Genomic DNA, 115,910 nt, shown 5'->3' with positions numbered 1-115,910 from the left:
TCATCGTTCTCTTTTTGTTTTTAGTGTAGGAAAATGATAATGTGTAAATTAATCGTTATTCTCTTTTCCTTTCTTTCTCTTTCTTTCTTACCAAACATAATGTTAGCAAAATTGTAAGGTGAATTTGGACTTTAATACAAATATAGAAATAGTTATTATGATTGTGATGAGACTTTAGGAAGCATATAGAAAAACATAGAGTTAGTTAAACAATCAATCCAACTTTTTATTGCTTAAGGCTATGCAATGATTAAGTAAATAACAAGCTTGAATATTTGGTGAGATTGAGCTCAATGTGTAGAAAAAAAAGTTGCAAGGTTGTTCTTTGTAGGAATGATTGATAGTCCAATCAATCAGCCCATTGTTTTTTATTTTTGTTTTGGGTTTGCTTTTTTTATCAGTGCAAATTAAGCAGTGTCCCCACAAAGGAATAATTTCTAGAATTCCTTCCTTAAGCAACCAGAATTTAGTGGTTAAAAGCATCAATCATCATCCGATAATCTTCAAACCCCAAAGTCTTCTTTCTAATTTACTTTCAGTACTTTTACTTTTCCATGTAGTATTTTTTGCCTACCCAACTTTATTTCATTCCTCCACTTGTGATTTAGAGAGGAAAAAAAAATGATTAATTCCACCATGAAAGACAATTGGGGGTGGTTGAATTTGCTATAAAAAAAATGGGGCTTTTAACCCAAACTCAAGGAACAAATTTTGCTTTCATTCATCAAACCTATATTTTTTTCTTTTTTTTTTGCATTAATTAAATTTGTAAATCTTCTCCTTAATCCTAAGCAACATGTCAAAACAATGACACATTGCTTTGGCCCTTTGAACTCTTTTATGCCTCTTTTTCCCTTGTCCATATGTGGCAAAGGGAAGGCCTGTAGGGTTTGTTTTAAAATGGAGTCAATTGGGGTGGGTGCCTGCCAACAGGCATTGCCTTTTTCTAAGGGTTTACATTCTTTCTTTCTTTTTCCATTTGTAAACAAATTATGGATTTAATAATTTATTTAATGTGCCCTTTTTTTTTTCTTCCAATCAATCTTGGAAACCACTCTTAATTAAGATTAAGATTTCCTCTATTTCATTTCCACCACCTCTAAATGAAGATTAAGCAATGTCTCATTTCTTTCTTTTCTTAATGACTGTCGCCCATGTTTTTATATGCATTCCAATTACAATAATTGAAGGAAATTTTAGGATGGATTTGACTATTTATATTTGATCCAATGAGCATCCAAATTTTGATCAGTTCTTGTTTGTTAAAGTACAAATTATATACAAGCTATTGATTAAGTTCAATATTCTCCAAAACCCACTTTTTTTTTTTAAAAAAAAAAACTAACTTAAATTAATTATTAAGTAAAGTATAAAATTGAATTCATATTTTAACCAAGGCAGAGATAAATGTAAGTTTGGACTTGAGAAAGTTTGTCCCACAGGGGCAACAAAAATCTATTTGATGGCATGTGTTGGTGATGGTTTTTGCCCCATAGTTTAATGAGGGTTTTTCTAATGACAAGAAAAAACCCACAAAGAGAAGGCATCTATTCCCTCAAGTCAGCAGCATTGGCCAATCATTTCTAAAAATGAAAAAAGGGGCAGCACTATCACCTACTCTGAGAATAAATTCTCTTTTCCTGTTCTTTTCAAGGCCTTAGTTACCAGTTGTGGTGTTTCTTGATGGGTAATATGCCTATCCTTTGCATCAGATTTCAGTTATAACCTTAAACCAGATGATGCAGATTAATAACTATAGCTAATCTTGTTTGTTCCCTGGCTGTAGGTTCAGATTCTGATGACATTGTGGGTTCTTCTGGATAAAAACATTAATGAACATAAATCTTTAAATTAACAAAACCGAGAATGACAGAGAATTCGAATCTTGAACTTGATTACTTCTTTAAGCATATCGTTAAACCATAGCATCGTTTTAATTTATCTTACCAAATTGCTATGACAAAAAGTTTGGGTAAATTTTATTTTTTGCTTTTGGCAAGGTGGTAATTTGCACTCTATTTGTGCAAATGCAAAAGAATCCAGAAATTGACTAAATGTACATATTCTGCCATGGTTTGGGAGCACAATCATGATGGGTTTCAAATCAGCTACCGAAGGGCACTAAGAAATGGCAGGGTTAACCTTCTTGATTCCCTTTTTCCCTTATTGGTTTCTTGTACCTTTTTCTGTCTGGGAAAGCACCTATCTAAATCACCCTGATTTTTTTGCAAATATCATTCCCAAAATTTTGCACTTTGGCAGAAAAATTCAAACTTCCATCATCAAGTTCAAAGCATCTACAGTCCCCTCGTTACCCAAAATCGAAACAACTCCACGCTTTCAATGGTGCTTGGGAAACCCATAGCTAGCAATCATGGGAGAAAGACACGGCAGGGAGGGGGAACAGATGCCCAGTTAATCAACAAATGCTGGGGGGTTGGGACAAAATATCCTTGCTCATGTACAGCACCCAGCACAGATCATGTTGTAGTCCAATTGTCCAAAAGCTCGGAACATAAATGTCTTTACCTTGCATCGAAAACACATTGGGAGTCTCAATCTTTGTTGTCATTGACAAGAAACCAATTACAGTATCCTAATGGAGATTGCGCCCACTATTCAACACCATGTCATGCCATATGTCTTGCAAATAACAATCACTCTTTCAACTTTCTAAAGGGCCCCTATAAATGGTAGCAAAAGAGAAGCTAGAAAAAGGGGAGGGGAAACGAGCCCCCATCAGAAACCCATTATATATGAAAAAGATTGCAAGACAAAATAAATGCATGGATTTATTTCCGTTGGCCACAGTTGGTAACTAGCAGCTGCTTAATTAGATAGCATAAATGTTTTTATTTTTACAGAACTTTGAATGAGGAAAAGTTGGGTTGAGGGGATTCAAAAGAGTAAAATTAATAGTACAGATTGCCTAGTGAAATTACTCTTAAAGGCAAAAGGAAGGCTTGTAGGCTTTAGCATAGTCAGCTATATAGTTAAGGCAATTAAACACCTTCATGGGCATTTACAGCAGCGAGGCTCTGGAAGACTTTTTTCAAGAGCTGGGGTCTTTGGTAGTCTGTCTAGCTATCTTGAATGTTTGGTTGAATTATTGAATAGCATGTCTCAATGCCTATGCTTATGTTTACCTACATTCCCCCCTGATAATGGCATGTGCATTTTACCAGGATGTGTACATGGTGGTAATGTCTGTTGAATTTTTTAAGTTACTGACAGGTACAGCTACAAAAGTATCTCATCTATGCAATTTATACATGCATGTGTGGTTGCTTAAAATGCTAACCAAAAATTTACTTCTTGCTCCCCATATCTTTATCTGTAAATCCTGACCTTTGTTATTGTTTTTTACGTCTGCTGTTTTTACCTGCAACTGACTTAGAATGATTTCAATTTTCCCAATTCATCAAGGATTGCTTTTATGATTACTTTTAAACTCGTCATGGTAATCCAAGGGGACTAAGCATACACAGCAACATGAGGAAACTGCTAGATTTTCCTCCAAACTGAGTTTGAATCAATGAATATTCAACATTTGTAATCTGTAGCCTGTCTATATCAGAATAAAGAAAAGGAGATGGTTAATTCAACAACATTAAACATCTCTTTCGGATACTGAAATCAAGGAGAGGATAGAATAATGCATGGAAATTATCAGTTAAATGCTGACTTTAATAGGTTCAAATCTCTGCTACTCCCTACCTAACCACAGCATGCCTGCCGTTAAAAGTTTTATACAGGTGTCAACAAAGGCAATTACTATATTACATACGCAAAAAAAAGTAGAGAATGCTATACATCAAGGGTAATTTTCACATTTTCTAATGCCCGGGTATTAAGGGTTAGGTAAGTTTGGTCTTGTCCATACTTCCTTATATCATTTCCCATTATCCGAAGAAGATCATATTAATTATCTGCCATCTTAGTCAATTAGGCCAAAAGTGTTCGTTTTCTATTCAGAAAAATCTGCAGTGAAACTGATGCGGTGATTGTTTATGAAGTTCATATCAGTTTATGTCCCCTTTCTATGGTTCCTAAGGGTTCCATTTTATCTTATTAGGTACTCAAATAAGAGGAAAAAAGAAAACAGATGAGAAGAACAGATGTTTGGGAACAAACTTATTTATGTTTTAACGGAGAATGTTGTTGCTTTTAGCAGAGCTCACTAATAAATTTTATCGCTTTCTCGAAAGATGGATTAGTTTAAACAAAGGTTTTCTGTCTCTATTTGATGTCTCGTTTAGTATCTCTTTCATTATTTTACGTTACCCTTTTTTTTCTAACAATTTTACATTGCGTGTATACTAAACTGCTCATATTCATACTCTAGTTTCAAGAATTTTTATTCGGATCCATTCATTCATTCGGCAGTTAATTCATCTCTCTTAGGACTTACCTATAATACTTTGGGTAGGCCTATGCCAGGGCAAAGAGTGAATTATAGGCCTACTACAGCGGCCAACCCATTTGGAGGCAGAACCCTTGATCCGTTTTAGACTAAAATAGTTAACTGTGAGCCCAAGTCTATGGGCTATGGCAGCACCAAGGCTAACAAAAAGGCTAGTACTCTGGGTTGATCTCTTGAGCCTTAAGCTCTTGATTGCTTGGCAAAACTCTATCCTAAGTCAAAGTTTTGTATTAAATATAATTGGATAGAAAATAAAATTAAAAGGAATGACAGAATATAACATAATCCCTCAAATCCTAATTTCATTTTGATTTCATGTAGACTAAAGATATATGTAGAAGGGGGCTAAATAGGAACAAGAGTACTTAACTTCTTATCCATATGAATAGGATGCCTCACTTTCTTTTTTCTCTCTTCAAAGTAGATAAGGGAAACCAAACTATAGGTTAACTAGTGAACTGGTCCATACTTTAAAAAGGTTCATACCTTTTACCATTAAGATTAAAAAAAAAAAAAAAACTCTTCCCCATGTTTGAACATAGGAGAGGCATTTCCAACTTTCCAAGGCAAGGCAAGGCATTCACAGTAAACAGTTTGAAACCCATGCTGCAACAATATATACATGTTTTAATAGATCGATAACATAAATATTCATAATTTCTTAAGAACTACAACAAAAGTGATGGGTTTAATTTCTTGTTTAGCCATTTCTTCATCTACCATTTTCCCATAGTTGTTAAACAAGGTGTCTAAATCTATCCCATCTCCAAAATGGTTGCAGATCATGGATTCTTGGATAGCCCTCACTGTCATTGCCACCGCTGTGCCATAGCTCTCTCCATCCTTGGCTTCCCTGTCTATCTCGAACATCTCTAGCCTGTCTACTTCGAAGGACCCTTCCCTTCCCACTTCATCTTCTATTTCATTTGTTGATGGCGCATAAAAATGCACCTCGTAAGAATCAAGCTTTTCCCGGTCAATTTGTCCCTGCATAAAGGGAAGATGTCATCAAGAAGAAGTATCAAATATGTATTATGCATAATTATAATTACATGATCCAGATGTAAAAAATCTGGGACCTGAGAAACCGAAATGGCAAGGGATCTTGAGAGAATTTCCCAGAAGAAAGAATTGCCTCTATCAACATGATCTTGGCCTATTCTCCCCAATAGAATGAGCACCATTCTCCCTCCCGTGACTACCTCCACCGATCGTGATTTCAGGAACAATGAAAAGTCCTCTTGGAATTGGTTCCAGTAGGCTTGGGACACACTTGGAGGGCTAGATTCAGAAATGTAAACGTTTCCTTTGTTGGTAGACTTGCCATGCTCATCGTAAAGAGCTGGAGGTACCTGCATGGCATTGTGATGATTCGTTGAATTTCTTGTCAGCTCACCAAGACAGAAAAAAATCAACAGACTATTAACATGCTTGTCAACTCCTTAAATTGGTACATGCATTTTGAGGGAGACGAAGAGTTTGGTCAATTACTGCTGGATTTTGCTTGCTAAGCTGCTTTTGGTTTGTACTCGACAAAGTGACTTTCTTGGTTTGTCATTGGCTCATTTCATGGCAGTAGGAGTCTATGTAACTCAGAGTTCTAAAATCTTAGAGGAAAACAATGGAACAGAGAATTAATCTCACCTTGGAGAGCCAGTGTAAACTGTAAGATGAATAGATGAAGTGCAAGCAATTGTTTGGAAACAGTCTTCCATAGAATGAACCAGGGTAGCCTGCTATGAAAATAGCAGGGCCACCTTCATTTCTGTCTTTCTTAAGGTCTCTATAAAAATCAGGCAAGGACTTGAAGACTGAATTGAAGTCGTTTGTTGGAAGATCATTAAGGTATACTCGAAATTCTGGTAGGGGATGAAATAATTTATGGCTAGTTTCTTCAACAACTTCAACAATATCTTTGATGAGAGATAAGGAGTTGGGTCCAGAAGAACAGCCCAAATCAGCTATGCCTAAGCTCTTTGCAGCTATAGCATAGTAAAGTTCTTCTATTGTTTCCATGGTTATATGTTTCACCATATCTGATGCCTTTTTCTGTCAAAACAAAAATAGTCAAGAAGAAGACATAATTAGAAGAAAGAAAAGACAGAAAATGGAGGGAGAGAGAGAGAGAAGGGAAGTCCAAACCTGGAGAGAAGAATTCTGGGCATAGCTAGTCTTGCCGACTCCTCCAGTCATATGAAAGACTTTCTCCACATCCATGTTGGTCACATAGCCAGCCAGCCAGTGCTTGTGAATTAGAACTAAGTGAGTGGTGCTTGCTTTGGTCTCCTTTTAAGGGCAAAAATCGATGATAAAGCCCTTTACTTTTTGGTTTTTGTTTCTTTTCTTAATATATATATTACTTATCATGGTAGTTCAAGTTACATTTTATCAATGATGATTACACCTTCGTGGCAGGGCCGCTCCCGAAAGAAGCCTATCTCAGATTTGTTAGTGCTCCTCTTGGTTTTTTGATGGGACAACCATTCAAAGTTCTGTTCATGTGTGAAAGCTTTGCATGTAAATCAAGAGCAAGAGAATTAAGCCTGTACAATCATACTCCACTATATGTTCAAGAAAATATGGACCTAATTAATTCGATTTTCTTTTTTCACCTCAAATGGATTTTTCTTTTGATTTAAGGGGATGGGAAATACCAAGAAAATCATATATCAATCTGAAGCAATTTTGAGAAGAAATATTTAGGAAATGAAGAACACAGGATCAAAAAGAGAGAGAGAGAGAGAAAACAGAGAAAAATGAAATTAATTCAAATTTGGAAAAAGAGATATTCCACTGTTATTCACTTGTTGTATTTATATCAACCTCCTTAGATCTAGCTATGGAAATTGTGCATTACAAACTGACTCAGCTTAGCACGGAAACAAATGCTATGGATTTCTATGCTTCAGCAACAAAAGCAACGACTCTCAACTAACAGAGCAAATTGAATGAGAAAGACACAAAGATAAAACGGATAAGCCTGATGCCGTATGACTCAAGACATAGACTTACAACAAGACGACAACGTTTAGAGACTACAATCTTTAAAAGAAAGTAAAACTACATCGTTTAACTAACAAACTTCCATCTTCATAATGCCGTAAGTTCCCTTCAAGCTTCAATAGCTTCCAATCTTCATTCTTCGGCAAACTCCAAAGTAGAGAAAAGATTAAATCTCCAACACTCGCCCTTAATCTTTGATCTAACAAACTCCCAAGCATGATCTAAGATACTCAAACCTTTCTCGATTTAAACTTTTTGTGAAAATATCAACATGTGGTTCATTAGTAGGATAGTACTGTAGATTAATCTCATTCTCCGTCACAGCATCCTTTAAAGCATGATATTTAACCCTTATATGCTTAGTTCTACCATGCTGAATAGGATTCTTAGCAATTGCTATTACAAACAACTTGTCAACAAATAACATAGTGCCATTTTCCTGCTCAAACCCTAAATCCTTTAATACCTTTCTTAGCCAAACAGCATGATTAGTAGCAGCTACCGTAGCCACATACTCAGCCTCAGCTGAAGATTGAGCTACTACTTGTTGTTTCTTAGAATTCTAGGTAAAAACAGCACTGCCAAAAGAAAAACAATATCCCTCAGTACTCTTTGAATCATCTAAAGATCCAGCCTAGTCATTATCACTAAAGCCTTTCAAATCACCATTTTCTTCCTTCAGAAACTTCAAGCCATAACCAACTGTACCTTTAATATACTTGAGAATCCTCTTGGTAGCTTTCAAATGTAGAATTGAAGGGTTTTGCATGAATTTGGACAACAAACTGGTTGCAAACATTATGTCAGGCTTGGTAGAAGACAAATACAAAAGAAAACTAATCAAACTTCTGTAAAATTGACCATCAGAGGGTTTGAATCATCAATCTTATTGAAACTAACACCAGAAACCAAAGGAGTTGGAACTATCTTGCATAAGGACATGTTAAATTTCTTTAACAGATCTTTTGCATACTTGGACTAATGCAAAGCTATCTCACCATTTAATTGAACCACTTCCATCTCCAAAAAATAAGTCATTAACCCCAAATCAATCATCTCGAATTCCTTCATCATTTGTTGCTTGAACTCCTCTAACACATTACTATTATAACCAATAAGTAATAAATCATCAACATAAAGAGCTATTATAATAGCTACTGAACCATTTAAACACTTCACATACAAAGTTGACTCAGTAACACTCTTCTAAAACCCTGGCTTCATAAAATGATCATCTAGTCTCTCATACTAAGCACGGGGTGCTTGCTTAAGATCAAACAAGGCCTTGATTAATTTGTAGACTTTTCCTTCAAAACCTTCCTCCACATAACCCTCAGGTTGCTTAATGAAAATATCTTCTGAAAGGTAGCCATTCCAAAATGCAGATTTAACATCTAAACAGTAAATAGACCATTCTTCTCAAGTAGACAAGGCAATCGACATTTTGATTGTATCGTGCCTAGCTACAGCAGCAAAAGTCTCTATATAATCTTCACCATACACCTGTGCATACCCTTTAACAACAAATCTTGCTTTATACTTATTCACTGATCCATTAGGATTCAACTTTATCCTAAATATCCACTTAACACTAATTACATTTTTTCTTTTAGGCCTGTTTACAAGCATCCAAGTAATGTTCTTCTAAATCATACTAATCTCATTATTCATAGCATTCACCCAATTCTTATCAGTTGCAGCTTCTGTATAACTTGCAAGTTCTGAAATAGCCACATTACACCGTTGTAGAACTCACTCAAACTCCTAGTGCCTTTCGCAGCAAGCCTTTCATTTTCAATATCATCTAAATCAACTTCATCATCCCCCAGAAATGGATCTTTACTAGTATCAGTCATTGTTTCAGAAACCTCAATAGAATTTTTAATCTAGTTTCAACTTTGCCCTTCATCAAAGTTAACATCCTTGCTTATGAATACTTAGTTTAATTCAACATCATACAATCTATAGCCTTTGGATACATCACTGTAACCAATATGAACTGCTAACTTTGACTTTGCATCAAACTTGGATCTTCTTTCATCAGGCACTTTTGCAAAACAAACACAGCTAAACACTCTAAGATGAGTAATAGATGGTTTGTATCCAAACCATAATTCAAAAGGAGTTTTTTAAGATAGAGCTTTAGTATAAACTCTATTTTGGATATAATTGGCAGTGTTAACTACCTCTGCCTAAAACTTTTTAGGCAACCCTATTTGGAACAGTAAACATCTTCCTATTTCAACTAAGGTTCTGTTTTTTCTCTCAGACTTACCATTGTGCTGTGGATTGTAGTGACAGTCAACTAATGCTACACACCATGTTCAGTCAAGAATTTCTCAAATTCTGCTGTAGTAAATTCAGTACCATTATCACTTCTTAAAGTCTTTATAGTTAAACTTGATAAGTTCTCTACTAATGCTTTGAACTTAGTGAAAGTCTTCAAGGCATCGGACTTTTGCTTCAAGAAATAAATCCAGCAATATCTAGTAAAATCATCAAGAAACAGTATATAATACTTACTTCCACTAAGTGAAAGAACTTTCATAGGTCCACATATGTCAATGTGAACTAACTCCAACTTCTGAGATGCCTTCCAACTATTCTTCTTAGGAAATACCTTCATGGTATACTTTCCATATTGACAAGTTGCACACAACTTTTTTTGTTTAACAATGCCTGGTAAACCATTCACCAACTGATTCGATGCCATCAGAGATAGAAAACCATAGTTCACATGTCACGACCCGGAACTCCCATCGAGCCCGTGACAACTGCCGCGACGTCTCGATCGACATTCATTATCCGAAATGTCAACCGGAACCCCGCAAGGCTTTAATATCAGCTTCTCATTTTCCCTGTGGGTAACTGTTTTCAAATATCACATTCTAAAAGATTTTAAATTGTTTCCAACTTAAACAAATAAAATAATAATTTTCGTCTCACAGGGGTATTTTGGTCATTTATCCCAAAAATCTCAAAATCATCTAAAAATATAGTATGTAAGTGAAAAACACATATTTTATAATCAAAAATAATTTTGGATGTCTAAAACATTCGTTTAAAATGAAATTATGACTGTTATAATAAAATAAAAATATTAAATAAAATATTCAATTTTCACATAAAAAGATATTTTAAGAACACTGCATAAATAATTTTTATAGCGTAAAAGCAAAATAAATTCTTACATACCGTAATACAGATAACCAAAGTATAGAATTTAATTTACAGTGATACGTGGGCCCACGAATGACCAAAAGTATCAAAAGAAATGAACCTATAGTCTTTGGATGTGGTAAGTTCAATTGTAATCCTCGCCGATATCAGTTATCTACAATCTATTCTGAGCCTGAAATGGGTGAAAATGAGGGTGGTGAGATTATAAAATCTCAGTGAGTAAACAAACATCACTCAAAATATCTAAAGTCGAATAAAATGAGACTATTAAAACATTTCATCAAACTGTAATTTATTATCTTTCAACTTATTTCAACCAAATGAAATCAATTTGTTTAAAGCAAGTAATCAGTATGGCTTATGAATTTTTTAAAAAGCTTGGCTCATGCCAAAAATTATTATCATACTCAGTTATCTGGGATACCTTGGCTGAGGGCTATCCCAACTGAGTCCGCCAAGGCTATTAGAAAGTCATGTTTTTATTTTGAAAACATAGCCATTCATTGGCGTTGGTCGAGTTCCCCTTCACGTGGTGGTTTGGCGTGAAGTGAAGTTTAAAGTTATACCTCGGGAGTTATCCTACTTGCCTCTCAAACCAAGGTAAAATTATAACAGGATTCCGTGCCCCTCTAATAGGCTAGTCCACAGTACCCAGCCCACTGCAGCAGTTAAACCCACCATACAATAAAATTTTGACAGCATGACAGGGCTAATATATTACTACCCAGCCTGCAAGGGTAAAATAAAGCAATTCATACAATTCATAAAAAACACAGCCCAGCCAGTCATGCCAATACAATAACATAAGCCATTAATTCAATTTTAAATTTACAACATATTAGTGGTCTCCAATTACTCTATTTTCAAAATCGTTATTTCGTTTCAAGACAATTTATAAAATATTTTCATTTAAACTCATTTTGTTTACAAAACATAAAAATTTACCATTTGAACTCATTTTCATAAAAGTCACCAAAACCGAATAAAAACATACTTTAGATAATTAAAATGATGGTAAGGTTACTCACCGTATCTAGAGTGGGGATTTTCGAAATACTCAGACTACTGGTCCTCAGGTGCAATTCCCTTACCTTTATCGGAGGACTCACCACCTTGACATAGTACAAAATCGAAAAATTCACCACATTGGTACTAAATTGAAATTAAACTAATTTAGACTACTAATGCTTGATATGGAATGCAAAAATGTCTAAATTTTTGCCTAAATGCGGTGTTAGCCTAGTTCAGTCTTTTACTCGATAAATCGATATACGCGTCCGTTTAAACTCCAAATTAATTTTTTTCAGTTTCTATACCTCAATTGCACCCAAATTGACTTAATGTCCCTCAGTGTGGTGCAAATTATCAGTCTCGATAGCAAATTACGAAAATACCCCTAGTGGGTAAAAAATTATATTTTTGCTCTGAAAATTCTCATTATTTTTCTAGGCTCATAATTCATCATTATTCATCATAATTCCTCAAATAAGCATCAAGATCAGCAGCCAATATTCCACTAGAAAATTCGGCATAATGGGTTTCAATGGGAGAAAATTATATCTCTAGCTTATTTTTGCTATATTTCAATATAACTTAACTAAAATCACTTAATTCAATTAAAATCAACCAAAAATCAAGCTCAAAACTCATCCATGGAGGTTTGGCCAGCATGGGTGTCCATACCCACTTTCTAATTTTGCATGAAAATGAGAAAAAAATGCATGGGTAGTGAAAATCACAAGGAAAATCAATGAAATTTACCTTTTCAATGCTTGATTTCTTGATTTCTCTTGATTTTTCCCAAATTTTCAGGTAGGGTTCTTATTTTTTTCCCCCTTTTCTCCCCTGGTTTGGACGGCTGAAGAAGATGAGAATTCTGGAATTTTTACCTTTTTAAAGGCTAAAATAATATAATATTATTTTATTTTTTTTAATGTTTTATTAATTCCTTAAATTCTAGCCATCCATTTGTTTCCAAATTTTCACCATACACTTGTCCCACATATCCATAGCTTAGATAAAATTCTCAGACTTATCCAAAGTCTTGGTGGAGTAAATTTTGAAATTTACACTTTTACCCCCGTAAAAGTAAAAAATTACATTTTTGCCCCAAAAACTAAAAAATTGCCCATAGACATATTTTTCATCCCTTATACTCACACCATTCTCCAATTTGTCAAATTTGATCTAAATTCTCTCAAAATCTCAAATTTTATCCGCGAGGTGGTAAAATTACGATTTTACCCCTACACTCTAGAAATCACCGGAATTAAACTTTTTCACTGCCAAACCCTCAAATTATACTCCAATAAGTCAAATGGGGCCAAAAAAAAAAATTCTTTTCTTAAAATTCCCATTGTGTCCCTAGGTGGAAAATGATCATTTTGCCCTTGGACAGTAAAAATTTCGGTTTGACTCCAAATTGATCCTCGAACTCCAAATCACCATATTAAACCATTCTGGGACTTTAATATTCTTAATTTCATTTTAAATTCTCTATTTGATCTAGTTCGAGACTTAAATTAACTTAATTGTACAATTTGGTACATTATCGTCTTTTAACGATTTTTCTTTCGGGGCTTTCCAAGTATGCAAGCATATTGTCAATCATATGAATGACGTGGACAGTATTTTATAAGGTCGGACCTGACATCACATGTCCCAACCTTCTGTGCCAGAGCTCAGACTCATCCTTCTCACTATACAAAGCCATATTCTCAGTATCTTTCAAATTCACTAGATAATAATTATTCTTCATCTGAACAATGAATATTTCTTCACGACAAGGATCAAATATAGTGCAAACTTTGTCTTTGAGCAATAAAGCATAATGCTCATCTACTAATTGTCCAACATTTAGCAGATTATGTTATGCTTCAGGCACATAATGAACATTTCTAATATATTTCATACCAGATGCTGTTTCAACAGCAACAGTCCCCACACCAAGAATTTTCATGTAATATCTATTTCCAATTTTGACTTTGGAAATAAAACTAGTATCAAGATCAGTGAACGAAAATTGATTACCTATAAGATGATGAAAGTAGGCATTATCCAGCAACCAAACAATGTTTTTACCAGACTCCTCACCCATTTTAGCCATAAACAAAACTTCTTCACATTCACCCACCTGCTCAACTACTGCAGCCTGAGCTTTAGGTTCCTTTTTCTTGTTCTTACACACTCGTTCAACATGCCCCAATTGCTAACAGGCTTTACATTAGACATTTAGCCTGAACTAGTAGTATCTTTCAACATGATTTCTCTTTTTGCAGTTTGGGCAAAGAGAATATTTACCAACTGACTTTCCTTGCTTCTCATCAGTAGTTTTAGTTCTTTTCGACTCAATCTTCTTGGAACCATTACTTTTAGTTTTAATCCCTTAGTTTTAGTAACCAAGGCACTCTATATAGAGTTTTCAAGCTTAAAAGCCTTTTTCTATTCAAATGCTAGTAAAATAGAAATTAAATCTTTCATGGAAATCTTAGTTAAATCCTTTGAATCTTCAAGTGAAGTTACCTTCGATTCAAACTTATCTGACATTCTCACTAGAATCTTGTTGACCATCCTTTGATCAGTGACCTCTTGTCCCAACATTCTAAGCCGATTCAAAAGCTTCAATAACTTGTTTGTATATTCCTGAATACTCTCATCTTCCTTCATCTTCATCACCTCGAACTGTCGAGACAAATTCATGATCTGCATGACGTTGGTTCTATCATTTCCTTGATATTCTTATCTTACACTATCCCACACTTGCTTAGGATCCTCCAGATGCATAATCTTTCCAAAAATCGACTCTGACATAGTTGACTGAAGACTAATCAAAGCCTTGTATCTCTTTGCTACTTCTTTCGAGTGTTGCTTGATTTGAGCAATGGTTGGATTGGCATGCCTTTGAACAAGCATCTCACCAGACTCCACCATGTCCCACATGTCAAATGCCTTGAGATAAGTACTCATTTTCATTGCCCAGAAAGGGTAATTCACACTAATAATCACAGGAGATGAAGCTGCACTAAATCCAACCGTAGCCATGTTGAAATAAAAAAAACTGAGATCAAAATCAGTGTGTTATAGGTCCTTTGAGACAAGGTGCTCTGATACCATGAAGCAATTTTGAGAAGAAATGTTTAGGAAATGAAGAACACAGGATCAAAAAGAGAGAGAGAGAAAACAAAGAAAAATGAAAGTACTTCAAATTTGGGAAAATAGATATTCTACTATTATTCACTTGTTGTATTTATATCAATCTCCTTAGATTTAGCTTTGGAAATTGTGCTTTACAAACTGATTCAGCTTAGCACGGAAACAAATGCTATGGATTTCTGTGCTTCAGCAACAAGAGCAATGACTCTCAACTTACAAAGCAAACTGAAAGAAAAAGATACAAAGATAAAACGGCAAAGCCTGATGTCATATGACTCAAAACATAGACTTACAATAAGACGACAATGTTTAAAGACTACAATCTTTAAAAAAAAGTAAAACTACATCGTTTAACTAATAACCTTCCATTTTCATAATGACATTAGTTCCCTCCAAGCTCCAATAGCTTTCAATATTCATTCTTCAGCAAACTCCAAAGCAGAGAAAAGATTAAATCTCCAACACAATCACTGATCAACTATGCATTTATAGTTGTAATTGCTGGAAATAACCGTGCTCACATTTGGTTGAAATTAATGCAATAATTCAGGCGTGTCTTAACCCTTGCCAAATTGGGGCGTGAACCTCTAAAAAGTTGAAAGAGATTACCATTAAGAGAATGGTTAGTGCATGTCACCTCTTCCTCTCATTAACATTTTTTTATCGTGAAAATTGCTGGGGGTGCTTTCCTCTTCTCAAAGACAAAGGGCTAAGTTGTCTCGTTCACTTCTTTTCAACTCTCATGTGAATCCCGTTGTTGGACATGGCAGCGGTCTTACTTTGAAGCAATTGGTTGTGAGAGTTTGTGTGGCAATTGCACATCTGATGAGAGAATTTCTTTTCTTAAGTGCTGTCTTGTATTGGGATTTGATGATCTCAACTTTTCCTATGGAGTCTCACTAGTCCAGGAAGTAACTGCCAGTTTATCAAATCAGTGTAACTTTGGCAGGGCGACGGGGGATTCTTCTTGGCCGTACAAAGAGTTGGACACATGGCAGGCAAGGGATGCGCCGGTGCTCTGACCCTGCCATTCACGCTGTGGCGTGGACCCTGTGGGCATCCTTGTGGTCAGGACCTCAAGGCTCCAATCGCAATCAGGATTCAGGGGGCACTAACCAATTTCATGGTAGCCAGGCCCAGTCAAAAGGCAGGCCTCCGTGCAGCTTTTGAATGGAGAAAATGGAGCGTAAAGACTATAAAGGCCTAAAGGGTACCCCATGGAACATATAAAGGAAACTAAAGATGCCTTAGTGATTGACTTTGAGTACTTATCAACGTGTTCTTAGCGTATACGGAAAAATGAATGCACCATTTTTTAAATTAAATGTTGGAATATCTATTAATTTCTGTTTCGTATTCATCCTTTTTTTCTTCTGATTTTGAAAGTGATTTACTTATAAATCTATAACACATGTACAAATTCGACTTTTCATTTTTCGAATATTTAAACTCCACATCATTTGTATATCTTTTCAACTCGAAAATCTCACTTAAAATTAAATTTTTCTTACTTCTTTGAACAACTATCTTGGTGAGATAGAGAGCATAAACTTGATGAAGATCAAGGATACTGTGACAAAATAGTACCCAAATCGGGTTACTCGTTCAAGGTGCTACTTGTTTCCTTTTTGTTAAATTTTAAATTCATTGTCTTTGCCAAGATTCAAATACGTGTCTGTCATAATCCATTACAACCAGTACGGGCATATGCACCACACAAAGAGGAGCACAAACAAGATAAGAAGGCAAAAAAAAAAAAAAAAAAGGAAAAGTAAACCCTATGGATGACCCCATGCATCAATATTTCACTTTAGTTTGCCTTTTTTTTTTCTCCCCTAAGCTTTTTGCTCCTCCCCATATAGATAATGCGTTTGGCAATTATGCAACTCCTGTCCTCTTGACTCTTCCCCCTCTTAGAGAAAGTATATATTTTTCTCTTTTGTTTCCTTCTCCACCACATCTTTTTCCTCCTTTCTTCACAGGACTAACCTTTTGTCTACGCATTGAGAAAATTGATGTTTCTTTTGAAATTTTGTTGTATAAATCGGAAAAGAAAGTCCTTCCTTTTTCTTCCATGATATATACATATATATATATAAAAATTTGTTGCTTCATTGCTTGGACTCTCAGCTCATTTCTCACCCAATAATAGGCAGGGATCAGTGGCTAGTAAGACCTTATCCACGATACGTTTGTTCCCTACATATTTCGGCTGGTGAAAATTGCACAAGCTAGTGATAAAGTCTACAGAGGTTTCACGAAATTCCGGACCCTGTGTATTTAGGCTGTAAAATTGATTGCAGATAGCCAGCAGGAAGAATATTTTTGGAAAGTGGCAAACAACACATGCACGTTTAGTGCGCAATGCTATGATAACTGTTTGATAGAAAAGCAATGAGTTGATAGCAGCATGGTGGCCTCTGACCCAAAGTGATCTGCTGAAAAATTGAGTAATTAACCATTGGGAGACACCATGGCTAGCTTTCGGACAGTCATAGGCTAGTAATTAAACTCCCGAGGTTTGAAAACTCGGATGGAAGAGATCAGTACAGCCACCTTCCAATCCATGGCAACGGGGCGATGCGGGTTGGTTTTTTGCTTGCCGACTTGGACCCATCCTAGGGTGATTAGTAACAAGGATTTTGTGCCCAACAAGTTCCAGAGTGAGCAAAAACATTGCAAATACTATCAGTAGGAACCGTATGATTAGTTGTGTTGCATTGTTGTTTCAATGACAAAGACGCGGCTAGCTTGTTGTTTCAAGGTCTTGATTCTGCCTTAAAGAGCTATGGCTCAAAACATTATTACAATAAGCTTGTAATTTGGGAAGTGGAAATTTAATTATTCTAATTAATCCCATATGATTTATTCTTAAGAGGCTTGGAAGCATGAAGCTGCACGGCCAAAAATTTGTTCCCCACCATGTACTTGATCTAAATAACTAGTTTTGTTGAGGGAAGAAATTTAGTATTTCTTTAATTAGTTTAGAATTCTAATATTTTACTTGGTTAATTTATTTGATTGTATAAGAATGGATGACAATGGGTAGTATGTAAATAGGTATCTAATACTATCCGACTTGTTTTAAATAGGATTAAAGTACCCTATTAATGGGTTCAGGTACGGACAGTAATTTTAAGATATCCATTATATGAATTCATTCATAAATAATGAATTATTTTTTATTTAATAAAAAATAAATAATTTTGTAATATTTAGTTTAATTTTTATATTATTTTTAGTGTATGTATTACTTATAATTGATGAATTATTTATTTTAATTAATAAATTTTCTATATATATAGATATTTTTGAATTTAATAATTTAATTTTGACTAATAAAATACACAAAAATTATTAAATGTTATTTTTCATTTTTAATTCAGATTATTATTATTTTTTAAAAAATGAGTTTATTAAGCCTCGACAGCCCAAAAAAATGCCATTGTTAGTTTAATTCGAATTAGTTGAGTCAGGTTTTACGACAAATGCTCATATTACTTTTAACAAAATAGACGAATTCGACTCTCAACTAAATTTTAATAAAATATTAGTAATTAAATTCAAATAAAATACGAATATTAAATTTCATAACCGATTATTCACAGGGCTAGCCAAATATGAGGCGGAGCATCCAGGTTATAAGTCAGACGAGTATTGTGGTTTCAATGACAAGGAAATAGCTATTTCATATTAATTACCCTTTATTGTAGCAGGTGGCCTGCATCCTTTTGGTTGAATGGAAATGCTCAATTATCTTCCGAAAATAATAATAATAATAATAATAATAATAATAAATCTTATTTCTCTTTTGGTGTTTTTCTAATTTTTTTCATAATTTTACATTCCCTGTTTGATTATTTTTGTTATTAAATCAGTACAAATAGTCAATTTGGTGTGTATCGGTTGACAATGAACAAACTGAAATTCTATAAAAAGTGGATCAAATTGATCTAATTTTGAGAGAAAATGAAATTGATTGAAAATTGAATTAGTTCAATCAATTATCTTAAATACCAAAATTTTTAAATTATTTTGTAACTTATAAAATTGAAACATCTAAATACATATAAATAACATCTAATACTTAACATATAAAAATAATATATATAAATATATAATAATTTAAAAAATAAATTCAATTGCTTGTTTGGTCGGAGAGACAAATTTTATCATCAAAAATGGAAAGATCAACTTTAGTCATAAATGTTTGTTGGATTTTTGAGTAAAGATTTAGTTTAACACAGCATAGTTGAGAATAAGTAGCTAAGCATGAAGAGCGGAATAAGAGGAAATATTTGTTCTAAGCAATAGGTTCTTGATCTGATGTGCATTGACTTAAAAAGTATACATAGTAAAGATTTAACAAGCAAACTTTGAACAATAGTTAGGTACAAGTTACATGCTAATCATCACGTAAGTCATTCACTAGGTGCATGGCTATCATAATTTGATATTAAGCTAGCTGTCCTAATACAAAATTAGTGACACATGGTCCTAAGGTTAATAGCATGAACTGACATGGTTTTCAATGGAAGTCCTATATCAACAATGTTTGGAAAGTAGGTTCAACACCAAAGGATTTAAAGGGATTAGAGTTCCTTGTTTTTGTTTGGAACGCCCTTGTCTCGATGCTGTTATCCTTGGTTCTTGTTTGTTTTAAACTATTGACCTTAGGAGTAGTCTTAGGCTGATTGCTTTCTGTTTCAGGCAGTCAGTTTTTTTGTCTTTAGGCAACTTTGAGTTCTTTAGCTCTTGGTGGATGAATGTTGTGGGTCTTCTGCTAATCCGTGTGAGCAGATGTGCCCTTCAATTGTACAACTTCTCTTGTCAAGCCGGTGTTCATGTCAATCGGAGTCTTTGGCAACTTCAGCTCGAGATTAAGAATGACACACCAATGTATGACTAATAAAATCTACTTTTCAAAATAAAAAAAAAAAACAATGTCGCCATTGCCATTTGCCCCTTTCATTGCTGTCATGAATAAGTATTAAAGTGTATAATTAAATTCATTCTTCTGTCTTAGTACTATTTCCTTTCCAAGGTTGAAGTGGATGGTTTTTTCAGACACTGACATTTATGTCATGACTGACTCAGAAACTTTTACTAGTATAAAAATTTTAGGTTTGCCACCGCTACCTTATTAGTTTTGTATCCAACTCCTTATTTCATTTTTACACCGGCGATCGGGTATTATCCAAAAGTCTCGAATTTTCGTCTATGGTTTAGGTCAGTAATAGTGAAAGGAAAGCCTTAAGAGTGGACTTCAAAACCTTGTTTGTGTAAACATTATTAAAAACTAATGTTGGATAATATTTATATACTCCCTCGATTACTACTTTAACGATAGTAGACATTTTAAAGTTAAATAAAAATAATGTAACGATTTAAGGGTTGGCTACTACTTGAAAATTAACATTCTATTAGTAAGAAAGTTACAGTTCACTTGGTTTGATTTTGGAAAAGAATTTTCTGCTAACAATATAATCTACTATAGATTCATTGAAGGAAGTACTTGGAGAAGCAAAAATAACAATAATTAAAAAATGGTTAAGGCAAGTGTTCCGTGCATGAACTCAGGAGATAAAGAAACTAGCTATGGCACTTGTTCTTTACCACAAGTTCTCTCTTCCCCCCTCCCTAATTTGCATAGAATTATCAACCTTTAAACTTTCCCAAGTTGCATTCTTTTTGTTTATTGATGATTTGTTAAACTCTTTCCAGGAAATAGTACTACCGAAGGCAAGGCCGATCCTAGAAGATACCATCAAAGACATGTTCAGCAACGTGTCTTCGACTGACTGCATCAAGGTCGCAGACTTGGGTTGCTCCTCAGGACCCAATACTTTCATGGCGATATCCATAGTTGTTGACACCTTCCACGAGATGTGTCAACAAGCGCAATTGAAAACATCACCTGAGTTTCAAGTGTTTCTAAACGATCTTCCTGAAAATGATTTCAACAACGTCTTCAGATCTGTTGCTAGTTTCACTGACAGGATCAAGAAAGGCAAGGGAGACAAGTTCGGGCTTTGTTTTGTAACAGGGGTTCCAGGTTCCTTTTATGGAAGGCTCTTTCCGAATAGGAGTCTGCACCTTGTACATTCTTCTTATAGTGTTAACTGGTTGTCAAAGGCTTGCATCTCTTTTCATGTTTACTAAACTATCCTATTCCTATCTGTTGGAAATTCATAAGCTATCCAATTCCATCATATTAAAAAATATGTTCAATTATTATTTAGTACAAGCAACATGGTGCAAATTGTTTTTTCTACAACATTATTATGAAATTTTAAGATGAAATTCATACTAAAATTAATTAACAATAATAAAAATGATATTTATCATGGTATGCACACTTATGTATAAAGATAATTGACTTGTCATGTCACATATGTATAGGAATAATGGACCTATTGTGCAGTATAATAAGCTTTTTGTGAAAGGATGGGATAAAATTTATTCCCATGTTATGTTAATTGTTTTATTTATATCTCTAAAAAATTCCAAATTTACTCAGTTTCGGATTCATGACTTCTTTAATATATAATTAATAAGTACAAATGATTAATTAAGGTGGAAGTAGGGACTCAACTAATATTTCTCTGATCTAATCCTTACGAGTATGTGATCCTGGATTCTGTTTTAATCAGGTCCCTGATGGTATTGGGAATAATAAGGGATCCGTATACATGGCTGAATCAAGCCCTCCCAACGTATTCAAAGCTCACTCAAGGCAATTTAAGGAGGACTTCTCAACATTTCTAAAATTGCGGTCCCAAGAGATGATTCCAGGAGGGCGCATGGTGCTTACCTTCAATGGTAGGAGCAATCTATATCCCTCAAAACAAGATGATGATTGGAAGCTGCAGCTAGCAAAATCCCTCTATGACCTAGTGGTGAAGGTTAGTTCCCTTACTTTCGCTTTCTGTTAAACCCCACGACTAGTCATATATAGCAAAAATTATGATCTGTAAACATGATTTTGTAGGGAATTGTGAAAGAAGCTGATGCAGATTCATTCAACATCCCTATGTATGCACCCTACAAAGGAGAATTATGTGAGATTATTCAAAAGGAGGATTCCTTTGATCTTGACAAGTTGGAAGTTGTTCAAATCAACTGGGGTCCTAGAGATGTCTTAACCAATGAAGATTTTGAGTTCGACAAGTACCAAAGGGGGCAAAAGACCGCAAACTCTGTTAGAGCCATTACAGAACCGATGCTTGCAAGCCATTTCGGAGAGGATATACTTGACAAGTTATTCACAGGGCTAGCCAAATATGAGGCGGAGCGTCTAGGTTATAAGTTGACGAGTATTGTTGTTTCAATGAAAAAGAAGTAGCTACTTCATTTTAATTACTCTTTATTGTAGGAGGTGGCCTCCATCCTTTTGGTTGAATGGAAATGCTCAATTATCTTGTGAAAATAATAAAAATAAATCTCCTTTCTCCTTTGGTTTTTTTTTTTTCATAATTTTTCATCGCCTGATTGATTATTTTTGTTATTAAATCAGTACAAACAGTTGATTCGATGTGTATAAATAAAAAACTGAACAAATTGAAATTCTATAAAAAATTGATCAAATTGACTGAATTTTGAGAGAAAACCGAATTGATTGAAAATTGAGTTAGTTCAATCGATTATCATAAAAACCAAATTGGCAGGGTGTGGAGGTGTGTTACGCGACTTGGATGGCTTTATGACGAGAGTTTTCTTTGATCCCCTTGGGATTCAGAACTCTAATTATGTGGAACTCATGGCCATTATCTATGCCTTGCAACTTTTCTCGGCTTCCTCCTGTGTTGGATTCCCTCTTGACCATTGAATCTAATACAAGGATTGCACTTACATGGGTAGAGAAAGTGAATCAAAAGCCACAGGACAAATGGCATATATTCAATGAAATTGATTCACTGTGCCTGTCACTGGCTAATGTTTCCGTTCTTCGTGTTTTAAGAGAAGGTAACTCTCTTGCTGACATACTTACAAAATATGGTGTTGACAACCTGTCTCTTTTCTCGGCTTGGTGGTAAATTGAGGGTTCGGCCTTTTCTTGTGGTAGTCTTTCTAGTTTGCTGCACTTATTTGCTTCCATGTATCCTTGTGTTTTTGCTTTGACCTATCAAATAGAGTTCCCTTGTTCTGCGTGTTTCTTGGGTAATCTCTCATCTCGGCTTGGTGGCAACCAGACATGACCTTTGATTTGTTCGATTGCTGCCTCACTAATGTGATATTCTCTCTTACCATCCTGGTTTTCTCTGCTATTGCCAGCTTTTGCTGCTGTTCCTTTTTTTTTTTTCTATGGTGATGTGGTCTGTTTCTAATGTTGGTTCATTACTTCTCGGAGATAATGATCTTCCCTTGTCTTGTCTGAGTGCTGATTTCTTTAGTTGGCCTGATGGAGAGCATCGATTTTATTTCATTTTTATTTCACGGATTTTTTTGGTCTTGTTCAGCTCTATTTTATGGTTTTTATACTCTCCAATCCCCAGAAACAGTCCATATGTGAGATAATGCCAGGTGTTGGAAATCAACTCATTGGTAAAATTTTGCCATAAATAGAAAGTTGTCACTTGCCGGTTTTGGCTCGGGACAAAGTTTTTGTCACGACCCTCAACCTGTTACCATTTCTTTTTTTTGCTAATATGTTTTTCTTAATGAAATTGATCATTTATTTCACCTGAAACAAGAGGAATTTGTACCACAACAGAGGTAAAAATTGATTGAAATGATCACCATCCATGGTACGCATGATCGGACCACAAGATGTTCATCATCAAGTTCACACCTGTTGATATCTTGTCCTCATAATTCCGTCCTTCTCGATTCTCTCCCGTCAATTTCTTTTAGCTCTCTAAGAAATTGGGGCGAACGAGAAAAATGTGGATAGCAAACAAGATAAACGTGGTTGTAGGGTAGATTAATCGTTCATCAGTCGACCTTACTTCGTTGACAAATGATGAAGTATTACAATATCTGGCATGATTACCACGTTTTTTCTGCGTAAGTTGAATACGAATCCTCCAAACACTTCCAGAGACTAGAGAAGGTCCAAGCATTCATTGTATAACTACTGTTCGTGATATGGTTCTCCTTAGAGCATGTAAAGTCCATGGTGATGTTGACAGTGGAAGACGCACTGCAGAAAAGCTTCTTGAAATGGATCCAAATTGTGCAGGGACTCATATCACCTTGGCTAACATATATGCTGCCAAAGGGAAGTGGAGAGAAGCAGCAGATGTTAGGAAGATGGTGAGGTCAAAGCGGGTTATCAAGGAGCCAGGATGGTCCTGGATTAAGGTCAAGGATCGGGTTTCTGTATTTGTTGCTGGTGAAAGATCTTATCCAGAGGGTGAATTAATATATGGCATGTTGGATTTACTAGCTTCAAGGATGGATATGTCTGTCCAGGAGTTAGGCTCTCTTCTAGATTCAGAGGATTAGCATGAAGTGAAGATTCAATTCCATTGTTTCATCATAGGTTTTGGCCCCTTTCCCTTCATGTTGTTACTTGTTGAAAGCTGCATTCGGCAGCAGCCAGGAGCTAATCAGTAGTTACGATAACGACATACAACAACTGGTACTTGGTCAAGATGGTGCTACTGGTGCTTAAAAGAAATTTAAAGTTAAAAGGAGATGGCATCTTTATGTGCAGCTTAAATTATGAAGCAGCAAACATGTTGCACTAAATGGTCGCTGACATTGGGGTTGGTAGATATAAATGGTATGTTGCTTTCCTGTGTACACATGTGCTGCCTAAAGGCAAGCAGTGGCAGTCTGCATTTCTTCTACTCCTCAGAACATCAGAATTTTTCCCGGCATCTAGTGAAGAATTTGGCTCTCATTTGAGCAAGATTTGCACTTTACAGTCCAAGACAAGCAGTGACAATATTCATCTTTTCGACATTCGAGGCCTTCAGAATTTACCCGCTATCTAGCAAATTATTTAACATTCTTTTGAGCAAGGTTTTTGAAAGTTGGAATCACATCATAGTTCAAGGACATTGGTTTCTTATGGCAGAGTCTCTGATGACTGATGTTTTTTGTTGGCATGCATTACTTGGGTCATCCTTTTTTTAAAGCGAAGAGAAGGGAGGGGGGTTTGCAGATTCCAGGAGTTGATCAACAAGGTTAAGAGCAGCTTTCTGCCGACCCATTCCCAAAGTCTTGTGCAAGAAAGTTTGTGGTGACAGTTTTCAGTTTTTAACTAGGAGTGGAGCAGTTAGATTCACTATGGGATCAAGTACTTGTATCACATCAAATGTTTCTTAAAAAATAGATAAGAGTATTTCAAGTCAAATATTTTAGAGAAAGTAGATAAAAGTATTTCAAATCCAGGTAGATTTTGAGAGATTAAGAAGCGTGGGATGCTGTTGTGTATCCCATCAAGTTGGTTTTTTGCAGAGAAAATAATGATGTGTGACACTTGAACGTGGTCACTGTAATTTGTGTCCTTGTCCATCACTTGACTTAATTTGGTTTTGTTACCAATGCACACTGAATGGCCTTTTTAAAGCTTAAAACGCAGAGGATCTGTCTCAAATATATTCTGTAACTCTTGAGACGATGGAGTCAAGGGACTTTTACATAATAAGCTCTGTTAAGCTTCAGACATGAGACAATTATTCTTGGTTGTTCATGTAATCATCTGTGGAATCTTTATCTGTCTAAAACTAAATCTATTTACATCGCCCATCTTTCATCCCTAAGCCAATACTGAATCATATACAGAAGAAAGCCAAGGCAAAATCCCGCAGAACTCAGAAGAACAATTACCCGTACCAGCAATGAGGAATGAAATGCTTCCAAAACAACAGCTTTCCATGACATGTACCACAAAACTGAGAAAATGGACCCTATGATAGCACCCACAAGGATTTGACTCATCGTGTGAAACTGCTGTGACACTCGAAGCCATGACTGCATACCACAAATCAACACAAAAACCAGTCAATGAGATAGAATCATAGATTTCCACTTATGAGAAACCAAGAACTAAGTTTAAAGGTAATTTTCGAAATGTATACTCACAAAATATGAACCAAATGCCAGAGCCAGAACACTGATGCTCACTGAAAGTTCATTAACTCCCAGCCATTCCAAAACTGTAAACACCAAAAAAATCCAGAATTTAAACTCAATTGCCTATTGAAAAACGCAAAGTGAATAGAACAGATCAAATGGAGTGAATGTAAGGGCTTACTTGAAGCTATGGTAAAAACGACATTGAAGAAGATGGATTGAGCATGAGAAGATGGCATCCCAGGGTCAGACTTAAGCCCAGCAACAGGCCGCTCCTGATTCAGCACCCTTTTCAGAACAACTGACAGCAGCGCGTTCACAATCGACCCCATCGCCACCCATATAGCCTCCGCGTCATGCCTCCACAGAAGCACCCCACCAAACGTCGCCGCCACCAACCACTTGCTCTATCACCCCCAACAAACCAAAACTCCATTTCAGCAAACGTAGAAAAAAAATTACATACGTTTACTTTACAAATACGTATCCCAGTATCCCGTATACAAATACACTCACCATACGATTCAAGGTTGTCTCCAGCCCTCGAAGCCGCGCTGACCCCTCGATGAAAGCTTCTTGCTCAAGCACTTGAAGGCGATCATCTCCATCCCTAGATTCCCTGACCGCGGAAGCTCTAATCATGGTTGTCGGAAGGTCCCACACCCCGGTTTTCTAGGCCAAAAATCCTCCGAGAGCGCTTGGTTTCCGGGTCCGGAACTGACAGAAAAAATCTGGGTTCGAAGATTTATAAAGCGTAGGAGAAGAACCAAGCTTGAATCTAAACAGTGGAGGATGGAAAAGAGTTGAACCATTTTCTTTCTTTTGCTTCAAGCTCTGTAGTTTTATCGTGGAAAATCTGTGTACAGAGGATTTTTTTCGTTTTTTGACTTATAAAATACATAAAAATTATTAAATTTTATTTTTATTTTTTAATTCAAATTATTATTATTTTTTGAAAAATGAGTTTATTAAGCCTCGACAGCCCAAAACAATGCCGTTGTTAGTTTAATTCGGATTAGTTGAGTCAGGTTTTACAACAAATGCTCATATTACTTTTAACAAAATAAACGAATTCGGATCTTAACTAGATTTTAATAAAATATTATTAATTAAACTCAAAATAAAATACGAATATTAAATTTTATAACTGAATTCAAATATAAACATATTAAAATTAACAAATATCCTAATCATTGTCGTTGGTACTCCTATACAAAAATCACGTTTTGCAATTAACTGATAGAGATTCAATCCTCTATGTTAGTACTATTTCTTTTCAAAAGTTGAAGTGGATGTCTGTTTCAGACATTCACATTTGTGACATGACCTTCTAATATATACTGCACTTAGTCTAAAATTTTAGGATGAATTTTAAAATTCTCGAGTCGTCGTCTATTCTTTGTCTAAACATAATTAAAAATAATATTGGATAATAAAATATATACTCTCTCTATTTTTACTTCTCGTGTTGTTTTTAGTTTCCTTTGACATTTTATTTACTTATGATTTTTATTATTTGTTTACTTAAATATAATATCGAATAACAAATATAAAACAACTTATTAGTGCTTAAATCTTAATATATTTTCAATTGAGAGATCATTATTATATTTATATCATTTCGAGCTCATTATCTTTGTATTTGACTTTCAGAGAATTTAAAATAAACATTACCTTAGTGTATATTATATAAATTTTAAATATTTTTTCATAAAATTTGGTGTTTTTGTATATTAATGTCAAAAATTTTTTAAAAATGAAAAATAAATTTAGATTAATGAGAATGTCTATAAATGTCAAGCAAAAAAGTGTAAAAAATTGATTTTTATTTTATTTTTACAGCATTTGGTAAAATGAAAAGAGAGCAAGTAGTGGTTGTGAGGTTTTGGATAAATAGGGTTTGAGGAAAATTCTACTGCAATTGATTTTATAATTTTTTTGGAAAAATGTAATTGGTTTTGTTTTAATCCTATTAAAATTAGTTGTCTGCCTCTCAACCATACTTCATCAATCATCAATCAAGAAGCTTAATTCGATCAGATATCAAATTATCTGCTGCAATTTTTTGTTCCATATGGGAGAAGATAGATAATTGCAGTAAAGAATTAAGGGAGATGTTAAAAGAATGGAAAGATCAAGCTTTAGTCATAAATGTTGCCATTGCCCCTTTCATTGCTGTGGTGAATAAATGAGGATAGGATTCAGCCGGTTCCTCTCCAATCCCCGGAAACAGTCCATATGTGAGATAATGCCAGGTGTTGGAAATCAACTCATCGGTAAAAATTTTCCATAAATAGAAAGTCGTCACCGGCCGGTTTTGGCTCGGGACAAAGTTTTTGTCACGACCCTCAACCTGTTACCATTTCTTTTTTTTGCTAATATTGTTTTCTTAATGAAATTGATCATTTATTTCACCTAAAACAAGAGGAATTTGTACCACAACAGAGGTAAAAATTGATTGAAATGATCACCGTCCATGGTACGCATGATCGGACCTCAAAATGTTCATCACCAAGTTCACACCTGTTGATATCTTGTCCTCGTGATTCGGTCCTTCTAGATTCTCACCCGTCAATTTCTTTTAGCTCTCTAAGAAATTGGGGCAAACGAGAAAAATGTGGATAGCAAACAAGATAAACGTGCTCGTAGGGCGACCTTACTTCACTGAAAAATGATGGAGACATGGAGTATTACAATATCTGGCATGATTACCACGTTTTTTCTGCATAAGTTGAATACGAGTCCTCCAAACACTTCCAGCGACTAGAGAAGGTCCAAGCATTCAGATTTCGTTTTTTCTTGCTTTCAGGTTCGGATACAGGCACAAAACTATTTAGGTTGACGTTTGACTGGAAGCAAAACTATGAAAGTCCTTCATTTCTGATATATAGTTAGACAGTAATTGTGGTATCTGTCACTACTGGATTCCAGTAACAGATTTCAATACTTTAAATAAGAGAAGAGCCAGGAGATTCCAGTGAGAGCATTGCATAATGGAAGTTGGGGAAGCAACTGCTGTAGCAAATGGTTTTTGCATGAATGAGGGAGATAGAGAAATCAGCTATGCCAACAATTCTATGATACAAGTCTCTTCCTTTCTTTAAAATATAGTACATTTTCCATTTCTAATGCCTTCATTTTTCTTATACCAGCTTTAGACTCAATGTGCTCTAATTTTTTTTAATTGGCTATATTCTTTCAGAAAACAGTGATTTTGAAGACAAGGAGAATCCTTGTAGATACTATCAAAGACTTGTTCTGCAACGTACTTCCAACTTGTATTAAAGTGGCAGATTTGGGTTGTTCTTCAGGGCCAAACACCTTCTTAACAATCTCTGAAGTCATTGGCAGTGTTCAAGAGATATGCCAACAAGCACAGCTCAAATCACCTGAGTTTCAAATGTTTCTAAATGATCTTCCAGGAAATGACTTCAACGCCATTTTCAGGTCAGTCCCTTCTTTTATTATTATAAAAAGAAGAAAATAAATGGTTGGATCATACAAGAAAACCTTGGCCGTACATAATTGGACCTCCAATTTGGGGGTCTTCTTCTTCCCTGTTTTGGGGTTCGCTTGGCTTCTCGCTTCTTTTGATGGATTGGTCTCTGACTTCGGCAAACGGACGTCCCTTTTGCCTCTTCTTGATTTGTCCTGTCTCATGCGGATGGCCATTTTGGGTCCTCTCTCGCCATGCTCTGTTTAGGCCTCTACCTCCTTTTCGCAAAGTCGTTACGTTTAAATCTTGTTTATGTTCTCTCTTGTACTGAAGCAGGATTAAGTTTTTTTGGAATCCTGCTTGCTGCCATCTCTGCTTGAGCAGCCTTGAGCTTTTGTAATTGTACAGCTTTTTCCCATGCCAATTCCTTCATGACAAACGAAGTCTCACCCAAATAGGCAAAAGACTTGGTATGGCATATTGGTAATGGTAGAATAAATCCACACTTTTCAAAAAAAAAAAGAAAAGATTGGGATCGCAAAGTTTCAATAGAACAATTGGTAAATAAATATCGTTATCAATGGAATTTCTCTTTTCATTCTACCTGCATGCCAACATTCGCATTTGAAATCACCCGAGTCTGATTTCCAAATATGGCTTCAGGTCTGTTCCTGCTTTCCTTGAGAAGCTTAAGAGAGAAAAGGGAGATCTCATAGGGCATTGTTCAATATCAGGAGTACCAGGTTCCTTCTATGGAAGACTTTTCCCAAGCAGAAGTCTACATCTTATACATTCTTCTTATAGTGTTCATTGGCTATCAAAGGTTGGCACCTTTTCCCTGAATAAAGTAATTGGAAAACTCATATTTTTTCTTTCTTTTCGTATTAACTTGGGCTAATAATTAGCTAATCATATCCGGATGACTGGTCAGGTCCCAGACGGAGTTGAGAACAACAAGTGGAATGTGTACATGGCAAAATCAAGTCCTCCCAATGTATTTAAAGCTTATGCAAAGCAATTTCAGGACGACTTCTCATCGTTTTTAAGCATGCGGTCAGAAGAAATAAAACCTCGAGGGCGTATGATTCTCACTTTCATCGGTAGGAGCAACCCAGATCCCTCGACCGAATTTTATGGTTGGGAATTGCTAGCAAAAACACTCTGTGACTTGGTGGCAGAGGTTATTTTCTTTCCTATACATACTTATTTTCTTTCTGTACGTTACTATGTTTCACCAAAACGGATTTTTAATTGCTTTTCATTTTAGGGACTTGTGAAAGAGGCTGACTTGGATTCATTCAACATTCCTCTTTATACACCCTACAAGGAAGAAGTAAGTGAGATTGTTCAAGATGAAGGATCCTTTGAAGTTGACAGGCTACAAGTTTTTGAAGTTGATTGGGATGCTGGAGAAGACGTCAACAGCAATGGTCTCGTGTTGAACAAGTACGAAAGGGGGCAGAAGATTGCGAATTATGTAAGAGCTATTTCAGAACAGTTGCTTGCCGGTCACTTTGGAGATGCCATAATTGATAGGTTATTCACAAGGTTAGCGATACATGAGGCAGAGCATCTGGCTTCCAACCGTGGAAAGGTGGTTACCATCGTCGTTTCCATGACAAAGAAGTAGCCAGAAAGCTTTACACGTTTTCAGTTAAAAGTCTAACGTCTCCCTTACATAATAATTGAGTTAGCTTTTCAAAATGTCCCGACGTTTTCAATAATAGCAAACGCGGGACACAATTTTAAATTAAAAAAAATAAAAGATATAAATTCTTAGTCTTTGGTACTTGCACTAAGTGTGTTAAAGTGCAAATTGAAGCATGATTAGACTTTTTAAATATTGATTGATTTTGTAATTTAATTTTATTAAATTTATAATATAATTATTAATATACATTATTATTCAATAAAAGCGTGTGACACATGTACCAGTAGTTGCAGTTAATTAAGTAATAATTATATTTATTTTTAATTTTTTAATTGCCAATATATCTGTACAAACAGGACATTTAATTTTTTTTTTTAAATAGAGACTTGTCTGTGCAGGAAATTATATTGAAATAATTTCATCAATTTCTCCTTTCTTTTCCTATATTCTTCACATCTTGCAAACGCATCCATCATAAACAATAAAAATAAACAAAATAAAAATATTAGTTTTTCCTTCCTTCCCCCCTTTCTTTTTTTTTTCTACAAATTTGAATGGTCTTGTAATTTAGTTAAATTTATAATATAAAACTAATATACATTATTATTCAATGAAGCATGTGACACATGCATTTGGAGTTGCAGTTAAATAATAATTCAGTCAATAAATATGCCTATAGAAACATACAAGTAATTATTTTTAAACAGAGACTCTTCTATTCAAGAAAATATACTCCTTATTTTTTATATTTTTCGAATTACTTAAATCATTTTGTTGTAGAAAAATTTTATAAGAGTTTAATAATCTTGCTATATATTGGTGATTGTTTAGTCAATTGATTTGATTAGTACAAAACACAATCACCAACTAAATTTTATTATATTCTCAAAATTTATCGTTTTTAATTTTTTTACACACTTATGATAGTAGCAAATCAAACCTTTAAGACAATGAATTGATACACATTTTGAATCATTTCCTGAATATTTCCGATGTACAACTCTGCGTTCTAACATTATATGGACTAGTGTTAGACTCTCTCCTCTTGTAACTTGGAGCTTTCTTGCAATGATATCCGCCAAACTACTCAGGAAGTATTTGTACTATAGTATTTTTACCAATTTAGTCCCTCTATCCAAAACCTAGTCAGTTAAATCCATTTTCTTTGACATTATGTGCAATTGAATCCTTTTGATTAATTCCGTCCAAATTAACCTGATGTTGGTGTGTCAAAAAAAATCCTAATACTTCAATGATAAATTAGCGTTGACAAATGATTAAGTGTTATAATGTATGGCATGCTTATAGCATGGTTTTTCTGCATAAGTTGAATATAAATTCATCACAAAAAATAGAGATGTTCCAAGGATTGGGATTTCCACCTTTTTTTTCTTGCGTCCAAATAAAGATAAGACTGTAAATATCTAGTAAGACTGTAAAAGTCCTTGATTTCTGATATATTTGCTCTCTACTGGGTGCCAATAATAAATTTCAATTCTTTAAAAACCAGAAGAGCTAGGGGATTCCATCGGGAGCACTGCATAATGGAAGTTGGGAAGGCAATTGCGATAGGAAATGTTCTTTGTATGAATGAGGGAGATAAAGAAATCAGCTATGCCAATAATTCTATCGTACAGTCTCTTCCTTTCTTTAACAAATACTACTTTATTCTTTTCTAATGCCTTCATTTTTCTTTTACCTGCTTTAGACTTGATTTGTTCTATTTTTTTCCCTGTTCAATGGCTATAATTTTTTCAGAAAAGAGTGATTTTGAAGACAAGGAGAATCCTAGAAGATACTATCAAAGACTTGTTCTGCAACGTTCTTCCAGCTTGTGGCTATAATTTTAACAAGGTTAGCGATACATGAGGCAGAGCATCTGGCTTCCAACCATGGAAAGGTGGTTACTACTTTCGTTTCAATGACAAACAAGTAGCCAGAAAATTTCACACGTTCTAGCTAAAAGTCTACCGTCTACCTTACTTATATAATTCATCAGTTTGCTTTGTTGAACGTAAGACACTTTCAATAATAATAAAGTGGAACATAATTTTACATTGAAAAAAAATAAAAAAAAGAGCTTTGTGAAAATAAATAAAAGTATAAGAGCAAATTGGATTACGACTAAACTTTCGAAGTCTTGTGATCTAGTAATTTAATTTAATTAATAATATATCATTAATATATATTATTATTTAATAAAAGTATGTGGCACAGGCACATAATAATGTTTGATTAATTATTTTTGAATGGTAATTATATTTAAATAATTGTGTGTGTACAAACAAGCATTTAACTCTCTTCAAATAGATACTCCTCTTTAAGAAAAAAATACCCAGAAACAATTTCATCAATCTCTCATTTCTTTTTCTCATATTCTTTAGATTGCTTCTATACCATTTGATTATAGAAATACTATATAGCAGATTGAGAATCTTGTCATGTTGGTCATTTAAAGGTCTTTCGAGTGTAGCAACCTCTTTCACTAATCTCGGTAGTAATTGGGGTATTGATGTAGGGAGCTGCCAGTAACCTCGTTCTGTTGTTTTCTTGGTTCTCTCCTTTTTTTGTTTGGATAGATGAAAATTTTTTATTTTATCACCCAAAGAAGCAGGATAAATCTGCTACAAAGTATTACAAGGCTCGGGCAAATCCATGGTGCAGAGACCACCTTAGCATATGATGATCTGATCTACTTTTACGAATCAAAGTGCAATGGATTTGACATTCCATTCCTACTAGTACTACCTAGTTGGTGCATTCCCCTTTTCAGTTATCCTGCTCCTTGGAATCATGACAGTCATGTCTCAGGTTGCTTGGCAGATCTTTATCATTTTTATCCCTGTGATTGCTACCTACATTTAGTACCAGAAATATTACACATCTTCTGCACCAGAACTTGCACGGTTGGTTGGAGTACGCAAAATTTCAGTGTCGCAGCATTCATTGGATAACTACTGTTCTGCTTCGATGTTATGGACTTGTTGAAGAATATTATTCTCCTGCTTGATTGCCAGAAAACAAGTCTTCATCTCTCGAACAGCTTTGAAAGATGCATCATGATTGTATTTGTCATGCTTTTATTTATTTATTTTTGCATTGGCAAATGTCAAAATTGCCAAGCAGCCATTTCAGGTGTAAAGACTTGACGGGTAGCTTAAAGCTACGCCCCATCACTGTATTATTCAGTGACTTATATATAAATAAATCTTGTTTTTGGTTGAAAAAATATATATTTCAAGTAGAAAGCAGTATCAGCGTTCAAGCAAATACAACACAAGGAATTAACACTGAAAAGTGAGACCCCAGATTTAAAAAATCTTCGGTTATGTGGCTTATCAGCAACAGCAGGCAAACTTTGTATCTTTAGCTGAACATCATCCACAAGGTGATTCAGCACAGAATCATGAGAAAGAGTTCTGCTAGAATGTCCTGCAAGAATTCCTAGCTCTCCCGATATGCTGAATGTAAGCCGACCAAGTTAAACAAAAGAGAGAGGATAAAAGTGATTTCGACTTGATGGTTTGAAACAGCTCAAGTGAATTCGGTTGACCCGTCGTTGAAATTTGAGTTCTGTCTTTGGGTGTTCAAGCACTGGAACAATAATGGAGGTTCGCGCCAAATGCTCGTACAAAAGGTGCATAAGGAAATCACGTGCTGCTGCTTCACGTGACTCATTGAAGAGCATCTTATCCGACACCGTTTTGCTATTCTAATGCAGCTTACATGTTTCTGTTATTCCCCTTTATTTTATGCACAGCGTAGTGACCACATGTTATTATACAAATGGTTGTCAGGTACTAGGTACCAGCTGTTGTAGTGCACCGTGTCGCCTTGTTCCCTCGTTTTTATTGGCTGCCTTTGTCTTTGGCAGAAATGTATTTTCTCTCTTCTGTATTCAAGCTTAAAATGCTGAAATCGAGAATATGAAAATATGAAGCTATTCGATGATATTTTCCTCTTTCAACTGATTCATATTTTCTCTGAAAAAATTATTGAATATCTTCAATGTTTCAACACCAGTCCCAGGTTCCTTTCGAATGAGAGAAAGTTGCAAAATGCTTTTCCATATAGACTTGGAAAATTTGCAAGTGCTAAAGATGTGATCCCTGGAATCTTCTGAATTTCAATTCCCCATGAACTCATAGATGTGATCCCTGAATTCGGGGGTTTGATCATTGACAACCAAAATTAAAAGGCAAATAGAAATTAGCCTCTTGGAAATTAAAGATGGATTTTTATTATCTGTTTATTCATACATAAAGATGCATAAGAGTACAATACAAGAAATAGTTTTACCCTGAAACATCAAAAGCAGCAAAGAAATAGTTTAACCTTTAATCACAACTGCGTAACATATATATAGGCCACCACTTTATCATCAGAACAAGCGCTTTTCAGGGAAGCCACTGCTAATTGATCTAAAGAAATTTAGATGATTATCCTTTTATAAGGGAAATAGTCACGTTGACAAACTCAGTCTTCTCCTTGGACATGCGATCAGCAACGATATCTCTGTACCTCCGGAAGACCTCATCAATGATTGCTTCACCAAAGTGGCTGGCAAGCAATGGCTCAGTCACAGCCCTTATGCACTTTGCAAAATTGTAGCCACCATCTTTGAATGCATCTGACAGGTCAGGTTCATTCTGATATGCATTCCAATTCACTTCAGTAACCTCCAAACGATCGACGGTGAAGGATCTTTCCTTCAGAACCTCAGATTTAAGCTCAGCAGGAGATGGCAAGTAATTAGGTACGTTGAAAGAGTTCAACTTCTCTTCTTTTATGAGTCCCTGATTTTTTTAAAAAAAATTATATAATAATAATTTTTAAAATAAAAAAAATAAAATTATTTTTTAATATTATAATATCATCAAATTAACTGACATATTAATGGTTAATCAACGATTAGACCTATGTGTCCAGTAAAAAATATTTTTAAAATAAAATATCTATTTCAAAAATTAATAAATTTATATAAAATTTCGAGTAAAATTTAAAGAATAGAGGTATTTTACCCTTTTCATTTAGTTTTTTAGTTATATATAAATGAGTGGAGACATATATATCAAGGAGAAGGACTCTTCCTACATGAGTAGGATCTATGTCCATGTAACTCTGTACCTCAAAGACCATATCATTGAGAGCCATGGCCAAGAGTTCCCAAATGTAACAACACTCTTTGCTTGAAGGGTCATCGCTTCTCCTTCCCAAAAATGTCAATACCATGCGCCCTCCCTCCACCAGTTCCTCTGATCTACACTTCAAAAACAATGAAAAATCTTGCTGGAATTGTTCATAATATGCCTTAAGCACGTCTGGCGGGCTTGTGTTAGCAATGTAAATGTTGCCTTTATTACTTTCCAGTCCTTCGGGAACCTGAACGGAATATAATAGTTCACTCATAAATTGCAAACTACGTTCTGCTGCCACTATATTTTTCATTAATAATTTCAGAAATTTGCTGATACTAAACCTGAGAGAGCCAGTGAAGACTATAGGAAGAGTGTACAAAATGCAGACTATTGTGTCTGAAAAGCCTGCCATAGAAAGAACCAGGGACACCGTTGAAAAAACATGGCCCGCTGCCACCTCCAAGTTGTTTCTTCAGTTTGTTCTGGAAGCTGGGTAAGGACCTGAAAATCGTGTTGAAGTCATTCCCTGGAAGGTCATTCAAAAACACTTGATACTCGGTGGATCTTTGGCCTAGATTTTGGCGAATACTGTCCACCAGTTTGATAAGTTCAGATACCACAAACAAGGTGTTTGGTCCTGAAGAACAACCCAAGTCTGCGATGGCTATGCCTGCAGGGTAGGTGCTGCAATAGAGCTTAGTCATGGCTTCCTCTCTGATTGGCTTCGTCATGGATAGCACCTTTTGCTGTCCAAAGTTCAAGCCAAAATATCTTAGAAAAGTTTTTGACAAATATGATATTTTCCCAAATATGAATATGTCAACAAACTTACCTATCTATATTGTCAAGATCAAAAGATACTTGGGTATACTGATATTAGTAAACAGATTTTGTGATTTAAACTAGTAAATATATCTGGAGAGTTAATAACCTGAAGCAGGGAGTTGTTTGCATAACTGGTTTCTCCAACTCCTCCTTTCATGTGAAGCACTTGAACCACTTCCATCTCGATCTCTATCTCTCTTTTACTGCCTCTCAAGCTGGATAATTGATGGTAAATTTGTGTGCTCAATGAGATGTTACATGCCCTATTTATAGATATGTTATTTGCCTCAGGTCGCCAGGCCGATGGGTCATGATCATTTTATTACTAACATTTTCCAGATGTCACTCCAAAAAAAAAAACATTTTTCAGATGAATTAAATCTTCCATTCCGACCAATTAAAGGAAAGACCCGTATTGCAACAGTCGGCTGTGCCTTGGCTACGAGGCCACTGTTAAGTTAATACTTGCATGATAATGTACACTTGTCAAGCTTTTGTTATACTTTGCTTCATTGTAGTGGTCATTAGTCATGCATGTTTTCTACTAATTCCATCTCCTACGTGTATAGCTGCATGAGTTTGTTGTCTTTATGCCATAACACCTGTGTCTATAGTATGTTACAAGTGTTAATCATGCCTACTGCATATTTAACTTGTACTTTAATCTGATCAATGAAGTAGACTTGCAGTTTTTTGTAACCATCGATAGTCTTTCTTTCAAGTTTTGAAAGCCTTTCTGTTTTAGTTTTATAACAGAGTATCTTTGACAACTTGCTCTCTCTTAAAGACTAGAAATATAACAGCCACAAGCTTCATGCAACCACAGAATAGAAAAACTGTGCAAAGCGTGGTTATTGTCGTTTTCGTTCTTGGGGTTTTTGAATCAATTATTGCCTTCTGCTCTCAACACGATGAATTTAGGGGTATTTTCCATCACCCTCCCTCAATTTCCAAATGCAAAAAGAGATTCCTTGTAATAGTGATAAACTGAATACTCGTACTGGAACTGTCTTGATTATGGTTTGCTAGAAATTCATTTCATCTTGTCACTCGTACCTGACAACCATTTATATAAATGCATGCAGATGGGACAAGAAGGGGAATTGCATTAAAGAAGGCACATGGTGAATGGCGTCATTGTAACATTGCTCTCATTGCCATTGTCTTCCTTTTCATTGCTGTCAGCTGCTGCGTCTTTTTTGGATCAATAAACGAGATTTTACCTTGACCATTTTGGTTTTTCGATTCCGCATGGATCTCCATCCAACATCATTGCCCATTGGCTTCCTCCCTTCTTCTCTTTCTTGTCTCACCCGCTGCGGCTTGTGTCTCTCACCATGTTTCTTTCTCTGTCTAGTCTCATTTATTTCATATTTTTTTATATTAAAAAATTTTACAAAATTATATTTCACCTTAAAAGAAAAAAAAGGAATTTGTACAAAAACAGAGGTTCAAGTTGATTCAAATGATCACCTTCCTTGCTACGCATGATTGGACCTTAAGATGTTCATCATCAAGTTAACAATGGATTTTTCATCCCAATTCCTCTATTGAAAAAATACATATCACACCCACCGACAAAGTCAAGATTTCATATTTGAGGAGATAAAAATAAAAAATTTAATATTTGGAGGAATGAAACTATAAAATTTTTAAAAAAATAAAAGTAAAATTATAAATTTTTAAAACAAAACAAAGACAAAATTATAAAGTTTTGCAACTTTAGGAGGTAAAAATAAAAAATTTAATATTTAAAGGGATGAAATTATAAATTTTTTTTAAAAAAGAGTAAAATTATAAAATTTTAAAACAAAACAAAGATAAAATTATAAATTTTTTAAGCTTTTGGTGGGGAGGGGGGGAGCGGGCGGGGGCCCCTACTAGCCCCCCCTCCCTCCGCCTCTAATCACACCCATGGCGGATCTAAAGCATTTTTAGAGAGTCAAATAAAAAGAGACATTTAACTGTTAAAGAGAATTTTATATTTAATTCAATTTTCACTCTCTATGTGCACGAGTGAAAAAAAAACTAAAATGAATTACCAATTTACTTTATGTGTTTTGCATGAAAATGGGTAGTTTCTTGAGAAATGTACTATTGGGATACAATAAGTTATGATAAATTTAAATTTATATTAAGACTTAATGGGTTTGAGTTAGTAGACTCATTCTTATTTTTAAAAAAAAAAATTGATAAGCTTAACATATTGAGTTAAAATTTATATACTAGTCTTAATTAACAATATACTGATTGTCACAGATCCCACATCAAAAAGAGATGAGATGAATCTTGGATATATAAATATGAATCTTCCACCACCTTTCAGGTATGTTTTTTGAGTTAGAAACATGGACTTATGATTTATAGGCTTATTGAAGCTCTATTTTCAGAATTTAAGACCCACAAGCTAGGTTAGGCTTAAATTTTGACCTGTGACAAATGTTATCAAAGCAAACCTAGATCTTCACTGATGTGTGAACCCCATAAGAGATATAAGGGTCGAACCTCATAAGAGATACAAAGGTCAAAATAAACTCAAACTAATGTAAAAGCGCTTCTCCTTTATGGGTAAAAAAGCCAGTACAATGAAAACATTGCACAAATGGTTGAGGTAGAATGTCACAGGTGAAGTAAAATATCATAGATCTCACATCAGTGAGAAATGAGGTGAGTTTAAGTATATAAATATGGGTCTTTCACCACCTATCAAACATGTCTTTTGGAGCCATTTGAGGTTAGGTGTAAGTTTCAACCTGTGACATTGGCCATGACTCCAATCCTATTGAAGAAATAAAAAAATTATTTTAAGAGAGAAATTAAAATATATATAATAAATAAATAAAATTTAGAGACCACATCCCCCCATAATATACTTTTTTTTAAAAAAATAAAATTTTATATATTAATGATTGGCATAGAAGCAAGCTTTGGGAAGAATTTATTCTGTAAAATTACAAAAGAAGCAGCTGCTTAAAGAGCAATTGGCAGCAGCCTCGACAGGAATAGCTCCTAAAACAGAAGTGAGTTCTGGATAAAGGCCCTAAAACAAATAATGAAATCGAGACAAACTCTATCCCAGAGAGAAAAAGACGAACGTAGATATCGCCGAAGACCAAAAGGTGAACCGTAAATACATGACCCTCCGTCCTGAATTCACACCTATTGAAATCTTGTCCTCGTTCTGCCTTCCTCAATTCTTTGACATCGATTTCTCTTAGCAAACAAGATAAACGTGGTTGTGGAGTAGATTAATCATTCATTAGTCGAACCTACCCCCATCATCTTGTGGTGAAAAGCAGAGATTCCTCTGTACTCCCAGACACAGCTAAATATCAATCAAAAGGGTCAAATCAGTTGAATTATCCCAGACAAATGATGTTGTATTATAATATTTGGCATGCTTATAACATAATTTTCTACAAAAGTTGCGTACGAATCCACCACAAAAATATAGATGTTCCAAGCAATGGCGGAACTAACTAATTTTGGTTAGGGGTCAAAGACGAAAAAAATAAAAACTAAAAACTTTTAAAATTAATATATTGAATTTAACCAACGAATAAAAAATTCATAATAGATAATAATTTAACATACAAATAAAAAAACTAAAAAAACTTATAATAATTATATAAAAAAATTGTGTTCGACGATGTTTTTTAAATTCAAATTCATTAATTATTGACTTTATACTGAAAAGACTAGCAATGTCTTTCTCAATATAAACAACTAAATTATCTGCAAGAAATTCGTCATCCATTTTATTCTAGAGTCTTGTTTTTACAATTTTTATTGCTGAAAAGGCTCTCTCTGTAGTTACTATAGAAACCGAAAGAGTCAAAATAAAGTGAATTAATCTATCAATCAAGTGATAATTCTTTGACTTTTCTGTTTCTACTAATCTCTGACACAATTCAGAAAGTGTCTTAATATCTTCAAAACTTTGATGATGAGATATATTGAGCTCGTAATGCCTCAATTGTAATCTCAAAATAAGTCTTTATTGTTCTGTGAAATCCTGAGAATAAAAACTCTCTACTAACTTGCATATATTATCAATATTGAATGATTTGTAATTGTTATTAGGATCCAAAGCAGTGTTTAAAGTTAAAAGTTCCACAGCTTGCTCACTGAATTTTGAATTCAATTCTTATAACTGGGTATCTATCATCACTAAGAATATATCAACTCGATAATGATGCTCCACAGTTACATTTGGTTGATGAGATCGACCTCTGCCTAAGATATATCGTGCACCCATGTCAGGAATTTCTATCTCATGTTTTTGACAAAATTTTTTCACATTCTCAAGCAAATTAGACCACCCATAATCTCTCAACTTCTGAAAGAGTGATTTTGTAGTAAAAACAAGATGAATTACATTTACAATATCTTGATAGCGTAATTGTAATGCTTGGCAAAGAACATTAGTGATTCCCCTGATCTCATACGTCAAGTGTAATAAAAAAATAAATTCAAATGATGCTAATATTTTACTAGCAACAGAAGCATCACCTCTTTATGAATAACTGGCCCCTTCGTCAATAATACTTTCCACTACAGTGCAGGTTACATCAAACATTCTCATCAAGCTACAAATAGAATGAAAGTGTGAGCTCCATCGAGTATCTCCAGCTCTTTGTAGAGTTCCCACTTGATTTGCTCTTCTACTTGTTTCAAGTTCATCACTAGCAATCATGTTTGCAATGTCAATTGCTTGAGCAGCTTGTAATTGGCTATGTCTTTTGGAAGAAGCACTAACAATATTTACAATAGAAGTCAACTGTGTAAAAAATTCATGCACATGAACTACTTCTCTAGATGTTGCAACTAATGCTAATTGTAATCTATGAGCATAACAATGCACATAATATGCGTATGGACAATCGTTAAGTATCAAAGCTTGTAAACCATTCCATTCACCACGCATGTTATTAGCATCATCATATCCTTGACCTCGAATACTTTCAACTTGATGGTTATAACGAGAAAAAACAGACACTAACTCTTTCCTCAAAGTCATTGCATCGGTATCACTAACGTGTACAAAGATCAAAGAAACATTCTTGAACAAAACCATCACCATTAACAAATCTTAAAATAATAGTCATTTGTTCTTTTTTAGACTCATCTCAAGCTTCATCAATAATAATACAAAACTTAGCATTTTCCACTTCCTCTTTAATTGAATTTCTCACTATATTAGCCAAAATATGCAAAATCTCCTTTTGAACATCATTGGATGTGTACTTAGCAACCCGTGGAGTATTTTCCAAGACAAGCTTACGAACTTTGTCATTGAAGATCCTAAGAATTTCAGCATTTCAAAGAAATTTCCTCTATTTTTTGAGGATGGACTTTCATCATGACCTCTAAATGCACAAGCTTGAAAAGTTAACCATCTAACACAATCTATAGAAGCTTTGAGCCTAAGCCAATTATTCAAGATCTCTTCTGATGCTTGTCTTTTGATAAGCCTATCAATATGTTGGGATTTTTTCAATAAACCCTCACAAGATTTTATAGTAACATTATGTAAGGAATTTGGATTTTTCCCAACATGATTCAAAAGTGGACAATTTTCTCTATTATTTAGTTTCTTCCTATTGAGATGAGCCCTGCAGCCAATTGGGATTGGTTAAAGCTTGATTCCAATCATGCAACAACATCATTCATGTTGAATGATTAAAGGTTTTCCTTCATCAATAAGATATTAATTATAACAAGTTATAAGTCTAATTGGATGAAGTCCATGAGATTAATATGCCTTGCAAGGGAACTGTAATGGGTTGCAGTTATGAGATCCTTATGCATCAAAACATAATATCAAAATATTCCTGGTCAATGTATCATTGAGACTGGACATCAATGATACTTAAAGACTAGTACATTCTATGTTCTTTACTTGAGAAATAAGCAACTAATCTCATAGGTTGAAGTATAAAGATACTTGAAACTAGAATGTAAGTGCTTGCCTAGGAGAGCAAGTTCACTGAACATGACCCGTTATGAGAAATGCATTTGATATTTCACTCAAGTGTCTATGCAATACTTCTCATGTGTTAGTTGTATAAATACTCCCTAAACTTGAACACCAAGTTGTCTTATGTGTGAAGTGCTATGCTTTGATTTCATAACTACGGGTGCCTAACCAAGGATGCCTAAACAAGATGCTTTTGGATATAGCATGAAGCATGTGAAGGCAAATGAGTGGTCAAGATAGGAATCATCACTCCAAGTGATGCAGGGGACATATCCTCGCTGTCCTTGGTTGATATTAGCTTATTGAAGTCCTTGGCCAAGGTGACTTAAAGTTTATAAAAGGAGTTTCATAAGTCTTTATAAAGCTGATGATCAAACTTTAAGAACGAATATAGAGATCAATAAGAGTAGACACTACACCATGCTCTTATCATCTCCGGGATATATGATGAGGGAATGAATTACGCTGAAAGGTTGAGTCAAACCATCTTGACTCTTCTAACATTTGGGTGGCCATGATGGATTGCTAGATCCCAATCTTGGTGTATGAATTTTAGGTAGTTAGCTTGATTAATGATAAATTTAAAGTAGTTTAAATTTATCTAATTCTAAGTTTAACTTAAGAATTATATGTTGAGTTCATTGCCAACATGTTAAAAGCCTAATGGGTCACACACCTAAAATGAATGTTGAAAATAAAATGGGAGAGGTGATTAAGTTGGACTTAATCAAATTAAAAGTTATGAGCTTCACAAGCACTTGATTAAAATTGTTTAATTAAGTTGTGCCTAATTAACTAAATTGTTTAATTGAATCATTGGGCCTAATTAATTAAATTATTTAATTAAGTCATTGGGCCTAATTAATTAAATTAAACAATTAAATTATTAGGCCTAATTGATTGAATTTGTTTAATTAAGTCATTAGGCCTACTTGATTAAAATTGTTTAATTAAATTGTTGGGCTTAATTAATTAAATTATTTAATTAAGTTATTGAGCCTAATTGATTAAATTAAACAATTAAGTTAATTGAGCTTCTTAAAGACTTAATTAAATTATTTAATCAAATTATTGGATTAATTGGTAATTACAAAATAGTTTTGTAATTAGGGTTTAAAATTAATCCAAGGTATAAATACCTTGCTATAACCTCCAAACAAAGCAGTGGAGAACGGCTGAAAAAAAAAAGTAGTGAACGGCACATTAGAAATTCTTTTGTCTTACCATTCCTTAGGTGAAGAAAAATAGTTTTTCATTTCACTTCGTTTTTGTGTGTTCAGCCCCACAATTTTGTGTGGATTATGAATTTATGAAACTCATCTTTGCTAGCACATTGTCAAAGCTTAGCACTTCTAATCCTTACAAAAGGATTTTCTCGTTCATTGGTGTGGATCACCATTAGAGGCTGCATAAAGATTCCTTGGACAGCTTTGGTTTGCAACAACGGGGTTAAGGTGGTTGAGCTTTTTCGAATGCTGATTTGGTGGTTTAACAAAGGATTCATCAACCTTTGTTATTTAGGTAAAGTGATCTAATCATGTACTTTTATTTTTAATTTAATTCTGTACTCAATTTAGCATGAAAGAGATCCTAGGAGGATGAGACGTAAATTTAATTTTTTAAAATTTATTTTCACTGCGTTTTATTTACATTTGATGTATAATCAGCCCTCACCAAACACTTCCAACTTCTGAAACCCTTTTCAATAAATGCATTTGAACCTGGATGATTCGAGGTGTTCTTACCAAAAAAGTAGCATGGCAAACAAAATATAGCGTCCTTGTCACAAGAATACTCCAACCAAGAAGGATATAATTCAAACCAAGAAGCTTGAAAACGACGAGGATGATCATCATCTGATAAAGGATACGTCTTAAGAATGGGTTGACATGGCCCACGTTTGAGATAAGCACGATGAATTTTATCCCTTTGATAGGAAATTCTCATATCATTGGTCATAATCCAGGGTTAGGTTTTAAATGAAAAGTATCAATTTCTTCAAGATTGAGCCTTGGACGTTTTGATTCGCACTGCTTTAGTTCATGAGTTGAAGTATTAAGGTTTGGTGGCTTAAGTGTAGGAGAATCATTTGAGTGATCTACGTCTTTTCTTTTAAAAAATTTGTCAATTATTTTCAACTTACTCATATTTTAATCAAACCTAAAAAAAAAAAAAATAATGTAGTCAACATTCAATATTCTTACTCATTTATATTTAAACTTGAAAAATAAAACATAAAATTATAATGAATAAAATATAAATAATTCAATACGAAATATAGGATTTTACATAATTCTTAAATAATATAAATAGAAAGAAGAAAGTAAAAGAAAACTTACCTCTTCTTAATTTTACACAATGGTAGTGAGTGATCTCTATCTTTCCTTATCCAAACTCACAAGCTCATAAATCTCTTTTGAAGAATATGGTGTGTTTTAGTGGTAAGTTACGAACAAAGAGAAATATAAATAAAAAGACACAAAAGATAAGAGAAAAAGAAAAAGAAAAAGAGGTGTAGAGAAACTTAAATTAAGGTAAAGTTAAGTAAGTTTGTGAGGATGTTTGATTTTTTTATTTATATTAATTATTAGATAAAAATTTTATTTTGAGTGGCCCATTAATAATATATAATAAATAAAAATTTTTAAAACTTTTGGGGGGGGCCAATGATAAAATATATATATAAAAAATAAATATTTTTAAAAATTTTGAGGTTGCCACGGCCCCCCCATTGTTGGCTTACCCTCTGCCCTTGGTTCCAAGGATTGAGTTTCTTCCTTGTTCTTGCTTCTAGATACGGATACGAGTAGGGGCGGAGCTTGCTCATGGCCTTCCAAAATTTTAAAATTTTTTTAATAGCCCATTCAAAATAAATTTTTATTTAATAATTATTATAAATAAAAAATAACAAAATAGTTTCATATGCTTGACTCAATTTTAAAGTTTTTTTATTTTTTTAATTTATATTATTATTATTATTTATATTCTATTTATTCATATGTTATACATCTCAATATATTTTTTTTCACAAATTTATACCAAACATCAATCATATTTTTTTTATTATGTCATATGTGGATTTTATCTTCTACTTTTCATGTTCTTCTTTTTTTGTTATGTGGATTTTATTTTCTATGATTTTAATCTTTAAAAATAAATAAATTATTATGTAATTCTTAAATATAAGTTGCAGTATTGCATTGCTGTTTAAAATTTTATCAATATATTATTTTTTATTTAGAATAACCAATGTATCTTAATATGTATGTTGCAAACTTTAAATAACAAGAATATATATATATATATATATATATATATATATATATATAAATTGATAGAATGAAATAATTATATTTCTTTCAATATAATTTTATTTATTATATTTATTTTTAATGGCTCTCAAAATAATTTTTTGTTTAATAATTATTTTTATTCTTTATACTGTTTGATAAAATTAGAGTCATTATGGCTAGTATATTACTAATTAAACCCAACAAATAAATTCTAAACTAATATCTTAAACCTATCAAATTTATAAAAAAATAAAAGTGAGTCTACCAATTCAGACCCATTAAGTTTTAATATAAATTTAAGTCTATCATAATATATTACATCTTAGTAGTCCAACCTAATAGCTTATCAAAACATATTATATTTAAATAGTTCCATCCAATAACTCAATATGCTAATTGGCAATTTAAGAGGTAAATAGAAATTATGGCTAGTATATTACTAATTAAACCCAACAAATAAATTCTAAACTAATATGTTAAACCTATCAAATTTATAAAAAAATAAAAGTGAGTCTACTAATTCAAACCCATTAAGTTTTAATATAAATTTAAGTCTATCATAATATATTACATCTTAGTAGTCCAACCTAATAGCTTATCAAAACATATTATATTTAAATAATTTCATCCAATAACTCAATATATTAATTGGCAATTTAAGAGGCAAATAGAAAATAAGAAAAGAGTTATGACACACAAAATAAAGAAGTAATTCATTTAAGTTTGAAAAATTATTTTCTCTTCCATTATTGCGCGCAAAGAGTGAGAGAGACTCATTTTATAGTTTCATTCAGTTGTATATATAAATGACACCATCATTACTATTAATATGCATTTTTTGATATGTTCATTATCTTTTAAATTTTATTTAATTTTTTAGATGAATGATAATTGAGTTATATATAAAAAAAATTTTAACCGTTTAATATCTCTTTCTATTTGGCTCTCTTTTTGAAAATATTCTAACTTCGTCCCTGAATACGTGGACAAAAATATCTAGCAAACCTGTAAAAGTCCTTGATTTCTGATGTATTGTTATCTACTGTGTGCCAATAATAAGTTTCAATTCTTTAAATACGAGAAGAACCACGAGATTCCATTGGGAGCGCTGCATAATGGATGTTGGCGAAGCAAGTGCTGGTTGCATGAATAAGGGAGATAAAGAAATCAGCTGTGCCAATAATTCTAGCTGACAAGTCTCTTCCTTTCTTTAACATTTAGTACATTATTCTTTTCTAATGCCTTCATTTTTCCTTTACCTGCTTTAGACTTGATTTGTTGTATTTTTTCCCTCTTTGTTGGCTATAATTCTTTAAGAAAAAAGTGTTGTTGAAGACAAAGAGAATCCTAGAAGATACTATCAAAGACTTACTCTGCAACTTTTTTCCAACTCGTGTTAAAGTGGCAGACTTGGGCTGTTCATCAGGGCACAACACCTTCTTAACAGTCTCTGAAATCGATGGCGTTATTCATGAGATATGCCAACAAGCACAATTGAAATTACCTGAGTTTCAAGCGTTTCTAAATGATCTTCCAAAAAATGGCTTCCATGTCATTTTCAGGTCAATCTCTGTTTTTGTTTTAAAGAGAATTAAATGATCGGATCGTACAAGATAACTCTAGTGCACGATATACCTCCAATCCTTCATTGATCCTGGTGAAGCAGGATTGGATCCCAAATTTCCAATAGAACAATCGGAAAATAAATTTTGTTTTCAATGGAATTTCTCTTTTGACTCTACATGCTTGCCAACAACCGCATTTGAAATCACCCCAATTTGATTTCCAAATACGTCTTCAGGTTTCTTCCTGCTTTCCTTGAGAAGCTTAAGAGAGAAAAGGGAGATCTCTTAGGGCATTGTTCAATATTAGGAGTACCAGGTTCTTTCTATGGAAGGCTTTTTCTAAGCAGAGGTAGCAATTTTTAGAAAAAAAAAAAAAGATTTTGTGTTGGACAACGCATATTGTACCAAAATTGTGGAGGAGAAGTCATTAAAAGAAAAGGAAAATTGTGGAGGAGAATAAGAATTAATCGGAACCAGATAAATTACATGTTTAGGACCCAGAATTGATCCGATCTCTCAGTAATGCAGGGCCCATGATTTGGATTTTGACGACGACGTTAGCGACAATGATCTTGTGTTGGACAAGTATGAAACGGGGCAAAAGCTTGCAAATTGTGTAAGAGCTATTTCAGAACAGTTGCTTGCCAGTCATTTTGGAGATGCTATAATTGATAGGTTATTCGCAAGGTTAGCAACACATGCTTCCAACGATTTCAATTTGGTTACTATTGTCGTTTCAATGACAAAGAAGTAGACAGCAAATTTCACATGTTTCAGTTAAAAGTCCATCATCTATATTATATAATTGAGTTAGCTCTGTTGAACCTGTTGATCAAGGGCTGTTGTTCACCTTCTTCTCTTGTAGCTCGGAGCTTTCTTGTATTGATGCCTGAGGTCTACGAAAAGATTTTGGTTTTCTCAAAAAAATTTCGGGCTTCTCATGAATTGATAACTACAAGTCTATAAATCATAGAGAGCCAACCACTACCAATACATGCTAATTTAGGTAGAAATATAATTTGTACATCTTATTATAGACTACACCCCTATGAACAGACGTCTATGCCGTAATTGGGGTATTGATGTAGCTAGCATTGTTCCCATCGTTATCAACCCAAAATTAATAAACAAGTTGTTATGCTTAAAAACGTGATTAGGTGTCAGGATTTAAATAGAAGAGACTATATGTACCAACTGGCATATATAATTACCGAATTTTCATGAAATCAATGATTTATAGCAGCATCAAGGCCAGCTGATATGAAAATTGTGCTACTGTCCTCATCTGATCTTTCTCAGCGATTATTACTGGGGGTTTGATCATAGACAAACAAAATTAATAGGGAAGTAGGAATTGGCCTCTTGGAAATTAAGGATTGATATTTATTATTTATTAATTCATACATAAAGATGCTACGAATACAATACAAGGAATACTTTTACCCTGAAGCATCTAAAAGATCAAAGAAATAGTTTTACCCTGATACAACTAGAAGATCAAAGAAATAGTTTAACCTTGAATCACAATAAAGGCCATCATTTTATCATCAGAACAAGGGTTTTTCAGGGCAGTCACGGATGATTGATATAGAGAAATTTAGATGATTATCCTTTTATAAGGGAAATAATCACATTGACAAACTCAGTCTTCTCCTTGGACATGCGATTAGCAACGATATCTCTATACCTCCGGAACACCTCATCGATGATCGCTTCACCAAAGTGGCTGGCAAGCAATGGCTCAGCCACAGCCCTCATGCACTTTGCAACATTGTAGCCACCATCCTTGAATGCATCAGACAGGTCAAATTCATTCTGGTACGCATTCCAATTCACTTCAGTAACCTCCAAGCGATCGATCATGAAGGATCCTTCCTTCAGAACCTCAGATTTAACCTCAGCTGGAGATGGTGTATATTGAGGAATGTTGAAGGAGTTCAACTTCTCTTCTTCTATGAGTCCCTGCATTTGTTTATGATTTCATTTGTAAAGTGTCTGTTATATATCAATTTTATGCAAAATCTTTAACAGTAATTAATATTTTCTTTTGGAAAGAAATTTTTGCCATATTGATCAGTAATTAATCCAATATGAACAGTAAGCTGAAATTTCTGAATTGATTTCAACTTTATGAGGCAGTCAACTCTTAGTGCTGTAAAACAGTAAAAGAATTTCAGGTTAGTGGAATCTAATTTGTGTATTTATATATTCTCTAGATATCAGATCCAACAAACATGTATAGATAGCAATTGTCAACTACCCAAGCATCAAATAGGGACAGGCCTTCGTCATGTCAAATTTGAAATTAATATAAAAGATGATTCTTGAGGAATTTTATATATTTTCTTGTCGCTCTCTTATGTTTTAAAGGTTTCGTGTCTCTCTCGAACTTTTTAAAGTTTTCCTTTTAGTTTTTCAGTGATGAATGAGTGGATACGTATATATCTAGGAAAAGGACTCTTCCTACATGAGTGGGATTTATGTCCATGTAACTCTGTACCTCAAAGACCATATCATTGAGAGCCATGGCCAAGAGTTCCCAAATGTAACAACACTCTTTGCTTGAAGGGTCATCGCTTCTCCTCCCTAAAAATGTCAAAACCATACGCCCTCCCTCCACCAGTTCCTCTGATCTACACTTTAAAAACAACGAAAAATCTTGCTGGAATTGCTCGTAATATGCCTTAAGCACGTCTGGCGGGCTTGTGCTAGCCATGTAAATGTTGCCTTTATTACTTTCCAGCCCTTCAGGAACCTGAATGGAATATAATAGTTAACTCAGAAATTACAAACTTCATTCTGCTGCTACTATTTTTTTCATTAATAATTTCAGACATTTGCTAATACTAAACCTGAGAGAGCCACTGAAGACTGTAGGAAGAGTGTATAAAATGCAGACTATTATGTCTGAAAAGCCTGCCGTAGAAGGAACCAGGGACCCCAGTGAAAAAACATGGCCCGCTGCCACGTCCAAGTTGTTTCTTCAGCTTGTTTTGGAAGTTGGGCAAGGACTTGAAAATCGTGTTGAAGTCATTCCCTGGAAGGTCATTCAAAAACACTTGGTACTCGGGGGATTTTTGGCCTAGCTTTTGGCGAATACTGTCCACCTGTTTGATAAGTTCAGATACCACAAACAAGGTGTTTGGTCCTGAAGAACAACCCAAGTCTGCGATGACTATGCTTGCAGGGTATGTGCTGCAATAGAGCTTCGTCATGGCTTCCTCTGTGATTGGCTTCGTCATGGATATCACCTTTTGCTGTCCAAAGTTCAAGCCAAAAAAATCTTAGAAAAGTTTTTGGCAAATATTCTGATAAATATATCTGGAAATTTAATTACCTGAACCAGAGAGTTGTTTGCATAACTGGTTTCTCCAACTCCTCCTTTCATGTGAAGCACTTGAACAACTTCCATCTCGATCTCTATCTCTCTCTTACTACCTCACAAGCTCGATAATTGATGGTAAATTTGTGGGTACAATGAGACGTTTGCATGCCCTATTTATAGATGTTATTTGCCTCAGGTCGTCAGGTTTGGGCATTGTTTATTATTCCTTTTTTTTTAAAATAATTATTCCTTTCAACATTTCTCACATGAATTAAATCATCCACTTCGACCAATCAAAGGGGAGATCCTTTGTGGTTGCAACAGTCGACTATGCCTAGCAACAAGTCTACAGGGCCCTGTGCAACAACAACCACAGCAGAGGCGAAGGGCGGGAGGGAGGCTAAACCCACCGACAGCAGCTTTGTCGTGACATCAAAGCATTTGCAAACCTCGTTTCCAACGTTTTACACCTTTTAGAGAATTATACGAGAGGTCGAACTTGTCAAGCTAGCTTCACTTACGTCACCATGCATGTCCCGTCAGGGATGGAATTGGAAGATTTTAAAAAAATAGATTAAATAAAAAAATTAAATAATTTAAAAGAATTTTAATATAATTTAATTATTATTTATTTAAAAAATTAAATAAAATTTAAACAATATTAGACATAAAAAAATGTACATTAACAGTAATAATAGTGTCATTTATATATACGACTGCATGAGATTATAAAATGAGTCTTTCTCACTCTTTGCACGCACGAGTGAAAGTGAAAATAATTTTTTAAACTCAAATGAATTATCTTTTTATTTTGTACGTTTTAACTTTTTTTATTTTCTATTTACCTCTTAAATTACTAATTAATATATTAGGTTATTAGATTAAATTATTTAGATATAATATATTATGATATACTATTAAGTTGGACTGTTAAGATATAATATATTATGATAGACTTTGATTTATATTAAAACTTAATGGGTTTGGATTAATAGACTCACTTTTATTTTTTTTTTAATTTAATAAGCTTAACATATTAATTTAGAATTTATTTGTTAGGCTTAACTAGTAATATGCTAACTATAATGATTCTAATTTCATCAAACAGTTTGGAGAATAAAACTAATTATTAAATAAAAAATTATTTTGAAAACTATTAAAAATATATATAATAAATAAAATTGTATTAAAACTAATTATTAAATAAAAAATTATTTTGAAAGCTATTAAAAATATATATAATAAATAAAATTGTATTGAAATAAATACAATTATTTTATTCTATCAATTTGTATGTATATTCTTATTATTTAAAATTTACAACATACATGCTAAAATGAATTGGATATTCTAACTAAAAAATAATATATTGATGAAATTCTAAGTAACACTACAACACTGTAACTTATAGTTGAGAACTACATAATAATTATTTATTTTTAAAGATTAAAAGAATAAAAAATAAAATCCACATAGTAAAAAAAAAACCATAATAAGTAAAAGATAGAATTTACATATGATATAATAAAAATAAAAAAATGATTGATAGTTCATAAAATTATGTGAAAAAAATATATAAAAATTTATGACAGATGAATAAATAAAATAAAAATAATAACAATATAAATTAAAAAATTTAAAAAAAATTAAAACTGAGTAAGTATATAAAATTATTTTTTTATTTTTTATTTATTTTAATTATTAAATAAAAAATTATTTAAAAATTTATATAATATATAAAAAAATTTTAAACTTTGGGGGGGCCATGGCCCCCCATCCTATAAGGAGGCACCGCCTCTGTGTCCCATCCAAAAGGTGAAAAGAAATGCGCAAACCGAGGTCATCACCCTTCAAATCAGTATTTGCCTTTTCCCTCAGCATGAGGAACTTGGATAGTTGGATCTCTCTTTCATCACTCAGTTCCGAAGAAGATTATATTTAATTTCCTACCCATAATCTTTTCCCATTTTGCAACTAATTGTAATTAGATGCCCAAAATCCAGAAGTAACTAAAAACTAAACCCCTGTAAGTCAGAATGAAAGTCAATTCACGTGAATCCACAAGGCTGCTTATTCGAATTGGTGAAGTTAGAGAGATTTCAATAACCTAAGGTTGCTTGATTATGATTTGATAGAAGTTAATTTCCTCTTTATCACCCATACCTAAGAGCATTAATTAATTAAACTAATTGGTTTGTCAAAGAAACCAACCCACGTACACACACAAGCACCAACCGTACGTCCATATGCACGCATCATACTATTGAGGTCATTTAAGTGACGTATCATGCCCTTTCGCATTCACAAATTGCCTTCGCCAGTCTGTGTAGTTTGAACGTTGACAGCATCATCCATGAGTATAGCCTAGATATGCATAACATTAAGATAATTAAAAAAATTCAAAAGAAAAAAAATAAATAAATAAAGACAAAAGTCTAAGTCGTTGTTATTTAGATATTTTTGCGATTCGAATAATATTAAAAAGATATTTGACTAATCAAAGTGAGAAACATAATTAATTAAAAAGATATTTAACTATGATTATAAAGTTCCATCTATTTTCTAAATTTCAGTTGAATATATAAATTTTTCAGTAAATTCTATTAGAAAACCTCAACAAAATTTACCAAAAGTATTAAAAAAGTAATTAATTTCTGTTGAAGAAAGACTTTTATTTTGTAGTATATAATATAGTGATACTCTTGCTGGAACTATCTTGTTATCGTGATTATTATTTGGTTCAAGTTAATTTCATCTTATCACCCATGACCGACAAGCATTAAACTAAATTAATTGATTTTAAAGTTGCACCAACCACGCATGTGCGTATACACAGGTACACACGTCTATATGCATACATCATACTATTGAGGTCATTGAAGTGACGTGTCATTAGCTTTTGCATTATAAAATTACCTTCCATATATATTGGATGAATTTTGGCAGCATCCTCGTTGGTCCTTAATCTCTATAAATTAGTTATATATGCTAACTATTATAATAATTAAAAGAATTAAAGAAATAATAGAACCAAAAGTCTAAATCATTAACAAATAATGTCGACTCATATCTTGCTTCATCAAATAATGCGATTAAAGTGATTAAGAAAAAGATAATCATAATAATTTCTGAATAATTTAAATACGTCAAAAGGATCTGAGTTAATTATTACTATTTATTATCATTTGATCAATTATTGAGAGGGAAAAAAACAAGGACAACCCATTCTTGTACCAAAATCATGGAGGAGAAGCCTTCCAAAGAAAAAGAAAATTGTGGAGGAGAATAAGAATTAATGGGAACCAAAAAATTTGCAGGGTTAGGACCCAGCATTGATCCGATATGATCTTTCAATAATGCAGGGGCCATGATTGGTTCGTGTTTAGCGATGTGTCGTGGACATGTCTATCATTCGTATGGAGAACGGTGGTCCTTGGCCAGTGCTAGCTTTCGCCTATCGATGCGTCCACCTCTACAAAAGAGTTAATTGATTTATTTATTCAATGATGACTGTGTGCCATGTATATTAAAAAATGAGTAGGCCTTTTTTATTTTTTTATTTTGTTCAATGAATTGAATGGATGTTTATTAGAATTTAAAAATTTATATACAAAAGAGATGTCTATATACTATAGATTCAGATTGATGTAGAATAAGAGAATATAGATAAAAAATAATATTAAATTACAATTGATAAATATTAAATGAATCTATCTTATAAGCATTAAAAATTAGAAATTATTGTTTTCAAATATTTTTTACTAAAATAAATAAAAGTAAAAACGAAAAAAAAACCCTTCAAATGTCAAAAACAATGTAGTTTTGACATAAGGTGTAAAAAAATTAATTTAATTAAGAATGACAAATGTCAATCAATTGACCCAATCAATTATCTTACTTTTATATAATGAATTGAATGGATATTTATTGAAATTTAAACATTTAAGTATAAAAGAGATATCTATTTTCTATAGATTCAGGATAAAAAATAATATTAAATTGTAACTGATAAATATTAAATGAATTTATCTTCTAAGTATTAAAAGTTAGAAATTATTAAAAGTAAAAAAGAAAAAAAATCCTTCAAATGTAAAAAACAATGTAGTTTTGACATAAGGTGTAAAAAAATTAATTTAATTAAGAATGACAAATGTCAATCAATTTACCCAATCAATTATCCTACTTTTATATAATGAATTGGATGGATATTTATTAAAATTTAAACATTTAAGTATAAAAGATATATCTATTTACTATAGATTCAGGTTCATGTAGAATAAAAAAATATAAATAAAAAATAATATTAAATTATAATTGATAAATATTAAATGAATCTATTTTTTAAGTATTAAAAGTTAAAAATTATTTTTTTAAGTTTTTTTATTAAAATAAATAAAAGTAAAAAAAAAAAACCTTTCAAATGTCAAAAACAACTTATTTTTGACATAAGGTGTAAAAAAAATTAATTCAATAGAAAATGAAAAGTCAAAAAAATAAAAAAGAGTTTTAATTTATTATTATTTGATCAATTATTGAGAGGGAAAAAAACAAGGACAACCCATTCTTGTACCAAAATTGTGGAGGAGAAGCCTTTCAAAGAAAAAGACAATTGTGGAGGAGAATAAGAATTAATGGGAACCAGAAAATTTACAGGGTTAGGACCCAGCATTGATCCGATATGATCTTTCAATAATGTAGGGGCCATGATTGGTTCGTGTTTAGCGATGTGTCATGGACATGTCTATCATTCGTATGGAGAACGGTGGTCCTTGGCCAGTGCTGGCTTTCGCCTATCGGTGTGTTTACCTCTACAAAAGAGTTAATTGATTTATTTATTTAATGATGACTGTGTGCCATGTATATTGAAAAATGAGTAGGCCTTTTTTACTTTTTTATTTTGTTCAATGAATTGAATGGATGTTTATTAGAATTTAAAAATTTATATACAAAAGAGATGTTTATATACTATAGATTCAGATTGATGCAGAATAAGAAAATATAGACAAAAAATAATATTAAATTACAATTGATAAATATTAAATGAATCTATCTTATAAGCATTAAAAATTAAAAATTATTGTTTTCAAATATTTTTTACTAAAATAAATAAAAGAAAAAAAGAAAAAAAAACCCTTCAAATGTAAAAAACAATGTAGTTTTGACATAAGGTGTAAAAAAATTAATTTAATTAAAAATGACAAATGTCAATCAATTGACCCAATCAATTATCTTACTTTTATATAATGAATTGAATGGATATTTATTGAAATTTAAACATTTAAGTATAAAAGAGATATCTATTTACTATAAATTCAGGATAAAAAAATATTAAATTGTAACTGATAAATATTAAATGAATTTATCTTCTAGGTATTAAAAGTTAGAAATTATTAAAAGTAAAAAAGAAAAAAAATCTTTCAAATGTAAAAAAAAATGTAGTTTTAACATAAAGTGTAAAAAAATTAATTTAATTAAGAATGACAAATGTCAATCAATTAACTCAATCAATTATCCTACTTTTATATAATGAATTGGATGGATATTTATTGAAATTTAAACATTTAAGTATAAAAGAGATATCTATTTACTATAGATTCAGATTCATGTAAAATAAGAAAATATAAATAAAAAATAATATTAAATTATAATTGATAAATATTAAATGAATCTATCTTTTAAGTATTAAAAGTTAGAAATTATTGTTTTAAAGTTTTTTTATTAAAATAAATAAAAGTAAAAAAAAAACCCTTCAAATGTCAAAAGAACTTATTTTTGACATAAGGTGTAAAAAAAATTAATTCAATAGAAAACGAAAAATCAAAAAAATAAAAAAGAGTTCTAATTTATTATTATTTGATCAATTATTGAGAGGGGAAAAAACAAGGACAACCCATTCTTGTACCAAAATCGTGGAGGAGAAGCCTTTCAAAGAAAAAGAAAATTGTGGAGGAGAATAAGAATTAATGGGAACTAGAAAATTTACAAGGTTAGGACCCAATATTGATCCGATATGATCTTTCAACAATGCAAGGGCCATGACTGGTTCGTGTTTAGCGATGTGTCATGTTCTTTTTTTTATGTTACATAGATTTTATTTTTTTATGATTTTAATCTTTAAAAATTAATAAATTATTATATAATTTTCAAATATAAGTTGTAGTATTACATTATTATTTAAAATTTAATCGATGTATCAGTTTTTTATTAATCTTGATTATGTAAGAGAAAATTAACTTAAGTATATTTTTTTATGTGCTTTACATTTTATATTTAATTGAAATAAAATTATCTTAAATGTATAGTATTTAAATAATATTGGTTATATAAGAAGAAATTATTAATCTTATATATTATTTTTAACTATTTATATTTTACAAATTATAACTTTATATTTAGTTTCATAGTTCTATCATTAATATTTTTATTGTTGATTGAATTTAACATATTAATTTTTTAAAATTTTTAATTCTTATTCTTTTGTGTTTGGTCCCTCTAATAAAATTTGGTTAGCTCTGCCCTTGTACAAGATAAAACACAATGTTAGCATATTCCTCTTGCTTTTCTTCCCTTCCATTCACCAATATCAGTCATATCCATGACAATTTTTCTCAGATTTAATCATCTGCAGTTGTCGATAAGATCGAGCTTGATGCTGCTAAGGGAACAATAACAGTAACAGGCGATGCTGACCCGTATGAACTCATAGTCCGCAAGAGAAAAGCAGGAGAACTTGTTGAACGGGTTAGCGTTGGGCCACCTCCGAAACAGAAACAGCCAACGAAGCCCGAAGAGAAGAAGCCCGAGCCGAAGAAAGATGATAAGAAGCCTGACCCGAAGAAAGATGGTAAGAAGCCTGAGACCTGTCCTGTTTGCCAGCAAATGTCCGTTGTCTATATGGACCGCTATGCTGAGCCCAACATGGCATGCTCCATTACGCAATCATTGATGTTTAACCCGTTTGACATTTGTATATAAGCTTTTCTTCTACATGGTTTATATTTGATCATACACTATCAAATATTCAAATATTGTCATCTCGTTAAAAGATTGAAAATTTATTAAAAAGTTTATATATTGATATTGTATCAAATATAAATCCTGTTCTGTTTCAATTTGAACCCAAATTTTTTTTAGTTATGTAAGTAGCCAAAGTTTTAGTAGATTTAATATGAAGAAGAACCATGTGGCTGTGGTGTCATTTATGTACATTTTATTATTGTTTATGCAATGTATCGATTATCAAATCAACCGTTATCTTATTATAAATTCCACTTCTTCAACTCTTTCCATTCTTTATCCAGAATATTCATCAGAAGCAATCTGAGCAAACAATAAAAAATTGGTTAGTGTTAAAGGAAAAAAAAAAAAAGAAAATGATATGGAGAAGTGCTTACGTTATGCCAGGAAACAGTCGGTCTCCACCAACAACCAAACTGGCAACACTTTGGAAACCGACCTTTGAACAACACTAACTCGAAGAGGTTGCTTTATCTGGAAGAATTCTAAGACAAAGCTCAACTCATTCCAAACTCAGGATACGGGCTAACTGAGTCCGGGGTTCCAGGGAAATGGGCAGTGCCAAAGTTTTCTGTGTTGGAACGGCTGATACTAAGCTTGACGAGCTCCGTTTCCTGTCCGAGTCAGTTCGATCCTCTCTCAATGGTTCCTCCAACAGCTCTTCCTCCAAGGTACTTCCTACTTATGCCAAATTCGATTGGTTTCGAATTGATAGTGTTTTTAATTTGATTTTACAATGATATGGAAATGTTGGTTTTTTTTTTTTTTTTAGATTTTTAGCATTTTCTTTGGTTTTAATTTTAGTTTAAGAATTTTGCCAATGTTGGTATTTTCTTATTTGTCTGATTTTTCTGTTTTGATGGAAACAAGGAAAATCAAATTGGGTTACTCTTTTTCACTAATGGAAATGACAGGTAGAAGTTGTGATAGTTGATGTCTCTGTTGGTCAAAAGGAAATCGAGAGTTTAAATGATTTCAAGTTTGTGTCAAGAAAGGAGATTCTTTTGTGCTATTCTGAATCAGTTGGAGAAAACCCAATGCTTCCAGATGATAGAGGTAAAGCTGTTGGTGTTATGAGTAAAGCACTTGAACATTTTATTAAGAAAGTTCAGGCTGATGGTGTTCTTGCTGGAGCTATTGGCCTTGGAGGCAGTGGAGGCACATCTTTGCTATCACCTGGTTTCAGATCGCTTCCTGTTGGTGTGCCAAAGATCATTGTATCAACTGTAGCTAGCGGTCAAACTGAACCTTATGTTGGAACATCGGATTTGATATTGTTTCCATCAGTTGTGGATATCTGTGGGATTAATAGTGTTAGTAGAGCTGTGTTATCAAATGCTGGAGCTGCTTTGGCTGGAATGGCGATAGGAAGGCTTGAGAGGTTGCAAGACTCTTGTAGCAAAGGAAAAAAATGTACAGTTGGTATAACCATGTTTGGGGTCACAACTCCATGTGTTAATGCTGTGAAAGAAAGATTGCAAAAGGAAGGTTATGAAACCCTTATTTTCCATGCCACTGGGATAGGGGGCAAGGCTATGGAATCGCTGGTTAGAGAAGGATATATACAGGTATGTTTCTCGATCATTTATTTTCTTCTAAACCTCTTCACTGAAATGGGAATTCTTTTACTTATGGTGAATGAATTTTTTGCATTTTGTTGGTGATTTATCTTTTTGTGAGAAACTTTCCAGTCATTATTAAGTTTCAACTTTTTCATTTTCTATGACTTTGCTACAAGCAAAATGGAGCCTTGATTGTGGTAAAACTATTTATGTTTAAAGTTAAGGAGAAATGGGCAAAGCGCCAGCATTGTTGGAAGTTACCATATTCTGACCCCCCTATGTTAGTATTGAAGCTGGATGCTTATGCTTACTCAAGCTTTGGTGCTGCAACATATTTGATTTCATAACCTTTGAATGTTTTTAAATTTGTGTGCTGTCTATGATGGTTTGCTTGTTCTTTATTATTCATTCTTCAAGTTCAGATTTTTCCATTTCGTGTTACACAGGGAGTTTTGGACATTACAACTACAGAGGTTGCAGATTATGTAGTTGGAGGTGTGATGGCTTGTGACAGTTCTCGTTTTGATGTTATTATAGAGAAGAAAATCCCTTTGGTCCTCAGTGTGGGAGCCTTAGATATGGTGAACTTTGGACCTAAAGATACCATACCCTCAAATTTTCAGCAAAGAAAGATTCATGTCCACAATGCCCAGGTGATAAGTCCATATACCTCTGTTTTTCTTCATTGCCTTCTTGATATTGTATCATTGTTATGGTAGAAAAAATATTATATCACTCTATCATACTTTCATTTTTGCAATTAGATGGTTAATTGGGTTTTTTTTTTATATATTTTTTACCAAAATAGCATATCAAAATAACAAATCAGGTCAATCTTTTCTCTGTCTCACTGCTCAACAATTGGAGAGATAGGTCAAATTAATCTGGATTATACCATGTTTACTTTTGTCTAATGTGTCTTCTATGTATTAATGATGGGTGATTGAAGGTATCACTCATGCGAACCACAGCAGACGAGAACAAAAAATTTGCTGGCTTTATAGCAGATAAACTGAACAAGTCTTCGTCAAAGATCTGTGTGTGCCTGCCACAAAAGGGTGTTTCAGCATTGGATGCATCAGGGAAGCCCTTCTATGATCCTGAGGCTACTGGTACCCTTTTAAACGAACTGAAGAGACATATTCAGATAAATGAAGATCGGCAGGTACCAATAATGTTTATTAAATAATGTGCACCTTAATTTTCTACTTTATTTGTGTTCATCATATCATGCATGTTACATTCCAATTTTCCTTATGAAATTGAAAATTATGTGTTCTAATAGGTAAAGATGTATCCTTACCATATCAATGACCCTGAGTTTGTGGATGCATTGGTTGACTCATTTATAGAGATCTGTTCAAAGAGTCCTACAGATTCTAGTCTTCCCCAGGTTGCTTCTTGTGAGTCCAGCCAGGACCTTCAAAAGGATCATGACTACAATATGAACTCTTTGAGCTCTGGGACCATTACCTATAGCCCAAGCAACTTCCCTGATGCAAGACCAGGTTGAATTATTCTCAAGGAAGCCTTGTTTTTTTTTGTACAAAGTATCGATGATAATTATTGTGGTTGTAAGGGTGAAAAAGATCAGAACACCTACAAAATTATACCCCTGCATATGTTTTGACATGTATAACAGCTCATTAGTTCAAAGGTTACAAGCTTGTGTAGGAATGTGCTAATTATGAAATTAATAGTTACTCCTTCTGACTACTGTTAATGCCTGCTGATCAAGTAGCTAGATTATAGATGTTTCTTAGCGTCAATGTGGATGAAAACTAACTGGTAACAATTTTGTGACAGAAACTTTACAAAGAACTCAGGGAATATTGCAGCAACTCAGAGATCAAATATCTAAAGGACTGCCTATAGTAGGAGCTGGTGCAGGGACTGGAATATCTGCAAAATTTGAGGAGGCTGGTGGTGTTGATCTTATAGTTTTGTACAATTCAGGACGCTTTCGTATGGCAGGAAGGGGTTCTTTGGCCGGCCTATTGCCCTTTGCTGATGCAAATGCCATAGTCCTTGAGATGGCGAATGAAGTACTGCCAGTAAGTTTGAAATGCTTGCTTGCCTCATCAATTATCATCTACACTGGCGTAAATCTTTTATTTTTAATTACTCTTAACTTTTATTACAAAATTTATTTCTTCAGTTGAAAAAGGAAAATGACCAACTTTTTTTTTTGGTACCATCTTTGTTGACCTTGTCACCTTCTTTTTTATTTTCTTAAATTATACTATGATTCATGCATCAACTGCCAATTTAGAGGATAACAAGACCCTATGATCTTATTTGTAAATATTTAACTTTGAAAACTTCCCCACTCAACTTCCCTGCTTTTCAGCAACACCTTGTGAAGATTTCTTTTTGACACAAAGCTCCAAATATACATAGGTGGTGAAGGCAGTACCAGTTCTTGCTGGAGTGTGTGGAACTGATCCTTTTCGCCGAATGGATTACTTCCTGAAGCAATTGGAATCAATTGGATTCTCTGGAGTACAAAATTTTCCAACCGTGGGATTATTTGATGGTAACTTTAGACAAAATCTGGAAGAGACCGGAATGGGATATGGGTATGCTACTATGCCTCAAACAATGCATTTCACTCTTACTATAGCTATGTTGTAGTTTCCTTATATGATGCTTTACATTCATACTGTCCAGGTTGGAGGTTCAGATGATTGAAAAAGCACATAAAATGGGTTTCTTGACAACTCCTTACGCTTTCAACACTAATGAAGCTGTGGAAATGGCAAAAGCTGGTGCTGATATAATAGTGGCCCATATGGGACTCACCACATCTGGTTCTATAGGTGCCAAGACAGCTGTCTCAATCGAGGAAAGTGTAGTTTGTGTTCAAGCTATCGCTGATGCTGCTCATAGCATCAATCCTAATGTCATTGTGCTCTGTCATGGAGGTACAGTTGAGCACCTTTTTGTTCTTTATAATTAAGTTATGATGATTCTCTATTGTAGTTAATTTTCTATTTTGACATGCTGTTGGTTCCTTAAATTACTCTCACTAACGAAGAATCTGGTGCATTTTGCAGGTCCAATCTCTGGTCCTCTGGAAGCTGAATTCATATTGAAAAGAACCAAGGGAGTTAATGGGTTTTATGGTGCATCGAGCATGGAGAGGCTACCAGTTGAACAAGCTATAACAAGTACCGTTCAGCAATACAAATCAATATCAATCAAGTGAACTTGAATATCAGTTCCTAATCGAGCCAGATTCTTTTCCTAGCGTATTTTTTTCTTACAACTCATGGCTGTGATTAAATAAAAATAGGTCAAGTAATGTGTGAGAATAATCCCGAGTTGTCCATGTATAATGTTGTCAAATTAACGTTTGATTGTTCATATACTTGGTAAATGGGAAGAACTGAGGCTGTGAGGCATGTGCAAGTTTTATCAAATAATGCTAATTGACATGACAGGTTTTTGTTTTGGTTGGCTATTGTTTATTAATAGCATTGTCTATAACTTTGTATATTAGTAAAGCAACAGCATTGCTAGAGCCGTTTGTTATCCAAGAAAAGGATAAAACACAATCCAAAAATGACACTGAAGGGAAACACATCATGGATTTGAATCCTATCTTGTCTCTGCAGCTGGCCCTCTGCTTTCGCTATATTGGTTTTTATCAGTTTGGCAGAGTCTGCATGTTCGCATTATATCAACAGAATGGTGCTTAAGCAATTATACATGTTTAATTGTTTTCGCAGATTTCATTTCATTCTGTCATGTTCAATACTATTTTTCTCTAGTCGCTGGAAGAGAGTTAGTGTCTGAAGTGGCACCTCTTTCCAATATTGATTGAGATGCTTTAGTCTGAGTAATGAGGAGCTTTTCTGTCCCATCAAAACTATTAAGTTCCCAATGATGCACTTAATAAGAAATCTATCTCATACATATAGTGTCTGAAGATTGTTTCTGGACTGTCTAGGCATGGCAAGCCTTTTTATGTAGGTAGAGTTTCCACTTGGTTCTGATCTGTGCCTTCCAAGCACTGAAGACAGTTAACATGGAGAAATAATCCTCTTAGGTCATCCAAGCTTGTTTGGCTTTGTTCAAGGCCTTCAAGGTTATGGGACAGCCACTTCTTAGTCGAGGAATATGTGATTTCTTTTCTAGGGAAGGATCAAGATCGTCAACAGTCCAGCTGCACAATAATTTCAGGGTTAGAATCTAATCATGTAATATTTAGAATAACTGATTAAAAAGGGACAGAAAGCTCCCAGCCAAAGGAGGCGTGAAAATATATTACTGAGTACAGTGACAAATAACTCACTTATATGCGGTTATCAATCGATGTAAAAAAACCAACATTATCACTTTTGCCATATTCATCCCCAAGCATGTTCTGGGTCCTGATCCAAATGGGATGAAACAATACGGCTTCTGTGTTTCCTGGAACATGAAATACAGGTACACTGTAAATCAGGATTTCATGCTTAATAGTTGGTACTGCTGGAATTCTATGCACGGGAAACAAAATCAATGCAGCTAGTGGGGCTTATTACATCAAATCTTGAAGGGCTGAACTGCATAGGATCCTTGTACAAATTAGGGTCATAGTGTATTGCATCAATGTTTACGAGCCACCCTTCTTTATCTCAAAGCCTGCAATGGACAAATGTGTTGATAGAGAGATGCTAACATACAGAAGTATGTGTATTAAATTTAGATAAACAACAAAAGAGACTTGCCGTCAATTGTGCAGTCATGGAATGCAACACGGCGAAACCACAACACAACATTTGCCATTCTCAGCGTTTCTGTTACAACCTGGAGAATGCAAGCAGTAATATGATGATGCAGTTCCACGCATGTGGTAAAAGAAGAGAGCTGAGGGCACAGCTCGTTTGTTTCTCACCTTTAAGCCATATGACATACTCTTAAGATCTTCAAGGGTAAGTGAGGTTCCTTCTGGCTTATTTCTGGCTATTGCGTGTTGTTCTTCCTGCAAGCAGGAAAAACTTTTAAAAGAAGAAAAAGAAGTCTTTTGGTTTATTTCGGCTTTATAATCCTCTTATCCTATCCTAAACTAACCATTTATAAATTAGGTTACTAATGGTTGAAATCTTTCATTGCCTATTTATGTCAATGATTTCTTAATTTGCTCCAAATACTCCCTGGATTAAAAGTTCTGTTCTAATCAAGTTTGCACAGTGAGATTAAAGTTTCACCCTAAGCCTGTATTGGACTTCTCTGTTTTCATCCAGGAACTTGACACACCACATAATAGCAGATGCAGTGGTGGTCTTCCCTGCAATTAACAGTGTTATAAGGTTATCTATTATCTCTGAATCATCAAGCTCTTCATTTGGTGCACATGAATCTCTCTGCAATATGGAATGTAGAAAGTCCTCAGAGGTCTCCATTCCACTCCGTCTTCTAGCAATCATCTCTCTAAAGGATTCCATGAGTCTTTTACGTGCCTGTATAGACCATTTATGTTAGCATAAACACCTTTGAGTTGAAAGAATGAAATCAATAGAGTAAGATACATGAAACAGGCTATCTCAGTTCAATTTTTCAACCAGCTTTTACATTTCATCAACATGCCATAATTTCTTGCCATTTTCTCAGGTCTGGCCTGGACGCCTGTCTCAGGATGAAGCCATTGCAAACCCTGTGTACTTTATTTGTACCTTCATGCCTCTATAGTATGTGGTGCCAGGAATCAGAACAGGAAACGCTAACATGGACCTGTCAACATCAATGCAGTCCTTTTCAATCTGTCTTAGCAAGGAATCATCTGTAACACTCATCAACATGTTGCACATTGCATCAAAGTTCATCTGCAAGACCACATTTTCAGATAGCTCAGGAACGCAGCACATGTTGGTAGCACTATTATTTCTCTAGTTGTACCAAACTGATAATCTATGACATGATTCATTGTTGTTGACTCAACACACTTATTACCTTCATGCCAAAGTCAAGCACTGAAAAGCTTTTCCCACTCTCTTCTAGTTTATTTAGCCTTTCAATCGGCATCTTGTCAATTTTTTTTACAAATGCAGATAAAGAATCCATGGAGAAAGGAACAGAGAGAAGACGCCTAATTCTTTTGTGGCTCTCCTGTTTTGCATATAGCACGCTCTTCTTTCCCACTGCATCTGCCATCGGTTTCACATATTCCTTGTTGAATCAAACAAAATCACTTGTAAAGATCATTTTTGCACCCTCGGTGCTTGGAACAAACACATGGATCTGCCCAAATATTCTTGTTTTGAACCACTTTCCGTACCTGCTTTCACCAGAAATTTCAATTTTATATGAACTATATACTTTTACTGCTACATGATGACAACTTCAAATCTTTTACAAAGTACTGTAAAAAAGATTAAACAGTGTTTAACTTTGATCTAGAATTTGGTGTCAAACTTTGACTTGATGAATGCTAGAAACACACACACATACACATTTAATAACTTTTCTGCTTCATCTGGTACGGCTTAAGTGATTTTTTAAGTCAAAAGAGCTAAACTAGACTAAATTAGTTCATACAGGATGAAGTTTAAGTGCAATTCATATCTTGTTTCAATAGTTAAATTAATAGAGCAGACTCAATCAGTCTAGTGGTGCACTGACAATAGAAGCATCATCGATAAATTTTCTTTTCCTTAATTCCAGTATGTTGTCTCAGAAGTGGAGCAGTTAAGATCCATGCAACCAGCTTGAGAAAGCAAAACATCATGATTGACAAAAAAAGAAATAGATAGGGTGTTATATTCCATATGTATAGGAATAATAGATACCATATGTGATATAATGGTACTAATAGAGGGTGAAGAACTAGAAAGAATCACTAACCATATTCGTTGCAGTCTAACAAAATCATAACACCCTTTTGTGCTGTTAGTGGCTGAAAGAAAAGAGAAGGTTTCACCTAGGAAAGGTAATCCCAGTCAGCCAGGGATGTCAGCATTATCGGTTGAGGTTCTTCTCCAAGATTTAAGTAGAAAAATTGTTATTCCTATAGAAAGCACTGCAATCATGATGATATCACAGTGGTTCTGTGCAAGAAAGACAAGGTCTTCCTTTGATGGATTCGACATCTTCAGGTTGGCTGATCAGACAGATGTAGTGCAAAGCTTGTATTTTATTGTTCAGATGATGCTCCACTGTATGTACATAAAATAAAATTTTCTGTTGAGCTGTCTACTTTGAAATGGGACATCTGAATCGTATGCTTAGACTTTAAACTACACAAAATTCACATTCATTGACTCACAGTAGAGCTTATATCATTCCCACTGATAAAATAGTTTGTTAAGATACTCTTTTTCAATTTTTCAATAGTAATCATGATATGGACTAAAATTCAATTCAGAAAAGCTGGACGCATGCTTTAGTGTAGTGATGTGAAGATTCCTTCCACAGAAGGTGTTATGGTGCTGTGCACATATTGTATATGTTGCGCCATTATATTGTGAATGGTGACCCAACAGTTGGGACTTGAGTCAAATGGAATTTCAAACATATTCTGTTACCTAAGGAGGAGGAAATTGATGATTTGAAGTGTAAAGATGTTGGCAAAGGTTAGGTCTCAGTGGAGCTTTATGGAAGTGGAAGGACCACTAGTCTCAAGGTTTAAGGATTTTGAACTGAGCAGTGTGTGATAATCTCATGATTGAAGAAAAAAAAAAAAAAAGAGGGGGGGAGGGGGTTGGGGTCAATATGCAATTTGCAAGAGCAGTCAGTTATAAGAGAGCTCACCCGAAGTGAGAGCAGCTTGCAGTGGTGTGCTAGCTGTCTGTCATGATAATGGTAGCAGATGCTATGTTGCAGATTAAAGTCTCTGGTGGAGGAGGCCCATGCTTATATAATCCCGTGTGTTCTATTGCAGAGGAGCTCAGATTCATCAGTAGAAATTTCTGTCACTCAAATTTGGTAATACAATTGAATGACATTGTAATACTTTTATCACAAATTGCAAAATGCTCAATGTTTCAGCATCATGAGGCTGTTCATTGGCACTAGGGTGAGAACATATCATCTGTTTGCTAATGGTGGGAGTGAATCACTGAATATGACTTGTACCGGAATGGTGGGGACTGAGCAGACTCAGAAAGAAACATCATGATAATCAAAATTTTGAACATTGTTAATGATGAAATAATGTTCTAATGACTCAAATCCAGTCATTTAAAACTCATGAACCCCTGAATAAGGCAAGTTGACACTGAGATGTACGTAGTAAAACCTAATAGAAGCACCACTGCAATGGTCTCATGGTTCTTATCAGACAAAGTTCTCATAAGTTATTCAAACTTCTCCAAATCTTTTGTTCTTAGGGGAAGGGGGTTGCTCTGCATGGAAACCTTAGCCTGTTGAGAAAACCTGCTAAAACAAATGGTTTGATTCTGCTTTCTTCCTGTTAACTTTCAGTAGACTATTAACCTATGTGTTTATTACTGGCACAATGAATCTTCTTTCTATGTCATAATAATTGATGACAAAATCTCTACAGCATCAAGTGATCAGCTGACACATTTTGATTCAGCTTAACTCAAAAGGTGCAACTAAGCTAATATTGTCAAGGCTTTAGAACATTGAACAGGCCATATATGTTGGTTAATCAAATTTAATAGCTACTTGAAGTACTTTTCACCAGGGGAAAAACTTAAAATCTCTGATCAGTGTAAGATAAGCAAAAAAATGTTGCAAACTTGTAATGCATCAGGGAAAAACATTTATTCTATTAATTAACTAAACAAGAAAATGAGTTTGATTTAGAGGAATTTAATATTGACAAAGGAAATTCCTAAAGAAGGGTATTCGACCCTGTACTATTCTTCTCTAAAGTAAATCCTGATTCTACCATTAGTACTAAATTATGGTATTATAAGTATTCCAGGCTTTAAGCATACCAGCTTCTATTGCCAAAATATACTGTCAAAACTTACTTCCATGTTAACATCGTTTCACCCTTCTTCTCTTGCTGATCTTCTTGAAGTGACCACAAAATTCCTTTGGGGAGAATACCCTTCAAGAGGCATATGAGCCTCTATTACATTCATCTTGGCCAAAGTTATCCTACTTTTGAGTATCATTACATCACTTTCTGTCACCTGCTTCTAAAAGGGCTGGAGGCATATCTGGCAGGCATAGGAAGACCAACTGGGGAAGCAGCAATTCTTGCTTGCATCTTACAGGGCTCTCTTTTGACAACCATAGGGGGTGCTTTTTTGGCTTGTTTGCACTTTTTTCACCTAGTAGGCTTCTAAGTAAGTGTGTCGCACTAAATCGTTTGTCATGCTTTAAGGAAGCAAGACGTACAGCAGCCAAGCATTGCTCTTTACAGCCCTCAGAGGTGTTGTTCTCAACTGCTTTTGACTTACTCACCTCTAATTATTTTCTCCCGTAATTTTTTTTCAGCTCCATAGTTGTTTCAATATAGGAGCGGCTGGAAAAATACCGTACTCGTTTTCTTGTCTTACAAATAACAGTAACAACGTTATGATTGAAATACCGGAGTCCCATAAATTACTCGTTCTCTTGTTTCTCCCTCTATGATCAGTCGACTTTAATTAGTTTATGCTTACACTGACCATCTAATCTTTCTGTTCTGCTAAGACTGTTCCATGCATGTATCAGTGCTGAAGACTACTGGTATCATGATCACTTAATATTCTTGATAAATGATAAGAATTGAGGTTGCATTCACATTTTATCTACTAATAATGCTGGCTGATTCAATTTTTCTTTCAGAAAATAAGCTTCTTGCAACAGAATGTGTCATGCCGCTATATGTGCATGCGTTAGAGTAATGTTTGCAGAAATCTTTTTGTGCATGTTGACCCTGTCTGGATTTAGTTTTCACATAGCTTTTCAAACATAATTTGTTGGTTAAGAAAAGGGGTTTGATAATCGGAAGAATGAGGATGTGTATATAAGGGTCTTAGTGGAATGATTGTTTTGCTTCCTGGAAATGAAAGGATTAGAGACGTTTCAAGGTCTCAAGGATTTCGAACTGAGTGGCCTAGATTGGTCTCGTGTATTCTTTAAATGAAAAATGCTTATCCGGAATCAGCAAGAGCAGTCAGCTGTAAGACAACTTTACCTCAATTGACGGCTACATAGACAGCTTGGAGTGGTGTCAGGTGTGGTCTCCCAGCATGATTGTAGTAACAGATGCAATGTTGCAAACGCAGAGTAAAGTGGCTTGGTGGAGGAGGCCCATTCTTATAGAACCCCATGTGTTTTGCTGCAGGAGTAGCCCAGGTTTGAATCAGTAGACATTTCCCTTCCACTGAATTTTAGTTTCTACTATCTCCGGTGATGTTGAAAATCGTGGAACAATTTCCAAAGTCACGAGGCTCAGAAGATGAACAGTATCTGTCTCTACCGAGCTGCCAGTGGCTGTCCTTTAGCCCCATAATCAATGGCCAGTTTGGGCTGAGACCGTTCAGAACTAGGCCTGCAATGGCAGCTGAAGACATAGAAGGTGGCTTGCCAAAATCTTTCAGGGGGCAGAGCCCAAAACAGGCACTTGGCCACAGCCTGTGATTACCAACCAGCGAGCCAGGCCCACCAGTACCCATTCCTTCTCGACTCAGAATCAGGTAAACAGTCAGCTTTCCTGCCAGTTGACTTGCTCTGTTTTAGACTATCGAGGAACTCCATACATTAAAGTCTCTAATTATTGTTTTCAATGGTCAGTCTTCTCGTTGGAATATCGAATTGTCAAGGATAACAGAGTTTTCTTTAAATATACGTTAAGCTTGACTAGCAAGTCCACCACAAAAATTATTAAAATTTTTAAGGTTTAGGATATAATTTTTTTTGTCTAAATATATGTCCCTGATATCGTCAGGATAAAGGTGAATAAGAGAATCTTAAACAAATCTCTCTTATTAGTACTTAATTTTTTAATGGAAACAGAGTAAATTTAGTCAAGCCCCTTGGTCTTAGCTTGTTCCTTTTTCTAACTAATTCCTTGAAAGAAGAGGAAAAAAAAAAAAAAAAAAAAAAAAAACAACAACAACGTAAGATGAACGTTACCTAGGAAGACCAAGATCGACTGACTGGGTTTTGTTTTATTTTGTTTTCCATGGAGTCCAAGTTTGGAGTAGGGCGGTTGGGCCAAATCCACTTAGATTTTCGGTGTGCTTTGTTGCACGTGGCGAAATTATTTCCTTTCATTTGTCAATATTTTTAATTTAATCTCAAATTAGATTCTCAAACTTAATTTTTTTTTTAAAAAAAATTATATAGTAAACACTCTTAATTATTCATACAAATGTTAATAAATTATTATTATTTCTATTATACTCAATTAACACTAACTTAGCATGTTAATACATAAGGCCTAATATCACGATATGATCTTATAATAAATTTTATTATATATTAATATTACATTAATACTACGTTAGTATGAAATAACAAATAAATTTTTTAGTAATAATAATAAGATAATAGTTAATTATAAAATTTTATTTAATTTAAAATAAAATATATAAAAATTTAATTCAATATAATAAAAAATAAAAATTTATTTAAAAATTTTAAATAATTTAAATTTTTTTCAAATATTATGTTTAATAATATTAAACATTGATTTCATTATTTTTATGAAAAAAAGAGAGATTTCATTATAACGATGGGTTGTAAGTCAACTGTATATGGCATTAACATTACTGTAAAGTGGAAACGTGAGGGTCTGTCCCTTTGGTCAATTCCATGTGAATCCAATCGATGTAAATTTCAAGGCCCGAAATCGTTGGACTGTCTCAATCCAGGAAAGAACCAGTGATGGTTCCTTAAATACGTAACCTTGTGCTGAATTCAACACTCCTTCCAATTCTTCTCTACCATCCCCTATTCCAATTCCTTTTTTCCTTCCAGACAAATTCATTCCCCAAACCATAAAATACGTACACTCAATTCAAAGATCGAACGCAAGAAAATTCCCAAAAAGGCTTTCTTTGAGACCCCAAAAGCCTGAAATTTAACTGCAGGAAACATGGAGAGCTCTTCTGGTGAATCCAAACTTGCCAACGCCAGGACAATTGTATCTGCTGCTGCATCTTTTGCTGCCACGGTGATGTTGGTTCGGTCAATAGCACAAGAATTCTTGCCATATGATATCAAAGATTATGTCTTCTTCGGCATCCGAAAGATCTGCAACCGTTTCTCGTCAACTGTCACCATGGTCGTCGACGAATTCAATGGCCTTGTTTACAACCAAGTCTACGAGGCTGCAGAGGTCTACTTAGGCAGCAAAATATCCCCGTCTTCACAAAGATTCAAAGTGAGCAAGCCTGAGAAAGAAAAGGAGTTCATTGTCACCATGGAACGTAATGAAGAAGTGGTTGACATCTACAATGGTATCAGATTCAACTGGGTTTTGGTCTGCAAACAAGTAGAATCAACGAGACATTTTCACAACCCTCGAGATATCAACTCCACATTAAGATCAGAAGTGCGTTCTTTCGAGCTCAGCTTCTCCCAAAAACACAAAGAAATGGTACTCAACTCTTACTTGCCCCACATTGTGAAGGAAGCGAAGTCCCTGAAACAAGAACGGAAGACGATAAAACTCTTCACCGTTGACTCTGAAAGCATGTATGGCAACTTGGCGGATTCTTGGAGATCAGTGAATCTTGATCACCCTGCAACTTTCGAAACGTTGGCTTTGGATACAAAGCTCAAGGACACAATCTTGCGAGATCTTCAGAGGTTCCTGAAGAGGAAAGATCATTACAGGAAAGTAGGGAAAGCTTGGAAGAGAGGGTACTTGTTGTACGGCCCACCAGGGACGGGCAAATCGAGCCTGATTGCTGCAATGGCTAATTACTTGAATTTTGATGTTTATGACTTGGAATTGACCGATATACGGTGCAACTCGGAACTCAGGAAATTGCTCGTGGCTACTGCGAATCGGTCCATATTGGTGGTAGAGGACATAGATTGCACCATTGACCTACAAGATCGGATGGCCGAGGCTCGTGCTTCACGCTTTCAGGATTATCCTCCTCAGAAACAGGTTAGTTCTCCGATTTCCCCCTTTTTTATCATATGTTTTCTGTTTCTAGTTTTTAATTTTAATCTAATTGTTGGTTGGTTGTTCTACTGCTAGTCCAGAACAACCAGAAATTTGAAGAATAGTTTTCCATTGGCATTGATTCAATTTAGTTCCACATACTTCTTATCCTGTCAGACAAGTGACAATGCTCTGTTTCATATATTAATCAGGGCAGTGGGTTTAAATTGATGGAAGTATATAGCTGAGTTTTATATATTATCTGTTCCACAATGCTACCCTCTAATACTTCCATAATTAGATTATAAAACAGTAAAATATAGCTAAACATTAGGAGCCAAAATAGTACTAGTATAAATTAGTAAAACATGGTACGAGAAAAGGAGCAGCCCGTTAAAGACCAGAAGGAAGTTTTCAATGCACGCGAAACAATTTTCTAAGGCATTAATCGAACTGGCAAATCACCAGTTATGCACATGCTTTAAGTTTTGAAAAGTACTTTGCTAGGAACGTTCTGATGGGTCGCCTAGAAGCCACATCCTCATTTCTGGCGTTTCTTTGTTTTGGAAGTTAGATTCCTTGAAAGGCCATGCCTCCCTACTTAGGTTGTTGGTATTTGTCATTTGGTAAAGACGACGAAACACTTCACATGAAACAGATTGTCACCACGGGTTCAACTTGTCCATGTTTATAGCAACATCATTGAAAGTGGTTGTCAATTATATAGATTTTGATGAAAGGGTGCAGATAAAGCAAGTTTCAGTTCATCAAATCAGCTTCCAGATTATTTCTGTTGATATGAAACGTGTTTCCACCATATGATTTTTTCTACTGAAACAGGTAACGCTGTCAGGATTGCTCAATTTCATTGATGGGTTGTGGTCAAGCTGTGGAGATGAGAGAATTATTGTGTTCACTACCAACCATAAAGATAAATTGGACCCAGCACTGCTGCGTCCAGGGCGCATGGATGTGCACATTCATATGTCCTATTGCACCCCATCTGCATTCAGAATTCTTGCATCAAATTACCTTGGAATTAAAGACCATGCATTGTTTGGAGAGATCGAGGAGGCAATTAGGACAACGGAAGTGACCCCAGCTGAAGTGGCAGAGCAGCTGCTTCGGAGTGACGATCTTGAAACTGTGCTCCGAGATCTCATTGGATTCCTCAAGGTGAAAAAGATAGAAAATGAGGAAGCAAAGGCCATTAAGAGTCAAGCAGAATCACTAACAAATAAAGAAGCGCAAAGCACAGAAGCTGAAAGAGGGGAACAAAAGGAAGATGATGATGAAAAGGAAACCATAAAAGAGAAGCCTATTATATAATAAAGGGAGTAGTAAATACCATGCTACTATTTGAGATGGGTGGTGCTTCTTTTCTTTCCACTCAATGTTTATCCCCCATCTCATTTCTTTGTTAAAGTAAAATTCCAATCTCAAGCCTTTGTTACAAGTATTAAAAGATTCACAAGTTAAATTAGTTCATACCTTTTAATTGATGCTTTTATTCAGCATCCTCAAGAATAAAACTGTTTTCTTTTTGTCTTTGATTTTCAATATTGATTTTTTCAATCCATTTGGACAAAATTAGATTGGGAGAGGGATTTAAATGTGGATCTTGACCACCATTAATAGATAAAAGCCACCAGGCAATCTTGATTTGTTATTATTAGAGCAGGGCATAGATGACCATCATCTTATAGCAACTCACAAATTACTGGGACGGCAAGACCTTTAGGAAGAATCAATATCCTAGTTACAACCACTCATTTGGAGGTAAGAGTCAGAGCTTGGAAAGATTCAGAGATGATTGCAAAAAGCAGGCTTCTTATCTGTGGAATATAATCTTGAGGCAAGTTATGCAGCTTTGCCATGGCAATGGAGGCAGAGTATAATCAGAACTTATTGAAATGGTTGCTTTTTTCTTTCTTTTTTTTTTTTTTTTAAATCTTAGTTGCCTTCTCTTTGTTCTATCCGCTGTGGATACCTTCACTTGTCATTCACTAACCACTCTATTATTATTGTTTTCTTAATACAAGTTTTTGATTCATTTAAAGAAAAAAAATACTAAGCCGCTCGTATGAAGTTTCTAGTTAATTTGATTACCTCTCTTGTGTTTGATATGGTTGGCTCTCTCTTTTTTAAGAGGCTGGTTTTGCTATTTCTTCTTGTTCCATATTAATTTTTCCTGCATTGATGTTACATAATCCTTTTCCTTTTGGGGATAATGGATGTTATATAATCAATTAATCATTCTAGGGTGTATTAAACTAAGAGTACAGTTTATCATATAAATGTTTACCCTTTTGAATTGTTGGATCTATGGATGGTGAATCTCATTGGCAATGTCTGACATGCATTCAAAATGATCAGATCACGAAATTTTGGGAGAATATTTGACCCATAAAATCATCATTCCAAGGTAATATGTGTATGAAGGCTATTAACTAATCGAGATTGAATTAAATTTTAAACTTGTATTAGATTTGAATGGATATCAGACTGTTATATATACAGAGAAGTAAAGCTGTCATCTGGATTAACATAATCTGATAATCCTTATTTCAAATACCAAAATATCCCTATGTGCCGGTCATGATAAAGGCACCGATCTACGTTTCAGAAACTCTAGGGAAAAACATTTCCACCATGCGCTCCTCCAAGTCCAATAACCTCTCTTCTGAATCTATAATGAACAAATTCCCAAAATCTCTTTCAACCATGTTTCCATCTGCAGCATCAGCTTTCACTACCAACGCCTCAATTAGTACTTCACTGATGCTCTTCCGGTCAATATTCAATGATCTCATACCTGACCCTCTCCGGAGGCAAATCGTCTCTGCTTTGAGTTCCTTGTTCAGGTTTTGCACTGGTAAACAAACTGTGGTTATTGAACAAACCGATGGGATCGAACCCAACCAAGTTTTCAATGCTTCAGAAGCTTACTTGAGCACCAAGATTAGCCCTGAAAGCAAAAGACTCAAAGTGAGCAAACGTTCAAAGGACAAGGCGTTGACGTTCAATCTTGTCAAGGGGCAGAGTATCACAGATTCCTTCCAAGGAGTTGAGCTTAAATGGAGGCATGTTTGTCATGAAGTCGAAATGAAAGGTAATCGTAATGATTCCCAAGCAGTTGAAAAAAGATATTTCGAGTTACGTTTCAAGAAGAAATAGAGGGACATTGTCTTGAATTCTTACTTGCCTTTTGTGTTAAAAAGTGCTGAGATGATTGAAAGTGAAGCAAGGGTTTTAAAGATATATACCTTAGGAACTAATCGCTACTACTATTGCAAATTGTGGGAATCCATCAAACTTGAACACCCTGCTACCTTTGACACTTTAGCCCTTGACACAGAGCTGAAAAACATCATTATGGAAGATCTGAATAGGTTTCTTAGGAGGAAGGAATTCTACAAGAGAGTCGGGAAATCATGGAAGCGGGGATACTTGTTGTATGGACCTCCAGGCACTGGCAAATCAAGCTTAATTGCAGCCATGGCTAATTACCTGAAGTTTGATATCTATGATTTGCAGCTTGAAACTATAAAATCTGATTCAGAACTGAGAAAACTGTTGCTGGCTATTGCAAATAAATCAATCCTTGTGACTGAAGATATTGATTGTGCTGCCAGTCTGCCTGATCGTCCAGGGGCTAATGCCAGTGCACATAGGAGTAGTGGTTAGGAAAAGCAGGTTCGTGCTAAAATAAAAAATTTTACTAATTGAATGCGTCTTTTTTTCCTGTTGATTTCATGTTAATGCATCTGATAAACCTGAATCTGTACAGTTGACGCTGTCTGGACTATTGAACTTCAGAGACGGCTTGTGGTCAAGTTGTGGAGACGAGAGGATCATCGTGCTGACCACCAACCACAAGCAGAGGCTCGACCCAGCTTTGTTGCGCCCTGGAAGAATGGACATGCACATTAACATGTCCTACTGCACCACTCAGGCTTTCAGGATTTTGGCCTCAAACTACTTAGGAACCAAAGGCGAGCACCGGCTATTCAGGGATATCGATGAGCTGCTGGAGGCAACCAAGGTGACTCCCGCACAAGTTGCTGAAGAGCTAATGAAGAATGAGGATGCTGATACTGCACTCGAAGCATTCTTTACTTTCCTCAAGCAGAAGAAAATTGAAGACGATGAACTTGAGCAAGAAGCCTCAAAAGGAAATGAGATTCAAGAATCCAGAGAACAGGAGAAAATTGAGGGCAAGTCTCTCAAGAAATTAGAAACCACACCATGCAAGAATACTGCTTGAGCAGTTGATGATTCTACTTTTATAATGTTATTTTCCCCTTTTCAATTTATTTAGATTTACAAACTATATGTAAAAAAATTACTAATTACTATGAATATAGTTTGGATCGATTATGAAACGTTAACGAATCAATTTCATAAATAATTATATATCAAAATCTAAAAAATATAGATCTTATTGTATGGATGAATACTGACAATGATTAAAAGCTAAATAAAAATAAAAAGTAAATTTTATCTCTAATTTTTACGGTTTTAACTATTCTGACATGATATTTTATAATTTTTTTTTAAAAAAAAGTCACGTAGTATTAGATGAAAAAAATTAAAATTATTATAAAATATATGTACATATAAAATTTACTTATAAAATGAATTATACTTGATAAAGATATTACCACGTGTGTATTTTGAGAATAAAAGATGACTTTGGAAAAAGAAGCTTTGCAAGTGTGGCCTTGTTTTTTTCTCTTACACTCCGAAAGTTAGCAAGCCAGGACCCATTTGTTCGGAATTTTATATACTGAAATAGACTTGGTCTGTGTGTTTTCACCGAGAAAGATATCAATAGGAGCAAAGGCTATAAAGCTACAAGGGCTAAAGAAGACCCCTTCAGTTTCAATTCTGATCTGTTCTTCTGGTGTGCGCTGCAATAAATAACAATTACCAGTGTTTTCTAAATCCATTGGGATAAAATGACTGACCAACGTATCCATAACGTCAAAAGAAACTGCTGCTAACAGTTTTCATGCTAAAATTTTTTTCTGGGGGGATAGGGGAGCATTAACAGTCGGATTCTTGATTTGTACACAATGTAGATCTCTTGGGGATTGAAGAAGTGACATTTCATTTAAAGCAGTGAAATCTCAACCCAACTCTGCTGCTAAAGATAAGTGAACACTACTACCCAGAGTGAAGCAGTAAGTCATGCAAGTAGTTTTAATGGAAAATTAGACTAATTGCTAGTGATTACAAGTTTCTTCTCCTACTGCACTTTCTTCTAGTGATCCTAGGAGACCTACGCTTGTTCTCAACTTTCTGTCTTTTTGATTCTCTAACCCCGAACTTGGTTGCATCTTTGTCCATTGGTTCATTGCCTTCCAGCTTCTTCCTCTTGAGGAGCTTGACGAGTCCTCCGAGTGCAATGTCAACATCTTCACTTTTCATCAACTCTTCAGCAACTTGTGCGGGAGTTATCTCTGTGTTCTTTAGCAAGCCTTCAATCTCATCGAAAAGGTGGTGGTGGCCACGAATTCCCAGGTAATTTGAGGCCAAGAGCCTGAATCCTTGGGGTTTGCAGTAGGACATGTGAATGTGCATGTCCATGCGCCCAGGCCGCAACAGAGCAGGATCTAACCTGTCCTTGTGGTTAGTGGTGAATATGATAATTCTCTCATCTCCACAGCTAGACCATAATCCATCAATGAAGTTAAGCAGGCCTGACAGAGTTAACTGCAGAAAATTTTTATCAGGAACATCACCAGGGTAGTATTTTCTAAATGCCACGTTGAGTGAAAAAGATAACAGAACTACAGAATACAAAAGATGGGGTCCAATTTCTTTGCGATACAAGCATAACCACTACAGTTTCTTCTACATTTGACAAAATCTTAACTCACATTTGAGAATTGCTTGAGCTCAATTTTTTGATTCTAAGCATGGTACAGCTTGAACTAGTTTAATTTAATAGACATTTGGATTTAAAATTGACCCCATAAAACTTGGTTAGGGTCACAATCTTGTACACAAGGATAAAAAGGAAGGCCTCCAAAGTAAACACTATTGGGCTCTGCAAAATTAGCTGTATTTGTAAATAAGGTAAGAGCTCACTGTATGCTGGAGTCCAGAACGAGCATAATCTGTGAGACAGTCTTGAGGAGTAAATCTTCGTTCCAGCTCCCTGTCATATGGTCCATCCTCATGGAAGAGGAAGACAGACTAACCTTTCCAAATGATATGCAAAGGGCGAATAGATTTAATAACTAGATTGGAAATTGAAATTAGAATGAAAGATGCATTGAACCATGACGCTTGTAGTAAGGTACAAAGGTCTAATTCTGGATAGACCAACGAACAATTGTTATGACTTGGACAAGCTAAAAGCCAGGATATTGTTCAATGAACCACAGGACATGAAAAGACAGGTCCGAAAAGGACATCGACATCATTATATATGATGACTTTACATACCAGGAAAGATCTTTTCCTTGATCAGCAATCCACCCTAAACAATTGCCTAATTAGAATTTCTCATTTTGAAAAAATTAGCTTTGTGCAATGAGTGCGTCCAGAGGAGGTAAAGTGGGAATCGACAAGGAAAGGCTGGGAAAGCATATGAAGTGGGGACAGCCCTATTTGGACGGTAGCACCTTTGTCCGGAGCATGCTGAAACACTTTCTCTGTTCCAGTTTCCAGTTGAAACCAGCTTTTTGGGCCAATAATAGTACTGAATGAACGCTTAGTGAAGTCATGTTTATAATTAAAATAATCCTACGAGTTTTAAGTTTAATGTCCTCTAACTCATAAATTTTCTGATGAAAATTAGTATAAACGTGTAACTATCTTTTAATGGTAAAATAGCCAAACCTGTACGTGTTGATCAGGTTGTTTGCGTCCATCCCCATGCCGTCGATCAGGTAGATCAACACTGCAATCAATGTCTTCAATCACAAGAATTGATCTATTTCCTGTTGCTAACAGCAATTTTCTCAAGTCAGAATCCCGCATTATGTTAGCAAGCTGCAAGTCATACACATCAAACTTGAGATAATTTGCCACGGCCGCAACCAAACTTGATTTTCCGGTGCCTGGAGGTCCATACAACAAGTAACCGCGCTTCCATGCTCTCCCAACCCTCTTATAAAACTCCTTCCTCTTAACAAACCTGTTCAGATCGTCCATTACATCATTTTTCACCTCCGGGTCCATGGCTAATGTCTCAAAAGTTGCTGGATGTTCAAGATTGATGGATTCCCACTTTATTCCTCCATAGTTTTGCATGTTGAGCGTGAACATCTTCAAAACCCTTTGTTCATCTTTAACTGCCTTTGATCTCTCGAGAACATAAGACACATAAGAATTTAAGACTATGTCTTTGTGTTTCTTGTGGAAACTAAGCTCAAATGAACGCTTCTCAGCTCTTGGAGGAAAATGATCATTGGGGTTGTTACTCTTTTCTGCTTCTGCGCAAACAAATCTCCACTTAAGCTCAACGCCTTCATAGAAATCAACAATCTTCTCACCTTTCTCAAGCCGAATTGTTAAGTTCTTCTCTTTCGGGGTTTTGCTTATTTTGAGCCTCTCGGTGTTGGGACTGATCCTGGTGCACAAGTAAATCTCCGATGCATCATAGACTTGGTTTCTTGCCATACCATTGGATTCTTCTATAACCAGAGTGAGTATTGGAGAGCGAGGCTTAAAGAAGTACCGCACGGTTGAGAAGAGATAGTTCCGGATAGGGTAAGGTATGAGATCGTTGGCCATGGATCGAAAAAGCATGATGGAGGCAGTCATGGAAGCATAGGCCGAGAATATTGATGATGGAGAAGGCATTTCTTTGGTCGAAAACATGGTTGCAATTGCAGGCCCAAAGCTACAAGAGAAGGTGTTGTTTCAAGGTTCTCAGAATTGAGCTGTGCACAGTGAACTTCAGGTGGTTTTCAATATCATTTGGCTGAGGTGCAAGTAAACTTGTAAAGGCAAAGCTCAGCAGAAGTAAATGATCAGACTGTTCTCCGACTATGACTAAATAAAAAGGAACTGTAACAAATGAACAGTAAACATGGATTCTCATTATTTTAATAAATTAATTTCATGACCTAATGTATTTCTTGGAGTGCTTGGATGTAGTACGACTTATCAATTTATTAGGTTGCAAAATTTTAAAAAGATACAACTATTATTTTACTCTTTGCCAACCCTGTATCATAATCCACTAAGTTCATCTTTTTTCTGCTTCTGTGATTGGCATTTCTAAAATGAGCAAATTTAATTAATTCTTTCGTTAAATGAAAAGTTAAAGAACTGTCGTAGTTTATTGATTAATTTGTCATTGGAAAGTAGCAAAAGAGATATCCATATTCAAGATTTATACTTTTAACTTGACCAAGAAGCTATTGCTTTTTGAGGGTACGTGTTTACTGATGGCTGGCGGAAGCACACGCGAGAACGCACAAAAGTGAGCTCTCATCCCATCTGATAGCTTTTTCGATTTAAAGAGAAGGTTGCCCTGCAGGGTGTTTTACAGGTTCGCAGGGTGTGCTGAATCATTGCTTGCTTCAAACCCTTGGGCCGTTTTCTACAAAACGTTTCTTTTTGCTGTGTTTTTCGCAGGTACTTGTCTTTCTTTCATGCTTGGGTACTTGGATTTTGGAGACACCGGCTGGGAAGAAAAGTGTTTTAGATAAGAGAATATTCGATCGCCAACGCATTGCAAATCTTTGGAATGTTACTACACGCTATTGCCATGCCAATGGGCTTTTGTGAACAAGAATCTTATATCAGGTTTGGGCTTTATTACAAGACATCGTGGCAATCATAGTCCCAGGAAGAAGATTGAACGTGCAGGACCTTTTCAGGATTGACATTTTTACATTTTGCAAGTGACAGGGAATTGGTGTTAGAAGAGATGGGATACTGTTTCGGGCGAATTTACCTGTGAAGCAATACATCACTAATCCACTTAGGGGTCAAAAAAAAGTTTGATTGCCTACCTTTTTTCTTTTTCACGTCATATATGTCATAACAAGGAAAAAAACCTTGTCAGGAGAATCTCATACTGTGACCCTTCTCAACTTCTCATATCATCTTATCAATCAGACATTAACGAAAAAGTGACGGTGCAAAAGTCTACAACATCTCGGCATGGGTTTCTTTTTCTTGCAGCAAATAGTTGTTGTAACATCCTTCTTTATTCCCCCCTCCCTCTTCTTTTCTTTCCCTTTTTATTTTTTTGTCTAATCTGGATTAGCATTTCATTATTTGATGAAAAAAAATATGGAGTCAAGCTTTTCTTGGACAATTCAAGCCCTATTCTCTTACTTGTTACTGCTCATTTGGGCCGAATGTTAACATTTATAACTTGAGCACCGACTCTTTTACTTTTGGTTTTATGGTCTTCAATGGGTTCTTGAGGTCGGGCCAAATGCAACATCAAACTGGGATCAGGAATTCCTCGATTCCTTTCCCCGCTCTAGTTGATCGACCTGACGAACGCTACAAAAACTCGTGAAGCCCACTGGTGCATTAGCTACTTTGCCTGTAAACGTCAGCCATCCCTTCGTGCTTAATACTCAAGTTCTCTGGAGTAAAGCCCTGGATTGTTTTTCTTTCTCCTGGTGCATTCAGAAACTGCAGTCATGACTCTTCTCGGGGTTGCTTTCCTTCAGCTGAAAATCAGAGTTGGGAAGCTGTGGTCTCAGGACAAGGTGACTACCGAATTGCCGCGAGCGGTAGAAGTTGTTGACGTTTTTCAGAACATCGTTGTTAAATGGCGCTCTTGCCTAGAACCCAAAATTTTACGGTGCTAATACTGGAAGGAGGTGCTACAAGCTACGTTTTCCTGAAAAGCATAGAGGAAATATCATGCGTGATTATCTGAATCATGTATTGAGTCAATACAGATTGTTGACAAAAGAAGAAAAAGGTTCCAAGGCTTCATAGAATACTGCCAGAGTTTAGTAAGCAATAAAAATCCAAGGATTTGCAGCATCCAGCCACATTTGACACACTCACCGTGGATCCAGGGTTAAAGCAGACTATCCTGGATGATTTAGACAGGTTTATTTCAAGGAAGGATTTATATAGAACGATTGCGAAGGGTTGGAAGCGAGGGTTTACGGTACTCCTGCGACTGGGAAATCAAGCCTTGCTGCTATGGCAAAATATTTGAAATTTGATGTGTTCGACATGCAGCTCACCAGTATTCCATCTAAGTCAGATTTGAGGAAGGCATTACTAGGCGATCAAATTTCATCCTCATTAACTATGTTAATTAGCTATATCACACGTACTCTTCACTTTACTTTAATATTCCCAGTCTTCACTTCACATAATTCATTAGATTCTATTTGGTTTCTTTTATTCTCTAACCAATGGTAGTTACTTTGGTGTTACATTGCCTACTTAATTCCATAGATGGATTGCGGTCAAGCTGTGGAGAGGAGCGAATCGTTGTATTCACCACCAATCAAAAAGATAAACCAGACCCTGCATTGCTTCGTCCAGGCCGGATAGACGTGCTCATTAACATGTCTTACTGCAGCAGTCAAGGGTTCCGATTGGTCTCCAATTATCTTGACGTACATGGTCAGCACCCTCTCTTGGAACAAATTGACAGCATTTAAGTGCAAACTAAGCATCTGACTAAGATAATTAGAGTATATATATTTATATATTTATACTCTGTCCATTATCCTTTTTATTTATCTCATGAGAATGTCTCAAGATAGATTTTTTACATTATCGAAATATATTTTACTTTTTCCATAATCTTAATTTATTATTAATTTTTTTAAGCTTTTTGAATGTAAAAAGTATTATTATACAAAGTTTATATCTTAGAATATACAAAAATCAAAGTTTTTTTTATAAGTATACATGAATGTCTGAGACAAAGAATAAGAACAGAAGGTTTACATTTTAAAGGCGGTAAACAAACAGAATTAGCTACGTGGAGCTTCAGGAAGGGATTTCAGTTTGCTACAATGAGGTCCCCAAGTTTTGCCACGTGGAGGTTGGAGGAGCGAAGTTCTGATGAGAAGGAAAGTTATGATGGGTTTGGTGTTTCGAGTCGTGCGCCTTTTCAGAAGCGTGTGTGATGTTCACGGGATGGTGTGCGTAGCTTGCTTTCCATGCTTTCATTTCATGTCCGACTTGCTTTTGAAATTTGGGTGAGGAGTTTTTCTTATATTTTTTTGGGTACTACACAACCTTCCTTACTTCCTTTTTGAGTTTGCGTTCTTCATTCTTTGATTTGTATGCTTTGTTGTTCGTGATTTCTCTCTTTGAGTTTGGTTGGTTTGTTTTACTGTTTCCAGTACTTTGTGCCTTTCTCTGTTTTGATTTTGCGTTTTTCTTCTCCGGGGTTTTCCTTCCATTTTTGATTGTTGTCTCTCTTTTTCCAGTTTTATTTTGTGCTTTTTTTTCTTCTTTCCGGCTTTCATTGTTCTTTCTTGGTTCCATTAGTTATAAAAAATTAATTTTTATTACTCCCATTTAAGTTTGGGTATTTCTAAAAACTAATTTTTCCTTCGTTCCATTATTTATTTTTATAGCTGTGTTTTTGACCTTATCTCTTAGTTGCTGTGAAAGAATGAGCCTTTTGATGTTTTTTTGTTTGTTTACTGTCATCTTCGATCTGTTGATAAAAACCTGTCATGGTTTTTCATTGGTTGTTTATTGATGTGATCATGAACGTGAGAACATTCAATCTGAATTACTGGATAGTTTACATAGATATTAATCATTTGTCTGGTCATCTCTGGTTTTGGTTCTAGCTCAAGTTTTGGAGATTTTAAGTTTATCTTTAAAACAGGAATATAGGTGGAATTGGGAGGATGAAGACTCAACAGTTTGTCCTAGCTGCAGCATTTTATCGATGATTGTTAGCTGAAAAATTAAAAATAGAGCAACCTATGTTTAAATATTTTCTTATCGTTTCCTTCATTAATAAATTTGATTTTTTTCCTCTGCAAAATAAACTATGTAAATGTTCTGAATGATTTCTTGGTGATGGGCAAAGACAAGCCAAGCGTCGAATTCAATGAACATCTGATTGTAATTTTCAATTTGTTTTGGTTCCTTATTTGTTGCTCATTCATAATCATTTAGTTATTTTATGAGCTTTTATTTGCGTTCATTGAGGTTTTAGGTTAGCATTCATGGTTCATAGGTTGTCAAAAAAGATCTAGACATCTTAATTTAATGAACATCATGTGCAGACCTCTCCTTAGTTTCTCTTTCTTTCTTCCATTGATATTTTTTTGTTCTCTCACATGTTCAGATAAAAGCAAACAGCATAAAAGAACTACAGACTATTTATCTGTGTGCTGTTTTCCTTATTAGTCTCTTTAATATGACAACAATGTAATTATTTCTATAAATAGTTTGTAAGAAATTTATTTACAATAGCACATGAAAGTTACAAAATTGAATCTAATGTGGAGTTGCTGGGTAGTTCTTAACTGATTTCTTTTCTGCCTTCTTATCTTTGCTTCTTATGATTTTAAAAACTCAATTCACTTTTTGCTGTATCCTCAACCATCACGTTACGTTATAGTTTTTTCCTTTTATACGCTTTCTTTTTCTTTTTTATTATCTTCACAGATATTTTGGGAACATGGTATGTTCAAATTCAACCAACTCTAAGAATTAGCTGTAATTGTTGAATGACAAAGTATTGAGGAGTAATGTATTGAGTAGTAGTATTGCTTTTACATTCTGTTTTGCAAAGGTTACTAGGAGAAGGGACAAACCCAACTCCAAGGTATGAATGCTTGTGTTTCTTACTTCTGTGTGTTGTAGTTATTCTGTCTAAAATTGTTTGTCAAGAAGAATGAGATTTCTTCATTTGATGTACTTATTTTATGAAATTTTGTTCCAGAGAACCAGCAGATGACAGAACAAAAAGAAAGGTAGAGACATGGTTAGAAGCAATGAAACGTAGAAGATGATTTTGTTTTTTTTCTGAAGTCACTTCCGTAGCAATTGTAGAAAAGAGTTCTTTGTTTGATTCGTGTGGATGAGAATCATGCAATGATGGCTTGCTACTTAAGTGCATACAATGCAGGGGAAATGAGGCTTCTTACAACATGTCTTCTTTTTTGGTTTTTTCTCCATTTTGAGGCACTTTTGTTTATATATTTTTTAAATTTTATTAAATGTATGAAATTCTCTGTATTTGAGCAAACAAAGTTTGTTATTTTTTTCACTTTATTTTTTTGTATGTAACTAATTTAGATATTTATTTAATTTTTTTCAACTTTGTTGTTTTTTTATTATGAAAAATAGGTTACTCTGTACTTAACTAAGTTAATATATAACCGTAATGCTGGAAATACATTAATAAAATCATTATACTCTACTACTTATTAAATTTAATCGAAATTACTTAAGTTGCAAAATTACTTTAATAGCTTTTATAGTAAGATACAATATAATACATGATAGTCCATATTTTATCCTAATTTTGTTCTTTAAGTACTAACTTTTTGTAAGCTAAGTGGAAATAAATGTACAAATTTGTAAAGAATCGTACAACAATCTTTTACTTTGTGGTTAACATTACAGCAACTTTTGTTTGTAGATATTTTTGCCAATACTTCTTTTAGTACTAACAAATCCAACTCATAAAGTTTTGTCTCCAACCAAATAAATTGTAACGACTTATCTTTGGTCTTTATCGACGTTCGAGACTTTCAAAAAAAAATTTTTTTTACTAAGTCTCGAATAAGCTTCATTTAAAACTTTTGTTAGATTCATTAAATATATATAATCACGAGCATAAGTGAATATTAATAATTAAATTATTATCTACTTCATTCAAAATAATAACAATTTACGTTTATAAGTTAACAATATTTTTCAACATCTAGCAAATTTCGTTATGACACAACTCTAAACAGCGAAGTAATTCAGAGAGGAGTTAGGAGGTGCCTTTACCTACTATACGGTGAACTGTATGTATCGAAAATTACATGTTAGACTGATCTCTATCTGTAAAAAGGGAAAATAAGAGAGGTATGAATCTCATAGACTCAGTGATCATCGACTCCGTGAGTAGGCAAAGAGAGAAATCAAACATAAAGATGGAATGTTTATAAACTTAGCAGTAAGAGTAGAAAATACATTCCATAAAACTAAGAAATTTTGTTTTTATACTTTACATTCTTAAAAATAATAATTCTCAAGTAAACATGTATGAAAACAGTTGTGTTTAGGATATTAGAAAATCTTTTAACCCCGACATCCAGTCAACATTAAATTCAATGACAAGTAAAAAATGAAAATTCTCAAATATAAAAAGACGAATTAATTAATCACCAATGAATAGGTAAATTTCATTTGTCATTAAATAAATAAAACTTTTTAAGTATTAATGCTATACATAGTGAAATAAAAATCTATAAGTGAGCATCATCTTCGGGTAGGTTTAATATAGCCCTTAGGCTTACTCTCTTAGACATCATCATTTACTCGTGAGAACTGCCCACGCCATCATATGAATCGAGATTTCATGTCCCCCTTTACTTACTCATGAAAACTACTCACGCCACCATATATAAATCGAGATTTCAGGTCTCCCTTTACCTATCCGTGAGAACTATTCAAGCCACCACATATAAATCAAGGTTTCAAGTCTCCCTTTACCTATTCGTAGAAACTACCAACGTCACCCAATATAAATCGAGACTTCAAATCTCCATTTTTAAATTAAATATCAATAATCGACAATTTCTATTTTGTGCACAAATATCACACTTGACCTGATGTGGTAACAAGTCCTACCCAGAGTATCTCAATCACGTTAAAATAAAATTATTACAATTTAATACATTTGCATAACAGAACAGATTAAAAGTCGTATAATCATAAAATGAATATTGTGCATAATTTACTTCAAAGCATAGCATATTTACCAAATCAGCATGCTAAGGAAAATAAATAATTTATTATCGAATTTTATGAATTAATACAAAAGTTATTAGTCTAAACATCACACAAACTTGTAAGATATGATTTTGGAGTGAAAGTCAATCAAAAATTTATTTCATCGTATTTAAAAATATGTAAATATATATTTTTATATATTATAAAAAATAAATTTAAAATCCGTATCACAAATACAAACAACATAAAGATTTTCTACCAATTCATACTGTTCACAATTTTATCAACTACCAAATGTAACATATATATATTATATTATAAGGATATAATTTTAAAATTTAATACTTACTCATCTTATAATAACAAGACACTACTTCACTATTTTTATTTACCGATCGCTCGTTATTTTTTTCTACTTGTCGTTACAGTGCATTATCTTTATTTATTTCTTTTGAATCTAACAACCCACTTGATTATATATATATATATATATATATATATATTTTTTTTCCCACTATCTCTCTCTACAGCCGACGTCTTCTCTCTTCTCTCTAACCCTAAAATTTCTTTTTTTTTTCCTTACTAACCAACTAGCCAACTAGATCTCTCTTTTTTTTTTTTTTCTACCACCACTTAGGCTCCCATTTCTTTTCCTTCACCAAATTTATTTCTCACTATAGTTGCAGCTCCCATCCTTCCTCCTTCACTCTCAAAACCTACGGCACAACCTTTCCTTTCTCCCTCACAAACCCACCGGCGGCACAATCCTTCCTTTTTCCCTCACAAACCCGACAGCAAAACCCCTCCTTTCTCTCATTCAAACTAGCAGCAACAACTCCTCTTTTCTCCCTCACAAACCCGGCAGCACCAGTCCTTGCTTTCTCTTCCTTTTTCGTGCTATCGGCTGCAATATTTCAAAGATTTCTTTTCTTTTTTTTTTCTTCTTCTCAGGTTTTCTAACTCTTCAGAATCTCTCCCTTCCTTTTTCTTCCCTCACATGGCCGGCCCTCACCTTCACTTCCTTTCCTTACTTTCTCTATTTTTTATTATTTTATCGTATCCTTCTCTCCAGTTGGTCACATGGGCGGCTAGTCCATTAACTCATTCTTTCTTTGACTTTTTCTTGCCTTTTTCTCTTTCATCTCTTGTATATCACTTGACCGGCTACCTCCTTCACTTCATTAAAAATGAATTTAGAGTCCTTTTTAATTCGCATGGGCGGCTGCCCATCTCTTTGACCAATTTTTTTGGTTATATTGATGTGCTGCCATTCGTTTTGGGAGAAACCGACTTGCATTGTCCCCGTCACTCTCTTTTTATTTTATTTTCATATCTTTACTCCATTTCACTCTCAATTTTTTTTATTTTATTATTTATTTATTTTATTTTATTAAAATAATAAAATTTACATATGAATTATCAACTTTATTTATTTACTACACCACTCTTCAACTTTCGTATTTTAAAATTTAATATTTTTGATGCATTTAAAAATTTTAATTTTTGTTTATTTTTCTTTTGTTATATACGTACAATCAAAATATTAAAATTATATTTCAATATGATGTTATTATAATAATTTAAATATTTATTTATTCGTATTAACTCGATTTAATAAAATCTCTTGGATATAATTATCGTTAATTTTTTTCAAATTTTTTTTTTATTTCTTCTCTCTCACTTAAATTAATTATATAATTTTTTATGATTAATTTTGATAACATATAAAATATTAATATTTTAAAATTATTTTATTTATAAAATAATATTTTATTTTAAAATATTATTTCCACCGTAATCGTGGTTCGATGCTTAATTTACATCAAAGACACTTTTTATTTTATCGGTAGAATCTTATTAATGATTAAATAAAATATATAAATAGTTTTTTATTTCACCCCAATGTATACGCAGGGGGTCAATAGCACAATGTGAAAGGAGAATGTGGAAGATCTACAAGGACGACATTTGGTAGACTTTCCAAGTCTTTGCCTGTTTTTCCATTGGGAATCAGGCTCTTTTATTATTGCTACGTAGTCTATGGAGCAGGTAGTGAGACTAAAAAATGACCAGGAAAGCCAAAACCACCTTCCTGTGACCAACTGTCATCGATAGGCAGTCGACAAAGACACGCAATTCGTGCTGTTTGTCTATGACAAATGATGCCTGTAATGTCTCTACATTGACAAAGAATAATTACTTAATCAGTAAGTCCCATTATTGCTGACTATGGCAACTTGGCAGCAAGACCCTTCTCAATCATTTCAGAAGCTGCATTTAAAGTATGTGTTATGTTAGTCTTGATTCTCAATGGCTAAGGCAACTTCGCAGCATGACCCTTCTCAATCATTTCATAAACTGCATTTAAAGTATGTGTTATGTTAGTCTTGATTCTCTTCGATGGTAGCTTGATTAAGTTTTTTTTTTTTTTTTGAAAGGTGGTTTATTCGCCTTGGGAATAGCCCATAAAAATAGACAGTCTCTCGGTGTCTCAGGCATCCGTTCCCACCCTACCTCTGAACTCTTTGCTTCTTTGCTTTTGATTCCGCAAACGGCTTCCATGTCTTCTCCATCGGAAATTTCCAACACTGTATCCAAAGTGTTCTCTGTCTGTGCGTCGTTAGCGGGATTCATCATGCTGCTCTGGCCCATGGCCCAAGAACTGATTTCCGACCAGGTCAGATCCTATCTTTCTTCTAACCTTCCCCACTTCTTCAGTCATATCTCGCCTATCGTCACTGTTGAAATCGATGAGAAATGTGGCGTGACTAAGAACGAAGTTTATGAAGCAGCTACGCTCTATGTCAGCACCAGGGTCAGCACCGAAAAAATGCGCCACAAAGTCAACAAAACCAGAGAACAGAAATATTTTACAATCGCCGTCGCGAAGGGGGAACCAGTTGTTGATCAATACGACGGTGTTAAACTAACATGGAGACTTGTTTCCGAGAAAGATGAGTTTGGAGAGCAAAGACTGTTCAAACTCAGCTTCAACAAGAAGCATCATGCAAAAGTATTGACTTCTTACTTACCTTACGTTTGGGACGAAGCTAATATGATCAGAACTCGAAACCGAATGATAAAGCTTTATAGCCGTCAATGTCCATTCAGTGATGACAACGATGACAGAAGAGGTTCTTGGGGTTCCATAATCTTGGAGCACCCAGCTACTTTTGAGACATTGGCTATGGATCCAGATCTGAAGAAGATGATCATGGATGATTTGGAGAGGTTTGTAAGGAGGAAAGAGTATTATAATAAAGTTGGGAAAGCTTGGAAAAGAGGTTACTTGCTATTTGGTCCTTCTGGCACTGGTAAATCCAGTTTGGTTGCTGCCATTGCTAATTATCTCAAATTTGATATATATGATTTTGCGCTCAACAGTGTATCTTCTGATGTTGAATTAAGGAAGATGCTGCTATCAACGAGTAACCGGTCTATAGTGTTGTTTGAAGACATAGATTGCAGCTCTGAGGTTCTTGGACGACAAATTGGCATGCAAAACGAACAGGAACCTCCTAAATTTGGGGTAAGTGCTTTTTCACATTCCAATAACCAAAAAATTAAAGAAGTTTTGATTTTTGACCATTTAATTATCATTTGCATGTGCATGTACACTCCTTGCAAATTTTTGTAACCAAGAATTACTTTCTATTTTGGCTGCAATTTAGGCAAATGGTGTTACTGGATGTCAGTAGAACCCCAGAGTTTTTTTTTAGAACTACCTGAAGATCATCGATAAACCACGAAATTATGATAGTTTGAACAACATTTCAATTACACAAAAGGGAAAATTATGTTCTAGGAGAGAGACCTAAAAGACATGACTAACAACCTTGTAATTTTACTTGTTTAAGTAGTTGTTCATGAACATGTTAAGACATTGCTTTTGCTGACTAAAATGTTGTTTCCTGGGTTTACAATTTTCATGTGCAGCAGTTGACGCTTTCGGGTATCCTGAACTGCATCGATGGTGTGTGTTCAAGCTGCGGGGATGAAAGAATCATCGTATTCACAACCCGCTACAAGGATCGGCTTGACCCTGCTCTGTTGCGTCCTGGTCGAATGGACATGCACATCAACATGTCCTACTGCACCACTTACGGATTCAAGCTCTTAGCTTTTAACCATTTAGGCATCAGCAACGAACACATCCCTTTCCTGGGAGAAATCGATGGCTTGCTAAAGAGTACAGAGACGACCCCAGCAGAGGTAGCAGAGGAATTGATGAGATATGATGATGCTGATGTTGCTCTTCAAGGTCTTGTTGACTTCCTTAAACGCAAGAGGGATGAAGGCAATGAGACCTATAGCAAAGCGACGAATGGTGGTGAAGTTCCTGTTGAAAAGTAATTCTTAATCTGGAAATCAAGCTATTGGAAGTACTGGCGGGAAGCATCAGTCTTGAAGGTTAAAGAAAGGCTTGAAGAGGCAAAGCGTTGTCGTCTTTGGCTGAAGATGCTGGTTGCAAAAACGCTAGTTCATTGTGTCGTTTCTACCGTTACCATTGGCTGTGTTCTAACGGTCTTGGTCATGTCGTTTTGTTTTGTTTCTAGTTTGTTGGCCTTATAAGCACCACTATGGTGCCGTTTTGATTTGTTCTCTTGTTTCTGGCGAGGCTCAACGGTCACGTCTGTTTCTTGTTCATTTTATCGTTAAGCTACTCTTTGATTACAGTGCAGCTGCTTCCTAGATCCGATTTAGTCTCCATAAACTAAAATCTAGAAAATGTTTTCTCTTCTTCTTTTCTGGTTTCCCATTTTCAATATCTCTTCTAGTTTTCCAAAAAAAGCATAACTTCATTTTTCTTCAGATGATATCGAAGTATTAAAGTGATCTTAAGGAAAATTACAGAAGAAAAATTAATAAGCAAAATATTAGTTAGTTTATTGGAAAAATATGAATCTAAGGGGTGTCGTCGTTAGAAGATTTAGGGATCTTGCTCAACTTACTCTTAAAGAGTTAGTTAATGTACTTGAAGGTCTTGAACAAAAGGGAGCTTTTAGGTAGAAAAGTGCAACTGATTTTGCCTTAACGGCAAAGACTAAAATCTTGAAGGTTAGGGGAAGTAGCACTAATAGCATGTTTGGTTGGGAGCTTTTATTCTCAAGAAATTTTGATTTATTTATTTGGTTAAGAAATAGTCTAAGAAACAACCCTTCTATAAAAATGACTATTTTTCAAAATACTCCAAAACTAAGGAATAGCTAATACCATCCTCTTATGGTATTAGCTATTCCATAGTTGAAGAATAAACTCAAAAAATAATAAAAACAAAAATATCCCTTACAAGTTTAAAAAATTACAACTTTATTTGTATAAAATACTATTTTTCTCTCTCCTCCTCTCCTTTGATTTCAATTTTTAATAAAATATTAATATTAAATTATAAATAAAATATTAATATTTAAATTACCAATTATTCATAAAATAAATTATAAATTATTCTTATTTAAAAACAAAATAAATTAAAAATAAATAAGCATAATATCATTTAAATTATATAAAAAATATTAATAATTAAATCATCAATTATTAATATTTTAAATAAATTACCAATTATTAATATTTAAAAAATAAAATAAAATAAAAATTAAATCCTAATAATATTTAAATTAAATAATATATTAATGATTAAATTATAAACAAAATATTAATATTTAAATTATCTACTATTAATATTTTAAATAAATAATAAATTTTTAATTTTTAAAAATAAAATAAAATAAAATAAAATAATTGATCATAGCAATATTTAAATTAAATAAAATATTAATATTTTAAAATATAAATAATTAAATTGTAAATAAAATATTAATATTAAAATTATCAATTATTAATATTTTTAAAAATAAAATAAAATAAAAATTAATCATAATAATATTTAAATTAAATAAATTATTAATATTTAAAATATTAATATTTTAATTAAATTTTAAATTATAAATATTTAAAAAATCTAATAAAAATAAATAGTCATATAAATAATAAAATGTGTTTTTATTTTTTTATTTTTTATTTTAAAATTATTATTACTAATCAAACACTATAAGTCATAATAATTATTTCTGTCATATTTTATTTGTTGTACCAAACTAAATAATAACTATTCTATTATATTATCATATAATAATTATTTTATTTTATTTTTATTTATTACGTCAATAAAACGTATCTTATGAGTAGTTCAGTTGATAAAGAAAAAAAAATATTAGAGATAATAAGCAGGAGATCAAAAGAACGAATTTCCACCGTGTCAACACTGTAAAACTCCTTTACGAAAGGTGTTTACTGATGGCTGGCGGAAGCACGCGCGAGGATGCACAAAAGTGAGCTCTCATCCCATCTGATAGCATTTTCGATTTAAAGAAAAGGGTGCCCTGCAGAGTGTCTTACAGGTTCGTAGAGAGTGCTGAATCATTGCTTTCTTCAAGCCCTTCGACACAGGACTTTTCTTTTTGCTGTGTTTTCGCAAGTACTTGTCTTTCTTTCATGCTTGGGTACTTGGATTTTGGAGTTACCGGCTTGGACGAAAAGTGTTTTAGAAAAGAGAATATTCGACTGCGAACGCATTGCAAATCTTTGGAATGTTACTACACGCTATTGCCATGCCAATGGGCTTTAGTGAACAAGAATCTCGTATCAGGTTTGGGCTTTATTGCAAGAGATCCTGGCAATCATGCTCCCAGGAAGAAGATCGAACATGCAGGACCTTTTCAGGATTGACATGTTTACATTTCGCAAGTGACGGGGAATTGGTACTAGAGGAGATAGGATACTGTTTTGGACGAATTACCTGTGAAGCAATACATCACTAATCCACTTAGGGGTCCAAAAAAAGTTTGCTTACCAACCTTTTAACTTTTTCTCGTCATATATGTCATAACAAGGGAAAAACCTTTGTCAGGAGAATCTCATATTGTGACCCTGCTCGACTTCTCATATCTTATCAATTAGACAATCAGGAACAAGTGAGGGTGAAAAAGTCTACAACATCTCATCGTGGGTATCTTTTTCTTGCAGCAAATAGTTGTTCTAACATTCTTCTTTATTCCCCTCTCCCTTGTTTTTTCTTTCCCTTTTTTTTTTTTGTCTAATTAGGATAAGCATTTCATTATTTGATGCAGAAACAGTATGGAGCGAAGCAAATCTTGGACAATTCACGCCCAATTCTCTTACTTGTATAACTGCTTTTTTGGGCCAAATGCTAACATTCATAACTTGAGCACCGACTCGTGTGCTTTAGGTGTTAATGGTCTTAAGTGGGTTCTTGAGTTCGGCCCAAATGCAACATCAAGCTGGTATCAGGAATTCCTCGATTCCTTCCCCCGCTCTAGTAGATCGACCTGACGAACACTACAAAAACTCGTGAAGCCCCCGGGTGCATTAGCTACTTTGCCGGTCAACGTCAGCCATCCCTTCGTGCTTAATACTCAAGTTCTCTGGAGTAAAGCCCTGCATTGTTTTGCTTTCTCCTGGTGTATTCAGAAACTGCAGTCATGACTCTTCTCGGGGTTGCTCGCCGTCAGCTGAAAATCAGGGTTGGGAAGCTGCGGTCTCAGGACAAGTTGACTACCGAATTGCCGCGAGCGGTAGAAGTTGTTGACATTTTTCAGAACATCGTTGTTAAATGGCGCTCTTGCCTAGAACCCAAAATTTTTCGGTGCTAATACTGGAAGGAGGCGCTACAAGCTACGTTTTCCTGAAAAGCATAGAGGAAATATCATGCGTGATTATCTGAATCATGTATTGAGTCAATACAGATTGTCGATAAAAAGAGAAAAAGGTTCTAAAGCTTCATAGAATACTGCCGGAGTTTAGTAAGCAATAAAAATCCAAGGATTTGCAGCATCCAGCCACATTTGACACACTTCCCATGGATCCAGATTTAAAGCAGACTATCCTGGATGATTTAGACAGGTTTATCTCAAGGAAGGATTTATATGGAACGATTGCGAAGCGTTGGATGCGAGGGTTTACGATACTCCTGGGACTGGGAAATTAAGCCTTGCTGCTATGGCAAAATATTTGAAATTTGATGTGTACGATCTGGAGCTCACCAGTATTCCATCTAAGTCAGATTTGAGGAAGGCATTGCTAGGCGATCAAATTTCATCCTCGTTAGCTATGTTAATTTGCTATGTTACACGTACTCTCCACTTTACTTTTATATTCCCGGTCTTCACTTCACATAATTCATTAGATTCTATTTGGATTCTTTTATACTCTAACCAATGGTATTTACTTTGGTGTTACATTACGTACTTAATTCCATAGATGGATTACGATCAAGCTGTGGAGTGGAGAGAATCGTTGAATTCACCACCAATCACAAAGATAAACCAGACCCTGCATTGTTTCGCCCAGGCCGGATAGACATGCTCATTAACATGTCTTACTGCAGCAATCAAGGGTTCCGATTGGTCTCCAATTATCTTGATGTACACGATCAGCACCCTCTCTTGGAACAAATTGACAGCTTAGAACATGGAGGTCAGCCCTATTAAGGAGAATCTGTCAACCGATTCAGTCAAGGACAGATTGCCTCCTTCAATGAACAAATTATGCTTGCCAGATCTTGTCCCTTACTCAGGGGATGAACTTGATGTTTTCTTGGTTTTTTCTGTCAATCATGTTCATCTCGATGCTATTGCCAGCTGCTTTTGGATCGGGGGTCTCTTGGGTTCAATTGTTTGGACTCTGCTGTCCGTTGAACCTTCTTTTTGGTCCTCTTGTTGTTCGTTGCCACTAAGTCTCCGTTTAAAGGCTTTTCCATCCGATGATTGATGCTGCTTTTGTTTTAAATGGTCCTCTCCCATGTTTCCTAAGGGATTCTTTTACGGTGTAACTTCTGGTGGCGCCAGTAGGGTTGACTTCACATGAGGGGATCCTTGCTGTGGGAGTTTTTGTCTTGTTCGTTGGGTTGGGGGTGTTGCTGTTTCCAATCAGGTAGAATTAGTACGATTTTGTTTTCGGGCACCTCTTCTTGTTCATGGTGCTGTGCTGTCAATTTCTCTTTGGGCAGATTCTTTTTGGTACAAGTGTACAGGTTTCATTCAGCCAAGGCAACTATTATGCCATCAAGAGTCTTTTGGGCAATTAAGACTAAAGACTTGAAGTGGTAGGTTGAAGGCTGACACAATAAAATTTCACCTTTCAAAAAAGAAAATGAACAGATTTTGCTCTCAGATTAAGGCTCCATCAGAGGTTCCATCACATACCAAAGTCAAGGACAATAGCAGCTAACATTGAGGAAGACTTTGTGTTAAGAGCACAAATCAAGGAATCCACGTTTACCGCACTGTCATCTATGAGCATAAGCTGTGTATATATATCCGTAATTTTGCAAACGTGAAATGCAATACAAAAACCATTTCTGCCTTACTCTTTATAAACCCTGCATCTTTAGCAGAGCAATTGCTCAAGAGCAGTGATTCTGACGTCGCTGTAGGAAAAGTTGTCAATTTTCTTAAACGTTTGCTGCTAAATTTCATGAATTGAGAACTATTGCAAAATCAACTACTAAAAATTATGTTAGTTAGTATTTTAACAAAATTTTATCAGTAACGTCTTGGAAACTAATTAACTTTAACTCCACTTGTAATAATTCTAATTTGTAAATATGACAATGCTGATACATTTCTTTGTTGGAAACAATGGATAATGCCTTTCCCCCATGCAAATGCTTTGGTCTATAGATGCTCTGCACTGCAACATGCTATTGCTGAATGTCATATAAAATGTAAAAGGCGAATGTGGAAGATCTACAAGGAAGACATTTGGTAGACTTTCCAGGCCTTTGCCTGTTTTTCATTGGGAATCAGGCTCCTTTATTATTGACTACGAAATCTGTGGACCAGGTAGGGAGACTGAAACATGTGCAGGAAAGCCAGAGCCACCTTCCTGCGGCCAACTTTTATCGATAGGCAGTCGATGAAGACACGCAAGTCGTGCAGGTTGTCTATGACAAAAGATGCCTGTAATGTCCCTACATTGAAAAAGAATAATTACTTAATTAGTAAAACAAGAATAGTAGTCGGCAGTGTCCCATTATAATTGAGTACGGCAACTTTGCAGCAAGACCTTTCTCAGTCATTTCATAAGCTGCAATAAACGACTGAAAATGGTTTGAGCAGAAAAGTATCGAATTATCAACTTTTACACATTTCTTAGTTCCAAAGGAATGTTGTGAAAATTACGCAAAGAGTTGTCCAAGAACACAAGAATTTACAAGCACAGCAATAAAAAAAAATCCATTAAAAAATAACTTATAATCAATTCACGCTCTTTAAAATTAAATATTTACTATTTTAGTTAGATTTAAAAATTTATTTAACAAGGTATACTAATTATTAATTAAACTATCCTACTGAAACCATAACAAGGATGAAGAGAACGACAGTGATTCTGACTTAGAAAGAGCCTATAAAAACAGTCTCTCGGAGTCTCAGTCATCCTTTCCCACCCAAGCTCTGAACTCTTTGCTTCTGATTCCACAAATGGCTTCCATGTTTTCTTTGTCAGAAATTTCCAAGACTTCATCCACACTGTTCTCTGCCTATGCGTCGTTTGCGGGATCCATGATGCTGGTCCGGTCCATGGCCAATGAACTGATTCCCCACCAGCTCAGATCCTATCTTTTTTCTACGTTTCGTTACTTCTTCACTCCGCTTTCGCCTGACCTCACTCTCGCTATCGATGAGAAATGTGGCATGACCAAGAACCAAGTTTATGAAGCAGCTGAGCTCTATCTCAGCACCAAGATCAGCCCCAAAACAGAGCGCCTCAAAGTCAGCAAAACCAGAAAACAGAAACATTTTACAATCGCCATCGAGAATGGGGAAACAATTGTTGATCAATTCGAAGATGTTAAACTAACATGGAGGCTTGTCTGCACGGAAGGTCAGAAACCTCACTCTGGAGAGAAAAGACTGTTCGAACTCAGCTTCAATAAGAAGCATAGAGAAAAAATATTGGGTTTTTACTTACCTTACGTTTTGGTCAAAGCCGAGGAGATCAGAAATCAAGACCGAATGATAAAGCTTTATAGCCGTCAATGTCCATTCAGTGATGACGACGATGACAGAAGAGGTTCTTGGGGTTCCATAATCTTGGAGCACCCAGCTACTTTTGATACATTGGCTATGGACCCAGATCTGAAGAAGATGATCATTGATGATTTGGAGAGGTTTCTAGGGAGGAAAGAGTATTATAAGAAAGTTGGGAAAGCTTGGAAAAGAGGTTACTTGCTATTTGGTCCTCCTGGTACTGGTAAATCCAGTTTGGTTGCTGCCATGGCTAATTATCTCAAGTTCGATATATATGATTTGGGGCTCAGCAGTGTCCGTTCTGATGCTGAGTTAAGGAGGACACTGCTGTCAACGAGTAACCGGTCTATACTGTTGATTGAAGACATAGATTGCAGCTCTGAGGTTCTCGGACGACAAGTGGGAAAGAAAAACAAAGAGGAACCAGCTAAATCTGGGGTAAGTACTTTTTTCACATTCCAATAACAAAATACTTAAGAACTTTTGATTTTTGACAATTTAATTATCATTTACATGTACACTCCTGGCAAATTTTTGTAACTAAGAATTATTTACTATTTTGGCTGCGATTTAGGCAAATTGTGCTGCTGGATGTCAGCAGAACCCCAGATTTTCTTTTTAGAACTACCTGAAGATCATGGATAATCCACAAAATTATGATAGTTGGAACAACATTTCAATTACACAAAAACGAAAATTATGTTCTAGGAGAGAGACCTAAAAGACATGACTAACAACCTTGTAATTTTACTTGTTTAAGTAGTTGTTCATGAACATGATAAGACATTGCTTTTGCTGACTAAAATGTTGTTTCCTTGGTTTACAATTTTCATGTACAGCAGTTGACGCTTTCGGGTATCCTGAACTGCATCGATGGTTTGTGGTCAAGCTGCGGTGATGAAAGAATCATCGTATTCACAACCAACTACAAGGATCGGATTGACCCTGCTCTGTTGCGTCCTGGTCGAATGGACATGCACATCAACATGTCCTACTGCACCCCTGACGGATTCAAGATCTTAGCTTCTAATTATTTAAACATCAGCAGCAAACACAACCCTTTCTTTGGAGAAATCGATGGCTTGCTAAAGAGTACAGAGGCGACCCCAGCAGAGGTAGCAGAGGAGTTGATGAAAACTGATGATGCTGATGTTGCTCTTCAAGGTCTTGTTAGCTTCCTTAAACGCAAGAGGGATGAAGACAATGAGACCAAGAACAAAGCGACGGATGGTGGTGAAGTTCCACCCTCCATCAGAAGACTGAATGAGATAGTAAGGATTAAGAGATTGAAAACCGATGGGGACAAAAGGAAAATTATGACGACGAAGAGCAAAAGAATGGTAAACGGAGGAAGCGGGTTGAGAAGAATACCGTACTGAAGCAAAATGTACTAGTAAATTTCCATCAGAAATCTTCTTATCAATAAAATACTATTTCAGTTTTGAAACCCTTTAGCCTAGTCTCAGGATTGTGTTCATAAGCTCTTTAATTTTTGACAGTTTATACATATACAAGGAGAAGTCCCTTGGAATCAGAACAAAATGATTGGAGTCCAAAGCTCAAAAGAAAAATGTAAATAAGGCATCTTTCCATCAGAAAATTTTCATATCTTCCACATATAATCCTTTTTTAATCCCAATTCAACGCATGTCATTCAGGATTTCAAGTATTTTCAAGTTGCTTTGTCGGGTTGTCTCTCAAAGAATTTGGCTAAGGGACAAAAAGAAAAAGATAATACAAAGCCAAATTGTTAGAATATGCGACTGTGGCAATGACCAAGAAGTAGAACTAGAAAGAAACTATTATTTCCCAAATGAAGAAACATGGAAAAACTCGAAGTAATTTACAGGACGACAGCATGAAGTCGACTGCTTAGGCGGATGGAAGTTTCTTTTCAGTTTCAGGGCCTTTGGCTAAATTGGCTAAATACGCGTAGTTGACTCTAGTTTTCAGGAGTGTACCATTATGCCCTCATCACGCAAACTTCGAGCGCCGTTCTTTTAAATCAAGGGATAAACCATTGGAAAAGGATTAAAAATTCTTCAAAAATGTTCATATATTAGTGGGTTTTCTTTTCCTTAATTTGAACCAAGCTCCGGAGCCATAGATTTTCTTCGACAAAAGCAATCAAAGCCTTGCCAGGAATTCCTCAACTGTAAGTTTGCTTTGAGGCTTTGATAGTAAACCTTTGCTCTGTTCTTTTCCCTGCATGTGTCTGCTGATTAACATACTGTTATTTTTCTTCTTTTTCATGTTTGATCATGAAATAGTATTTTTATCTTTTGGATTGATCCTCCATTTTGCCATGAAAAGATATAGAGTAATTCCTGGCCATAAGAACTTCCCCGAGAAATCTTAAAGAATCAGCCATAGAGAGGCAAGTCAACCCTTAGCTTTACGCTTAACTTGACCCATAACTTATCTTAAACTTCATTAACATTTTGTTGTGATTGATCGAGCTTCTCAACCTAGTGAGGGAAGGAAGACTGTTGACGACCCTATTTGTTAAATTAGGGTTCTGTTCTAATAGCTGCGGTTGTTTGGTTACTATTGAAGAGCCTGGTGAACATAAGAGAAAAGAAAAAAAAAAAAAAGATGCTTTGGAATAATTACTTCCATGTTTAGCTTTGAATGTTGGTTTGACAGGTTGTTGTCCATTATGAAAATTTAGTGGCTGGTAGCATCATTAACCTCTATATATTTGGATTAGAATTTTTTGTCATTTTGAACTCTTGAACAGATTAGATTATCCAGTGCTCCAAAATTATTGGGTCATTTTTACTTTTTGCAAGGCGAAAGGCGAAAAGCATGGCGGATGCAGTAGTCACTGTGTTCTTGGAAAAGTTGTTAAAAACTCTTGCAGAGGAAGGCCGATACGTGACCGAATTCAGGGATCTGTTTGAAAAACTACAAACTGAGCTTCAATTGATGCAATGCTTCCTCATGGATTCAGATAGGCTGAAGAGGAAGAATCAATCTATACGCAAGATCTTGGCTGATCTTAGAGAGTTGATTTATGAATCTGAAGATATACTAGCGGATTGTCAACTTCAATCCAGGGATGGCAACCAATTCTCCCAAGGCTGGTTAGCATGTTTCTCTCCAACAAAGCTTCATTTCAAGTACCAAAGTGGAAAGCGTCTCAAGGAAATCATTGAGAAAATTACCAGCATCAAACAAAACATCTCATCTTTGCTTGGAGGGCCTCTCTTGTTCCAGCCAGAGGTCACAAATGCACAGGAGCAAATACCCAGGTGGAGCTCTCAGGTGTATGATCACACTCAAGTGGTTGGACTAGAAGCTGACACTCAAAAGATTAAAGACTGGATATTTGAAGCGGCTCGTGAAGGGTCTCAGGACATACTAGCAATTGGAGTTGTTGGCATGGGCGGCTTGGGCAAGACAACAATTGCTCAGAAAGTTTTCAATGAGAGAGAAATAGAGCGTCACTTTGACAGAAGAGTGTGGGTTTCTGTTTCTCAAACATTCACTGAGGAACAAATTATGAGAAGTATGTTGAATACTTTGGGAGAGGCAAGTGCGAAAGATGATGCAAATGAACTGTTGAAGAAAATAAACCAATATCTCTTGGGGAAGAGGTATTTGATTGTGATGGATGATGTGTGGAGTGAAGATGTTGTCTGGTGGCAACGAATTTGTCAGGGGCTGCCCAAAGGAAATGGTAGTTGTATCATCATCACAACGAGGATTGAAAAGGTTTCACGAAAGATGGGAGTGAAGGAAGTAAGGATCCATAGGCCTAAATTCCTAAATGAAGATTATAGTTGGCTTCTATTTCGAAAAATAGCTTTTGCTGCAAGTGATGGAAATTGCATTTACCCTGATCTGGAGGATGTTGGAAAAGAGATTGTAGAGAAGTGTAAGGGTCTTCCCTTGGCCATCAAAGCTGTCGGAGGAATGATGCTTTGTAAAACTCCATATTATCGTGAATGGAGGCGTATTGCAAACCATTTTCGAGATGAATTGATAGAAAATGATAACTCTGTGATGGCCTCACTGCAATTGAGCTATGATGAGCTCCCTTCTTACTTGAAGTCATGCTTCCTCAGCTTCTCTCTTTATCCAGAGGACTGTGTCATAACAAAAGAGCAACTAGTTCATTGTTGGATTGGCGAGGGATTTGTCCCATTGAGGAGTGGTAGATCTTCAACTGATGCCGGAGAAGATTGTTTCTCAGGGTTAACAAATCGGTGTTTGGTAGAGGTAGTCGACAAGAATTATCATGGAACAATTTCTACTTGCAAAATGCATGATATGGTTCGTGATTTGGTCCTTAAAATAGCAGAAGAGGATGCATTTTACACACAGAAAAGTCTTAATTGCCGCCATGTGGGAATTAGTAACAACATGGATAAAGGCCAACTTTCTGAAAATCAAAAGTTGAGGGGATTAGTATCCACAACCAAAACCAGCGAGGTGAACAAGATTGAATCAAGCATTGCAAAAAAATTCAGTGAATGTCGGTACTTGAGAGTTTTGGATGTTTCCAAATCAATCTTTGAATTGCCTCTCAGTAGCCTGCTATATTATATTGGCTCACTCCAACATCTAACTTATCTGAGTTTAAGCAACACTCATCCTTTGATTGAACTCCCAGCTTCGTTAGAAAAGCTCAGTAACCTTCAGATTTTGGATGTGAGTTATTGTCAAAACTTGAAAATTTTGCCTCATTACCTCATCACTTTCAAGAAGCTCAAGGTCTTAAATGTAAGTCATTGCGGTTCACTTCAATGCTTGCCAAAAGGCTTGGGAAGGCTGTCAAACCTTGAAGTTTTGTTGGGTTTTAGACCTGCAAGATCTGATCATGGTTGTCGGCTTGGAGAATTAAGAAATTTGACACAATTGAGGACACTCGGATTACTTCTGACTCATGGTGATGAAGTTGGAGACAGCGAGGTCAATGCAATGGTGAACCTTCAAGATTTGGAAAATCTGTTCATAAGTTGCTTTGACAGTCATGGGAGTGATCTCACCTCAAAACTCGACAAACTCTGTCCTCCACAGCAACTCCATGAGCTATCTCTGCAATTCTATCCAGGAAAGATAAGTCCTATATGGCTCAACCCTATAGCACTCCCTCTGCTCAAATACCTTTCAATCTCATTCGGAAACCTCGCAAACATGCATCAGAACTTTCGGGGTGACAACAGCATTGTCTGGAAAATCGAAGGCTTAATGTTGGAAGCTCTATCAGATTTGGAGCTGCACTGGGGGATGTTGCAACAAGTGATGCCAACCTTGAAAATCGTGAATGTTAGTTGGTGTCCAGAACTAGTGTCTTTCCCAATCGAGGATGCTGGATTCAGAGGTGGAGTCTGGACCAAGGAAGAGCGTAGGACCTAAAAAGTTTAGAACTAATGCCATTCATGTGATGAGGAACCTTTGGTCTGTTTTCTTTCTTCTTTGTAATGACCAGAACCATTGATTGATCAAACATTTGAATCACTGTGCTCAAACTCAAATTGCTGCAGATGCAGTTGTTGGAGAGATAACACTATATTTCTGGGCATATACTAACCAATTACAATATTTTGTGGTATATTTTAACTATTTTGGTGGTAAGAATAAGAGAGTTTTATAAGAGAAAAACAAAAATGATCAATGCACCCCTCCAAGGATGAGTTGGGGCCAAAAGATTAACAACCTAAGGTGATTTTTTTTATATGTTTTAAATATTAAATATAAATGGTCAAGATAATATCACGTGTCTTTAATTTTAATTATAATTGTTCAAGTTTGCATTAATATATTTACTCTAAAAAAACCATGCTAATTAAAAAGTTATTTATAGTTAATACATAAACAATCGAGATGATATCACGTGTCTCAATCGTAATAGAAATATATCTTAAATTGTTTCTATTACTGTCAAAATCCTTAAAACTTTCATCTAAAATATCAATTATAACTTGTGTTCAACAATCGTAGAAATTTAAGACCCAAAAAAAGATAGAGGCGTCTATGGATCTATAGGCTTGCAATGAGTCTCAAGACAACCCACTATTTAGGCCGAGATTGGATTTGGCTACCAAAAGTTTGGGCCTTTAGGAGGTATGATTTAGGCTGCTCAGGCCCACAGAAACTCCACCGTCTAAGCCGGTGCGTTCGGCTTAGACCTTTTTCTTCCTCCAAATTTTTTTAAAGATTCCATTTTTCTTCGTTTCGATTTTCTGTCAGTCTTGTCCAAAACATCCGGTAGGTGAAATTCTATTCCGGATCTGCTTGCTTCAAGATCCTTTCCATCGAAGACTCGTTTTTTTTTATGTTAATGTTTTTGGTTTTTTCTTTGTAGTCTTTCAGAGGAGGAGAAATGGATCCGAATTCAGTTAAATCGACTTTGTCTAATTTAGCATTTGGGAATGTAATGGCAGCAGCTGCTCGTGACTATCAGAAGGTTGTCTTCTTCTCTCATTTTTCTCTTCATTTTGGGTTCTTTTTTGATGGGATTCCTTTTTTTTTTTTCTTTTTTCTTTTGTTAATGGATTTAGCTCCTTGCCTTTGTTAGGGCAGTTTTTTACTGTTTAAGTCACTGAGGTGACCGTAATTTTGTTAGAGAAGTTGGAAAGATTAACTTGTGCTTGTAGGTAGTGCGTAAAGTTATGCAATTGAATTCATGGTTGTTCAAATTCTATATTCTTTTTTTGTATCTCGCACAGTTCAAAGATTCTATTTTGGATTTCAAAATTGGGCTTCGAAGGGTTAGCTGGGAACTGTAAATTTGTGATTTTGATTGATCCGATGATAATTTTAGAAGGGTCTAAGGCAGATTGACATGCCTTAGCTGTGAGAGTTTGATGTCTGATTGACCAAGTTAGCGGGTAATGAAATAGTTATGCCAAGTGTTATGTGTTTAATTTATCAATGTAATGATCATACAGGAGCTGCTTGCCCAAGAGAAGGCACAGTCATCAACTTCAGTTAACCAGGAGGTTGACCTTGATGAGCTGATGGACGTAAGTCTTTTAAGGCTTTCTGCATTTAGGGAGCATCTTTGCTCTAGACAATGTTATTCTGCTTTTATGTAGGCTCATGTGCTTCTTTTATACAGGATCCCGAGCTGGAAAAATTGCATGCTGACAGGATTGCAGCTCTCAAGGTTAGAACTTTAATAGTAATTCTTAATTTGACATGATGAAATATGGTCTATCAATCTGGGGATAGGCATTCTGAACTCGGTAATCACAGTAGGATTTATTTGAATAGAAAGAAGCTGAAAAGCGAGAAGCACTAAAGAGGCAAGGGCACGGAGAGTACAGGGAGATTAGTGAAGGAGATTTCTTGGGTGAAGTCACTGGAACTGAGAAAGTGATTTGCCACTTCTACCATAAGGAGTTCTATCGATGCAAGTAAAGTTTTTACTTTTCTCTGTCTGTCTGTAACACATACACATACACATGAAATGACCTACATGCTTGCATGAACACACTGTGCACGCTCAATCGTTAATGTGTCAGACTTATTGGGTATTATATATGGATAACACAGGATAATGGATAAGCATCTGAAGGCCCTTGCACTTAAGCATCTGGATACAAAGTTCATCAAGCTGGATGCTGAGGTGAGCATCAACAAGCTTTTGCTGTTTCTAAATCTTGATAGAGATTTTTCACATTTAATTCTGGCTTTGTTTTTCTTCATTGCCAACATAAGATTCTGATTTTTGTGGCAGAATGCACCTTTCTTTGTTACCAAACTTGCAGTCCAAACTTTGCCTTGTGTTATAATTTTCAGGTCAGCAATCTCTTATGCCATTTGACTCTTTTTGTGCCTTAAAGGGAAAGGAAGAGAAAGAAAAAAGCTACATTTATAGGATGCAGAAAAAGAAGATTTATGCTTCATTATTGTTAAGTTGCTTTATAATTTTCTATTTTTTCTTTCTTCTACCCACAGAATTAAGCAATTATTATCGATAAGGAATAGTGACCAACCCAGTTAAATATTGAAGGATTAGCCAACTGTAGATGCAGAATCCACATCCTAGTAATCTTTCTGTTGAGTTTTGGCATAAATATTAAGAAATAAAAACAATGATATCTCTTTTATCATATCAGTCTAACTTGAAGAATTGCAATTTTCGGGCAGAAAAGGGATTGCAGTAGATAGGTTGGTTGGGTTTCAAGATCTTGGAGGGAAAGATGATTTTGGTACCAGAACACTTGAGGTTGTACTGATAAAGAAAGGTAATGCCTTTGTCTAGTTCAACTTGCAATTTACAGCATGTAGCAGTATCTGAAACCTGATATATATCATTTTACAGGTATAATTAGTGAGAAGAAAAGTGATGAAGATGATGATGATAACAATTATGATGAGAGTAGGCGCAAAACAGTGCGATCTTCTATGAATCATGACTCTGATTCTGACTGAAAGTTAAAAAAATAAAATTGCAGTTTTCTTTCTAGTTTTGTCCATTGTTTATCAACTGTGTATGGTGATTGTCAATTAAATTTTGGTTCCTTATCTCAAGAATTTCAGTTTGCACGCCCATAGTTGAATAGGAACAGGTTCACATCAGCTGCTAAGCGCTAGTAAGTACAAAGTCTCTTGGATTCGTGCTGAAGTTCAGCCGAGATGGCGTGATTCTGCAAATTTGAAGTTGGAATCCTAGTGGAAAAGAGAGGGAAGCTTGAGGGACAGACAATTTACCATGTGATACTTACTAAGTGGTAGGCTTGCTTTATCGCCATAAAGGTCATTGATGTATGTTTCTAGAGTTTGCCAGGTTCTGCATCAAGTCGTACAACATTTGTTTTGATATTCAAGTGCTGCTGTAACTTGCAGCTAGTTCTTATCATTCTATTTATGAATTGTGCTCTCCTCACTTAGGATGCAATTTTATGAATTTGCGGCTACCTCATGATTGGCCACACTCAATTGGCAGATGAGGTCCAGAGCAGCCATGACTGCAATTTAAGGTTCATCCTCGCGTGGAGTGCTTTGTGTGCTCTAGTGTATCTCTCTTTGTTTCCTTCTTCCAGCATGCCACCTCTTTCTTCTTTCCTTTCCTGGAAGGACTCTCAAGACCAGGGATGGTAATGGGTACTTGGATATAGGGCACCCACGAATACCCGACTCGATTATATAAGGTTAAGGTATCTTATAATTGAGTTTGGGATGGATTCGAGTAATGATTTCACTACTTGTATCGGGTTTGGGTAGGGTTCGGGTACCATCACTTGGGTACCCGTTACTCGAATACGATTGCTATTTATAAATATATTATTATTATTTTAACAATTAAATTAAAAATTTACAAGTTTTACTAATTTTACATGTAATTTTTTTTTGTTAAAAACTAACAAATATATAAAAAGCATGGTTACTCTAATTATTAATATCATGATATTAATATATTTAAATTAAAAAATTATTATATTATTAATTATGTTTGAATAATATGAATAGTATATCATATTATAAAAAATATAATTATTATATATATATATATTTAATATAAATATATTTATTTTTTATTTTGTGTTAACATTATAAAAATTATGAATTATAAACTTATTAATTATAATATATATCATTATTTATATAATTTTATAATATATATATATATATATATATTTAAAGAAAGCTTTTGAGATTATAATAGTTTTAGAACTTAAGTGTTTTTTATTTAATTTTATGAAATTAAAAATAAATTCATATAATTAATTAAATTAATTCATGAAACTATTATTATTAATAAACTTGTAATGTCTTTTAATATATATAGTTTATATATTGTGTTAATTTATAAAAAATATAATTATTATATATATATATATACTAAAATATTTTTAGTATACATATACACGTTAAATATAAACATATTTATTTTTTATTTTGTGTTAACATTATAAAATTATAATTTATAAAATTATTAATTATAATATATACAACTTACTTTATATAAACTTATATAAATTTAAAGAGAAGTTGTGAAATTAGAATAGTTATAAAATTTAATTATTTTTTAATTTTATATAATTAAGGATAAATTCATATAATTAATTAAATTAATTTATAAAAATATAATTATTAATTAATTTGTAATGTCTTTTAATATATATACTTTATATATATATATATATATTAGATTCATTTATAAGGAATATAATTAGTATTATATATATTAAAATATTTTTGATGTGTGTGTATATATATATATATATATATATACACACTTTAAATATAAATATATTTAGTTTTTATTTTATGTTAACATTAACAAAATTATAACTAATAAAATTATTAATTACAATATATACTTTTGATTTTATAAACTTATAATATATAAATTTAAGGAAACTTATGAAATTAGAATAGTTAATTGGGTAATTGAGTATTCATAAAAAAAAATTTAATAATTTTTTATTTAATAAGGCATTTGAACGGATTAGGATAATTATAAGCAGTGAGAATGTATTAGGGTTAGAATTAGGATAATAATTTTTAAAATTATTTAAAATAGTTAATAAAATTAAGATATTTAATTTTTAATAAAATTAAAATATTTGATTTTAAATAAAGTTAAAATTTAAGTATTTTAAAATTAACAGTACTTTACCTGTTGACATCCCTACTCAGGACCAGGTACAAGTTCTGAGGCTGAGAATTATACTCCCCACCCTTCCTGACCAATCCTTTCTGTAATTATTGATCATCATGATTTGTCACGTTTCTTTGCCCAATTTGGCTTCCCTTGCGTTGGACCCTTTCCGGTTCCCACCTTCCTTGAACTTGCCATTAAAATGGTTAGCGTAAGAACCCGGACTAGATCCAATGGTTCAACCAATCCTGTGATGGAAAACTGTTTGTTGGTCAGGGTTGGACTTCCCATTGGACTAACCTAGACAAAACATAACACAACAAGACGTCAAAGGGAGATGGCAACTAGCTAGTTTCCTTGTGATTATGTTTATGTCTTAGCAAATAACTAAAATATGTTTAATTTTGAATTTTTATTTCCCCAAAATCAACCACAAAAAAGAAAAGAGAAAAGAAATATAAAGTACCCATTTCCCATCCAGGAAGAAAGTTAGGGCCTAACGAATCCAAAACGTTGCAGAGGCAAATCCCGAATGATTTTTGGCGCGAAAAGAGGAAACGACCGTTTGGTTAAGAACTTAGACTTTTTTAGACTTCAGATAGACCCGACACCCCTGTACAAGAAATTTTGAATGGAGAGGCCTTGCATTTCGCATTCAAAATTCCTCAAGGCATAAAACCATTATCTTGGAAACCAACCGTAGCTGCTGTTGAGGAAGTCGAGACTTGGTCAAACATCATCAAGGGGGCAAATTCCCCAAAAAAAGAAACCAACCCACATTCCCTTAAACATTAACAAAAAACATTACCAGATGTTCTCTTTGTTTGGTACGTCGTGTCTGGCTCATTGTCTCTCCTCCATTTTCGAAGGACTCTACAAAAACCCACTGAAAAGTTAGCTTTCTCTGATATTATTCTCCCCCCCTTCCCTCGTTCCCAATTTGCAGAGGTAGATATTGCTTTCTTTTTTTCTTCCTCTAAGTTTTTGGTCTTGGGTTCTGGTTCTTTTTCCATTTTCCAATCTATTTTGATGGTAATATGAATGTATGTTGTGCAGGCATTTGGGTCCTGGGATCAATAGATATATATGAGTGCTTGATTCTTCTGCCCTTTACTGTTGCTCTCCTGTACAGGGCAAATTTCCCACGCCTTCGACAATGTCTGATGTTCTATGTCCAAACCCAGGTCATCGTCTTAACCCATTCCGTCTCTTCGTTCTGTTTTGTATTATGTTGTTAGGATGTCCAAGCATGTTTAGATGTTCTGTCAACAGGAATAGGTGGGGCGGCATGAATGTTAGCTAGTTATAATCATTTAGACATTTTTGGATGTTTTGATTTATATCTTAATGTACTGCTGCTTATCTTTGCGGCCTCTGTCTCTCATGTACATTTGTAGCAGGTTCTCTTGATGCCATCTAGAATTCTATTTTATTTAATTTAATTTTTCTAATTTAGTTAGCTTAGGATTTTATTTTCTTTATTTTATTTAGATTAGGATTTTTTTAATTTTATTATTTGAGTAGGCTAGTTCTATTTAGAAATACAATACTTATTTTATTTAAATTTCTTGTTAACTATTTTAATTGTATTAAATTTCAAAAAAAAAAATACTCAAATTGTATTAGACAACTGGACGTAAAGTTTTATTAGGATTTGTGCCTATAATACTAATTTATTTTAACAACATTCAAATTGAGAATAAATAAAGAATATTTTCTTTAGACATGAGTGCTTATTTCTCTAGATTTTTTTCAAAAGTGTAAGAGGTTCTAGTATTTTTAACTTGACCAACCAAAGTGGGAATTTAGTTATTTTTCATCTTAGTGGGGTTTTCTAATCTTGCTCAGGTATCTTCACAACGCCCTGATGTTATCTCTGCTGCTCTTGTTCCTTGAAATGGAATCTCAGCTATCCGAAAGAGGATGCTGAATGTTGATTTGCATGAATATTTGGGGCATAATTGTAATGGCATTCGGGTGTACACTGTTTTATTGTTATTTGTTAACGGGTGAATCAAACCAAAACTTAATCTTGGAGTGCATGGGGAGCATTTGGAATAATTTCAGTTTTTATTATATTGAACATGCTTTTTTTTTTCTGCTCATTTTTTGGACTTGCTGCTGCAAAATTATATGGGAATTAAGACCCTTTTGTGCTAGCCTACTTTTCTGTCTGTTGTTAGATGGTTAATGTTAATAATTGTTCATTCTACAGCATCTGATAGTGATGCCTATGAGGAAGAAAAGAAGACCAGAATGGGATCGTTGAGGAAGGCAGCTATCAGTGCCTCCAACAAATTCAGGAATTCTTTGTCAAAGAAAGGTAGGAGGAGCAGTAAAGTAATGTCCGTGGAAATTGAGGATGTGCATGATGCAGAGGAGTTGCAGGCTGTTGATGCCTTACGTCAGGCACTTATATTGGAGGAACTGCTGCCAGCAAAACATGATGATTATCATATGTTGCTCAGGTTTCTTTTTGTCCTCCTGTTTCATCTTTGATGTTGTAGATAAATTCATTGTTCGATATGTCTACTTGGCTGTTTTATTCAAATGAAGAACTTAGTAAGGCAACTGCAAATGCGATTATTGCTGTTGCTGTTGTAGTATCTAAAGTTTTTATATGACGGTTTATTACAAACATATAGAAATGGTTTGAATTTGTCATGTACTTATTAACCTCTGAATGTACCCCTCTGATAATGCAGGTTCTTGAAGGCCAGAAAATTTGACATTGAGAAAACAAAGCAAATGTGGTCTGATATGCTCCAGTGGAGGAAAGAATTTGGTACAGACACAATTATGGAGGTATTCCTCTTAGAAATAAGCTCTGGAAGCCAGAATTCTGCTATTTGTTTACGTTTCCTTTCATATTTTGTTTCTCTTAAAACTGCCCCATCATTTCCATTTTCTGCTCTTTGTTCAGGACTTTGAGTTCAAGGAACAGAGTGAAGTAGTGGAATATTATCCCCAAGGGTACCATGGAGTAGATAAGGAAGGACGACCAGTGTACATAGAGAGAATAGGCCTAGTAGATGCTACCAAGCTCATGCAAGTGACAACCATGGACCGCTATCTCAAATACCACGTAAAGGAGTTTGAGAGGGCCTTTGATGTTAAGTTTCCAGCTTGCTCTATCGCAGCCAAGAAGCACATTGACCAAAGCACAACCATCTTGGATGTGCAAGGAGTGGTAAGTGAGAACAATATTCACTATGATACAAGAATTTGATCAATTAATCACTATAAGGTGCTCTAATGACTGCAAAATTTCCAGCTCTAACCTCCCAAAATCTTATTTTCAAAAGTACAACTGTGTATTCTGACCAAAGAAAATATATAACTCATGTATGAGAGAACACCCACTTGGTTAATTTCGAGTTAATGGAACAGGGTCTTAAAAGCTTCACCAAAGCTGCAAGGGAACTTATCACTCGTCTTCAGAAGACTGATGGTGACAATTATCCTGAGGTACCAATTTCCTTAGTATTGTTCTTGCATAATAGCTAAGTTTTGGTTTTGGTTGTGACTTTTAAATGTAGATGATCGATTTATGATGTGCAAATTGTCACCTTTTCTGCAGACCTTGAACCGCATGTTCATCATCAATGCAGGTTCTGGATTTAGAATGTTGTGGAACTCTGTCAAGTCTTTCCTTGATCCTAAGACCACAGCCAAGATCCATGTAAGCATATGCTTCCTCTGACTGAATTTGCTTCTCTTAACTAATGGAAATTAACCAATAAGATGTATTATATACCAGGTTCTTGGCAACAAATACCAGAGCAAGTTGCTTGAAATAATTGATGCTAGGTATGTTCCCATTAGACGATCCAAGTTTGCTTATATTTCATTTTGTATGTTTGCCTTTCTGATTTTGTCTCATCAAACGTTAACATTCACTGCTGCAAATATTTTCCTGGTCTCGCTTTTTATTCTTTTGCTAATTTCTCTTCTTTTTTCCTGGTCTGGCTCTATCTCAGTGAGTTGCCAGAATTTTTTGGAGGTACTTGCACTTGCGCTGATCATGGAGGCTGCATGCTTTCTGACAAGGGCCCATGGAAGGACCCAGAGATCTTGAAGGTGCCCCACAACTATCTTTTAGTTGCATTCTTCTTTTTATTTGTTTTTTTTTTTTTTTTTTTGTCTCAGTTGCAATCATATAATTGTCTTTGTATAGTTTGTTTTCCAGTTACAAGGCACTTTTAACCAATTCTTTCACTTGCAGATGGTTCAAAATGGTGAACATAAATGCACAAAGAAATCTCAGGCTCAAAGCACTGAAGAGAAGACAATTTCTGAGGAAGAGACCATGCTCTCAAAGGTTCCACTTGCTCAATGAGCATGCCCTTGTCTGTCCCTTTTTACCCCCTATTTTGATGTGTCCCTGAATTATAAACATGTTGCATGTTGACTATCTATTTTTCTTAATTCAGTGGCTTTTCTTTTCTATCTTCTTTTCATTGATTGACTGAGTAGTTTGTTTCACATACAGTCTACTCATGCCTGTGACTCCTCGGATGTTGAGGCAGCTTCAGATGCAGGAAATAAACAATCTCTTTCCTCTGAACATTCAACAAATGATATTGAGCGTCCGGAACTCTCTCCTGTTAAAGAAAAAGTAAGTTTGCGTCCTCCTTACTCAATATTGTCAACAATTAAGGGGTTTCAGGCTTTCAGTCAGCATCTACTGGTGCCAACGTTGACCTCAAAGTTGAATCAAGTTGTTGAAAATTCCAGTGCCAACAAAGTACCCAAGTCCTAGATTTCTTGACCTGATTGAGTTTATTAGCTTTTCCTTCTTTCTTCCTCCCATTTCTTCTTATTTCACTCTGAAACTTCATTTTGTTGTGGTTGTATTGTGAAAGCTACTATATTTTTGCCACCATTTTTCTTTGTTCTGATAAATAAATCTCACAGGTACAAATGAGCCAACCTGAGAAATGTGTCCCAGTGGTTGATAAACCTGTGGATTTAGCTTGTCAGGACAAAATGCAGAATGAAAATTTTGCTGCCCTATCAAAAGGTATTTGGCCTACTCAGATTATTACATCTATTTATTTTCATATTAATACCAAAAATAAAAAAACAAAGCTGCTTTCAGAGGCTATTTGCTCTGCATGTTCCCCAATTTAGTTTGATTATTCATATTGTTATGAACCCCTCTTATGTTTTTCAATATAAATTCTTTTCATTACAAGGACATCTAAAACTACAGAGTTCGGTATCAGGGACAGAACACTTGTTTATGTATATGATATCAATACAACTATTCTTCATTTTTAATTCTTTTTCTGATGAAGGAAATATAAGGATATTGATATTTTCATTTCTCTCAATTATTATTATTTTTTATGGAATAAATTATATTGAAGGTATTTTTCTTTTTCGAGTCCATTGATCGAAGCAATTTTTTATTCATGTATGCTCACCAGAATCTGGAAAGATGAATGCCTTGGTTTCTTAGATCAGATACTTCCTTAATGTGAGTCTAAACTGAATTACAAAAGGTGCTAAGGTTTCTATCGTTGCAATGGCAGATTCTTATGCTACGCAAGAAAGTGGCAAGGTTCCTGATGGGCCTAGCTCTCATCTTTTCACTGGTGTCATGACCTTTGTTATGGGTATTGCCACCATGATCAGAGTGACACGCAACATGCCCAGGAAGCTCACTGATGCCAACATTTACTCCAGTCCTGTTTACTGTGATGACACAGATGTTAAGAGCCAGGAACCTTCAGACAACTTAACCCCAGCAGCCATCTCCACTGCTGAATTGATGTCTGTCATGAAACGTATGGCTGAGTTGGAAGAGAGAGTAAGTGTTATGAACATGAAAACTACAACAATGCCCCCGGAGAAGGAGGAGATGCTGAATTCTGCACTAAACCGGGCTGATGCCTTGGAGCAAGAGCTTATGGCAACTAAGAAGGTAAACATCTCGCTGCTTTTGCTGAAATTATTAATAAACCACCAGATTAGCACAAGGTATACTTGTAAAACATCAATCCCTGATTACCTATCTGGGTCATTTTCAATCATTTTTAACACTTAAAAGTGATTGCAATTGCTATTTCAGGCTCTAGAAGACTCGTTTGCTCAACAGCAAGAGCTCGTGGCATATCTGGACAAAAAGAAGAAACGGAAGAAGAGGACTTTGGTAAGCTGTTAAGACCATAGCATTTGCCCATTCATCTTTTGTTTATGAACAGTATAATTAATTTACATGAAGTTGTCTCACTTTTCCAAATCAATCTGCTTGTTTTCTACAGTTCTGGTGAAGAAAGAAAAGCTGGATGCTGACAGATGCTCAGGAAACAGGCGGTGGGGTAATTCATTTTTAGAAGGCGGCCACACCCCCTCACCCCAAATGCACTCTAGTCTAACATTCCACTCATGAAATGCAACTGAAAAAGTTTTGTTCATATATAAATTTCATTTGAATCGGCCTGTATATATCAATGTACATATCAATATAAATGTTGGCAGGCACGTGTTTGATCATATATTTTTAATGTCCCTCAAAAGGAGGAAATGAAAGTCCCCTGGATGCATGCACGGGATATATATCAAGTGGTAATCTCCATTCTCAATTCCTAGTATCCATTACAATAATAAGGTAATAATTACCCATCTCTGCTGCAACTGCAGAGATTCCAAGTACATTTATGCTGTTGTTCAGTAGCTCTTTTAATATTAGAATTACTCGTCCAAGTATACCAAACTGTAAAACTGTAGAGATTCGGATCCAAACATCATTAATTTAATAATTTTTTAAGTATAAATCACGTTATTTTTAAAAGTTTAAATTTGTATATAAATTTTAAAAATCTCATCAATGTAACGTGA

The 115,910-nt window shown here is 34.7% G+C and overlaps 17 protein-coding genes, 2 long non-coding RNA genes and 3 pseudogenes across 28 annotated transcripts; 14 read left to right on the top strand and 8 right to left on the bottom strand.

Annotated features, from left to right (window-relative positions):
• Nucleotides 1-5,016: 5,016 nt before the first annotated feature.
• Nucleotides 5,017-6,725, bottom strand: LOC18610888 (S-adenosyl-L-methionine-dependent methyltransferases superfamily protein). The gene is made up of 4 exons (XM_007046804.3): nucleotides 6,566-6,725; nucleotides 6,068-6,472; nucleotides 5,503-5,775; nucleotides 5,017-5,410 (listed from the first exon to the last, which is right to left on the bottom strand). The coding sequence occupies exons 1-4, from the start codon at nucleotides 6,638-6,640 to the stop codon at nucleotides 5,075-5,077; spliced, it is 1,089 nt and encodes a 362-aa protein (XP_007046866.3). The 5' UTR covers nucleotides 6,641-6,725; the 3' UTR covers nucleotides 5,017-5,074.
• Nucleotides 6,726-13,238: 6,513 nt separating this feature from the next.
• LOC148764418 (uncharacterized) lies at nucleotides 13,239-14,647 on the bottom strand. The gene is made up of 4 exons (XM_088808749.1): nucleotides 14,354-14,647; nucleotides 14,129-14,272; nucleotides 13,520-13,814; nucleotides 13,239-13,444 (listed from the first exon to the last, which is right to left on the bottom strand). The coding sequence occupies exons 1-4, from the start codon at nucleotides 14,645-14,647 to the stop codon at nucleotides 13,239-13,241; spliced, it is 939 nt and encodes a 312-aa protein (XP_088664875.1).
• Nucleotides 14,648-20,304: 5,657 nt separating this feature from the next.
• Nucleotides 20,305-22,184, top strand: LOC18610885 (putative methyltransferase TCM_000331). Its single transcript, XM_088808844.1, has 4 exons — nucleotides 20,305-20,379; nucleotides 20,483-20,893; nucleotides 21,412-21,663; nucleotides 21,750-22,184. The coding sequence occupies exons 1-4, from the start codon at nucleotides 20,305-20,307 to the stop codon at nucleotides 22,101-22,103; spliced, it is 1,092 nt and encodes a 363-aa protein (XP_088664970.1). The 3' UTR covers nucleotides 22,104-22,184.
• Nucleotides 22,185-25,268: 3,084 nt separating this feature from the next.
• Nucleotides 25,269-26,637, bottom strand: LOC18610883 (lipid phosphate phosphatase epsilon 2, chloroplastic-like). The gene is made up of 4 exons (XM_007046799.3): nucleotides 26,300-26,637; nucleotides 25,965-26,190; nucleotides 25,793-25,866; nucleotides 25,269-25,681 (listed from the first exon to the last, which is right to left on the bottom strand). Exons 1-4 carry the CDS (start codon nucleotides 26,423-26,425, stop codon nucleotides 25,445-25,447), a joined length of 663 nt encoding a protein of 220 aa, XP_007046861.1. The 5' UTR covers nucleotides 26,426-26,637; the 3' UTR covers nucleotides 25,269-25,444.
• Nucleotides 26,638-28,562: 1,925 nt separating this feature from the next.
• On the top strand, nucleotides 28,563-31,134 carry LOC18610882 (putative methyltransferase TCM_000331). The gene is made up of 5 exons (XM_088808841.1): nucleotides 28,563-28,869; nucleotides 28,986-29,230; nucleotides 29,883-30,042; nucleotides 30,151-30,399; nucleotides 30,487-31,134. Exons 1-5 carry the CDS (start codon nucleotides 28,777-28,779, stop codon nucleotides 30,847-30,849), a joined length of 1,110 nt encoding a protein of 369 aa, XP_088664967.1. The 5' UTR covers nucleotides 28,563-28,776; the 3' UTR covers nucleotides 30,850-31,134.
• Nucleotides 31,135-35,244: 4,110 nt separating this feature from the next.
• Nucleotides 35,245-37,014, bottom strand: LOC18610880 (S-adenosyl-methionine 4-1-methyl-2-pyrrolidinyl-3-oxobutanic acid methyltransferase-like). The gene is made up of 4 exons (XM_018114232.2): nucleotides 36,940-37,014; nucleotides 36,350-36,754; nucleotides 35,998-36,252; nucleotides 35,245-35,666 (listed from the first exon to the last, which is right to left on the bottom strand). The coding sequence occupies exons 1-4, from the start codon at nucleotides 37,012-37,014 to the stop codon at nucleotides 35,310-35,312; spliced, it is 1,092 nt and encodes a 363-aa protein (XP_017969721.2). The 3' UTR covers nucleotides 35,245-35,309.
• A 3,816-nt stretch (nucleotides 37,015-40,830) lies between these two features.
• On the bottom strand, nucleotides 40,831-44,772 carry LOC148764417 (uncharacterized; annotated as a pseudogene).
• Nucleotides 44,773-47,221: 2,449 nt separating this feature from the next.
• On the top strand, nucleotides 47,222-48,425 carry LOC18610879 (putative methyltransferase TCM_000331). The gene is made up of 3 exons (XM_088808682.1): nucleotides 47,222-47,227; nucleotides 47,424-47,668; nucleotides 48,200-48,425. Exons 1-3 carry the CDS (start codon nucleotides 47,222-47,224, stop codon nucleotides 48,423-48,425), a joined length of 477 nt encoding a protein of 158 aa, XP_088664808.1.
• A 600-nt stretch (nucleotides 48,426-49,025) lies between these two features.
• Nucleotides 49,026-51,161, bottom strand: LOC18610878 (S-adenosyl-methionine 4-1-methyl-2-pyrrolidinyl-3-oxobutanic acid methyltransferase-like). The gene is made up of 4 exons (XM_018124127.2): nucleotides 51,009-51,161; nucleotides 50,524-50,928; nucleotides 50,172-50,426; nucleotides 49,026-49,633 (listed from the first exon to the last, which is right to left on the bottom strand). Exons 1-4 carry the CDS (start codon nucleotides 51,081-51,083, stop codon nucleotides 49,277-49,279), a joined length of 1,092 nt encoding a protein of 363 aa, XP_017979616.2. The 5' UTR covers nucleotides 51,084-51,161; the 3' UTR covers nucleotides 49,026-49,276.
• A 5,870-nt stretch (nucleotides 51,162-57,031) lies between these two features.
• On the top strand, nucleotides 57,032-57,971 carry LOC18610877 (uncharacterized). Its single transcript, XM_007046792.3, has 2 exons — nucleotides 57,032-57,038; nucleotides 57,625-57,971. Exons 1-2 carry the CDS (start codon nucleotides 57,032-57,034, stop codon nucleotides 57,969-57,971), a joined length of 354 nt encoding a protein of 117 aa, XP_007046854.3.
• Nucleotides 57,972-58,217: 246 nt separating this feature from the next.
• On the top strand, nucleotides 58,218-63,028 carry LOC18610876 (TIM-barrel signal transduction protein). The gene is made up of 9 exons (XM_007046791.3): nucleotides 58,218-58,684; nucleotides 58,928-59,581; nucleotides 60,022-60,228; nucleotides 60,525-60,740; nucleotides 60,861-61,083; nucleotides 61,382-61,629; nucleotides 61,976-62,154; nucleotides 62,246-62,499; nucleotides 62,632-63,028. Exons 1-9 carry the CDS (start codon nucleotides 58,565-58,567, stop codon nucleotides 62,781-62,783), a joined length of 2,253 nt encoding a protein of 750 aa, XP_007046853.3. The 5' UTR covers nucleotides 58,218-58,564; the 3' UTR covers nucleotides 62,784-63,028.
• A 132-nt stretch (nucleotides 63,029-63,160) lies between these two features.
• LOC18610875 (abscisic acid 8'-hydroxylase 3-like) lies at nucleotides 63,161-69,952 on the bottom strand (annotated as a pseudogene). The gene is made up of 11 exons (XR_016026329.1): nucleotides 69,657-69,952; nucleotides 67,310-67,430; nucleotides 66,404-66,714; nucleotides 65,513-65,837; nucleotides 65,236-65,385; nucleotides 64,771-65,022; nucleotides 64,458-64,544; nucleotides 64,278-64,369; nucleotides 64,105-64,204; nucleotides 63,873-63,991; nucleotides 63,161-63,743 (listed from the first exon to the last, which is right to left on the bottom strand). The product of XR_016026329.1 is annotated as an abscisic acid 8'-hydroxylase 3-like (transcript).
• Nucleotides 69,953-71,378: 1,426 nt separating this feature from the next.
• Nucleotides 71,379-74,141, top strand: LOC148764416 (AAA-ATPase At3g50940-like). The gene is made up of 2 exons (XM_088802904.1): nucleotides 71,379-72,584; nucleotides 73,422-74,141. Exons 1-2 carry the CDS (start codon nucleotides 71,562-71,564, stop codon nucleotides 73,908-73,910), a joined length of 1,512 nt encoding a protein of 503 aa, XP_088659030.1. The 5' UTR covers nucleotides 71,379-71,561; the 3' UTR covers nucleotides 73,911-74,141.
• Nucleotides 74,142-75,171: 1,030 nt separating this feature from the next.
• LOC18610873 (AAA-ATPase At3g50940-like) lies at nucleotides 75,172-76,880 on the top strand (annotated as a pseudogene).
• Nucleotides 76,881-77,567: 687 nt separating this feature from the next.
• On the bottom strand, nucleotides 77,568-80,652 carry LOC18610871 (AAA-ATPase At5g17760-like). 2 transcript variants are annotated; one of them, XM_007046784.3, is made up of 3 exons: nucleotides 79,434-80,652; nucleotides 78,678-78,785; nucleotides 77,568-78,299 (listed from the first exon to the last, which is right to left on the bottom strand). In XM_007046784.3, exons 1-3 carry the CDS (start codon nucleotides 80,415-80,417, stop codon nucleotides 77,817-77,819), a joined length of 1,575 nt encoding a protein of 524 aa, XP_007046846.2. In that variant the 5' UTR covers nucleotides 80,418-80,652; the 3' UTR covers nucleotides 77,568-77,816. The 2 variants fall into 2 exon arrangements, with proteins under 2 accessions (XP_007046846.2, XP_007046847.2); XM_007046785.3 differs by lacking the exon at nucleotides 78,678-78,785 and having other exon boundaries at nucleotides 79,434-80,648.
• Nucleotides 80,653-81,003: 351 nt separating this feature from the next.
• On the top strand, nucleotides 81,004-81,679 carry LOC108662473 (uncharacterized). Its single transcript, XR_001928334.2, has 2 exons — nucleotides 81,004-81,093; nucleotides 81,180-81,679. It is a non-coding gene; the product is annotated as an uncharacterized LOC108662473 (long non-coding RNA).
• Nucleotides 81,680-83,529: 1,850 nt separating this feature from the next.
• LOC148764415 (uncharacterized) lies at nucleotides 83,530-85,779 on the top strand. Its single transcript, XR_016025324.1, has 2 exons — nucleotides 83,530-83,737; nucleotides 85,450-85,779. It is a non-coding gene; the product is annotated as an uncharacterized LOC148764415 (long non-coding RNA).
• Nucleotides 85,780-89,400: 3,621 nt separating this feature from the next.
• Nucleotides 89,401-92,136, top strand: LOC18610868 (AAA-ATPase At2g18193-like). Of its 3 annotated transcripts, none has more exons than XM_018124963.2 (3): nucleotides 89,401-89,662; nucleotides 89,894-90,984; nucleotides 91,395-92,136. In XM_018124963.2, exons 1-3 carry the CDS (start codon nucleotides 89,608-89,610, stop codon nucleotides 91,806-91,808), a joined length of 1,560 nt encoding a protein of 519 aa, XP_017980452.2. In that variant the 5' UTR covers nucleotides 89,401-89,607; the 3' UTR covers nucleotides 91,809-92,136. The 3 variants fall into 3 exon arrangements, with proteins under 3 accessions (XP_017980452.2, XP_007046842.3, XP_088659055.1); XM_007046780.3 differs by having other exon boundaries at nucleotides 89,412-89,662; nucleotides 91,392-92,136; XM_088802929.1 differs by lacking the exon at nucleotides 89,401-89,662 and adding an exon at nucleotides 89,673-89,737 and having other exon boundaries at nucleotides 91,392-92,136.
• Nucleotides 92,137-97,793: 5,657 nt separating this feature from the next.
• Nucleotides 97,794-99,950, top strand: LOC18610866 (AAA-ATPase At2g18193-like). Of its 2 annotated transcripts, none has more exons than XM_007046777.3 (2): nucleotides 97,794-98,941; nucleotides 99,346-99,950. In XM_007046777.3, exons 1-2 carry the CDS (start codon nucleotides 97,955-97,957, stop codon nucleotides 99,880-99,882), a joined length of 1,524 nt encoding a protein of 507 aa, XP_007046839.3. In that variant the 5' UTR covers nucleotides 97,794-97,954; the 3' UTR covers nucleotides 99,883-99,950. The 2 variants fall into 2 exon arrangements, with proteins under 2 accessions (XP_007046839.3, XP_007046840.3); XM_007046778.3 differs by having other exon boundaries at nucleotides 97,795-98,941; nucleotides 99,343-99,950.
• A 301-nt stretch (nucleotides 99,951-100,251) lies between these two features.
• ZAR1 (HOPZ-ACTIVATED RESISTANCE 1) lies at nucleotides 100,252-104,053 on the top strand. 3 transcript variants are annotated; one of them, XM_018124948.2, is made up of 2 exons: nucleotides 100,252-100,658; nucleotides 101,303-104,053. In XM_018124948.2, exon 2 carries the CDS (start codon nucleotides 101,312-101,314, stop codon nucleotides 103,865-103,867), a length of 2,556 nt encoding a protein of 851 aa, XP_017980437.2. In that variant the 5' UTR covers nucleotides 100,252-100,658; nucleotides 101,303-101,311; the 3' UTR covers nucleotides 103,868-104,053. The 3 variants fall into 3 exon arrangements, with proteins under 3 accessions (XP_017980437.2, XP_088665405.1, XP_007046838.3); XM_088809279.1 differs by having other exon boundaries at nucleotides 101,244-104,053; XM_007046776.3 differs by having other exon boundaries at nucleotides 100,253-100,658; nucleotides 101,296-104,053.
• Nucleotides 104,054-104,601: 548 nt separating this feature from the next.
• On the top strand, nucleotides 104,602-107,318 carry PLP3B (thioredoxin domain PLP3B-like protein). The gene is made up of 9 exons (XM_007046774.3): nucleotides 104,602-104,719; nucleotides 104,817-104,918; nucleotides 105,403-105,477; nucleotides 105,573-105,620; nucleotides 105,728-105,870; nucleotides 106,010-106,082; nucleotides 106,194-106,255; nucleotides 106,607-106,704; nucleotides 106,782-107,318. The coding sequence occupies exons 2-9, from the start codon at nucleotides 104,835-104,837 to the stop codon at nucleotides 106,889-106,891; spliced, it is 693 nt and encodes a 230-aa protein (XP_007046836.3). The 5' UTR covers nucleotides 104,602-104,719; nucleotides 104,817-104,834; the 3' UTR covers nucleotides 106,892-107,318.
• Nucleotides 107,057-115,233, top strand: LOC18610863 (phosphatidylinositol/phosphatidylcholine transfer protein SFH12-like). Of its 3 annotated transcripts, XM_088809285.1 has the most exons (16): nucleotides 107,057-107,190; nucleotides 107,351-107,439; nucleotides 109,546-110,012; nucleotides 110,121-110,248; nucleotides 111,280-111,532; nucleotides 111,770-111,869; nucleotides 111,988-112,254; nucleotides 112,455-112,532; nucleotides 112,645-112,746; nucleotides 112,825-112,874; nucleotides 113,045-113,144; nucleotides 113,290-113,385; nucleotides 113,557-113,682; nucleotides 113,982-114,087; nucleotides 114,602-114,993; nucleotides 115,141-115,233. In XM_088809285.1, the coding sequence occupies exons 4-16, from the start codon at nucleotides 110,221-110,223 to the stop codon at nucleotides 115,231-115,233; spliced, it is 1,791 nt and encodes a 596-aa protein (XP_088665411.1). In that variant the 5' UTR covers nucleotides 107,057-107,190; nucleotides 107,351-107,439; nucleotides 109,546-110,012; nucleotides 110,121-110,220. The 3 variants fall into 3 exon arrangements, with proteins under 3 accessions (XP_088665411.1, XP_088665417.1, XP_017969295.2); XM_088809291.1 differs by lacking the exons at nucleotides 107,351-107,439; nucleotides 109,546-110,012 and having other exon boundaries at nucleotides 110,197-110,248; XM_018113806.2 differs by lacking the exons at nucleotides 107,351-107,439; nucleotides 109,546-110,012 and having other exon boundaries at nucleotides 107,066-107,190.
• Nucleotides 115,234-115,910: the final 677 nt, after the last annotated feature.

Source organism: Theobroma cacao, chromosome 1 (assembly GCF_053813885.1).
Source record: "Theobroma cacao isolate CCN51 chromosome 1, ASM5381388v1, whole genome shotgun sequence".
NCBI lineage: Eukaryota > Viridiplantae > Streptophyta > Magnoliopsida > Malvales > Malvaceae > Theobroma > Theobroma cacao.
The sequence above is the reverse complement of the archived record's forward strand: the minus strand, read 5'-3'. Positions and strand labels throughout refer to the sequence as shown.

Coding starts and splice junctions, on each gene's coding strand:
- LOC18610879 (XM_088808682.1), top strand. Junction 47,669..48,199: donor GGCTTCCATGTCATTTTCAG/GTCAATCTCTGT, acceptor TCAGTAATGCAG/GGCCCATGATTTGGATTTTG.
- LOC148764416 (XM_088802904.1), top strand. CDS start 71,562: ATGGAGAGCTCTTCTGGTGAATCCAAACTTGCCAACGCCAGGACAATT. Junction 72,585..73,421: donor ATTATCCTCCTCAGAAACAG/GTTAGTTCTCCG, acceptor CTACTGAAACAG/GTAACGCTGTCAGGATTGCT.
- PLP3B (XM_007046774.3), top strand. CDS start 104,835: ATGGATCCGAATTCAGTTAAATCGACTTTGTCTAATTTAGCATTTGGG. Junction 105,478..105,572: donor ACCTTGATGAGCTGATGGAC/GTAAGTCTTTTA, acceptor TCTTTTATACAG/GATCCCGAGCTGGAAAAATT. Junction 105,871..106,009: donor AAGGAGTTCTATCGATGCAA/GTAAAGTTTTTA, acceptor TGGATAACACAG/GATAATGGATAAGCATCTGA.
- LOC18610868 (XM_007046780.3), top strand. CDS start 89,608: ATGACAAATGATGCCTGTAATGTCTCTACATTGACAAAGAATAATTAC. Junction 89,663..89,893: donor AAAGAATAATTACTTAATCA/GTAAGTCCCATT, acceptor TTTTTTTGAAAG/GTGGTTTATTCGCCTTGGGA. Junction 90,985..91,391: donor AGGAACCTCCTAAATTTGGG/GTAAGTGCTTTT, acceptor TTTCATGTGCAG/CAGTTGACGCTTTCGGGTAT.
- ZAR1 (XM_018124948.2), top strand. CDS start 101,312: ATGGCGGATGCAGTAGTCACTGTGTTCTTGGAAAAGTTGTTAAAAACT.
- LOC18610885 (XM_088808844.1), top strand. CDS start 20,305: ATGGTTAAGGCAAGTGTTCCGTGCATGAACTCAGGAGATAAAGAAACT. Junction 20,894..21,411: donor GTGTTAACTGGTTGTCAAAG/GCTTGCATCTCT, acceptor TGTTTTAATCAG/GTCCCTGATGGTATTGGGAA. Junction 21,664..21,749: donor TCTATGACCTAGTGGTGAAG/GTTAGTTCCCTT, acceptor ATGATTTTGTAG/GGAATTGTGAAAGAAGCTGA.
- LOC18610871 (XM_007046784.3), bottom strand. CDS start 80,417: ATGTTTTCGACCAAAGAAATGCCTTCTCCATCATCAATATTCTCGGCC. Junction 78,786..79,433: donor AACCTGATCAACACGTACAG/GTTTGGCTATTT, acceptor TGGAAAGGTTAG/TCTGTCTTCCTCTTCCATGA. Junction 78,300..78,677: donor GTTCTGGACTCCAGCATACA/GTGAGCTCTTAC, acceptor AATTTTCTGCAG/TTAACTCTGTCAGGCCTGCT.
- LOC18610878 (XM_018124127.2), bottom strand. CDS start 51,083: ATGGAAGTTGTTCAAGTGCTTCACATGAAAGGAGGAGTTGGAGAAACC. Junction 50,929..51,008: donor CAAACAACTCTCTGGTTCAG/GTAATTAAATTT, acceptor AACTTTGGACAG/CAAAAGGTGATATCCATGAC. Junction 50,427..50,523: donor GTCTTCAGTGGCTCTCTCAG/GTTTAGTATTAG, acceptor TATTCCATTCAG/GTTCCTGAAGGGCTGGAAAG.
- LOC18610888 (XM_007046804.3), bottom strand. CDS start 6,640: ATGGATGTGGAGAAAGTCTTTCATATGACTGGAGGAGTCGGCAAGACT. Junction 6,473..6,565: donor CCCAGAATTCTTCTCTCCAG/GTTTGGACTTCC, acceptor TTGTTTTGACAG/AAAAAGGCATCAGATATGGT. Junction 5,411..5,502: donor TTGCCATTTCGGTTTCTCAG/GTCCCAGATTTT, acceptor CCCTTTATGCAG/GGACAAATTGACCGGGAAAA.
- LOC18610876 (XM_007046791.3), top strand. CDS start 58,565: ATGGGCAGTGCCAAAGTTTTCTGTGTTGGAACGGCTGATACTAAGCTT. Junction 60,741..60,860: donor AGATAAATGAAGATCGGCAG/GTACCAATAATG, acceptor GTGTTCTAATAG/GTAAAGATGTATCCTTACCA. Junction 62,155..62,245: donor GAGACCGGAATGGGATATGG/GTATGCTACTAT, acceptor CATACTGTCCAG/GTTGGAGGTTCAGATGATTG.
- LOC18610883 (XM_007046799.3), bottom strand. CDS start 26,425: ATGATTAGAGCTTCCGCGGTCAGGGAATCTAGGGATGGAGATGATCGC. Junction 25,867..25,964: donor CGTTTTTACCATAGCTTCAA/GTAAGCCCTTAC, acceptor TGGTGTTTACAG/TTTTGGAATGGCTGGGAGTT. Junction 25,682..25,792: donor TGGCATTTGGTTCATATTTT/GTGAGTATACAT, acceptor TGTGGTATGCAG/TCATGGCTTCGAGTGTCACA.
- LOC18610882 (XM_088808841.1), top strand. CDS start 28,777: ATGGAAGTTGGGGAAGCAACTGCTGTAGCAAATGGTTTTTGCATGAAT. Junction 28,870..28,985: donor CCAACAATTCTATGATACAA/GTCTCTTCCTTT, acceptor ATATTCTTTCAG/AAAACAGTGATTTTGAAGAC. Junction 29,231..29,882: donor GACTTCAACGCCATTTTCAG/GTCAGTCCCTTC, acceptor ATATGGCTTCAG/GTCTGTTCCTGCTTTCCTTG.
- LOC148764418 (XM_088808749.1), bottom strand. CDS start 14,647: ATGGCTACGGTTGGATTTAGTGCAGCTTCATCTCCTGTGATTATTAGT. Junction 14,273..14,353: donor CTAAGCAAGTGTGGGATAGT/GTAAGATAAGAA, acceptor GAGGTGATGAAG/ATGAAGGAAGATGAGAGTAT. Junction 13,445..13,519: donor TGCTGTTGAAACAGCATCTG/GTATGAAATATA, acceptor GACAATTAGTAG/ATGAGCATTATGCTTTATTG.
- LOC18610866 (XM_007046778.3), top strand. CDS start 97,955: ATGGCTTCCATGTTTTCTTTGTCAGAAATTTCCAAGACTTCATCCACA. Junction 98,942..99,342: donor AGGAACCAGCTAAATCTGGG/GTAAGTACTTTT, acceptor TTTCATGTACAG/CAGTTGACGCTTTCGGGTAT.
- LOC18610863 (XM_088809291.1), top strand. CDS start 110,221: ATGTCTGATGTTCTATGTCCAAACCCAG. Junction 111,870..111,987: donor GTACAGACACAATTATGGAG/GTATTCCTCTTA, acceptor CTCTTTGTTCAG/GACTTTGAGTTCAAGGAACA. Junction 112,533..112,644: donor ATGGTGACAATTATCCTGAG/GTACCAATTTCC, acceptor CCTTTTCTGCAG/ACCTTGAACCGCATGTTCAT.
- LOC18610880 (XM_018114232.2), bottom strand. CDS start 37,014: ATGGAAGTGGTTCAAGTGCTTCACATGAAAGGAGGAGTTGGAGAAACC. Junction 36,755..36,939: donor CAAACAACTCCCTGCTTCAG/GTTATTAACTCT, acceptor AACTTTGGACAG/CAAAAGGTGCTATCCATGAC. Junction 35,667..35,997: donor TCAATGATATGGTCTTTGAG/GTACAGAGTTAC, acceptor TAAAAAAATCAG/GGACTCATAAAAGAAGAGAA.